The sequence below is a fragment of the Microtus pennsylvanicus genome, chromosome 7 (genome assembly GCF_037038515.1).
Source record: "Microtus pennsylvanicus isolate mMicPen1 chromosome 7, mMicPen1.hap1, whole genome shotgun sequence".
Taxonomy (NCBI): Eukaryota; Metazoa; Chordata; class Mammalia; order Rodentia; family Cricetidae; genus Microtus; species Microtus pennsylvanicus.
In genome coordinates, this window is record NC_134585.1 from 50440436 (window position 1) to 50584614 (window position 144179).

General features: G+C 46.0%; 1 protein-coding gene and 1 long non-coding RNA gene across 2 annotated transcripts in view; both read left to right on the forward strand.

Moving 5' to 3' along the window:
- Positions 1-1366: 1366 nt before the first annotated feature.
- On the forward strand, positions 1367-67186 carry Tnfrsf21 (TNF receptor superfamily member 21). The gene is made up of 6 exons (XM_075980662.1): positions 1367-1879; positions 22063-22711; positions 24179-24673; positions 43670-43935; positions 64512-64740; positions 65787-67186. Exons 1-6 carry the CDS (start codon positions 1784-1786, stop codon positions 66014-66016), a joined length of 1965 nt encoding a protein of 654 aa, XP_075836777.1. The 5' UTR covers positions 1367-1783; the 3' UTR covers positions 66017-67186.
- Positions 67187-126714: 59528 nt separating this feature from the next.
- The window catches only part of LOC142853739 (uncharacterized), a 20883-nt gene continuing 3418 nt past the window's right edge, over positions 126715-144179 (forward strand). The window contains exons 1-2 of the long non-coding RNA XR_012911246.1: positions 126715-126839; positions 127887-128010. This is a non-coding gene — a long non-coding RNA (uncharacterized LOC142853739). The remainder of the gene's footprint in view (positions 126840-127886; positions 128011-144179) is intronic.

Here is a 144179-nt window from a genome sequence, read left to right on the forward strand (position 1 = left end):
AGCTCAGGCAGATCAGTCACGCTACTTGAGTAACTTGCATTTGGATGTAAAGTGCTGACCTCCTCCTTGACTATCTCACTCCCTTTTCCTTTAGACAAAAAGACCTAGGAGAGTAGTGCTCACTAATTTGAGTTTTTCCAGAATTAATTAGCCCTCCCATGCAGGGAGACATAGTACACACACCCCTCACTTTTGGAAACTCTAGAGATAGCTTGAGGATTTCAAATCGAAATATCGCTCCCACCCCCATTTCCCCAAATTCTGTATTTCATGATAGTATTTTTCAGAACCTCTTTGAATTTTACTGGAGACTTTATATTGTAGCTTTTCCCTTTAGTGTTTATAGACAATCCTTTTCTTTCCTGGCAGATGTTTGAAAGATGAGATTGGTATTAATCTTCATATTAATTTTTAAATACATTTTTATCTTCCAAAGGATGCTGAGAAAAAGAGCCAACGCTCAATGTGCTAAGCGATAAGGAAGTAAATAGGACCCCTATCATAGCAGATAGTGCTGTGTCTCTGCAGTAGTTTTCCCACAGCTGAGATCAAATACACAACGAAAGCAGACACAGAGAGGTCTGATTTGTCTCACCGTTTCAGAGGCTACAGTGAGAGTAGGAGCCGAGGGGCGGCAGCTGGTCACATTGTACCTGGAGTCAGGAAGCAGAGAGCCCCAGAGCAATGCGGAATCAGTGCACAAGTCTGCTCGTGTCTGAATGCTGATATAAAGTCCGTGGTCGTTGTTTTCTTGCTTGTTTAATTAATTAATTACTTTTTGAGGCACCGTTTTACTTCGTAAGCCAGGTTTGTGTGGAACCCTAGTTTTGGCTGGCCTGGAACTGGAGAGTTTCATGCCTCAGCCTCCAGAGTACTTAATGGTATTACTATGTTCAGTTCATTCACTCATTCACGCACTAATTCACTCATTCATGCATGTATATATGTATACATTCACGAGACAGGGACTCTGTGTATCTCAGGCTTTCTTCCAACTCCAAATTCTCCTGCCTCAGCTTTTCTAGGAAGAACATACGGGCGAGCACCATAATGCTCAAGTTATATAGGTTGTTGTTAAAACTTGTATTTGAGAAAGAAAATAGTCTCTGCTTTACATATAATTTACTTGGAATCATTTTGCAAAAAAAGAAAAGTTAGGGGTGTGTACTGGACTCCCAGGTTAACAAGCAAGCGCAATTCCTCCAGCTAACGCCAAGGGGCACCCTTTCCTTCCCCTCCGTTTCTAGACCGCCTTTAGCTCTCCATCTGCACAAAGAGCCCGGCCTCCTCCCGGATGACATCACAAAGGGCCGGTTCTCCGCCCCTTCGGCGCCACCACGTGTGTCCCCGGGCTGAGTGGCCACCCGACTCAGTCCCTCGCCGGCCGGTCTGGGCAGCGGAGGAGGCGAGTGGTTGGTAGCGGCTGGAGGCTTCGCTATGGGAAGCCGTTCCTTCGCTGTGTCTCCGTCAGCCCTGCTCCCTGGTTCTCCGCAGCCCCTGTCGCTGGAGAGCACCGGGAGGCGCGGGTTCCAAGCGCGCCTGCTTCTCTCCGCCCGGGCGCCCGCGCCCCTGGGCAGGTGCTGAGCGCCTTCCCGAGCCTCCTCTGCCGCCTCCCTCTTCCGCCCGGCCGCCCGGCTACTGCAGTGCACATGGGCTGCTGGAGGTAGATGGGCTCCCCGCCTGGGAGGCGGCGGTGGATGCGGCGCTGGTCAGAAACAGCCACCGATTCCAGCTGCCGTGGGGCCGCGCGCTCCAGGCGCCCCTGCGAGCCCCGGGCTCGGCCATGGGGACCTCGGCAAGCAGCATCACCGCCCTCGCCTCTCGCAGCCGCATCGCCGGCCAAGTCGGAGCCACGATGGTCGCCGGCTCCCTTCTCTTGGTGAGCCATCGGAGGGAACCCTAGGGTGACGGTTGTGTTCGGGCGAACGTACGGGAGCGGGGCGGGTCCCCGGGCCCGGAGTGCTTGAGGCGCGCGGTGGGACCAGCTCCATTGGAAGGTTACAAGTCCGAGGGGGATTCCTAGTAGCTATTTTTTTTTTTTTTGAGGGATAGAGGGTGAGCTACGGCTGGGAACTGTTAGCATTGTTTTTAGCATTATTAGTGTTAGAATTATTTTTCTTGCAATCTGGCTGCTTGGAGGAGGCGCGAGAGGTGGCCGCCCTGGCGTCCTGCGCATTTCAGGGTTTTTACCCCCGACTCGGCCTACCTCGCACCCCAACACCTAGCCTCACCCCAGTATCATTCGCTGCCAGCTTCTCAGCATGGTACGAGGCCTGAGCAGTCCTGTCAGTTGCCTGCCGCCGGTTGTGGCCGCCGCTTTGTCGCTGCTGCAATGTCACGTCCGGATGCTACCGCAGTGGAGACAGCGGGACCGGTGCGCTCCGGACGCGAGCAACCGCTGCGTGCTTTCGAGCGCCGGTCGGGCATTCCGGAGTACTGAGCAGGCCGCCTCTTGCTCTAGCTTTCTTGCTTCTCTCCTCTGTCTTGGCTCGGTTGGGTCCTGATTTCTGCACGCCAAAGGAAGAAGAAGAAAAAAGGGACCCCGAGACCCATTCTCAGGCGCCTCCTAAGCACCGGCTGGGAGCCAACAGGCGCTCTGGCTCTCCAGTAGAGGGGGGGAGGGGAAAAGAACTACATAAAGGAGGATTAATTTTCTCCATCCTTATTTCTCCTTTTTTGTGTTTAGGCATGTCACCACCCAAGATGATGCGGGCTCCCTCAGCGCCCAAAGCTGGGGCGTGCCCTGAGCATAGTCCTCCATCACTTTATCTGAGTAAAGCCTGACATCATTTCTTATCCAAAACTTACCCAAGCCATCCCTTTATTCCGAGTATTGGGGCCAAGTGGGGAATTGGGTAGAAAATAATTTGAATTCAAACCCTTGAGCCGTCATAAACCAACCATGCCTTTTATCCCAGCAGGGAGGATGAAGGTTGTTAGCTAAAAAACCAAACAAAAACAAAAAGAGCCTGTTTTCATGGTTGGGCTGTGTAAGGGAAAGCAGGCCTCTTGTCTCCTTCCCCTAAAGGACTCAACTGCCTGGCCAGCCAAGATCTACTGCTTCCATCTCAAGGCATTGCAGTTGCTATGGCCTGAGAATTCACCCTACAGATACTCAGATCCACCCCCACCCCCCTGTCCTTCTCTCTGGTGTGTGTGTGTGTGTGTGTGTGTGTTTGTGTGTGTGTGTGTGTGTGTGTAGAGGGAGAGGGAGAGAGAGAGAGAGAGAGAGAGAGAGAGAGAGAGAGAGAGAGAGAGAGAGAGACTACAGAAAGTTTGTTGTTCTTAGCCTTTATAATGAGGCAAGTCTCAGTACCCCTTAGGAGACTCTTTTCTGTCTGTTTATAGTAACAGCAAAGTCCTAGTCTGTTCCCTTGAAACAAGCAGTCAGTGAGTTCTTGAGGCAATGAACTTGAACTGAGAGTCTTAAAGCAGAGTTCACGGGAACATTGATCCTACTGACTGGAAGAGATCTGGTCAGCACACGCTCTGGGCCCCATCTTCACACACTCATTCAATCTTAAGTGACTGCTCAGAGTGTAGTATTTCCTATTTTTTTTAACTTTTAGCTTGAAGTAGGTACTTGAAGCTCTCAATGTATAAAAATTCATGCTTTAGCTAACCCAGAAAGGGCCTAGCTTCTTTGATTAGCTTATCAAACTCAACTTACCCACAAATTGCACAACAGATTTGCAGTTGATGGCCGGACAATGTACGTTTGACAGTTAAAGGGAAATTTACGAAGGCATTTTGGAGGCGATCTCTTGATCTTCTGGTAACCATAGTAAACAGGCTTCGCTTGAGTTGATGGAGCAGAAGGGTGACCTGGTCCTCCTGAAGGGGTGGGTGTGCCCAGAACCATCTTCCATCTCACCCTGCACGCCCCGGCCACCAGGACAGGCTTTGTTAATGTGTACGGCAGTGGTCTGGTGACACTGTTCTCAGCAGTCCTGGCCACGTTCATGACTGACACCTGGTAGGACAGCTCACGTAAATATGGTGTGAGGGACCTGGAAGACTAACAGGGGTGTCAGGAGGTTGCTGCGCTCGTACGGTGTGGTCAGATGAAAGAAAATAATGCTGCCAGCGAGGCAGCACAAAATGTCTCCAGTTGCCCCCTCCCACTTTTTTCCCAGCAGTCTTTGTTACTGTTATTTTTGTGACACTTTTTTTTCTATTAGCATGACAGGCTTAAAGGGAGCTTACCATAGGCTCTGACATAGATACGTATTGTATGGTGTCTAATATGATGTATTTGTTTGGCTACTATATGAACATGTAGAGAGAGCAGCAGGGTATTTTATACACAGCGTCTCACCATGCCTGTCAAACAGGTGCTGCCTTCATTCTAGGGGTGAGGAAGTAGAGTCTCCACACACATGTGGTGTGAGCATTAAGAGCCCTGTTGCTGATGAGCTGAGGTGACCGGGTCAGGCTTGAGAACTACACACAAACTGAAAGACAGCATACATGTTCCCGGCTAAAGTTCTGTAAATGACACATTCAGATTCCTGGTAGTTTAGGGGCTGTCCTAGAAGGACTTGAGGGGCTCTTGTCTTTAGGGAGCTTGTTTTGACTATACAGATTGATCACAAGAGCCAGTCAAGGCAGAAAGGAGACTTCCTTGATAACGGCATTGGATAACCTGAAGCTTTGGAAGCTACTGCCATCCCTGTATTGAGAATTTCTGCACCAAGACGCAGGGAACACAGAGAAGACAGAATGGAAAGAGTCTAAGAGCCAGAGGAACGGAGGGAGGTCCCCTGGGGGATTGTGTTTCCTAGAAATGTTAGGGAAGCTTCACTCGTGAAGTCTCAGCAACATGGCTGCCTAAACGGGATCTGAACAGGGACAATCCCGAGAGACATGATAACATGGAAGGGGTAATCTCATGGGGTCCCAGCCCTAGACAAAGGATTAGAATTATGTGTAACTAAGAAATGTGTGTATGTATAACAAATATATACACACATATGCATGTGTATATTTATATATATTCTATGTAACAGCAATTGAAGACAAGGCCATGTATTTGAGAAAGAACAAATGGGAATGGTTGGAAGGAAGAAAGGAAAGGGAGCAAACTGTATTTAATAATTACATTTTAATTTAAAAATAAAAGAATTCCAGACACAGGGCCGTTTGCTAAGTACCTTGTCCAGCTCTCTGTCCGTCCGTCCTTTCTCTAGGCAGTTGGCATCTCACCATTTCCCATCACCTAAAGAAAAGAATTTATTCATTATTTTTTCTTTTTGGTGGTGGGAAATGGTGAGACACACAGTCAATCTGTCTCTTGCCTAGAGAGTACCAAGTGTCACTGCTGGCCACTGTTCTTCCTTCGCTTGTCATAACAAACGGCTAGTTGCCTAGGCAGGAGTGTGGGGCGGTCTGGTTGGGGCTCCAATCCTTAAGACTTGGTGAGAAGTTCAAGGGGGAACATTGAATCAGAGCTGGCACTATGCACAGGGGACTTTCTCCCTGCTATATACTTAAAGTGTACCGTCTTGGACTGTGGAGCTGGAAGGGAACCCAAGCTGTGACTGATCTAACACCCCACACAGCTTGGCTGAGGGAAAGACCAGCCTACCCTGAGGAAGTGATGGTGATGGTCGTCCTAGGCAGCAGAAGTGCTGTGGTGGAGTGGGAGGAGAACCTCGCCATAAAGCGAGTTTCTGTGACTTAGAAAATGCGTGGCTGTCAATAGAAGCGATGGAGTTTCACTCCGGGGGATCAGTGGGTGCGCATGCTAGACGCAGAGTGTTGCACAAATGCTGTGTTCGCATCTCTGAAACAGGGCAAGTAACTTCGCCATTAGAGTCAAAGCCAGAACAGGAAAATACTTCTGTTTTGGGAAATTTTTTAATCTTGGTATAATGTACCAGTCTTAGTAGGGAAATTGACTTATGGGAAATTGGGAATGAGGAAGAATAAACCACTCAGAACTTGTACTGGACCAAACAATTCCCAATTCCCGTGAGTTATCCCCATAACCAAACCAGTCAATAGGATCAGGTTTTCTCATCTGCACTAAAGGTATATGTCTGGCTCTCTCTCAGGTCTAGTCCCTAGCAGGCAGACAGACAGACAGACAGACAGACAGACTGACAGACCGACAGACAGACAGACAGAATCTCTAGCACAACTAAGCTAAATCTACAAAAAAAATATTTCTTCAAATAAGATATATCCTTAGAATGAAAAAAAAAAACCCTCTGTGACTACATGGGCACAAATTTGCCAACTACTTACTTTTACACACTTGGACAATGTCTACAAAGTTACATAGATAGAGCAAGCATAGTTATTGCCACCTTCTTTTGGGTATTTGCAGGCTGGTACCTTCTCCAGTACTCGGGAGTGGGTGCGGCTCCTCGGCTGGGTCTGGTGAGTTGTAGTTGTTGGAGGTTGGGGTTTGGAGACATCACACTTTGGCTTTGCTCTTGACTTCATCCTGAAGAGACGCAAAGCCTCCTGGGAAGCTTGGTAGAAAAGTCGCAAATTGGTTTTGTGCTTACTCAGCCAGTATGTAAACTGTAATTGACCTAAGTAAAGTTCATTATTATTATTTTTTTTTTTTTGGTGACTGGAAATGGTGAGATGCCTCGTCAGACTCTTAAGGGGCTGGGATGAATTGGGTGTTTCCCTTGCATAAACAGCTCTGCCTATTTTCCAGAAAGCACTCACACTCTGCTGGCCTTCTGTCCCCACACAGGCCTGGCAAGTGCGGTATTGCCAGGTCACCATCAGAAGCTTCTTGGCAAGCTCAGGGGCTGCTCCTCTGTGACACGAGAAGCCCAGATTATCTCAGAGCTATGGTGGGTGTCCAGGGGTCATTTGGAGTCGAATCCCCTCTGGCCACGAAATGGAGATATGTTTTGATGGTCAGGATGACAACTGAGCCATTTATAGGAGCAGCTTGGTCCCAGGTTTAACCTCTACCGAGTGTCCGCAGGAGGTTGACACTTGCTACTGCCTGAGCGACTGCTGAGCTTGTGTTCTTTAGGAGTTGGGGCGAGATCATGAATAAACACAGGCTTTCCCCAGTGTTTATATTTGTCAAATACCTCAAAATCAACAGGATCTTAAGTTGGCTTGAACGCTGCCACCTGGATGGGCAGTGGATGGGCACCTGGGGGAAGCTGGCCAAGGTCCAGATAGATGGGGAGGCCCTCTGCTTGAAGGAGGGAGGGACTGAGGATCACGCTGGTGACTGAAGGCAGGTGTGCAGTCATGGTCTGTGAGCAGTGCTGAACTTGTGTGTGTGTCCTGGTGTCAGTGCGCTGGCTTTGGAGATGAAGTGTCTGTGGTGCTGGGAGAGCTGTGCTCAGAAGGGTCCCAGGAACGTGTGGGATGCAGCAGGACCCGGGTAAGTTGGCAGAAGGCTGCACCATGTCCTTTCACCTCCTCTTCAGGATATCTGAAGACCATGCGGATCCTTCTCTGGACTAAAACAAATGACCAGAATGGAGATGCACACAACTATTTTATCTCATATCTATATAGCTTTCCATTTGTTCCTCTGCAACCAGAAGGATGTGGTGGCTTTGTTGTTTGGTACCATTTGCAAGTCTTCCTGTTTGGGGGAAAAGGAAGAGGAGCTTAATGCATTTGGAGGAGACGTGGAGGGTGTCCACGTGCCCTGGACTCGGCTGTGGATTCAGTAGGCTTCTGTACTTGCAGCCTTCAGAGGAGGCCTAAGCAAATGGCCGGCAACCATTCATATCGGGATGTGACTGGTCCTCGTTTACTGAGCATCTTTTAGAAAGCACCACAGCATCTGTATTCCAAGTCCCCAGGTCGCAGCCTTAGTCCCATTTTACAGATCCCAGAGTGAGGGTTGATAGGGTTTTCTCTTCTGCCCCTCATTAGTTCTGGAGAGTGGAATGGCATGCAGGTTAGCATAGTTTCACAGTTCTTTCTGCCATGTGGCGGGTAGGGGTTCACTTCAATGTACCATATGTTTGTTTCCTCTAAAGGGGATGATTTTAGCCAAGAGTCGAGCATGCTCTTTCTGTGTTCTGAGTTTCGTGATGGTGCCTGGATGGTTTGCCAAAACTCCCGGTGAGAGCCCGGCGTGAGGGGGTTGAGAGGGGAGGGTGTGGAGACATGGGCGAGTATTTTCCTATGGTGTGACTCCGACGGGCCGTGGTGCCATGGTGGCAATGGAAAGACACTGCTGCACACTGAAATGTTATAAATAGGGGATGGGCGCGCTGCTCTCCTGCAGCTTGGGTCATTTTGAAAAATATTTGCTTAGTGAGTAACAGTGTGGTGTGGGTTCTGCTTCACAGTGCAGCTGCTGCTCACTTACTCTAAGGACCTGAGGACCTGCTAGGGTCCTCTTGGCTGCCAGCCTAATGATGTGTATAGGACAAGCCTACAGCTTGTGCCAGCTCTGACTAGGATTTCTTCTCCGCGATGGGGATTTAACTCCATGATTTGACTGGCTGACGGATGCTGGGAACGTGGCATGGAGGTAGCCATGCCATGGAGGTTACCACAATTACTGGAGGAACCTTCATAAGCAAGCTGTTAAAAAAAAAAGCAGAGCTTCATACATGCATATAGCGTGTTTTGATCAAATCCCCATTCCCTTTCTTCAGAACGTCTCACACTTTAGAACCCTCCCCATCACTTTTCCCTCCCAATTTCCTGTTCACTTTTTCTAAACCTGCTGAGTTCATGTAGGACTACCTGTATACGCAGGAATGTGGGACCATCTATGGGAATGTGGACAGCCTGCCAGGAGCCCCATGCCTGAAGAAAATGGAGTCTCCCTCCCCAAGCAGCCATAAGTTGCCAATAGGTCCTCTGCTAGGGGTGAGCCTTTGTGGCTCCCTTCCCCGTCCATGCAAGTTTCCGGCTGGCTTGGTCTTGTTCAGGTCTTGTGCATGCTGTGCCAAGCCCTGTGAGTTGACGTGTGCAATAGATCTTACAATTATTCTCCTCCCTGCTTCTGTGAGACCCCTGAGCTCTGGGTGGGGGAGAGGTGTGGTATAGCAGTCCCATTCAGAGCTGAGCACGCAACAGTCCATGGACTAGCTGTATGTCTGCTCCATAGGGCATTGCTCGCCGCTGTCTACAGCACAGAGCGCTGTCTCTGACGAGGGTCGGGAGCTGTGCTAATTAAATGAGTTTTGAAATATATCTGTAGGCTGTAGGGCCTCAGTAGACCAGAGAAAGACAAAAGCTGAGAGGGAATTACTTGGTTGTTGGTCCTGAAAAAGAGGTTGGAATTCTGGTCTCCCAAGAACCTTTGTGACAAAACCACTGTCTAATTTCACTGTAGACATGGGTAGCTCTGCGCATCCAGGAGTAGGGAGGCAGGAGGATAAGAGTCAAGGAAGTTGACAGGGAAAGGTGACAGGTTTCCAGAACAGTCTAACCAGTGTGTCTGTACTGCTTCTGCCCCTCTTTTCTTTCCACAGTTGTTTGCTTTTCCCTTACGGATGTATGTTTGTGTCTTTCATCCGTCTATTCAAACTTAAGGACCGTCTATTAACTAACAGGTGTGATTAGACTGTGGCTATGTTATAGAATCGAGAGGCTGTCCGTGGTCTCTCTTGAGCTCGTAGAAAAGGTGACATTTCCTGGTAACCACCATAGAGCAGAAGGGGGAGGATTCCAGTGGGAGGGAACAGTATATGAAATAGCCAAGTGCCCGACAGACTGTGACCTCTGACCTCTTGTCACTATGGCTGGGGCTCTGTGAAAGGGGGCAGGGGGAGCTCGGTGGGAAGAGGCAGCAGGACTGCCCTGTGGGACACTTGATGGTGTGAAGGCGTCACTCAGGAGAGGGAGGGTAACAATATGGCTTGAAACACTTTGTAAAAAGACTTACATATTTGAGGTGCGTGCGTGCGTGTGTGTGCGTGTATGTGTGCATGTGTGTGATATGCATGTGTGTGAAGGTGGCCTCAGAGACCAGAAAAAGGCATTAGATCCCCAGGAGCTCAAGTTACTGGCAGCTCTGAGACACCAACATGGGTGCTGGGAACCAAATTTTTCTGCAAGAGCAGCAAATGCTCTTAACCATTGAGCATTGCTCCAGCCTGCAAGTAATGATGATGATGATGATGATAATGATGATGATAATAATAATAATGTCTTAACTAATTTTGGAGAATTTTATTCAGGATATTTCGGTTCTATTACCACTCTCTGAGCTCCTTCCAGATTCCTCTCCTACCTCCCTGCATTGAGTATAGTTTGTGTTGGTCAACTGTTCTTAGGCAACAGGCCACAAACAAAAACCAAAAAATAAGCTGTTTTTTCAAGTTGAGGGCCTTGTGCATAGCTAGTGCCCTACCACTGAGTTATACTCTCAGCTCACCCTGGAAGCCTGGTAGAGCAGGGATTGGAGAGGAGTTCTGAAAACAGGGTGGGGGGGCAGGTTTTTTCACAGGAGTACAGGATGGAGATATGGTCCTGGGGTATCGGCAGTGAAGATGACAGCAATAGAGATTCTGGAAAGTTTATTTGGTGATGAGATGGGAGGCGCAGGTGGTGTCAAAGACGGTGGACCGACCATGCCTAGGTTCCTGAATTGAACAGTCGGTGACGGGAAGGACAGGCTAGGGAGGGGAGAGGGAGACTGGAACCCAAGGCTTGGATGCTTATTAAGTAAGTTTGAGGTGCTTATGACGTACATCGGCTGAGGCCTTTATCTTGCCATTTAAAAATGACCAACTTTGCAGGTCTGAAAGTGTGTTGAGCCATCGCTGCTGTCGCCGGGTGCGCGGGTGCTTGGGCTGCCGTCATTCGTCCACAGCGCTCAGCGGCACAGACGTCGCTGTACGCACGGACGCTCTGCCCGCTTTTAGGTTTTTCTCCCCCGGGTGTGTTCCCCAAAGTGGTATTGCCAGGTCAGAGGAAACGAATGAGTGGTTTTATGGCGTTTGCTGAAGAATGCCAGATTGTTTTTAGGAAGACAATCAATTCAGAATGCCACCAGCCACCCGTAAATGTGCTTTCTAGCCCGTGAACCTGCCAGCGCTGGAGCTTCTCATCGCGAATTACTTATCTTCTTTTTAATTCAGATATTTTTTGGTGGTCTCGGTGACATTTTAGTCATTTAGGGGATCATAAACTTACTTGTGCTTGCCTTTTAATGGTGCGTGTCTCTCACTATTGAGTAGAGGTTATGTTAATCTTATTTTTATTTGTTCTATGTATCTTTCTGGTTATAAATTCATATTAACTATGCATGACATATTGTTTTACAGTCTTCATTTTTTTCTGATTACATTTATGTATCTCTCTCTCTGTCTCTCTGTATGGGGGGCATCCCCTTGCCACAGTGCCAAGGTGGAGGTCAGATACAACTTAAGGAGTCTGCGATTCGTGGGGATAGAAGTCCCATGCTGTCAGGTCCAGATAAACACCTTTGCTTACCGATCCATTTTACCAGCACCATATTCTGTTTTTAATATTCCTATAATAACATGAAAAATTAGGCTTGTGTTATTAACCCTTTTCCTTTCTGAGTCTAAGAATATTCGTTTGTTGTTTGTTTGTTTGTTTGTTTGTTTTTTGCCCAGTTTTGTTAGGAATTTATCCTTTGACAGGTAGTATAAAGGATCCTGATAACTTTGAATTTTAGAATTTTATCATCTGACTGTTGAGCATGTTGGTGTTTCTGGATGTTGGTGTCCTATTTGTGGTGAGAAGCCCCTCGGTGTGTTCTGAAGGCCTATCTGCACACCTTGTGTGTGTAGAGGATCTTGTGAGTAAACATGCAGGGGCGTGCGGGACACAACTGATTCACACTTCAGGCAGTTCTTCGGCAGAGTCTTGGAACCAGTCATAGGCTGGTCTATTAGTTGTGCCCTTCTGGGAGAAGGTACAAGAAGGAATAGTTTCTCAACTCTAAACCAAAGGATCAGTAAACTTTTTCTTTAAAGTACCGGGCAGAACTTCTACCTTATATCTGTAGAAGCTACTTAATTCCACGTGCATGTAGACATAGCATCCCCAGATAATGCCTCAAAGAATGAGCATGGCAGTGTTTCAATAAAACTTTATTTGTAGACACTGAAATTTGAATTTTACATACTTTTCACTGGCACTCTATATTCTTCTTTTCATTCCTCCTCACCTCGCAGATATTCTGAGTATAAAACCATTGTTCGCCTACGGACTGTACAAAAGCGGGAGGTGCTGGGGTCTAGTCTGTTTCTAGAGCAGGGCATCAACACTATGTGGGATCAGATTAGGGAAACTCGTTCTGGAAACCCTTTACTTAATCGTGCCATGAGCACCTAAAGTGAGATTATTAATTGCAGATCCTTTCTCTTCTTTTATGATATTTTTGTTATAAACAAAGATTTATTTCATTTTAATTAATTATCTAACTTACTTTAGATAAAGTCTTAGGTTATCTAGACTGACCCAAGGCTGACCTTAAACTGCCTCCTCTTTGAGTGCTGGGATTATAGGGCATGCTGGTCCTGGAACTTGAGGGTTTGCACACGCCAGGCAAGCTCTCTACTAGTTGAGGAACACCCCCAGAGCCTCAAGTATTTATTTGTTTGTTTTAGTATATTTTGAAAAGTAGCCTTTGTCTTTCTTGTCTTTATCTTGACATCTGCTTTAAAAACAAACTAATATAGTATGTTCTGTGTTCAGGGAAGTATGTTTCAGGATTATAGTCTTTTATTAAATGAAAAAAAAAACCAAATTTTTGGTTTTTGAGAAAGGACAACCCTGTGTAAATCAGCCTGAATAGGAACTCAGTGACTAGTCCCACCTGGCCTTGACCGTGTGGTCTTCCTGCAGATGCACCCTAGCTTCTGGATCGTAGGCATGTACCACCGCATACACAGACATGCAACTAGGTGGAAGTTTTTGTTTTGTTTGTTTGTTTTGCTGTAGATCTGCCTGACTTTGAATATTGCCAACCTGGTCCTGAACTATGTTCACCAAGCTGGCTTTGAACTCACTGTGTGCGTCAAGCTGGCCTTGAACTTACTGAGTACACCAAGTCAACCTTGAACTTACTAGGCACACCAAGCTGATCCGGAACAAGCTACCCCAGTAGATCAAGCTAGCTTTGAACCTGTGCCGTCCCTGGCGCCTTTGTACTCTGAGTGTTAGAACTACAGGTGTGTGCCACTCAGCTGGTGTTACTCCTTTTAAAAATCTAGAATTGGGGGGTTGGAACTGTTATCTGCACAGCACATAAATAACCTTGGATGTAGTTCCAAGCATGACAAATAATACACAAATTTTTAAATTAAGAGGAAAAAAAATCTCGATTTTTTTTATGTATCTCAAAAGTCACATATTTGAGATATAATTGAGCTGTTTTAAAAGACTGTCTAATCTCAAGGAAATAGACTTAAAGTATAGTAAAATAATAAATTGGTGGGGTGATAATTTCCCAAACTAATAATCATGTAGCAATTACCATGACAGACATGTTCTCTATGCTATTTTGTATGAACCATTAATTATCAAAACAGCCTTGAATGGCAGTTACTATCAATGTCTCCATTTCGCAAGTGAGGTGGGAGAGGCTCGGAAGTTGAACTCCTTTCCAAGGTCGCCCACAATAGAAGGACAGAAGAAACCCAAAATGATTTGCCTGTTTTCAGACCAGACACCAGACTCCCCATCTGAGACAAGCAGGATATCCTTAATTCACTTTTGACCCTGTTTACTCAGAGTTAGCATCCAACACCCAATTTGCTTGGAGATAGCATCTAATACTCTATGCGTTTGAAGGCTCAGTTCCATCCGACTGACCCCGACTTCAAACATCAATAGCCAAAGTCAGGTTGTCACCTGTGTTCCGGGTTGTCTGACTATAAATCGGAGCTCTCATAATCCTTTGGGGCTCAGCTGATTTGCAGGCATGGCCTCGCCTATCTCTGGGCAACCCTTTCTGCTCATCACTGGCTTGTATACACCGGAGATTCTAAAGGATCCTGAGGAAGGCACGCCTCGGGCGGCAAATAGGAAGTACTGCGTAGCTGCCAGGTCCACTCTGGATGCTTCTCCCTCCAGGTATTCGCACCTGTTCAGCTAGCTTCCTGCTCTCTGAACCTTGTCCTGAGGATTTTATGGAGGCGTCGTTATGAAGGCATGATTGGCTATGACATTAGCCTTTGGTGATCAACTTAACCTTCAGCCCCTCTGCCTGTGGGAGACTGGGGTGGGGCTGTTTTCTGGTCTTTCTGAGCTCCGTGGAGCACTCACAGCCTCCAGCCCGGCAGCTCCTTAGCATAGGGAAGATGCTAGTCACACTTGCTTTGGGGTTTCTTACTTCTGATGGGAGCTAACAAGAGAGACGAAATCTTTATTTCTTTTTATCATAGTATCATGCCTAGCTATTTCCCGGAAGAGCAGGGTCTACATGGTTCATTCTAGGTGTCAGTAGGTTTTCCTTATACTTGTAGCCTCAGTTGCTGTGTTGGCTGTAAAATGGGCTTTGCCTGTGTTTATGTGCTTTTCCACATATGCCCTGTCAGCATGAAGCGGCATCCTTCCATCGTCTCCTGCTATCTTCTATGTAATGCCACTCATTTGTGACTCAGTGGGCACCCTACTGACATTCCAGCGGGCAGAGGACAGAGAGATCGCTGCTGGGTTGCAGGGAGACAGTTCGCGGGTCCAGTGACAGAGTGCTGTATGCATGCATAGTCTCCTGCATTGCAGGTTCCCGAGCAAACAGCTCCTGGGTGGAATCTTCCTGGGTTTTTCCTCTCTCGTGTCCCCTGAGCTTGCCTTCTTCTGTTCCTCCAGTCAGCACATTCTGACTCTGGCCTTTCTATAGTCACCAGCTTTGAAAACAGTCCCTGCTTCTTGTGCTTTGGCAACAGTAGGCAACTTTCTCTCTCTCTCTCTCTCTCTCTCTCTCTCTCTCTCTCTCTCTCTCTCTCTCTCTCTCTCTCTCATCAGACAGGGCAGTAGGAAGTGAATGAGAGAGAGCCAAGCAAATTTATATAACACAATTGGAAGTACTCTGTCTGCGGTTTGTGGAACCTTTATCCTTGAACTGTTCCTTCTTCTTCCTTCTGTTGTCATTGCCGCCCCCATCTCCCACCTTCAAATCTGGGGAATTCTAGCCACGCAGTATATTGATATTAGAAACTAAAAATGATGCCCTGATAAAACAGTCAGCAGTTCTGAGGGTTGCCCATCTCTCCATGGCGGTTAGTTACCCTTTGTCATCTGGTAGCATATGTCACAGTCAGACTCCAGGGTAGCCTGATCATCTTATAGTCTCTATAGTAACTGAATTTCACATATATATATATATATATATATATATATATATATATATATATATATATATAACATACTAGCTCTATACAGCACTGAAAAAAATTCTACATCAAACTCTAGAGCAATTTTCCTGTTCATTCATAAGGAAAAGTGGGTTTGCCTAATTGTTAGATCATTATTAGAACTTAATAGGGAATGAAAGTGACTCAAGTCTGGGGCAGGCAGGACGGCTCAGTGGGTGAGATGCTGGTTGTACCAGTGTGAGGACCTGAGTTTCAATCCCTAGCAGTGCTGTGGAAGACTGGGTGTGACCTTGTGTGCACCTGTAACCTTAGCATTGTTGAGGCTGGAGACAGGAGGATTGTGGGGACTTGCGGGCTGCCAGGCTAGTTGAAATGCAAGCTCCAGGTTCAGTGAGGGATCCTGTCTCGAGGGAATAAGATGGAGAGCGATTTAACAAGACACTCTACCGTCCTCCTCCAACTTCCCATGGGCATGTGCGCCTGTGCACACATGCACACACACCACACACGCACACACAAACAGCAGCGTGAATGACACAAATCTGCTGTAACCTACAGAGATCTGAGGGTGCCATCACGGAAGGGAAATTGTTGAAGAACAGGTCGATATCAAGATCCTGATGTGTATTCTTAAACACCCAGGCGCTGCTTGTCAGTATTCAGGCCTTTCTCTGCCCTGTAAAATTCAGGTGACACGTCATAGGTGTGTCGTGGGCCACCAGGATGAGCAGCGAGGCCCCGGGAGACTTGGCAGTGTGTCGTGTAAACCAGCTACTGCTTTCCACTTGGCTTTTGTCTCTTTCTCCTTTCTCAGCTTTTAGTCATTCACTAAGCGCCGGTGACTTTTCGACCAAACCTGCAGTTTGGGACTGCATGCTGATAGTTACCTCATCTGTCTATTGTTGGTGAAGCGAGTTCCTCGTCGGGAAAATGGAATTTTCATAATGACTGCAGTTTAAACACAGAGAAAATCTAAGCTCCTTATACTACTGTTCATATTCTTAAGCACTAAACGTGATTTTTTTTCTTTTTTTAAACAAGTGGGGAGTATTTGAACCTTTTAGTAGATTAGCTTTGTATTTTCAGTGGCATGCAAAAACCAATTCTTTATAAGCCAATCGCGGTTCTGTTAAGACCTCAGAGTCTTTGGAGGTGAATGAACTCCTTGCTTTGATGATGAAGGGAACCAGGATGCTTTTCTTAGATATTCAGTTAATATTGTGGCACCGTTGTGGAGGGTTTGGGGTTTCTCACGCCAGCAACGTCGTCCATCTTAAACCACCCTCTAGTTTACTAATTCTAATTATTTGCGGTCTGCAAGTTTACCCTTCTAGTCAATGAGTCCTTGTCATATAGACCATGAGCTGGGTCCTGGAGGTTTCGGATAGTATCAGTGGGTCATAGCAACTCAGCCCTTCAATTCGCAAAGGAAACAGAGGCTCAGTGGTCCAACGAATGGGTGCTGAGTCTGTGCTATCCTGCATTGCAGGTCCCAGAGAAGACACACGAGTAGCTAAATGCGCAAGTAGAAAATGATAACGGCTACATAGGGAAAGGAAGAAAGAGAAGAGGGCTTTTCAGTGGAGGACGGAAGGCAAGGATAGCATCCGGGGAGAAGTCTTATCTCTCTGCATGATTTTGCTTGTCGTCGGATGTCGGGTGGGAAGTGAGTTTTAGGCTGGGGTGTGAAAGGATCAGACTGAGCGTGTGAAGTAGAGTGGGTGTAGAAAGAGGGAGAGAGAGAACTAGGTGCTCACTGGAAGCTCCCGTGAATGCCTAAGGGTTCCTGTGAGCTTCCGGTCTCTGTATTGTTTGGATTTCTTTGGATGCCCGTCCTGGGAGTTGGCAGACTTTGTCTGTAAAGGTCCAAATGGTAACAGTAGGTCACTGAGGTCTCTGGGCATGTCGTAGCCTTTCAGCTTTTCCACAGTAGCATGGAAGCAGCCATGAGTGCTAGCGACATCCGTGTCTGGATTCTAGGAAGCCTGTTCACAAGAACAACCAAGTGTTGGATTTCTTTTGCCCGCTCCTGGCTTGAAGGATGCTTTCCTTATTATGTCTCTGGTCTTCATTAGGTAGTTGAGCAAGTAAGGAAATGGGGTACATGTGGCAGTCCCTGGCCTCGAGCTGCTTATAACCATTATGGGAAGATAAGTATATACACTTTGGAGGCTGCCGGCCAGCGTTACAAGACACTATGTAATTAGGCACTAATACGAAGGACAGAAACAGGAAATGTGATGGGCCACTTGCTCATCTGCTTGGCATCTGGGTGCCTAGGAAGAGTTCTGAAGGCTACCTGAGGATGGCGGGACTCAGCAATATCACAACACACAGGGTATGGTTGACTGAATACTCGGCCAACCTGGTAATCTTATAAGTGAGCAAACCAAGATCCTGTTGACTTGGAGACAGGTTAGGTAAGACTATGCCTCCTGTTTTCTGTTTTCACAAGCTTTATGTTGTTCTTTTGACTCTAGCCTAATCCACCCGTGGGTGCATATATGTATATATACATATTTCGGTATATGTTTTTCGGTATGTATATGTTTTATATTGTCTAGGGATGAGAGAATGGAGTGAGGGCTTCAGCTTATTGGCTGCATTTTGGACCTCAAAAGACTGAGAGCTGTGGGGTTGTGTCGGCTGCATGGAATGAGGAGGAAAGAGAAGGTAAGCCAGGTGGGGCATGGGAAGAAGAGGAAACAGGAAGTATGCAAGATAGAAAACTATACACTGACCCATACGCAAGAAATCAGTCAACGTAGCGTTGGTGGGAAGAGCTTACCCAGTACTGTATTGGTTGTAGGTCTAGCCTTTGACAGATGAGCCAGCTCTCTAGCCTGTACTCATTCTGTGGAAGAGAGCTTAACTGTTAGAAGGAGGCAGTTTGCATGTTCATACAGGCAGATCTCAGTGATGTAGTAGCAGAAGTTAGTCAGAAAGAAATCTCAGACTTTGGGGGTAGTTGGCTTTTTTCTTTGCGCATATAAAACCAAACTCAAGCAAGAGAACTGAGAAGCTGACTCAGGGGTGTGTGTATTATGAGCAAATGCTTGGCGAAGGGTGTGGGAAGGTGGCCACCAGTGTCTACAGTGACTTTCCCTGGGGATGAGTTGATTTGCTTAGAGAATCTGTAGTTAAAATTGGTAGGCTTGTTACAGGGATGTTTATTCCGGGTGGTAAAAAGTTAATAGAGAACAGTATTGAGGTAATTAAAAATGCCAGGTTGGGTATGGATGGAGGGGGTGACTCCGATAGTGGGATTGGGCCATGTCCAAAATGGGGCTCAGGATCAAAGAATTTTAAAGCCAGAGGGGTCCTGGCTTAATGGCTTAATGTTAGGCATCAAGACTTAGTTGGGTGTCAGAAACACTCAGAGAGCTGAAAGGCAAGACAAATCAACCACAGCCAAATAAAATAAGTTCCTTACCATGCTAGAGCCTCACAGTGATCTCAGAGATAAGAGGGGGCAGTGGGAGGTATATTCAAAACTCATCCCAGGCAGTACTATTTTTTTTGTGTGAATACATGTGGACACACATGTGCCCGTGAGTGTGTACGTGGAGACCTGGGTTGATGTTGGGAAACATCCTTAATTGCTCTTCTACCCTATTCAATGGGGCAGGGGCTCCCAATCAAACCCAGAGCTCGCTGATATGGGTAGTCTCTAGCCGGTTTGTCTGGGGATCCCCTGACTACCTATGCTGGAGTTACAGGTAGACCGCTGCCCCTGCTCGCTCTGTGCATGGCCTCTAGTAATCTGAACTGTTTTTTCATGCTTGTGTGGTAAACGCTTTAACTACTGAGCCTTCTCCCTTCTCTTCCCAGACAATTTTAGTGTCGTATTTGAAGCCTGAAACTTTGGTAGACCTCGCTGATCTGTCTTATCCGTGTCTGTGCAAAGGGGGAAATCAAAGGTCGTGGTTGGAAGGACCCAGCCTCTATCACTTATCAAGGACTTTGTTTGAGTCCCCTATTCTAGTGGGGTGTTTTTTTTTCTAGTATTAACTTTCACTATCATCTTTTTGTATTGTGCAGGGAGGGGCTATCTTTACATATTGTCTTTTACTTGATCCATCTTATCTCTGCCCAGAGCTCCAGGTTAAAGGGAAAAGCTAGTGTGTGTGTGTGTGTGTGTGTGGTGTTTTGCACTCTATCTATCTATACTCTGTCCGTCTGTCTGTCTGTCTATCTATTTATTTTGACATGTTCTCAGGTAGCCCAAGCTAGTTTCAAACTTGCCATGTAGCCAAAGATAGCCTTGAACTTATGATCCTCCTACCTCAGGCTCTCAAGTAGTGGGTTTACAAGCATGTGCCATCATAAGGGGATATTATTTTGCTTTGGGACAAAGTCTCTTTATGCAGCCCAGACTGGTCTGGATCCTGGATTCTCTCCCCCAAGCCTCCCTAATGCCGGAATTACAGGCAAGTGCTTCCATACCTGACGGGAAAGTTCTGGTTGAGATGGGGACCTCTTGGTTGACTGAAAGCTCTTAGGAGAGTAACTCTTCTTTGGTGTCCTGTCTCTTCCTCCATTTGAGCCTCTGGGGGGAAATCCCCAGTTTTTTTGGCACAGTGGGATTAGCTGTTGCCTGGATTCAGAAGAGACTTTAGAGGCCCCTGTAGTCCTTGCTTTAGAAATAAGTTTACTTTAAAGGCCCCTCACTCAGAAGCCTGAGTAGGCTTTACAAAGCAGAGAGGCTTGTTTGAGACAGAAATGAGGGGCTTGGAGCCTACCTCCTGTTGCTCCTTGGCCAAGAGCAGCCCTGTGATCTCTGTCCAGCTCAGGCCTTGCTTCTGTCCCATTGGTTTCTTCCTTCCGCTTCACCAAACACAGTTAGTCCCCACTCTTCTTTATTCTGTTTGTAGGAGACAGAATTGTAGGAGGCAATTTATAAGTCAATATTATAGTCTCTTCAGAATTGATATACCAGACAGGCATTGTTGTGACTACCTAGAGTCTGAGGCATACGGATTGCAAGTTTCATATCAGCCTGGGCTGCATACTGACAGCTTATCTCAACAAAACAAGCAGGAAAAAAACAGCAAAAATAACTAGCCCCGCTCAGTGGCTCATACCTGTAATGCCAGCATCTGGGGAATCTGAGTCAGAATTGCCACAAGTTTGAGGCCAGCCTGGGTTATAAAGTAAGATCCTATCTCAAAATAAAGCATCTTCAAAATGAGCTAGTAGCTAACAATGCCCCTTTACCCACCAAGAAATTAAGAAATACAAATAGAGCAAGCGTGGTATAGAGTGTAGGGGCTGTGAGGTTAGGGGTGGGTTTTATACACTGAGGTGACCTCTGAAAAGTCAGACACCAGGGGACTAGTGCAGTACGTGCCAGTCCTCGTCTTAGACTCGGAGCTGGTGGGCAGTCAGCTATAAGCACACTGCGGGTGGCTCCGTGGATTAGAGCCCCTAGAGGGGGAGGCTGGTGTTGAGGCTCTGTTTCCTAGAGCTTCCTGCATTTCCCCAGGGCCCACACTTCTGAGTCTGGGATGTGGGCGGAGAGGCACTACACTAATCCTGTGCTTGGGCTCCACTGGGCAGATGGTTTTCTCCTCACAGTGAATCTGCTGGGCTCAGAAGAGGGTGTTCGGGCTCCTTGCGCAAATGGAAGGAGCAAGAAAAGGGAGCACCAAGCCAAAAGCTGAAAGGGAAGGCACAGTACTTCTCTTTTCTTTCTCAGCCTCCAAGATGAAATTAAGTTTCTCAACGAGGAAATCAACCACCACCCACTCCTGCCCGTCTCCCCTGCTCTTTCAGGCTTAGACTAAAGAAAAACTAAGCATCTAGAAGGCCAGAAATCAGCCATTGTCATGTAAAGCGGAGCACTTTGGAGCAGGGAAGAGACTCAAGAACTGCCCTGGCCTCACTAGAATATGGGTTGGGAAGGGATAGACTCAGATTAACCTTCAAGATACTAAGAAGACAGAAACTCTTGATGAGTGCGCAGAAGTTCTTGCTTTGTTCTTTTGGCTACCAGTGTAGATGTAAATCTAGAAGGAATTTGTACTGGAGTTGGTAGCTCAAGACAGCCGCCATTTTCTTATAAATGCCTGCATCTTACCGAGGATGGCAAAAACTGCTGGGCCTCTCCATTTTCAGTGCCCTGTATAGGCAAGCTGTTACTCTGGTCCTCAGTTCCTGCTCCTTACCACCATCTTCTCTCGGCATCTTAGGATTTGTGCTCCTGAAGCCTTTTTTTGAGATCGAGTCTCACTATGTTCCTCTGGTTGTCCTGGAACTCACTCAGTAGACCAGTCTGGCCTCGAACTCTGAGATCCTCTTGCCTCTGCCTCCCAAGTGCTGGGATTAAAGGCATGAGTCACCAACTACCACGCATACCAGCTCCCCCAATTTTTTACTCTGGAAGCTGGTGTAACTCTGGCTGCTGGGTGAAGCTTTTATTTTAAGCATGACAGGGCCACTGGCTTGTTCTTGCTGGACCTGGCTCACTGCATAGATCCCTCGGTGGATGCCTGCAGGAATGTGTATCTACCTATCACTTGTGGCCTTCAGAGACCGGACCAGATTTGCCTCTAGAAGCATCGGCTCTGTTGTTTAAGATACATACTAGGAATGCCAAAAGTATGCCTGTGTGTAAAAACAAGACAAAAAAAGTTCATCATCAGGCATGCAAGTGCTATAGAACTAACGACTTCCGCACGGGCCTCCCTGTTCCTGGTTTCAAGCCGATGTGGTACCAGCCAGACCCTGAAAAGGGCCAATGACAGTGTTGTTACGATCGCTGGTGCTTTGTTCCTCTGTTCCGATCTGATACCTCTCTTATTTCTTTCAGCTTGGATTCCTCAGCACCACCACAGCTCAGCCGGAACAAAAGACTCCGAGTCTCACGGGCACATACCGCCATGTTGACCGTACCACTGGCCAGGTGCTAACCTGTGACAAATGTCCGGCAGGAACATATGTCTCCGAGCACTGTACCAACATGAGCCTGCGAGTTTGCAGCAGTTGCCCTGCGGGGACCTTTACCAGGCACGAGAATGGCATAGAGAGATGCCATGACTGTAGTCAGCCATGCCCGTGGCCGATGATCGAGAGGTTACCTTGTGCTGCCTTGACTGACCGAGAATGCATTTGCCCACCTGGAATGTATCAATCTAATGGCACCTGCGCTCCCCATACAGTGTGCCCCGTGGGCTGGGGTGTGCGGAAGAAAGGGACAGAGAATGAGGATGTGCGGTGTAAGCAGTGTGCTCGGGGTACCTTCTCTGATGTGCCTTCCAGTGTGATGAAATGCAAAGCCCACACAGACTGTCTGGGTCAGAACCTGGTGGTGGTCAAGCCTGGGACCAAGGAGACAGACAACGTCTGTGGCACACGCCTGTCCTCCAGCACACCCCTACCTACCCCTGGCACAGCTACCTTTTCTCACCCTGAGCACATGGAACCCCATGAAGTCCCTTCCTCCACCTATGAGCCCCAAGGTAACTTAACCTCATGAATTACTTGCCGGAGGAAGGCTTTGAGCCCAGTAGAGTGAGCTGATAACCAAGGGTGTTCTCTCCTCTTTGCTAAATCTAAAATCAGCCCTTGGAGAAAGGGAGCCTTCATTTTTGTGGCTAATTAAATTTGGCTTCGTTGGACTTAATAGAAACATTTAACTCAGAAGGTTTCTATTAGGAGACAACAGATATCTAAAAACTAGGTTACATCAAATCAGCAAATAAGAACGGAGAGAAATAAGGACAGTGTTTGACTTTATGTAAAACACTTAACCCCTTCCGCTCTTGGCTTGCAACTTGCCAAGTGAGTGAGTGATTTTAAATGTTTAAGGTTTCTTTCAGATTAAAAAGTTAAGCAACATGGAGTTAATCCTAGGTAGACAATGCCAGAAGGAGAAACAGCGAGGGGAAGCTCGTCCTAATGTCTGGAAGGAAGGAGGACTGTTGTCCACGGTAGGACAAAACCATAGGAAAGGAAGTTAGAAACTTCAGAAAACAAGCAAGATTAAACCCACTTATAGATCACCAGCTCTCACAGCTGGAAAAGAACAACTTAGTGTTTTTTCCAGTGGTCTTGACTTCTTGTCCTTTGTCCCTGGTCGCCTAGCATCCCAGTCGGCCTCAGGCAGAAGTTCACATTTTGCCATATCCTCTCTCATGGCCTTTAGTTTCCGTGCCGTGAGTGCCGATGTAAATCATGCCCCCAGCACACCGTTAAGGGGAACGGTGTCTGCTCTCCATTGATAACCACAGGGAATGCTTTCTCCCGCCCACCATTCTGCCATGAAGAAATGGGTGTAATGAGCTTCAGGGGCCAGGTTTGGTTCCCAGAGACTTTCAGCTCCCCTTCCTCACACTCTTTCATGAAAGCTAATGTGGAAACTTCTTAGAAAGAAGTCCCCAGAGCCAACCCCAGCCCTGTGTAACCTCTGGGTTCCAGCTGCTGGAGAGCCCAGCCTTCCTTTATGTATTGACCTGTTGGGCAGGGTTGGAGCTGAGCCTGAGCTCTTGTCTTTATCTTAGTGACAGGCTCTGTTTCACCTCTGAGTCACGACGTAAACCTATAGGTGATGGAGGAGGAGAATGCGCAAGGGAATTTAGCTGGAGCGAGTTCTCTGCGCAGTTGGATCAGTGGAGGGTTGACCGGTGGCAGGTGCCCACTTGTCCACAGAGTACCTAAAGTCTAGGAGAAACTATCCGGAGCTCACCCATTGGCTCCCCGAGGATGCCCATGTTCTGAGTGCCAGAACCTGAGTTTCGCTATTCAGATTTTTATCTTTTATATAAAGTTGCCATTAGGACCTTTACGAAAATATGCAAGATAATATTTGATCTTAAGATCCAGCAGTCACCTCTTCTTTGACTGTCTGACGTGGCCAGGGACAGGAGAGAATGTGTAGATGCCCAAATATGGAAAAGCTGTTCCCCCCTCCTTACTCTTTCTTCTAGGCGTGAACTCAACAGAACCCAACTCTACTGCCTCTGTTAGACCAAAGGTACCAAGTGGCATCCAGGAAGGGACAGTTCCCGACAACTCAAGTTCAACCAGTGCGAAGGAAGGCACGAACAAGACCCTCCCAAGCCCACCCCAAGTTACTCACCAGCAAGGCCCCCACCACAGACACATCCTGAAGCTGCTACCGACATCCATGGAGGCCACTGGGGAGAAGTCCAGCACGGCCATCAAGGCCCCCAAGCGGGGCCATCCCCGGCAGAACCTGCACAAGCATTTCGACATCAACGAACATTTGCCTTGGATGATTGTGCTCTTCCTTCTGCTGGTGCTCGTGCTGATCGTGGTGTGCAGCATCCGCAAGAGTTCCAGGACTCTCAAAAAGGGGCCCCGGCAGGATCCTAGTGCCATCGTGGAAAAGGCGGGGCTGAAGAAGTCCTTGACTCCGACCCAGAACCGTGAGAAGTGGATCTACTACTGCAATGGCCACGGTGAGCCTCTCCCGTTCCCCTGGTGTCTGTAGAGCTCTCAGCCTCCCTCCTGTTTCCTAGAGGAATGGGAAGGTCATAGTTTGTGGAGTCCCCTTCCTTCCTTCACCAAGTGCTTCTTGATCTAGTGTGTTCCAGCAAATGATTCTGACCATCTATTCGGAAATAATACCTTCAGAGGGAACCATCTCTTTCCACCACCCCACCCCCACCCTAACCCCCCACCAGGCACTTTTGAAACCGGAGAACGTTTCGGACTCAGAGACCTGCGAGTCACTTTCAGGGACTTCTTGGTTAACTTGTCTCGTTTCGCAAATATAGGAATGTAATTCAGAGAGGTTTTGCTCGAACAAGAGTCTAGTTGTTTGTTGAGGACTGGTTGGCACGAGACTGCACGTCTCTTACTGCCGGAGCCCTTCCTCTTTTTGGTTTTGAAAAGTTCAGAAAAACATGTTATGTGTGTATGGTCATGCTGTGTATACGCGTGTACACACGCACATGTTATGGCACGCGTGAGGAGGTCAGAGGACAGCTTTTGGGAGTCGGTTCTCTCCTACTGTGGACTCCAAGGGTCAAATTCAGGCTTGTGTAGTAAAAGCTTTTAACCCACAAAGCCATATTGCCAGCCCACACTTCCCTTTTCTATGCCTCAGGCTAAGGAAAATAATAAAAGAAGTCCAAAACTAAATTGATGTAAGCTAGCTGGGCTGTAAGATTTAGATGTGAACTTTGCTTTTCACTTTATATCTTTATATGTACACATTTCTTTACACACACACACACACACACACACACACGCACGCACGCACGCACGCACGCACGCATGCACACCCCTCCTACCTAAATGTTTAGACTCTCACTCAATCCAGGGTGCAGGAGGATTTTTTTTAGATGATAGACGCCCACAACATAAGAGGTTCCTCTTGGTCTAAGGCCGTGTCCTACATCTCTCCCTTACTAGTCAGTGTGTGTGGATAGACGCCGGAATATTTTGCTCTTTTCTCTTTTAAGGGCAAAAATAGCTTACAGTACTTACTTGTCTCTGAGCTCAGTTTGACTTGAAGGCTGCAATTTTGTTCTCCTGCTGTGGTTGCAGTTTCCTTTCCTGAGTGAAGGCCGGCTCTGGAAACCCCACTCAGATGTTTCCTTTCCAGTTACAGATAAAGGTGTGTGCTTACCTTCCTACAGCCTGCTTATAGTCTTTCCTACTGAATTCTGGAAATGCTTACATTGTTTGGTCTAGTAATTCTATTTCTGGGACCCTGTCACAGAAGGATAAACAGATTCTTTTTTTTTTTTTTTTTTAAGTAATCTCAGTGAACATAGACCTTGTCTTGTAGGGAGAGGAAAACAGCTTTAGGCAGGACCTTGCTCTGTAGCCAGGCAAGCCTTACACTCGCGATTGTCCCATGTCAGCCACCTTAGTGTTGGGATTACAAGCATGGGATGCCATGCCTGGCTTACCTTATAACCACTTAACGTAGCCCCGTGAGTCATAAACATTGCAAACAAATGAAGTACCAATTTTAGGGCAATAACAGAGTAAATGGTCAAGTGCCCATGTATAATAGAACATTTTTACATATAGTCAAGAGACATTTATATTAGGTAAAAGAAACATTCGGAATGGAACAACATAGTTTCTAAAAGTCCCAACTCTCCTAAGCCTTCAGAGGCTGGGAGGGAAGGAAGGCACCAGAGGCGGAGAATGTTTTTTCCAGTGTGGTAGGATTTTTGGACTCCTTGCCCTCCATTTATTAGTATCCCATACTTTTCCTAAGTTTTGATTAATAAAACGCTATAGGAAGTTATGGGGGTTGGGGGGAATTAAAACCCAGCTTAGTCCACTTCCCTCAGTGATAGGGTGAATGGGCAGTGGGGATGCTGTGGCGGCACTCTGCCCGGTGCAGACTCTCAGAGATTTGTCACCCGTGAGTGTGCAGGGCTATGTGCTGACCCGGGAGGCCAGTGGTCCTTGGGCTACGGGTTGGACACGCCTGGCTGAGAGCCTGTGTCGACCCCACTGTGGCAGTCTGGAAAAGCAGTGGCTAGAAAAGCTTCACCACCACCCCCCTTTAGTGAAAACCTTGAATAGCTTTCTATGTGCACATAATTCTAACTTGGGGGAAGTTATAAAGATAACGCATGTGTATACCTGTGCCCAGGCTGCTCTTCCTTTTGCTGTGTTTTGTGACAGTGCCTGGCATAGTCCTGGTTGCCCTCGAACTTGCCATATAGCCAGAGCTGCCCTTGAACTCCTTATACTCCTGCCTCAGAGTCCCTAATGCTCAGATTACACACGCACCTCCATATCCAGCTTAACATTTTACTCTTTGTCATCCGCCCTTTGCTTCTAAAGCCACGCACTGATTTTTACATGATAAAGCCTGTATTATAGAATAGCTTGTTATATTTAATGGCATGTGTATTGCACGTCACATGTATTCAATAGCTGAGATAAATTTCCCACATTGTTCCATAGCTCTTTACCCTCAGTAAATTAGTGTATTTCCGAACAATAAGGATATTCTCCCTGTAAAATATTTTGTTGTTTCCAACCTCATTAAGTTGAACGTGAGAGCAGTGTTTTGTTGTGTCCATGTCCCTGTCTGTGTTGTTGGTCACCCGGTGTCCCAGCTAGCTTTCTGTTGCTATGATAAACACCGTGGCCCAAAGAAACTTGTGGGGGTGAGGTTTCGTTGGGCTCACACTTTCAGGTCACAGTTCATCACAGGGTCGGGGGAGTCAGGGCAGGAACTCAAATAGGAACTGGAGGTAAGAACTGAATCAGAAGCCATTGAGGGTCCCTACCTCCTTGCTTGCTCTCCATGGCTCCCTTAGCTTGACTTTTTGACAACCTTCCATGTGGCAACACCATCCACAGTGGCCTGGTCCTCCCACCTTGATCAAGAAAGTGTCTCAGAGACACTCTCTCAAGGTGGTTTGGGAGAAAATGACCCCCAAAGAAGTGGCACGATTGGGAGGTAAGGCTTTGTTAGAGTGGGGGTGGATTTGTAGGAGGAAGTGTTTCACTGTGGAGGGGAGCTTTGAGGGCTTACATATGCTCAAAGTTCCACCCAGTATCTCAGACCCCTTCCTGTTGTCTACAGAATGTAAGACATTCAGGCTACTTTTCGAGCCCCATGTCTGCCTGCAGGCCACCATGTCACACCATAGTGATAATGGACTAACCCTCTGAAGATGGAAGGCACCACAATTAAATGTTTTTCCTATAAGAGTTGTCGAGGTCGTGGTGTCTTTTCACATCAACAGAAACCCTAAGACAGAGACATTTCTATGGTCCAATGCAACGGAGGCAGGGTTTTTCTGTGTAGCCCTCGCTTTCCTGGAACTCACTCTGTAGACCAGGCTGGCCTCGAACTCACAGAGATCCGCCTGCTTCTGCCTCCCAAGTGCTGGGATTAAAGGCGTGTGCCACCACCGCCCGGTTAGCCCTCCAGCCTTTACTTAGCAATCTTCTGTCTTCACCAGCCAAGTGCTGGGATTGCCAGTGGGCCTTGTACCACCCTGGCTTTTATACAGGTGCTGGGGATACGAGTTCTACTCCTCATACTTGCTTGAGAAGCCCTTTATCCACTGAGCTACCTTACCCTAAGAAGTATACCTTTTCCCTTGAGTATAAGATCTTGTCTAGGATCAAGTTTTGTACTGACCTGTGCTCTGAATTTACCTCATTAATAGAAACAGTATGACTATCCTTTTAAATTATGTAAATCTAGAACTATCCTTCTATGGTCATGTTATTAATCAGTAGTTGCTGTCATGGTTTATGATCAGATACCATTTTGTAAACTGTTTTGGCAGCATAGTTCTAAAGTCCTAGAGAACACAGCAGGTTGTAGAAACAACTGGTCCAGGAGCAGAAAACAGTACAGTACCATGACCTTAAACACTCTCTTAAACGTTGTATTACATTATTTATCTAGCGTGCTGGGGTGCGTGCATGCCGGGGTGAACCCCATGGTGAACCTAGGAAGGTTAGAGGAGAGTTTGCAGGAGCTAGATCTATCCCACTGCGGTGTGGAGCCCAGGAATGGAGCTCAGGTCTTCCGGCATAGTGCCAAGGCCCTCTACCTTCTGAGCCTTCTTCTGGTGTAGTGCCAAGGCCCTCTACCCTCTGAGCCATCTTCCAGCCCAGTGCCAAGGCCCTCTACCTTCTGAGCCTTCTTCCGGTGTAGTGCCAAGGCCCTCTACCCTCTGAGCCATCTTCCAGCCCAGTGCCAAGGCCCTCTACCCTCTGAGCCTTCTTCCGGTGTAGTGCCAAGGCCCTCTACCCTCTGAGCCCTCTTCCGGCCCAGTGCCAAGGCCCTCTACCCTCTGAGCCTTCTTCCGGCCCAGTGCCAAGGCCCTCTACCCTCTGAGCCTTCTTCCGGTGTAGTGCCAAGGCCCTCTACCCTCTGAGCCCTCTTCCGGCTCAGTGCCAAGGCCCTCTACCCTCTGAGCCCTCTTCCGGCCCAGTGCCAAGGCCCTCTACCCTCTGAGCCCTCTTCCGGCCCAGTGCCAAGGCCCTCTACCCTCTGAGCCTTCTTCCGGTGTAGTGCCAAGGCCCTCTACCCTCTGAACCCTCTTCCGGCCCAGTGCCAAGGCCCTCTACCCTCTGAGCCATCTTACCCACCTGACCTTCAACATTCTTGTAGCTCTTTTTACCCTATGAAATACCATGTGTCCTCACAGCCATGTCCTCCTCCATTAAAGAACAGAAGTGGCAAATCAAACCCAACCCAGTCACCCTCCTGTGCCGCTTCAGCACGGTGCCTTCCCGTGTCTCCGCTGGTGTCGGTAGTATAAGTAGCCCTTCCTGTAGTTTAGCTTTTCCCAGGTTCTGCATTGGGATGTGAGGCCTTTCGGTAAGGAGGGCCTTCTCTTTCCAAATTGCTGGTTTCAATGGTGCAAGCAGGTGAAATCCTGTTACAAAGAGAGGTTCTGTTCTGTAAAGGCCACCCCAGGTGCACTGAGCTCTCTGTAGACAATGCCTCGTTGATCTGACTGCATTGTGTTCTGGCAGGACATTATCCTGCATCATAAGATCTCTTGCTGACTTTCGGCCATTCACTCCCAATGGCCGTGAGCAGGAGGACTGAATGAGCATGACCAAACAGGAGTTTGCTATCAGAAGTTTTGTGAGACCTCCTTTACCCCTGCCCACTGTGAGAGGGGCATGCCGGGTTCTTCTTTAAAAAGTATTGTTATTACTTGACAGTTTTGTACATACGCACAATGTGCTGTGATTCTATTCGCCCACCATTGACTGGTGATTGTCAGTCTTCCTGTCTCTGAACACTTTCCTCTGGCTAACCAGTCTTGCACTTGCTTTCCCATTAGAGAAAATGGCACCCCCCCCCCAAGGCATCCATAGTGGTAAGATCTTCAGAAAGGGCTTCAGGAAGGGAGTGTGGGCTCACGTCACTTCTTATCTCCATGATGCGACCTTGAGGGGCTCAATCTTGAGCAGGTGTCTGTTGCTGCTGTTCATGGTTGCAAGGGCTATGTTTGTTCCAGTGACCCGTGGACTCCTGCTTGCCTTGTTGGACCTCAGGACTCTGCACCCTGAAGCGAGGCCTTTGGTTCCTGTCTTCTCACCATTGAGACCTCTTACATCCTGTTGCCATAGGGTCCTGTGGTTGGGACCCTGGAGCTGCACCTTCTGAGGCTCAGTGCAATGGCAACCACTGAGCTCTTCTGACTTCAGGAAGGGGCTTTGGTTTCTTGCAGTATATCCACTTTGGCGTTAGCGATTGTAGAATTTCTATCTGTGAAACCTATTTAGGATTGTATTATTAGGTCGACTTGTCATAATGATGTGAGTCTATTGTTTGGGCTTCAGTCATCATCCTTCTGTCATTTTGTGGAAATAGATTTCTTTTTGTGTTATAACCCCAAGATAGTGGGGTCGGTGTGGGTGGGAGTACAGAAGTTTAATCTGATTTCAAATGAAAATGAAGGGGCTAAAAAGAAGGTTCAATGGGTAAAAGCTCGCGCTGTTCTTCCAGAGGATTCAGAGTGGCTTATGACAGCCTACATTTAACTCCAGCTCCAAAAGGCTGTGGGTGATCTCAGGCCAGGCATGGACTCTCTTTGGTGGTCAGCATTTTCAGTAAAATGAGGAGACCTAAGCCTATGACAGGGTTCCAGTTGAAGATGATCAAGATGATCGTGTATTTTTGCCTTACCTGGGTATACTTCCTGTCAACCTGATATCCAACAGGAGAAATGAAGGCCCCGTGGGTCCTACAATCTGCTGTAGTGTGGGAGCAGTGTGTGGCTAGTCATAGAGAGGAAGCAAGGCTTAATCCCAACTTTATGCTGAAGAAGGATCCTATAGGAGGAGGTGGGGGAAGAGAATGGGAACAGAGGGGGGAGGGAAAGCTGCAGCTGGGGTTAAATGAATAAATTTAATTAATAATAATAAAAACAGACATTCAGTCCATTGGTATTCAGGTTAATGCATACCAGGGCAAATGGGAGGTTGCCACTGAAAGGTAGATAAGATATATCTTTTTAATAATAAATCATTGTATGTTAGAATTGAATAAAAGGGATCTTAGGTTCACTGCACCACAAAGGGCTACCCTGTAGCTGACAACAGAGTACAGTGGGTAGTAAAAGTCTCTGCTTGTGTCAGGAGACATCGCCGGGCAGGGCTGAGAGAGCATACCATGGCCCTGTGCCTTTGTGGGGTGTAGAAGATCCTTCTGTGTTGAGAGAGATTTAACAGCTAGTCCAGAACTAGTGTTTGGAGCCGATCTTTTCAAACGTGTTATCCGAAATTCCAGGACTCCAACATGCACAGTGGTGGTAATGGAGGGGGGAGCCCCGACCAAGGCTTTCAGGTATTTCTGAACTTTAATGCTGCGGGAGATCTTGGTGTCTGGAGTCTTTTTCGTCACTCATGCTGGCTGAGACCAAGCCCCTGTCTGTCTATAAAGAACAGGGCTGGGGGTGGACGCATCTAAAGCCCTCCAATTCCTTCTCAGGAGTTACAAATAAGGTTTAGGCTAGCCTGTCTCTTTAAGCTTTATATATTCTGACCATGGCCTATTACTGTGAGCATCACCTCTCTCTCTCGTAAAAGGATTCTTAAATTGCATGTTTACCCCCAAGTCAGTGTCTGTTTGCAATTCTTCTCAACTGTGAGTCTAAGTTCTGTAGACTAGTCCACGTGGTCCTTTGGGGTGGGAAAAACTATTGCTTGTATACGGTAGAAAGCCCAAGTTCCAGAAGTGAGTTGCTTCATTTCCAGAAAGGCCACGGCAAAGCCTTGCCTTGAAGAAGGTGACCCTCCAGGGGCCCAGGCAAAGCTCATGTCCGTTGGGGACATCTTTAGTCATGGCAACCATGGGTTTCTTCAGGGACAAATGAAGCAAGAGATGTCAGGCTAGAGGGAGATCGTTCTCTGTCTTAGTTACTCCCTCCTCCCTCTTTGCTCTGCATCTTGCTCTCTTCTGGGAATTACTGTTACCTGTCGGATGAGCTGTTTTCCTGCAGGGAGCCTGAATAGCCAGACTGCTGCAGCCGAATTGCTTGTTTGGGTCATACAGGAAGCAGGCATGGGTAGGTGCGGTGTGCTAACCCATTCTCAGACAATAGGGGAATTGTGGGGTAGATTCGTAGCCAGCTTCGCATCTAAGGAATCCTAAGATAAACAAAACATTGGAGTTGAAAAAAAAAGATCGGTTATTAAATTTTTTTTCGTGTGATGTTTTCATTTCATTATGTATGTTTGAACATTAAGACCGAGGCACTGTCTTAGTAGATGAGGGCTTACAGGACCTTGGTAACGCAAAGATTGTTGTGATTTGCTTTGCTTTGGGAAGACATAGATTGGACAGCGATGAGCTCCAGGGATGAGGGTGGGGAAGAAGGGAGATGGAACACTCCCATAGTCTAGTTTTCACATGTTACATATGGTGGAACTGAGCACAGGGGAGTGATTTGCTCAAGGTCGGGGGAGAGTTGAGGCCTCCGCTCCCTGACTTCTGGGGTAGTACTCTTCATATCACGCTGTGTTCAATGCCTTTCTAGTCAAAGGAACGACCATTTGATTATGCCCACGGCTACAGGTAACAGTGTGGTTAGAAAAATCACTCACAGTTCTTGAGTAAGACGGCAGAGAGGTTGTTTGCCTTTGAGGGTCCTGGACGCTGAGGCCAGGCAGGAAAGACGCATACATTGGTTGTCAGTAGTAGCCATGAAGTAGGTGAGGATGAGGGAAATAGGTAGGTGCCCTGTCCCACCCAGACCAGGAGTGCTTACTCTCCCCAGATTGCCTCTGTGAGATGGTCTGAGGGGGAGCTGGTGTGTCTCTTCTTTTGCTGAGCACCTCAGGGGGATGTCTCCAGGCTGTGAGAGACAAAGACCCACAGTTGGGAGGTGCTTGAGGAGGTCTTGGACCAAGATTAAACTGTTAAACTCTTACACAAAACCTTCCCTCCTTCATCTTGAAGAGCAGAGGCAGTTAGTTCTCTCCAATCCCCCTTTTCCTTCACCCCGACACAGACAACAGAGCACTGTATGACCGCTTTTGACTCGGTTGTTTTGAAAATTCTCTCGTCTAGGGCAAATCTGTAAGATTTTCTCTTTTTCTTTCCCTTCCTTCTTTCTTCTCTTCCCTTCTTCCTTCCGCCCCCCATGTATACATGTGTATGTGTGTGGAGAACAACTTCTAGTGTCTGGCCTCCTCTGCCACCGTGTCTGGGCACAGGATCTCTGGGTCCTTGTACACGCTCCTGCCCCACTGGTCTCCAAGCTCCCAGAGATTCCAAGTTCTCCGCCTCCTTGTCTCCATAGGAGCAGCGGCTTTACAGATGCTCACCACTGCATCTGGTTCAAAGGATTCCAGCTCAGGTCCTCATGCAGGTACACGATCTTCCCACTGATCCATCTCCCCGGCCAGTTTAGAAAAACACTTTTGATTATTGATGCTGGCCTGGGAAGAGGAAGAAAAATGACCGTTCATTTGTCTCAAATGCTTCCTATACGATGTGGAATTTATCTGTAGTTTCCCCTTCAATTCTCAGAAAAACATTATGGTGTGAAGATTGTACCCATTTTGCTTATCAGAGGCAGAGGAAGATGCAGAACCATGAGTTCATACCCAGTTAGCAGCAGACCTAGACTGGCACTCAGCCACGTGCCCTGGGATGAGTGTAATGAGTGTGATACCCGGCTTCTCACTCCTGCCCTCTGTAGAGAAGGAGGGTTGGGATGTGGACAGACAGCTGGAAGCCAGACCATCACAACAATTTTTCCTAACTGTCTGCCCTTCTATGACCCCGTGGTGGGAATGGGCAGTGCGGGGAGTCACAGACACAATATTTATGCTAAAAGACACAAGGTTCTGAAGGGATGGCTTAGTTGGTATAGTCCTTGCCTTGCAAGACTGAAGACCCAAGTTTGATTCTGAGAAGCATGCAAAGATGCCAGGCAGGGTGTTATGTTACACATTTGCATCCCAGTTGCTGAGGAGGCAGAGATGGCAGGTCCCTGAAGCTCACCGGCTGGCTACTCGATACTCTGACATCCAAGGTTCTCCTCTGGCTACCAAACACATGTGCACACATGTGTATCCAAACAAGCTCAAACACACACGTACACATACTCAAAACACATTCAGGCCTTGTAAAGATGGCATAGGGAACTCTTAGTCCCAGGAAGTAGCATGGTGCGGTGACAGAAGAGGGCCAGCTTCACCAAGGACTGAGGTCTGTGGCTCACTCCTGAGCCTCTGCTTAGGTTCTCATCTCTGTGGTGGGCGTGGCTCCTCTCTTGTGGGCTTCCTCTTATAGACTGAATGTGATCATTAGTAGTATTGATTGATAGGTCTATTAGTACTTTGAAGGCAGCTTTGGCTATATAGTTAAGTTCCTGTCAATCCTGGCTACAGAGTGAGATCCTGTCTCAGGAAAAAAAAAAAAAAAAAAGAGCCCCAACTCACAATCAAATTCCTTCCAACTCAAAGTTGGCTCGATGGCAAACCTTATTTGCATGATGTCTGTGCTCTGAGCAGTATGTAATGTTGGCTTAGGACAGCAGTGGTGGCTTAAGAAGGGGGGCTTAATTTATGCAGAGTTCATTTTCAAAACCACTGCTGAACCAAGCTATGGCTTCAGTCTTGAAATTTTGGAGATAACGTTGTCATTTTTTCCATTCTGCCCCTTCCCCAAGCTCGCTGTCTAAGCCAGGGAAAACATCACATCAGCCCACATTACCTGGTGTGCAAAGACAAGTGGTTTTCCCCAGCCTCATTCGAAGGCTTAAACGTTTTCTCTGCCCCAAGTGTGGCTCTCCCTTTAGGACTGCCCTACGGCGAGGACTGTGAAGGAAGCTCACCCTCTAGGTGGCTCTTCCTCCTCCTCGGTCCAGTAGGTAGAACTGATTCACGAGGCAGTACTGCTCTGGCCCTGGGGACTATATTTGTGTTTCGCATGTATTTCTAAGAGGTCGCAGTGGAGGGGTGACAGGTGTGTCCTGAGCACATCAGGAAAAAGAGGAAGCCAGAACTCAAGAGCACTTGAAGGAAACATTTCATTGTCTGAGTTAATAAGCCTGCAGGGTGCAGTGCTCAGAAATGAAGGGACTGTCAAGGGTTAGCAACTGGGAACCAAGTCAGAGCTTCTCCGTTACAGTTGTTTTCCAAGTGGGGTCTGGGATGTTTGCTGATAGTGATCCAAAGGTGATTTCGGGGTGCAGACTTAACAGACTGTGTCTACTAAAAATGGACTTTTCATTTCATTGTGTGTGTGTGTGTGTACGTGTGTTGCTGCAGGCATGTCTCATGTATGTGTGAGATCAAAGGGTAACTAGCAGAGGTTAGTTCTCTCCTACCTTCTGGGTCTCAGGGGTCAAACTAGGTTATCAGGCTTGATGATAGACACCTTTACCCATAAGGTTCTCTCCCTGGCCCCTAAAATAGATCTTAAAGCTTGTACAAGGGCCTGTTAGCTACCTTTCTTATTGCTGTGACTTAGATACCTGACGGAAGCAATATGAGGAAGGAGGTTTAATTCGGCTCACAGCATGAGGGAGGGGTACAGTCCACCCTGGCAGAGCGGGCGTGGCGGCGGGAGTGTGAGGCAGTTTCCACCTGTAGTCAGAACACCGAAAGAGATCAAAGCCCGGTTCCTTCTTTTCCGTCTTAATTCAGCCTGGGATAATTCAGCCCGTGGGATTCTCTCCTCAGCCAAACTTCTTTGGAGACGCAGACACACCCAGGTGCTCTTAGTTCCCGACAAGTTCGTGGTAAAAATTTCCCACCACAAGCGGTTTTATTGCTTGCTTTATCTTCTCTAAGTGGGTCCAGGATGGCCTTGAACTCACTAGCTAGCCCAAGGCTAGCCTTGGGGTCAAGATTCTCCTTCCTTAGCCTCCTGACGCTGGGTAGCAAGCGTCCACCCCCAACTGTCCTTACCCACATTTCCAAACTGGAGACTCAGTGCTCTACCACTGAGCTAACCCTCCTGAACTCCACATAGCTAGAAAGTGGCAATGCCGGGTCTTGTATCACTCTGGTTTTCCACCTATTACTCCACACCCAACATCTCTAAGGTTTGGGGGTAGTTATTATCATTATTATCATCATTAGTCTTGGTGCCGAGGATGAAAGGGTCTCGCCCATGCCTAGCTAGGTGAGCATTCTAGCAATGAGCTGTGCTCCGCAACTCCTTATAGTTGATATTTTAAAACATGCTCAGTCGAGAGAACTGCATTTCTCTTAGCGAGTTTGTTCTGAAGTAAAACGCCTGTAGTTTATTATTAACCAGGAGCTTTTTGTCTTAGAATTTGCACTAGTTTCTGGATTTTCCATGAACTGATTGGAGCGGAAAACCTTAAAAAGGAAAAGGGCAGACAGCGGTTGACCGGTCTCCAGGGCTGTTTGTGGTATCGGAGGTAGGAGGTAGCAGCATCCTGCCTATCCAGCTCACTTGCCTGTTTGGCTTGGTGCTACAAAGCTGCAGCCGGGAGCATGCCACGCCCTCCTTACCCGAGACTCCTTGACCCCAAATCCCAGACGGTCATCCTGTCTGCCAGCCTAGATTTCCTTTGGGAAGTGGACTTCAAGTATAAACACCAGGAGGCCTCACTGACGGGAGCAGATTTTTCCCCCTTCAGTCGTGGCTGTGCCCCGCTAGTCCAGCCCGGGACTGCCACCGCCGAGGTCATTAGACAGGCTGGGAATGGTTGGGCTCCCACCTCCCACCGCCTGAGCCACTGTGCCCTCAGGCATACCATTCCCCTGTAGATAGCACCATCCTGTTTAAAACACCCAGGTTCCTTCCCTGTTCTACCCCTCACCCCCTCTCCTCTTTTTATTTATTGCAGTCTAGGGCTAGAACCCAGGGCTTGCCCATGTTAGGCAAGCACTCTACGTCTAAGCTATAACCTCGGTAACCTCTGCTTCTTCTGTTCATTTAACTGTTAGAATATTAGACTTTGCGTGTGTGTGTGTGTGTGTGTGTGTGTGTGTGTGTGTACGCGCGCGCGCGTGCACGTGAGACCTGGGGACTACACAGTGTGTTTCTCTGCACGTGGAGACTAGAAGAACACCTCAGGTTTTGTTCCTCAGGCATCATCCATCTTGCGTGCCCTCCCACCTCCGAAGTTCCCGTTTTCTTTGAGACCGGGTTTTCTCTGTGTAGCCCTGGCTATCCTGGCGCTTTCTCTGTAGACCTTGAACTGAGATCTGACTGCTTTTTCCTCCTGGGTGCTAGGATGAAAGGCACGTGCCACCACACTTGGCTCCTACCTTGCTTTGAGACAGTCCCCATTGGCTTAGAGCTGGCCAGTAGGCTGGTCTGGCTGGCTGGTGAGCCCCAGGGATCTGCATCTTTTTGTCCCCCCATGCATTCTGGGGATAAAAATCACATCTTCATTTTTTTTTTTTTTTTTTTTTTTTGCAAAACAAGCACTTTACTAACCTGGCTGTCTCCCCAGACCCATCAGAGGACTTTGAAACACACAGAACTGCTGGAGGAGCAGAGCAAGCCCTCTTACTGGGCCAGCCTGGAGCGTTCATTAGCAAGTACTGGAGGGGCCAGAGAGCTGCCCCCTCACCCCCGACCCCCAGGGTGTGTGTTTGGCATCTGAGGTATTTGTGTACTCTCAGCCAGCCAGCCAGGAGTTCTGCCTCTAGGCCTTAGGGGAAAAGATTTTATTATGATGATTTGTATTGTTAAGAGTTTACCCAACAGTCTTTCAACGTAAGCTCTTTGAGATGGTGGAAAACAAATTCACATTTTCCCTACAAAGAATCCAAATACAAATAATAAGAGAAAAGTCTGTAATGTATGCACTTACGTCAGCCAGGTCAGACACATTTTGCAGAGGAAAAAGGCTTTCTGTTGAAGTTTCCTCAGAAATCCTCGGTTGTTAACACTGCTTAGAGCTCAGCGGATTGGGTTTGTGGATTACCTCAGACCTGGGCTTGGTTCTGACTCAGATAAAAGCAACACCTCAGGATAGAATAGCTGGTGTACTTGATCCAGACTGAACTGCCGCTGACTGTGAGACACATCAGTCTTTTCTATGTCGGTGAAGGGGGGAGCAAACCCTCAAACGGTCCCACGGCAGAAGCCACGGAAAGGACTGGTTTCCATATGTATTTGGATAATCAGAGTGAGGGAACAGGGTGGTATGTTAGCCGCGCTTTTGCTCCGTGTGTAAGCACACAACCCTAGAGCTCAGCTCTCAGTCGGCCTCCACTTGGGCTGCGGCAGCTTTTGCCACTTGTGTCCCTTTCCCTAGGGTCTCTTCCCTCTACAGACTCCCTGTTCTCCTGTGTTGCTGGCTGTTCCTTCCTGGACTCCTTGGTAGGTTCCTCTGATCTCCACATAGTAGAGAGCCCCAGGTACCACCCTGTGTCTCTCTTTGTCCATGCTCACTCTCCTTACCCAGGCAATCCTAGGCTTGCTTGCTTGCTTGCTTGCTTGCTTTATTTATTTATTTTTGAGGCAGCATTTCTCTGTAGCTTTGGTTTAGGCTTTATTTTATTGTTTAGTTTTTGTTTTGAGACAGGGTCTCCCTATGTAGGCCAGGCTGACCTCAAATTCACAGAGATCCACCCGCCTCTGCCTCCCGGGTGCATGCACCACCAAGCCTGGCTAGATCCCAGACTTTAAATAGTACTTTTCTGCTCTGAATCCTCAGGCCTTGAACTCAAGTTATAAGGCTTCCACCTGCTCGGCAGATCTGGATGTCTGAGAGATACTGTGTACTTAAGATGCTTAGCCCAGCCCAAACCGTGGCTTCCTGGTAGGATCAGGGCAGAGAGAGAAAGGGAGTCTTGAACTCATGCCTCCTGTTCCTCACGTGTTCATTGCGGAGGCCACTGTGTGTGTTGCTGAGATACAGACTCAGATAATAGAGAAGTCGGCCCTGGGAGGAACTGGTGTGCCTCCTTGAGAATGTTCCCATCCTATAGCTTTCCCCTCTCTTTGTAGGACGCTGTGAACTCCCCATAGCTAATGATTCCGAGTGCATGCAAATGCTTGAGTCTTTCGAAGAGATGAATTTCCAAACAAATTTGTCTCTTGGACTTCTGTTTCAAGTCTGGGTGTGCGGCATGGACCTCAGTGTCTTAGCTCGCTTCTCCACTGCTGTGATAAAACCGTGACCCAAAGCAACTCAGGGTGGGAAGGATTACACTCTGTGGGTTTCAGCCCACATCGCAAAGGGAAGTCTGGGCCTGAGACAAGCAAGGACTTGGAGACAGCAATTGAAGCAGAGACCCCGGAGGAACACTGCTTACTGCTGGTTCTCTATATTCTGCTCACCTTCCCCACTGAGGCAGGGTCTCTCAGTCGAGCCCAGAATTCTAGTCTGGCTGTCTGCTTGCTCCAGGGATTTCTCCACCTTCTAAGAGCTGGAATTACAGGCAGGCCATCAAGCCTAGCTCCCAACACTTTTTTTTATTTTATTAAGGAAAAGCATGTTCCAGGTCTGACAGCTTTGCTTCCTTGGTATTGATCCACTTCCTTGTTAGTAAGCTTCTCTGCCTCAGATTTGAGACGGCAGTCTGCTCAAGAAGCAGCGTAATATGGCGGCTGCCCTTAGACACCTGTGAGGTGGTCCCGAAGTCTTATCCCTGGTGGTGATGGGGTGGGAGACCAGGGACATGTTCTGACTGTTTTTCTCCCTGGGGTTTTGCGACTGTATGCTGGAAGGCTACTGTCTGTTGGGGAAGCCACTGTCTACTCTACCTTTGTATTATCAACTCTGGAATGGGAGAAGGCAGTGGCAAAGAGCACGGCCGGGAGAGGTGAATCTGGGGAGATGACTCCATGTTTCACAGTGAAAACATTTTCCAGGGAAGAGGGCAAGGCGAAACTTAACGAGGAGGCTTTAAATTTAGTTTGAAGTTCATCTGAGTTAAGGAAAATCTCATTGTGCCCATTCTCCGGTTTTTTTCTTTTCTCTTGTTTTCTTCACCGTCTCTCATCTCCTTTCTCTTTATTTTTGTGGCTTAAAAAACAATACTGAGTGTTGGATGAGGGACCATTCTTAGGTTTTATGCTCTGTATTGCTATATAAATTACTATATATTTGGATGTGAAATGGATTGACCTCAAGTTTCCATGTTCGGAATATATGGAACATTTAAAATCATGTGGGTGATTTCTAAAATAAATTAACTCCGTAGGAAATGCTGGTCAGCTCAGCCCCAGGGATGACAGTGAGCCTCTCCATTGTAAGCTGAGGAAATGGACTTGACAGTTAGTGGTTTGCCCAAAGCCACACTGTCACGGGCATCCAGAGGATGGAAGCAATGGTCCTACTTATAAGCAAAAGCTCGTGTTTTCATGTAAGACACTGTAGGCCTTAGTCAAATTGACCTAAATTAAGATTCAGGGACTAACAAGCCTCCGGTGTTTGGAAGAGCCTACCACATTAACCACAAAGGGCTGGCTTGTTTCTTCAAGTTACCTGCAGAGGCTTTAAATAGGCTTTGGGTTCTCTCTCTCTCTCTCTCTCTTACTCTACCCCCCCCCCCCCTGCTCTTGTTTGCTTGAGATCAAAAACTGTAAATCTGTCTAAATACTGCCAGGAAAACCGAACAGCAGCTGTTGAGGCTCATCACGATGACGTCAGCATCTCAGTTTGTAACAGTCCATTGTTACTGTTGTTGTTGCTGTTGTTTGTTGTTTGTTTGTTTGTTTTTGAGAAACAGTTTCCCTGTGTAGCCCTGGCTGTCTTGGAACTCCTCTGTAGACCAGATTGCCCTCAAACTCAGATTTTCAACTGCCTCTGCCTCCAAGTGCTGGGATTAAAAGAGTGTTCCAGTACCACTGGTTTGTTTTTGTTTTTGTTGTTTGTTTTGTTTTTATTGAGCTATACATTTTTCTCTGCTCCCCTCCCTCCACCCCCGTGTGTGTGTGTGTGTGTGTGTGTGTGTGTGTGTGTGTGTGTGTCTGTGTGTAGCTTTCTTTTTTGTGGACAAGAAAGAAGTCTTATTATAAACTTAGGTTTTAAAAACAGTTTCAGAGGTTGACCTGGCCTGTATGTATACGCAGCCCCCCCATCATGTCTACTATAAAACTGAGTGGGGGGATAAGAACTTACACAGAGAAGCTACTAGGTCCTCCAGTTTCAGAGAGGTTTCTGTAATTTTGTTCTTGGCCAGAATGTGCTAGCTCCTTAAGAGCCACTTTTTAGACATCAATCCCATCAACAGTTCTGGCACTGGGGATCGCCTGCGCTCCTGACATGAAACACCATGTAGAAATCTGGGCAAAACCAACTTGCAATTGCAGAGAGAAGATGCCAGAGACACCAAACACCCTTGCCTGACAGATGGCTCTGCCAGGTGATTATCTAAGTGTGTGGCTCCTGAGATTTGATTTTACCCTAGGTCCATCAGATTTAGGGAGCAACACACATGTTCACAGAATTGACAAGTGACTGAGAGGATAATGACCAGAGAAGAATCCTCCTCCCTTTTATCCCTGGTTGCTTTCTGTTCAGAGAAACACGGTAAAGTCTTCAACCATCCAGTTCAGCATCCCTCTGCCCAGTGTGTTCACGCTGTATATGCTACCCTCTCTCTATTCCCATTGTGCCTAGCTGTCTTGGTTAAAAAGTCAAGACCTTTAATTCACTTAATACTCCTGTACTCCAAGACCATAGTTCAAATAAGTAAAAAGGAAACCACGAAATACTTACTTTAAGTGAAAATATAGACGTTCTCCACTTAAAGAAAAAAAAAAATCCCATACTGAGAATGTTCCATTTCACCCTCCGCACCCCACCTCTGCCTCCCGAGTACTGGGATTGCAGGCATGCTGGGTCACATCTTGTTAAGTTAGATGTTCTTAAGGAATGGTTGTCTTGGGTTGAAATACCCGGATATTGATTTACTGACACAGTAAAGATGGATCCTCTATTCAATCGCAAAGAAAAGAGAAATATACACTAGTTGTCTCTTCCCTCAGACTGGAAGGCACATATCTCTGTATGTGGTAAGCGCCAGTTAAGATGGGAGAGACATCAGATTACAAAGTTGGACACTGTATTTTTAAGCGTCTATGAGGAGCCCTGGATTGTATCCTTTGGATGAGAGGGACTAGTGGATATTAAACCATGGGGCAGGGTACAGATACCTTATAGAATAACCAGCCTTGATTATTTACTCAGACATGTTCTCTGTTTCAGAAGCTAGCATGTATTGACATAGTTAATGGTGCTCGCTTCTATGGGAGTTCTGTGTCCAACCTGGTGGGCTCAAGTCCCAGCCACCTGCCTTTGTAATACTGGGGTGGTGAGAGTCTAACTCTTCTGATGGTATTTTTCTCTTCTTCTAAGTATGCGATTGGAATGTTAATGTCTTCTGAAGATGTTCCGTGAGCTAAATGCCTTAACATAAAACCCGGAAGATAATAACTGCCACCGGTGTTATGCTGTCATTGGGGCCTTTGTCTGCATTGCAGCTGTGCAAGTCAACGTAGAAGACTGGATAATGGGGCTGAAAAGTGCTTGGAGGATCAGATGAGAGGACAGACGGCCTTTTTTTCTGCTTCTTTTTGAGACAGGGTCTCCCTGTGTATCCTAGGCTGTCTTCAAACTGGTCCATCAGGGATTACAGACCTGTGCTGATATGGCCCACTAAATTAGATGTTCTTTTAGAAAAGTTATTTCTCTCTCTCTCTCTCTCTCTCTCTCTCTCTCTCTCTCTCTCTCTCTCTCTCTCTCTCGCACGTGGGTGTAGTGGCCTCAGAGGATAGAAGAAGGTTAAAGATCCCCTGGAGCTGGAGTTACAGGTGTTTGTGGGTTCCAGAACTTGGGTCTTCTGCAGGACCAGTATGAGCTTTTCACTGCTGGACCGACTCTCAGCCTCCTAGTGTGTGTGCTTACACAGTGGCTCCCCTGGGCTGGAACAATGGGGTGTGTGGTCAGTTGACATAAAAGACACGGGTCCTAGAATGTGCATGTTATTTAGCCAAGGCTGTGTAAAGTACACTAAAGTCTTCATTTGTGGTTTCTATTTTTTTGAATTTCTTGATTCTGGTCTGATTGCTTTCATTGCAGTTGTATTTAGTAGTAACAAAGGAATCATTGGTTGTCTTGATTGGTCTGGCTTTCGAAAGCAACTCTTGGGGGAGGATTTGTTGTGCCTCTGAGATGAGCTCTTCTTTTGATGTGTATTCAGGAAGCTAACCTGTTGTTTAAAGGCTCGTTATTTATTGATTGATTCTGTGTCTGTGTGTCTGTGTGTGTGTGTCTGTGTGTGTCTATATGTGTTTGTGTGTTTGTGCTGTTAGGAATCTAATACAGCACCTCCTGCATGCTAGGCAAGTGCTCGACCACTGATCCACATCTCTCCCTCACAAAGTACACAAAATAAAGCTTATAATGTCACCTAGCTGTCCCAAGGTGGGCTGTGTATGCCAAGTACTTACAGAAGATGGAGCTGATAGAGCGCAACAGGAAAGCTTCCGGCTAAGACATTCTTGCATTTACTTATTTTATTTTCTTTCATCCCTGGCGTAGGTATTGACATCTTGAAGCTTGTAGCAGCCCAGGTGGGCAGCCAGTGGAAGGACATCTATCAGTTTCTTTGCAATGCCAGCGAGAGGGAGGTGGCTGCTTTCTCCAATGGATACACCGCAGACCACGAGCGAGCTTATGCAGCCCTGCAGCACTGGACCATCCGTGGCCCCGAGGCCAGCCTCGCCCAGCTAATCAGCGCCCTGCGCCAACACCGACGCAATGACGTGGTGGAGAAGATTCGTGGGCTGATGGAAGATACCACGCAGGTAATAGAGCCCTGTACGGTTGTTTGCTTTGCCGCTAATCTGTTTGTCTTTGAACTTCACACTTCATCAGGTATGTTTGCACGGGAAAAGAGCTGATCTTAGGTGTCTGGGTAAGCGTGCTTGCCAAGTGCTTACACACACACACACACTCAAACACACCTCTACTCTTTAGGGCAGAAGTCTTCAGTGGCTGTGGTTTACCGTCTGCATGGGATTTCTGTCATTGTTTGATGCTTGGAACCCCACTGCACACCTGTCAAACAGAGTACCTGAGGAGGACATCACCTGTTGTGAATCACCTCCTTTTAAAGCTTTCCGAGTGTCTTGTGTGGAGTTGAGAATCCTTATTTTTGGAAGTATGTTCTAGAATCAACCTATGTGGCCAGAACTATTCTTTGTTAAAATCAATTTAAAACCTCATTTTGCATTGCATGTCTTGAACAAAACCAAACAGGGAACCCTTCCTCTTCCAGAGGGTGTGCGCACCCTCATGTGAGTTTTCTGGCTTAGTTACAGAGGCCCTCTTTGCTTGTGGAATAGCCGACAGCAATTGGTAACTGGACTGACCCTCATTGATTAGTCAACTGCCCTCACCAAGCCTGAGGAAATCTCAGGCGTGTATGGTATTGATGTCAGTGAGCACTAATTTTGGAAGCAAACACTGGATCCAAATCCTGTCTCTGACACGTGTTAGAGGAGTGATCAGAGATAAGTTGCATCCAGTTTGTCTGACACTGATCATATTTGCAAACCTTCCTTATGGTCATTAATAACAACAGCATAACTGTGGAGTGTGAGATGCCTGAGTTATTGGTGTTATTCCAGCGTGGTAATTATTATTATCATGTAACTCACTTCACCCAGCCATTCGTTATCTAATAGTTCCCTAAAAAGCATGAACTTAAGTAGAAATTTTGGTATTGGATCATATTTCAAATAGACTTTGACTAAACTTTGGGGATGTATTCTGCCATTAAGACATGATAAAACCCACTTGAGGTTAAAGGTCATTCTGCAGGTGTTATGCCTTCAGAGGTTCAAATCCATTTTTTATAAGAGCTGAGTAGAAATTAGTTCACCACATTAACTCAATTCTTGACCATTCTGCACCAAATTTTGTACAACAAGGGACTTGGGGTTACATATCTTTATCTTTTTACAGTACCAGTGCAATGCCTCTCCATTAGTAGTGCAAACATTGGTCAGGTGAGTTTTATTTTTAATAGAAATGTTAGGATACGAATGTTTATGTGTTGACCCACTTTGAAGGTGGCTTTCAAAGTTATTAGTATATTTTTAACGTCTTTGAAATGTAGAACTTCAGAAAAAAAAGTTTACTAAGAAGCCAGTTATAAAAATTAAAAGGCACACACGGATGTGTTACAAGGCTGTGTTGTGAATTTTGAGACATTTTTTATAAGTATCATACACAGCCACAGCTGGGCTCTTAAATAGTTGGGTTTGGAAAGGCAAGAAAAATATTTATCCTCCACTTAAATAAGATACTTGCAGTTGAGAGAGAGGGAGTGCAGAGGTGGTATATACGCTTTCATGAGTGTTGGCTATGAGGGAAAGAACTGGTCAGACAACGGAACACTGAACATAGGTGCAGATATTTGGAATAAACCGCCAGATCTCCTTGACGACACCTAGGAGAAAGATAATGCAAGTTAAGCTACTGTTTGAGTTTTGGTTATCCCAAGTCTGTGATGGTTGCAGAAGCTAAGAGGTCACTGTGGCGTGTGGTTACTCACGCCTTTACTCCATCCCTGAATTTGAGAGGCAGAGGCAGGTGGATCTCAAAGGCAGCCTGGTCTACATGGTGAGTTTTAGGACATCCAGGGCTACATAGTGAGACTGTCTCAAAAACCAAAAAACTAGACAAATAAGTAAAATAAAAAGAGATGACTGGGTATCCAAAGATGGAAAGTTTGATAAGCTAAAAGGCAAAAGAAACTTATAAGAATGAATTAAAACCCAAAGTGTCTTCCTATATGCTAAGCTTATACACACTTCTTTCCTATCTCTCACCTCCTCTGTACTCAAAAAAAAATGTTAACCATATCTAATTTTTTTAATTTGTATTTTGAGAGGCCATGGTATGATAGCATTCTATAGCTCCCAGCTTGATTTTTCTGTAGCCTAGGTATTACGGTGCATGCTGGTTGCACAATACTAAGCTTCTTATTGTATGTTTTAACAATGTGCATCATTGTATTGCAACATTCTGGGTCTGGTTCTTAACTAATTTTAGGAGCTAACAAAGCCTGATTCCTGGCTGCCAGTTCTTAACAAATGCACAGTATGGAACAGTCCGCCATCCATAGCTTCTCTTTGAGGTTTGCCAAGTCGAGCAAGAGACCTGGAAAGCAGGGGGCACAATTAAGACTCACTCGCCACATTTTCTGGTGGAATTGTTTTCCCTGTGTATTGTGGGACTTCTGGGGATTCAGGACTTTGCCCCAGGAGTTAATGGACTCTTAATGCGTAAAAATGACTCATTTTAAATGGTTAATGTTTCTTCTTATTTGTGAAGCTGAGAACACCTACATTAGGCTGCCTTTCAAAGGTCGGCATTCCTGTGGCTTTTTGTTACCTCCGTCCAGAACAGCTGGTCCGGTATGAACCATGGTAGCCACTGTCAAGTCAGTCCTGGGCCTGATTCTTTCTTCATCTGAGATGTGAAGTGCATTCTGCAGGCATTCTAAGACCAATGTCTAAACTGAACCCGGATCTTCCAGAATTGTGTCTCTTCTTCCAGGCGTGTACATTTGAAAGAAGTAACTAAATGGTTGAATGGGGTTTTTACACATCTGTTTAAATGCACACACACACACACACACACACACACACACACACTCCCAAGAAACTGCAGCTACAGGAAGTCAAGGGTTGCCCAGTGTTGAGTGTTGATACTGGGTGCTGATAATGGATTCCAGTCCACTAAAGGAAGGCAAGTGCTTTGATCTGCTGAGTCCTTCCAGCACCTCTCCCACAAACAAAGCTATTTTTAAAAAAATGTAACATTCTTGCATTCTAAAGTGTGTTACCTCTCTTTTGTCGCCTTTGACTTCATTTTGTGTGTAATTTTATCTAAATTCTGTCTTTGATTAAGGGGGAGATGACTCAGTTAGTAAAGTGCCTGCCACACAACTTAAGGTCCCAAGTTCAGATGCCCAGAATCCACTTAAAAAGTGGCTGGTCATGGTGGTGCATGCTTTTAATCCCAGCACTTGGGAGGCAGAGGCAGGGGGACCTCTGTAAGGTGAAGCCAGCCTGGTGTACCTGTTGAGTTTAAGGCTAGCCAGGGTTACGTAGAGAAACCCTGTCTCCCCTCCCCAAAAATAAATAAATAAAACCTCCCTAAACTTCAGGCTTTGGCTTCCTGGGTCCCCCTCTGCTTCATGGAGGGTTTTTCTCTCTGTGTGCTTGTCTGGGTGTTTCCTCAAGCTTTTCTTGACCACATGGGAAAAAGTAAGGCCTGGCCAGGTGCACTTGTAACCCCTGAGCTGTGGATAGAGGCAGTGGATAGAGGCAGGGGGATTCCTGAAGCTTACTGGCTAGCTAGTCTAACTGAATCAGTGAAGTGTGGGTTCAGCGAGAGACCCTGCATCAAAACTAGTGGTGCAGAGTGACTAAGACGTCAACCTTTGATCTCCTCACGCATGTACACCCAGTGTGCACAGATGCATATTCCTACTGCAAGAAGCCTGTTCATCTTACACTACATGAGCACACACACAACACACACACCACATTTAACACCCACATGTGTGCATATATATATAAAATACTGTATTTACACATATAACACATTTAATATATATGTATATAATACCATATTTAAACACACACCACACATTTACCATATATCTGTATAATACCATATTCATACACACACATATTTGTTGGTTTTTTTTTTTAATCTGGTTTTTCTGCATAGCCCTGGCTGTCCTGAGACTAGCTCTGTAAACCAGGCTGGCCTTGAACTCAGAGCTCTGCCTCATGAGTGCTGCGATTAAAGACTTACCGTATTTTTAATGAATACCATGAGGACTATAGCATACTTCAGCTACAAAGTACATTACAGATGTACACATTACAGTGTGCTTTTTGCCATTTTCCAGAAAACTTTAATCCTTTTTATCTTTCTCTCATGTTTGCTTTCATTGACAATATTGTAGGGGTTTGGGAAGTAGCTGAGTGGCTAGAGAGATTGACTGGTGTTCCAACAGTCTTGGGTTCCACCCCCAGCACTGCATAAGTCAGGCACACTGGACACAGGCCTGTAATCCCCGAACTCCAGAGACAACGGCAGGAGGATCAGGAGTTCAAGATCATCCTTAGTTATAGAGAGAGTTTGAGGCCACCCTGGGGTATTCTGTCTTTAAAAATCATCATCGTCATCACCATCATCATCTTAAAGATGTTTAAAAGAATTTTTGTGCTATAAGCACACTGCCCTGCAAAACCCGATGAGCGTGTCCTTCCAAAGTCAGGGGTTGTATTCTGCTCCTTGGCCCTTCTCTGCTGTCTTTTCTGCAGCCTCCATATCGCCCTGGAACAGCTAAGAGATGATGTGGATTTTATCTTGAAATCTCTGTTATCTGAGAGTTTATGAGCACAGTATGATGCTAGGCACTTTGGACCCTCAGATGAGTAAGGCAGTCAAGGGAACTTACAGTTGACCAGAAGTAACTCACACAGACCTGTGTCATCAAAGAGCGCGGTCCAGGAGGACGGAGCGAGAATGTACTTGGTGTTCTTGGAAACAGCCATGAAAGTTCCGGTCAGAACAGGGGTGTGGAGATGAGTGACGGGCTAAATTCCTTGGTATGATTAGTTTGAGGACCCCCGGTCCACCACTGCCTTCACTGCCTCAGTTTCTTTGTGATAAAACATGATGCTCGTGGCTTGCTTTGGGGATGAATGTGGCGTGGCTGCCAGAAAGTAGGCCATGTATGTTTATTTCTTTTTAGATGGAATGACTTCCCAACTTCTTCCTAACCAGCTCCAACTCACACGCATAATGGGCCTTTTAAATCCCGAAGGCTGGGGTCACATAGTTTTGGGCAGGGAGGCTCAGCGGGTTTCCAGGCTGCTGGAAGTGGAAGGTCCGTCAAGGCGGAGTCGCCTGGGTTCAGTGGCCAAGGACTAGAAAAGGCAGCTGACTGTAAATATTTATTCGTTCCTGCCTGAAAGAGAGAGTGCTTCTAGGCCGCCTGGAATGCTTCCCCTCGCGAGGAAATAAAGGTGTGTGTGGAGATAACACTTTCCCCTTCTTGGCTCTCAAGAGAAGCATGACATCACATTGGCTGGTTGAACCTTATTTTTTCTTCTTTTCCCCTCCTTTTATTTTTGGCCCCTTGTGAATGCAGATAGGCTGAGTGAGTGTAATATTTGTTGACTAGTCTTTTCTTTACTATTCCCTTCCCTTCCTTCAGTGAAGTGTGAGGGTGGAGTAGAGACTGGTTTTTTCTCCACTGGAAGCCCTGGCTGAAATCTGTGTGTTTGCACGGGAATTCAAGGCCATACTCTTCACACCTGAAAAACTGCTTACCAGAGCTGACTGGGGTGCTGACTGGCCATGCTCTGGGATATAGAAGACGAGGTGTGAGAGCAATGGCTAGTAGCTCACTTCTGCAACACTCTGATACCATGATTTGTGTACCAGCACTTTTCATTATTTCGTTTTGACTTTTTTCTTTTAAACTGGGTCTCACCATGTAACCCCAGCTGTCCTAAAGCTTAGGAGGCAGAGGCAGGCAGATCTCTGAGTTTGAGGTCAGCCTGTTCTACACATTGAGTCCGGGACTGTCAGTGCTATAGAGAGAGATCCTGTCTTAAAACAATAATAATATGTTTGATTTGGTTTGGTTTTTATTTGAGTCAGGATTTCTCTATATAGCCCTGTCTGTCTAGGAACTCACTCTATAGATCAGCCTGGCCTTGAACTCAGAGATTCTCCTGCTTCTGTTTCCTAAGTGCTGGATTAAAGGTGGGCACCACCATTGCTTAGCATTTTTTTGTTGCTGTTTTTTAAACAATATTTTTTTAATAAGGGGCTGGAGAGATGTCTCATCATTTAACAGCCCCTGCTGCTCTTGTAGGATCCAGCCTCAGTTCCCAGCACCCTCATAGAGACTTACACTATCTCTAACTCCTGTTTTATAGGGTCTGATGCCTCTTGGCTTCTGTGGGCACCAGATACACATATGTTGCAGGGGGAGGGGGCCCTTTGTTTGTCCCGGCTGCCTGTCTAGCTTGCACCCGAAATAACCACACAGAAATTGTATTAATTAAAACACTACTTGGCCATTAGCTCTAACTTCTTATTGGCTAACTCTTACATATTAGTTTAACCCGTTTCCATTAATCTGTGTATCGCCATGTGCCAGTGACTTGCCGGAGATTCCAACCGGCGTCCATCTCAGGCAGAGGATCCATGGCATCTCCCACTCTGCCCTTCTTCCCAGCATTCAGTTCTGTCTTCTCCTCCTACCTAAGTTCTACCCTATCAGGCCCACAGCAGTTTCTCTTTTCATTAACCAATGAAAACAACACATGAACAGAAGAACCTCCTACACCACACATACATACATGAAGGTAAACATTGTACACATAAAATAAAAATAAATCTAACAGAAACTGAAGTGTAGTGACCATCCTATGATTCTTAGCAGGTTGCTGCAGGAGGCCTTCAGATTTGTGCGTGGCCTAGGCTAACACAGCAGAGGCGAGGAAAGGGAGAGGAGGATAAAGACGAGGGAAAGAGGGAGGAAGGAGTGAGAGAAGCATTGCAAGTTTAGCTGATCTAACATGTGACCAGCTGCTTGCTGAGCGTGGTGTGGTGTTGGGCGATTGAGCCTGGCTGTCTTCTCACTTCCTCTTTGCCTAGTGACGTAGGTAGGTGAGACTACACTGTGATTTAACAGCCATGGAACTCAGTTGATGTCATTGTTTATTACTTGAATGATTCCTTATCCTTACGGACCCTTCGGCCTTTGTAGAACAACATAGAAGAAATAACCCTCTCAGGATCAGAGTGATTGGCCATGCTTACATGCTATGTCCCTCCTCCCCTCCCAGCCTCCCCCAGCCCTCCCCTCCCTGTCTTACATAGTAGCCTTTCTCTTGGGCACTGGACGGCTTTGCTCTAGCAGCTGGGAGAATCCAAGGGCTAGGGAGGGACTGGGACGCTGCTGCTCTGGCTGCTGAGGGACCACAGCTCCTGGCTTTTGCTGCCAAGCTGCAGGATGCAGCTGTCCTTATCTATGGGACTAGCTATTTTCAGAAATTCAGCCAGCGTGAGCTGAGGCAAATACCAGCTGGACATTTTCAGTAGACTTTTTAGAGATTCAAATGAGTTTGGTTTTTTATTTGTTTGTTTGTTTGTTTGTTTGTTTTTATGTTGTATTGTTATTGTTGTTGTTGTTAATTTTCTAGAAAATAGTACTTATTGTCTTCAGGCTTAAGGACCTAAGACCCAAGCTGTTAGCCAGACTTGCGTGGACCTAGGCCCTGCTCTTCGCTGTGTCACAGCTACAGCATAGAGGGTCATTTAAGGACGCTGCTGAATCACAGGGTATGACTATGGGCTCTGGGGAACTTCCAGTGTAGCAAGGGAAGACAGTCCAGAGGGATTGCTGAAACATTCAGGCTCAGGTGTGCGCTCAGGTATGTTTTGTGTTGCTGGCCACGGAGCTTGAAGAGCTAGGTCAGCGAAAAGACTTTAGACTTGTAATGGCCTTTTGGGCTGGCTTACTTATTACCATATCTCAAAGTCTCTGCTGAACATGTGGCTCACATCTATAGTTTCAGCACAGGAGGCTGAAACAGGAGGATTGCCAAGTGTTTGAGGCCAGCCCGGGTTCCCCAGTTCAGCCAGGATACACAGAATAACCTGTCAAACAAGTCCATAAATGAAACACGTGTCAAAATGTTCTCTACAAAGTTTCATAGTTATTCCCGCTGCAGGTACTCGCTGCTGGCCTGATACCAGGAGAGGAAGAAAGGTGGTCCCTGCCTCTCAAAGTACTCCCTCCCCAGGGTGAAGATGAGTGTGCAAGGACTGGTAATTACAATTCACGGGCATGAGCACGTGTTCCATCGGAAATGTGTGTGTGAGAGTATAGTATCAGGACGTTCTAAGTCCAACACAGCTACGAAACGAAAGCTGATGCAGGCTTGTTCATTTTAAAACAGGATGCTGGTTTCGCTCAACACTGTTTTTGGTCTTCCTCCCTGAGACTTCTCTTCCTGCCAGCAGGCAGTCACATCTGCCTGTTCACAGTAGGGACGTCTCATCCCATCACCATTGCAAAGGATGCATGTTTTCTTACATCCCATTTTCTGTGGCTCAATAGCAAGCTTTACAAAAACTTTAAACTGGTCAGTAGTGAGAAAAATACAAAGGGCGAGGTTCCAGTGTCCTCTCCACATCAAATGCAGGGGCTTAGAAGTTTGAATAACATGTAATGGAATAAATAAATCCAAAATTTGGGCTTCCTCTTGGTTAGAGTTGAATTTTGTTTCCCACACTCCCTCCCTTTGTGACCTTGGGCAAGCCAAGTTCTGTGTCCATGCCTCAGTTTCTTCCAGACAGCTTTGTAAAGCTTGCCAAAACTAGAGGGATGTATGCACACAGTCCTGTGCTTGACATGGATAGAGGGGTGTCTGCACCCCGTCCTGTGTTGACATGAATAGAGGGGTGCATGCACAGTCTGTGCTGACATGGATCTTAGTGACTCTGCTCTTTCCTTTTAGAACAATGAGCCCATAACGGAAACAAGGGGAAGTAGAGCAGCATTTGCTCAGACTCCGTCCATCACATTTCAGATGTTTGGCCTCTGTGCTCAGTGAGCAGTGTATGTAGGTGTCATGGTTCCCAGATGTTCCTGTTTTTCATTGGATTCTAGCTTGATCATAAAGTGCACTAGGGGTGTGCCCCTGAAAACAAGCTAGAAACACCACCAGCTGTAGTTGAAAGATACAGCCCTGCTGTTGGATGTTAAAATGTGCCTCACACGGTGGTGGCGCACGCCTTTAATCCCAGCACTCGGGAGGCAGAGGCAGGAGGATCTCTGTGAGTTCGAGACCAGCCTGGTCTACAGAGCTAGTTCCAGGACAGGCTCCAAAACCACAGAGAAACCCTGTCTCGAAAAAGCAAAAAAAAAAAAATAAATAAAATAAAATAAAATAAAATGTGCCTCACAGAACCAGCGAAATACAGAAATTGAATTTGCCCTATGTACAGATCATGAGTAGAAAAACCAGAGCAATAGATTCTTTTTTAACTACTTCCTCCCCCGTGTGTGTTGTATGGACTTTGCCCTTGGTGTGGTTTGTGTAAGGACACACGTATGTATTCACACCTTCCTAGAGGCCAGAGGTTGGTGTCAGTGACCTTTCTCTGTCACTCTCCACCCTCATTGTGTGTCACAGTCTCTCCCTGAGCCAGAAGCTCACCAATTCAGCTAGGCTGGCTGGCCAACGAGCTCAGGGATCGGCTTGTCTTCTACCAACACCTGTGGCTTTTCTCATGCGACTTCTGAAGTCCAAACTCAAGTCCTCACGATTACATTTTACTGACTGAGCTAGCCCTTCCTCCCAGAAATAGAGTCATAATAGCACTACACCTAACACTCGCATGTACCTACACACACACACTTTTTATTATTACAGTTATTATTCTGGTTTTATTTTATTACTTATTCATATTATTTTATGGTTGTCTTTGCTTTGAAGGGTAGGGTTTTTTTACACAGGTACTTTATTTAGTAAGCATTAATCCAGTGTCTCTTGTGTGCTGAGCACTGTGCCCGGCCCTGAGACACGCCCTGAACAAAGGACTAACCAGCGGGCTGTCCCCTCTGTGCTGCCGTGTTTGTAAGAAGGACAAATATGTGGGACAGATGTTTAGACTATCGTCTTTGAAACTGTTATGGAGACATTAAAGTGGACTTTTGAAGATCTTCCTTTTACTCCGGGCTAGCACTGGACCCCGACACTCCCCTCCCCTCCCCCCAGATGGTGACTCACTATCCCCGAAAGACTATGTTACCAATGACACTTTTCATCCTTTCAGTCCCCACCCTTTCTGGCCTTCTCCAAAAGCTCACAGGAAGAAATCAGAATCAACATTATAGAAAAGAGTTTCTTTAATGCTTATTTCACCATCATGACTGAAGCCCAAACACGTGTGGAGACAAACTGATGGCTTCCAGCTTGGCCAGGCTATGATCCTGCATTTCACGACGGTCCTCTAACAGTTACAACCCTATGTCACTAGCCAGTCACTAGCTCATGGGGAAATCGCATCTCATCTGATCTGAAGTAGGTTTGATTACTGTACAGGCATTAATTTCAACATTTTCCTTGAAGGACAGACAATATCGCTTTGATTTCCCTGTAAAATTCATCCCTGGGGAGACATCCACTTACCTCCAGGAGTGAGTCAGAAAGAGCAGAATGGCCTCTCATTAAAATAATTCATCGCCAACCGTGCGAGGGCGGGGTTACTTTGTGTCTTTACAATCCCATCTGTAGGCAAGGTGCTCCTGAAAGTGGCGGAGAACATAGAGGATGTACTCAAGTCTTCCTCAGAGTGAAATCCTGGGTGTCTTGGCGTCCGCTTCAGCGAGCACTGCCAGACCCGGCAGAGAGCCTGTGTGCCGTCCTTTGAGTTGTGAACAGTGTGTGATGTTCTGATCTGTTCCTGATCCATGAGGCACATACGGCTGGAGGAGATGGTCTACGGCACAGGATGAATGGCCTCAAAAAAGAATGTGCACAGAGTCAGAGACAAGCCAGTTGGCATTAGGGGGAAACTGAGGACTTTAAACGTGTGCTGATGTCCAGCTTCAGGCTGGCAGAGAGGAGGAGGGCATGGCGCGATGCATTCTTCTGGTTTCGGGACTGTTTCCCTTCCACACAGATGCAAACCCTAGAATGCGCACTGCTGGTGGTACCCGCTATAGCTAGGGTCGAAGCCACCCAATGCCAAAACAGGTGAGGTCAGCTGTGGGCATCTACACACTTATCAAAGGAGCGAGTCAGCTTTGGTTGCCGCCCTCAAATGTGCAAGCTGAGACTGTTTGCTCCTGCTTATTGGTGCTGTGTACATATAGACTCAAGGAGCAGTGTACAGGAAACGGTCATACACTGGCTAACCGCTATGGGGACAGAGTCAGAGCCACTGAAACCTTGACATCTCAGAGGGCCGCTGTTAGTGTGGAAACCGGTGGTTGAGGTTATAACAGCACAACTCAATGAATTTGTTAAGCAATACTCACCTGCCAAGCTCATAAAACCTAACGGAGGACCTCTGAAGTGGCTCAGAGGGTAGAGGCACCGCTGCCACATCCGGGTACTTGCGCTCCATCCATCACTACAGGGTGGACGAGAGAACCAACTTTACATCACTCTCTGACCCCAACATGATTGCCGTTGGATATCAGGTCCTCAGGCAAGCTTTTAAGAAAGCTTGTGCAACGTGTTTTCAAGGTTAGACCTGTTTAGACTGCACTGAGGGGAACCCCTTATTTCTAACAACATAACCTCCCAGTGTCCTAATGGTGCTGAGCTTGGCAATACTATCCTAAGATGTGAGTGGGTTCCCACTCAGAACCCAGAAAGCCCACTTGCTCTCATCCTCACTTCCTTTATTGAGAAAGCTAGTCAGTGAGTCAGCTCAGGGCCACCACAGCGAGCAGTGCCCTTGCAGTCGGGACAGCTTGCAGACACCCGCCCAAGCAGCTGGGCGGGGCCCTGCCTCCCTCCTCCTGGAGCCAGCTGGTTCTTACCAGCTTTGGCAGCTTTTGAAGCACATCTTGTGGCTTCCTGCAGCTTTTCCTCTGTGTACCCAGGAAAAGGAGAGTTCTTTTGCTTAGGGCAAAGATTGACCGTTCACACTTTGAGTTAAATGTCATCTTTGAGGTCCCTATTGAAACTAACTCTGAGGAATGGTCAGTATTCATGGAAGGAATACTGCTAACCCCCTGGCTTTAAGTCGGGACCTACCATGGCCAATTTACCACTGGCTAGCCTACCTGCAGTCTTCAGTAAGACTTCAGTTGTAACCAAATCGTGGCCGATTTTCCTCGGTCTCAACTAATCAAGGTGGGTGGAGTTGTCTCTTCAGGTAATTTCCCAGCGGCTTCAGGCACGAGCTAGCCAGGTTAACCTGAAGTTTCTCTCCATGGTGGGCAAACTGATGCTACAAGCTTGCACTGGCTCCCAGATTCTCCAGTTAGACACATCTATGCTTCATCTGTGGCTTTGCCTCAGAGTTCCCAGGGAGTCCCATCCCGGCTTGTGTTCCTGTTCCTACTCCATCCCATGACCTTCAGTGACTCCAGGGAGAGCAGACAGCAGCAGCAGAAGGCCTGTGCTGGCCGCCTGCTAGTTGGTCATCTAGACTGGACGTGTCAGCTCAGTTCCTTCCTCATGCAATAAATATACTCCTCACATGTCTCCCGAGGTCTGGGCTGAGCTGCAGAGGAAGAGAGAAGGGAAGATAAGAGGCTTGGCAACAATTCTATTTCAATATACTTGCTTTATCTCTATATATGTGGCTCTTTCCAATCCATGTTCCCATTTCTGTGTCTCAGACAGCTGACCAAGTTTTCCCGAAAGGCTTGGGGATGAATCGACATCATGCCAGTTCCATCTATGTATGTTTTTTTTTTAATCTGGAAAAAAATTGTCAGTAAATTTGGTTTATTTCTGAATTGGGTCCAACAAGAATTCACACTTCAAAAGTGGATTTAAAAGTCATTGTTCAGGTTGGAGGGATGGTTCAGTGGTTCAGAGAGCGTATTGCTTCTGCAGAGTCCCTCAGTTCGAGTCCCAGCACCAGCAACAGGCAGCTCACAACTGTCTGTAATTCTAGCTCCAAGGGATCTGATGACCCTCTGGCCTCACACACACACACACACACACACACACACACACAAATAAGTAACAAAAAGTATTTTTCTAAATTATTGTCTCCTCTCATTTAAGATTTAAAGGAAGCCTACCCCTCCTTTCAATGAAAGCAATGTGGTTTTTGTTATTCCCTTTGCTTTTTGAGACTTTAATATAATTGCATCACTTCCCCTTCCCTTTCCTTGCTCTCTTTCAACGCATGGCTCTGTCTTCCCCCAATGACTGTTAAGACGACATTATCGCAGGCATTCTTCAGTCTGTGAACTCGGGAATGGAATAGATTCAGATAAAAATTTTTATGATCTGGCTGCTAACACCACTCCCCCTTATCTGAAATCCCTGGAGCACATAGATTTAAATTCCTTTTTAAATTTTAATTAATGTGTAGGCATGTTTTGCCTGCGTTCGAGCATGTGCGCTGCATGCATGTCTGGTGCCTGTGGGGGTCAGAAGAAAGTATTGAATCATACGCAGCTGGAGTCGTCAAAGGTTGTGAGTCACCCTGTGGGGCCTGGGAATCCAACCCCAGTTTTCTGCCAGAGCAGTCCGTGCTCCTAACCACTGAGCCACCTCTCCAGCCCTGGGTTTAACTTCTTTACTGCTTTATTGTCTGCGTTCTTGTTCTCCAACATAAGGACCAGTGGATTCGATGGAGTCAGATATTACAAAACACTGACCTGGCACAGAAGACAGGGCTCAAGCTGGGATTCCCATAGGACCTGCAGATGGTCTGAAATCTAATTTCATCTTCATTATATGAGCAGCTGGACGGCAGGGGAAACAAGCTTGAGATAACATCACACTCCCTACATAGTTGTCATTTTAGACTTATTTGTGACTGTGATTCCCTTTGGATAGCCCTTTGGTGGAAATTTAGTTTGTTTTGCTTAACTGGTTCATCGTGGGTCTGCCGGGGTCTGGAATATTTTCAAATAGAAAGCAAAGTATTGGTCTCAATCAAAGTGTGTGGTGTCTACAGAATGTCCCATCCATCCTTTTATTCTAGGACAGCTGTCCAGGCACAGGGTAAGACCACTGTTGAGTTCCATGCCCTGGCAGCCCCTTCTGACCGACCCTTACCCTGCCCAGGGGCCAGGGCAGCTTCTTGTGCTCATGTATGGTTGGTGATGAAATGGCAGAATCCAGCTTCTCTAAGCATTGTGGGCTTTTGTTCCTCAGCAGTGGATTATAGGCAGGTTATACAGATTCATCTTGGCACTTCGTTAGAGCCAGTTTTCCAATAACCTCCTTCCCCCACTTCTCCTCTTTTCAAAGATGGAGTCTCTTAGAGACCCTGAACTTCTGACCCTCCTGTCTCCACCCTCTGAGTGCTAGGACTGCAGGTATGTGCCATCATGCCCAGTTCTCTGTGGTGCTGAATATGAAGCCCAGGGACTTCTTGCATGCTAAATGAGAATACTACCAACTGAACTATACCCCCGCTGGGTATGACTTATTTCTTAAAGTCCCCTCCTGCTTACAGGATCTGGGTGGCAACCTGTTCAACTCATGGAATAGCAATTAGTTTCAGTTGGGATTAGCGAAGGATGCTCTTGAAACCTTTATGTAAAATGCTATTTCCACAAGCAAGCTGAGAAACCCCTTTGTGTTGTTACAGGAGATGGAGAAGGGGGCATTAGGTGGGAAGGACAGCTTTTGTGTGTCAGGAGCTTCCTTAGAGGCCACCAGACACCTGTGGCTAGTGGTTACATCGTAGAGAAGAGATTGTGGTGATAGCCGTGTAGGACATGACGGGGGCTAAGGGGTTAAGTTGAACCATTTTAACAGGCTGACAAGGAGCATCCAGGCTGCGTGATTAATGCTTCATTCCGGGGAATCACTAATGAATCAAAGTCCTTAATTCACTCCGTGAGCACAGATTGTGCCACCACAGGGAGAGATCGTAATTGGGTAGTAGCTGACAATAACTCTGGTGAGCCTTAGTTGAGTGAACTAATTGGGGATAACGTGGCAAAGGAGAAAGGGTCATGTGGGGGGCGAGGGTTAGGAGGACGAAATGGCAATAATAAAGCAAGCAGAGTGTAAGACAGTCGGGATGGAAGCAACTTAGAGGTGCCCTAACCTACCTACGCTTTCTAGTTCAGAAATGAAAAGGGAAGCAGGGGTCTAAGGAGGGAAGTGGTTTTCCTAAGACCACACAGCTGGTCAATAGGACGTCTCCTTGCAGTGGTTTTCTGGGACTTTTGAGACTTCTTAATTTTATTTAATTCCTTGAGCATTTGAACGTGGGAAGTAGGAAATGCAGGCTGAAAGTGCCTAGGGGGCTAGGACAGCCACCTGTTCCTGCCTGCAGAGGACACAGGGGGAGGACAATTAGACCACTCGGACCTCCCAGTCTTGTCAGGGGTAAGGAGGGGAAGGGTTTTCCTTCAGTGTCCACGCTTACCATCCCAGAAGCTGAGGAACACTGCACCCTCCGAGTTGGCCAGGGGAGGGCTTGTCCCACCTTCAGAACAGCAGTGCGGGTTTCTAGTTGACCTGAGGACACAGAGTGCCCTTCAGCTTAGAACTGGGAGGGTTGTTGTGTGGAGCTGCGGGCCGCCCGGCTCCCACACCGGCTAGATTCACCTGAAATAACAACACACAAACTGTATTCATATAAACACTGCTTGGCCCATTTCTATTAATGTGTGTAGCACCACGAGCTGGTGACTTACCAGGAAGATTCTAGCCTACGTCCATCTTGGGCTGGAGCTTCATCGCATCTGCTCTGAAGAGGAGAGAGGCATGGCATCTGCCTCACTTCCTCCCAGCATTCTGTTCTGTCTACTCCACCTACCTAATTTTATGACCTATCAGGGCCAAGGCAGTTTCTTTGTTAACCAATGAAATCACCTACATCAGAGGGTTGACAAAGACTCAATGGGAATGAGACAAGAAGACCATCACCACTGCTTAGATGGCCCCCCACGGTCCTCAGAGCCCAGATGCTCAGGCCCCAGACTCCACTGTGTAATGAATCAGATTAGATGACTCTTTGTCTTCCTTGTTCCTGATACTCGGAGAGGAAACCACAACAACCATGGGGCTATAGGGCTGACTTGGCTGTAAGGTTGGGGTGGCTGTTTATCTCTCCTCCCTACCACTGTTAATAAGCCCCTGGAAGCAGTTAGTGTACCTGTGTGGAGACTAATCAGGGGGAACAAGGACCCATTGGGCCAAACAAAATACCATCCTCTGGAAGCACACTCAATAGCACTGTTGTGGTGTGGGCTTCCTGGAGAGCCTTGTTCCCCTTTGCCCTTACCCTCCTCTCCTCTCCACCCGTCTCTCTGGCTCTCCCTTCTTTCTCTCAGTGTGTCACAGTGATCTCATCTGACAGCGTTAAAGCAAAAAGAACCACGGCTTTCTAGTGTTTCTGGAGGAGCAACAAGTAGCTGGTAGATACATTTCCTTCCTGGCCAAGTTTCCCCGAGTCCTTTCCTCTTGTTCTCAGAGTGCTCTTCGTCAGATAGTGGTGTCTGAGCCCATGGGCCTGTCGTGGAAGTACGGAGGGGCTGAGCTGTATGTGCTGCCAGCCGTCCTGTTTCTCAACCCAATAAAAATACACGGTGCCACAGCCACAATAGCTTCAAATCAGCAGAAGGAAAATATACTTATCAGTCGGGATGCTTTTAAAAATAACACGCTTTGTTTTTTTACTGTAAAATGGATATGCCCCCACAGAGAATTTGGAGAGCCCAAAGATGCTTAAGGAATAAATTAAGTTACTCTATTGTGATTATTTTGACAAAGCTTTTGTATAGTCTTTTAAAGCTGATGAGACTCTCTTCTGAGGAAATCTGGCTTTCTTGTTTCGATGTCTTCTCTGGCTGGCAACGTGGCTTAATTGGCAGAGCCCTTGTCTAATATACACAAAGCCCTAGGTCCTCATCACTGCAGAATCCAGACTGTAGCTGCAAGAGGATCGAGAGTTCAAGGTCATCCTCGCTGCATAGTGAGTTAGAAGCCAGCCTGGACAGTTTGGATGCTCACCTTACTAGACCTGGATGGAGGTGGGTGGTCCTTGGACTTCCCACAGGGCAGGGAACCCTGATTGCTCTTTGGGCTGACGAGGGAGGGGGACTTGATTGGGGGAGGGGGAGGGAAATGGGAGGCGGTGGCGGGGAAGAGACAGAAATCTTAAATAAATAAATAAAGCCTGGAGTATATGAGACTGTGTTTTAATAAAAAGCAAACAAAAACAAAACCCCAAAGTACTTGCCTTCTCTCTTCAGTAATATTGCCACGTTAATATTGATGCTCTTTATTGCTATAAACTCAAAACACCAAGTCGTGAACTTCCATAATTAGTGAGTGACCTTTTCATTGCAGAGAGCCCGACAATCCAGTTTGTTGGTTAGAGACACGCCAGGAAACGCAATACCTAATACAGGCTTGCAAAGCAGCTTTGGGAGCTGGTTACTATTGGTTAAAAAAAAGGGAAAGGTGTTTCTATGAACTTACAGGAAAAATGCAAGGAACCTGCAGCTGGATTCCAAATGCAGCCAGCCACCCAAAGCCAGAGAGAGGAGTTTTGAGAAGGATGCTGGGCACGTGGTCTCTGGCTCTTGCTATTCTCAGCCATTCTCACTAGGTAGCTCCAGCGTGGTGGGTGATGCAGGCCATTCCCTGGGGCACCTTCGTAGTCACCTGGCTGGAGGTAATTACGGTGGCACCAGTCAGCTCAGCACCTTGTGCAATTACGCTGGAAGTCTGCTGCTTCGCTTTCCAACTGGAAGCAAAGCTGTTGGGAAAATAAAGATTGAAAGTTTTAAGTGGGTGCAGGAAATAGGTGGGTGGACTTTTCCATTGGTGCGCATTTGTGGGTGGGAAATGCTTTCTTTCTCTTCTCTTTTTCTTTCTAAGTAAGAACAGTGTGCTATATTGAAGGGCTGTGTCAACCAGTGTAATGTCCCTGAGAACCAGAATGCAGACAAATGCTCTTTGTCAGTTGGGGACACAAAGAAGGATATTGGCGTGAATGAGTGACTGCCTGCATTTTCAGGGAACAGCGCCCTACGCCAGGGCTTGTTGAATTAAACCTCAACGCCTATGCATAACTCTTATCTGGGCATCAGCAGGGCCCTCTAGAGATGTATGATGGCCAGTTCTGGAAGCACAGTCAGCTCTGGGGGGTGGTTTAGGGGAACATCCCGTTAGGCTGTCAGGAGTGTGCAGAAACTGGCGGCCTTTGCAGACCCTCAGTGATTAAGAGTTGTAAAAGAGGCAGGCATGTTGGCTTCATGTCTTACATAAGTCTAATCTGAAATCAGAGTCAGTCTTTTGTCTGGAGAACTTGACAGCATCTCACTTGAAGGGCTTGAGAGAGTGACAGATGTTTCCAGAGTGGTCTTCCACAGCTTTGGGAATGTCATCCCTGAACACTGTCATGTGTGACTGCTCCTCTACTTCCTGGACAGTCGTCCGAGCTGGGTATATTGGTGTGTGTGTGTGTGTGTGTGTGTGTGTGTGTGTGTGTGTGTGTGTTTTCCTCATTGCCGTGGACAGATACCCAATGAGAAGCAATTTAGGAAAGTTTATGTTAATTTATAGTTCAGTCCAGGCATGGCACCAGGAACTTGAGACAGTCGGTTCCCCTGCCTCTACAGTCAGGCAACAGAGAAATGGCTGCTGACACTCAGCTCCCTTCTTCCTTAAAGAACTACTTATTTCATTTTAATTTATGCTCGTGTTTGTCTGTGTGTATGCCACATGTGTGAGGGTCCCTGTGAAGACCAGAAGAGGGCACTGGGTCCGCTGGAGCTGGGATTTTAAGCATTTGTGAATGCTGGGAACTGAACTCTGGTCTTCTGCAAGGGCAGCAAGTGTTCTTAGCTGCTGAGCCATCTCCAGCGCCACGTTCTCCTTCTCCCAGCCAGGGAATAGTTGCTGCACTTAAGATGAGGCTTTCACCTCAGTTAACCCAGTCTCCAGACACCCTCACCAACATTCCCAGAGGATCATCTGCTAGGTGATCCTAGGTTTATCAACTTGACAATAAGTAATAACCTTTATACCAGGAAAGCTGATAAGAGCATAAAGTCAATAGGCTAGGGGAGCCGTAAGTGCCTGATGGAGTTCTAAAGCATTTCTTAAAAGAGAAGAGGGAAAATAGACTTGAAATGAACACTGGCTTTCCTTGGGGTAACTGTGTTCTCCCTGGGCTTTGGTCTCTTCACCCATAAAGCAAGCGCCACCTCCACGCCCACTGCATGTTTCTGGTATAAGCTGTGGTCATTCCTTACCGCAATCCAGGTTCCTGGCTTCTTGCCTCCCTAAAGCTACTCCCTCCTTCTTACACACATATACATACAATATAAAAATAAGGAAGATAATTCACATTTCCAGGGTGAAGTTTCTACCTCTTCGGGATATTGCATTAATTTTGTTATAAGGTATCCACCAGAGAAGACCAATTTTGACAGAGGGAAACATCTGGGTAAGATCTAGGACTCTTTCTGGTTCTTAGAGTTTGGGTTAGACTGAGTCTTTTCTTACCTGTGTGCAGCTCCATGCCCTTGAGGTAACAACTTGGTTTGAGTGTGGCCATTCCTGCACGTGTCCGTGTTGACAGATGTGAAAAGACCCATCATTTTGTTTCCCTCCCTCCCTCCCTCCCTTCCTCTATCCTTCCCTCCCTCTATCCCTCCCTCCCTCCCTCCCTTCCTCTATCCTTCCCTCCCTCTATCCCTCCCTCCCTCCCTCTCTTCCTTCCTTTCTTCCTTTTAAAGGAGACAGGACCACCATCACACAGGGCACCCTGAAACCCACCAGGCTAGCCCCACACCTACAGGTGCCGTTCTGCCTCAGCCTTCCACAGTGCTAGGCAGAACCACCATGCACCGCCTAAAGACCCGTCTGATTTGTAGGCAGGGCCATTCCCAAGGCAGGCTCCTGGATTGCATAAGGAAAGGGAGCACTAGAATTCCTGCATTCATTGTTCTCTGCTTCTTGACTTTGGATGCCGCATGACCAGCTCCCTGCAGCCTTGATGCCCCCAGCGAGGTGGACTGTACCTTGAGCTGTGAACTGGGATATAAACACTTTCTCCCTCAAGTTGCTTTGGTCAGAGTACGTTGTCACATCAATACAATAATGGAAACAATGCATACAAATGCCCCCTTAGTGTTTGCATTTATCTTTCTAGAGCGGTACCTTGCTGTGTAGCCCGGGTTGGCACCACACTTGCCGTCTCCAGAGCAGCTGGGGTTGCAGGCACACATCACCTTACGGGTCTCCTCACTTTTAATATTGTCTGCTCACATGTGCTTTGTTTTGCTTTAAGATAGACTCTTGGTAGCCCAGGCTATCCTCAAATCCAGACTTGGCCTGTCGCCACACATGGCTTCACGTGTCCTCTGAAAAGGTTTAAGAATGAGTTGGGGGCACGGTGTGGTGGCACACACCTTTATTCCCAGCACTCAGGAGGCAGAGGCAGGTGAGTCGATGAGCTCAAAGTCAGTTTGGGCTGCATAGTAGACGCTGTCTAAAAATGTGTATGTGTTTACCAACAATGTAACAACAAATCAAGAGTGTACAAAGAAATAGAAGCACCAAAACATGTGAAGGGAGTAGGGTTTACTTTAATTTTATTCCTATATAATTTTGATGTATAATAGAATTCTTTTCTTTTCTTCCCGCAGTTGGAAACTGACAAACTGGCCCTCCCCATGAGCCCCAGTCCACTGAGCCCAAGCCCCATCCCCAGTCCTAACGTGAAGCTGGAGAACTCCACCCTCCTGACAGTGGAACCCTCCCCTCTAGACAAGAACAAGGGCTTCTTCGTGGACGAGTCGGAGCCCCTTCTGCGCTGCGACTCCACATCCAGTGGCTCTTCCGCCCTGAGCAGGAACGGCTCCTTTATTACCAAAGGTACCAGCATCTGGGAGGCCTGGGGTCTTCTCTCTGGCCACTTCCACAGTCTAGCTGCAGCTGAGCCAATCGAATGACTAGTTCAGGGGCCCTCCAAGATAAAAGTGGCCTCAAGGAAGCCATACCACTGGTTAACATGGACACGTTTAGAAAGTCTTTCTTTACAACTCTGTCCCCGTGCCAGCTCTGACACATACTGTCACCTTCTGTTCTCAGCGTGCTATCCAATGCCTGCTTCAAGGGACATCGGATAAAATGCAGTGTAGGTGGTTTTTAAAAATTATCTACCACACTTGCTAGTCTCAGGACTGAAGGCATTACCCATCTGGGGAGTCGGATGTAGGTTTTGTTGTTTTCCGAGGCAGGGCTTCTCTGTGTAGCCCCTGGCTGCCCTGGAACTCACTCTGTAGACCAGGCTGGCCTCGAACTCAGAGCTCCGCCTGCCTCTACCTCCGGAGTGCTGGGATTAAAGGCATGTGCCACCACTGTTGAGCTTTTTTGTCGTTTTTTAAGTTTCACAGTGTAGTTGTAAAGAGACAGAAACAGAGTACACCGGCTTTGGACTTCCTCCACAAGCTCGTCAGCACTTCTCTTGGGTTTCAGAAGACCTAAAGACTTGGCAGATGTCACTTCAGTAACACAGTAGGAATCTACTCAAGGAGCCTGGAGAGATTTAAAATAAAAACAGTTTTTTGTTTGTTTCTTAAAGCATCCATTCAAACAGGTCTTTGACTCATTTCTGTTAAGCAGGTCTTTTTCTGTCGGTGTTTTTGTTTTGTGAGACAGGGACTCTTGTGGCTTAGGCTGGAGGATGTTCTTGAACTCCTCTTCCTGCCTCAGCCTCCCAAGTGCTGGGATTACAGACTCGGGTCACCAGACCCCTGAGAGTCCTGTTTGCTGTCCTTATGCGCTGTGCAGAAAAAGAAACTTAGGTTGTTTAAAATGTATCAGAAGGCCACTCAGTCACGCTGGAGGGAAGCTACTAGTGTCTCAGACTGCAGGCATCTACCGCTGCCCTCATCCGTCTTTCTCTCCCCCCCCTGCAGAAAAGAAAGACACAGTGTTGCGGCAGGTCCGCCTGGACCCCTGTGACTTGCAGCCCATCTTTGACGACATGCTCCACATCCTGAATCCCGAGGAGCTGCGGGTGATTGAAGAGATCCCCCAGGCCGAGGACAAACTGGACAGGCTCTTCGAGATCATCGGGGTCAAGAGCCAAGAAGCTAGCCAGACCCTCCTGGACTCTGTGTACAGCCATCTTCCTGACCTGCTGTAGAACACGGGGGCACCGCATTCTGGAAACCGACCTGCTCCAGGGGGGCTTCCTTTCCTTTCCGACTTTTGTGTTCTGGTGTGTGCGCGCGCGCGCGTATGTATGTGTCTAACTGAGTATATGGCTGGTGCTTGAGTTTGGGGTTTGGGGATTTTTCTTTTCTTTCTTCTTTTTTTCCTCTCCTTGAAAGTGAATTGATAAAGCCTTTTTGATGTATAACTGTTGGGAAATGCCCACCACTAAAGTTTTTTTTTTAATTCCACATATTCTCCATTTTTTGCCTTCTTACATATTTTCAGAACTGTTCTGCGCACTTTAAAAACTTAAGGTAAAAGCAGTGTGACTTTTTCCACATGCTGGGTTCTGAGACTCTTAACTCCTTAAAAACACAATGGCATCCTGTGACTTCTATAAGCAGATATAAGTGTCTCAGCATCCACGCCTACTTTTTCTGGTTTGCTTGGTTTTTTTTCCCCCTCTTTTTCTTACTGTTTGTCTTTTACAAGTGTTCTTAAGGACCGAGGGTATTTAAGACCCTGTTGATTACTGTAATGCAGTTAGACTCCGAGTTATCTTTCTCATGTCTTGTCGTAGAGTTCATATTCATGGCTGAAACTTGACCACACTCTCTATCGCTGATTGTATGGTTTTCGTCTGGACACCGTACACTGCTTGGTAACTTGCGCTCCTCTTAACGCTGATATGCTTTGGGCTGGAGACCGAAGTCCTCGCTTCCTGAGGACCTGCTGTTTCCGTGGCTTGTCACCCGGGCCACCAAAGAACTTGATCTTCATCCTTAGGGCCAGCTCCGCTGCACCTTGGGAAGTCAACCTTGCGTGCCAGTGGCAGCTTTTGCCCGGCTTTGCTTTGAAAGATTTTTTTTTTTTTTAAATACACATAGTCAATAGATCCAGCTTGCCCTCAAGGCCTGGCTGGGTTTTGTCGTCATTCAACCACTTTAATTAAGAATGGCCGCAGCTGTAAGAACTCTTGTCTGATATATTTGCACCTGTGCTCTCCCTTACCCACCTGCCCGCTGACACTCAGCTGTGGGGCTCTGCTGCAGAGCTGGGGCCGGCTGCCTTTGTGTGGGCGGGCTTAGCGGTGAGGAACTGATATCAGAAAAATGCCTTCAAGTATACTAATTTATTAATAAATATTAGGTGTTTGTTACTTGAGTGATTCGAGTGTATTTACTACTTAACTTTCCCCCTTGCCTCTATGCTCAAGTTCTAACCCCTGTTCATCTCTTGGGAGAAGACGTGTGTTCTAATATGTAAACCATGTCTAATACATAAATCATGCAAATTAGTAAAAGCCCTTTTTGGAGAGGTACCCGAAGGTTCAGAGCACAGGGCTCTGGCGAGAACTGCCAAAACTTTCCCAGTCTTTCAAGTTAAACCTTAGGCTTTTTTGTTTGTCTTTCGAGACAGGGTTTCTCTGTGTAACAGCCCTAGCTGTCCTGGAACTAGCTCTTGTAGACCAGGATGGCCTCAGACTCACAGAGATCTTCTGCCTGCGTCTGCCTCCTGTGTGCTGGGGTTAAGGCATGCGCCACCACCGCCCGGCAAATTGTAGGCTTCTCTTTCCTCCAGGTAATTTGCTACTTGCGGGGCGATCGGCACACATACACAGGCTCCTGACCAAAGCCTCCCTATCCTTACTGAACTCCAGAGAGCTTTCTCAGCAGTGGGGCAGGTGGAGTCTCGTGTTGGTGGGATATCTCATGCTCACTGCAAGTTCCCCTTAGCTTGGAGCCCCTCATCTGCAAAATTCCAATGATCAAACGTTAGCAACTTTAACTTCCTCTTTTGATGAGAACCTGGAAGTGGGTCCTCTGTACACTGCGACACCATGTCAACAACATGGATTCGTCTGGTTTCGCCCATTTCCAAGAAGCTGACTTCTAGAAACACCCCAACACTCCCAGTTCCCACGATGGGTTTCTCTTTTCCCTTATTGATAGAAGACAAAACCTCTGTCTCATACACACACACAAACACACAACAAGAGTGGGTCTGTGGTGGGGGGAACAAATTGTATCAGGCTTTCACTGTTTCAGAGAATTTAGGACTCTGAGAAATACAATCCATTCATTAATTACAGTTATGGTTAAATTTATAGACTGTTAGTAACTTGGGGATGCCTTTATTAATAGCTACGAAATTTATAGCTTTATATAAATTATAGCTTTATATTTTACGAGGTGTTCTTTATATTACTTTATTGGATCTTTCATATCTGTCTTGTAAAACAGGTACCATTATTATGACCATTTTACAGATTAAAAAAAGGCTTGTAAAGCTGAGTATATTAGGCAGTTTCTTAACACTAAAACAGAGTACCTGAGAGGGAAAAATGCTTTAAGGGAGGAAAGATTTACCTCACGGAGTTTCTGAGGTTTTAGGCCTATCATCGACTGACTCTTGCTTTCAGGCTGGGGTGGCAAGGCACATACACGGTTGCAAGGCCCAACAGAGAAAAACTGCTTAACACATGTTAACACAGGAAGCAGATAGAGATACAGGGTGGGTCTTGTGTTTCATTAACTCTTCAGTGGCAAAAGTCCAGTGACCTAGCTAGGACCCACTGTCTCATAGCCTATGCAGCCGTGAACTCATCAGTGGCTGATAAAGTTAGGGCTCTCACAGTCCAACCTCATCACCAGTTGAAGCCCAAATCTTCAGTAGATGAGACTTTGTGGAGACACTTAATATCCAAGGTATACATACTGTTATTCTTTTGGTCCCTTTAAAGGACAAGCCACGGCCCCCACCCCGCGACTTCTGACCTCTTGCTGCCTTCTTGAAACTCTTACTGTCCCCTCTGGTGGGTGTACACATGTCTCTGTCTCTCTCTCTGTCTCTCTCTCTCTCTTTCCCTCCCTCCCTCCCTCCCTCCTTCCCTCCCTCTCTCTTTCTCTCTCCTTTTATAAATGTTTAGCTTTATATCTAATTTATGTGTCTTTTACCCGCCTTTTGTTTACATCCTCCCGCTTGGCTCTCCCGGACCCGCCCTGGGCTGGTTCTCCCGGCCGCGTGGGCCCAGGATGGGGCACCACTTGTAAACCGCCCTGGGATCTTGCAGGGACCCACAACCATCTCTGCCCAGCTTGCTGCCTGCCTACAGCCGCTCGGGACTCGCCAGCATTCCCCGCAGCTAGCCGCCCGGGGATTTAGGAACATTACATACCACCGATGAACTTGTTTAAGACTTCACCGAGAAGTTTCAAACGTTAGACTTGGGACTGTTGTGTGTGTTTGGGGGAGGCAAGGTGGAAGGAATGGCTGTAAGCCAAGAGTGTTCAGTCTCTTTAAGAGCAGCAACCAGAAATCCATGTCAGTTGAAACAATGGGCAGAAGCCTGGCAGTGAAATTTGTCTGGGTCACCAGTAGAGTTCAGACGCAAGCTAGCGTTAAGTGGGGACAGCCTAGTCATTCGAGCTAAACATAAACATTGCACCGAGATCACGTGGTACGTAGCTTTTCCAGTACCATCAGCTACTCCATTAGAGTACACAGGGCCAAGTGTGGGGGCACACGCCTGTAACCCAGCACTCAGAGGCACAAGCGGGAAGCCGGGGGAGATGGCTCAGTCCGTAAACCATGTGCCACATAAGCTTGAGGAACTGCGTTAGGATACCTTGCACAGGAAAGACCTGGGCTCTGTGGTACACGCCTACAATCCGTGTTGGGCAGAGACAGGAGCATCACTGGAGCTTGCCAGCTGGCCAGCCCAGCTGAATTGTGAACTGCCAAGCACTGGGTTAGACAGATGGCTTAGTGGTTAAGAGTGCTGCCTGCTCTTCCAAAGGTCTTGAGTTCAATTCCCAGCGACCACATGGTGGCTCACAACCATCTGTAGTGAGATCTGGTGCCCTCTTGAGGAGGAGACCTGGTCAGCCATCCTCATCAACTTAGACCATGAAACGCAATATGGACAAGTTCAACAGAACCGCCATATACAGGCTGCCTATGCATGCTTCAGCATTGCCAGGGCATAAATTTCATTTTCATATTTCAAACACTGGGTTAAACAAAGTCACCCTACCTTAGAAAGGAAGGTGCAGAATGATTGAAGAAGGTACCTGACATCCAAGTCCAGCCTCCACACAAACATGAGCAAGGGGTTACACACCACACATAAAGAGAGAGGAATTCAAGGTCAGCCTACGCTACATAGGAAGAATCTATCTCAAAAGAGCCATTTAGGGATTGGGATTATATCTCATTTGATAGAGTGCTTGCAATGTGTGCGCGCAGCCCTAAGGCTTGATTGACAGCTCTGCAGAGACTGGGTGTGGTAATGCTTGTCTCCAAACTCCATTACTCCAGAGGTGAAGGCAGGTGGATAAGAAGTTCAAAGTAACCTTCGGATATATAGCAAGTTGGAAACCATCCTGGGACATGTTGTTAAAACCAAACCAACATAACTAAACAAACAGAAACTTACATAAAATATTAAAATATGCAAAGCTCTGATCAAAGCAAATAATGACACCATTTACACCATGGAAAGATTCTTCTCTGATTTGGGTTGCCTTCCTCAGAGGAATAGAGACAGCTGAGCTGGAAGGCTGTCTGCGTGAGGGTGGAGGAGGTGGGAGGGTACATCGAAGAATAAGGAATTGAAGCAACTGTTGGGAAGTCTAGCTGGATTCTGTCATACTGCATGACTGTCACACAGGCAGGAGAATGACTCGCTTCAGAAATTTGAAGGACAAAGGAAGAGACCATTTCTTTTTCCTCAGAGAGTAACAGTTTCCTCTGGGCTGCTGAAGGCGAAACTCAATTAGACAAGGCTGTTTTTCAAGGGGAAGAGCTAGGCCGGCGTTAGTGGTTCTCCAACCTTCAGTCAATCAGTCAACTGGGAGCGAGCAGCCTTTTCACTTTAAAAGGGCTGAATTCCACAATCTGATTGTGGAGGTTTGTGGTGGAATCCGAAATGAAGCCTTTGCAGGCTTTTGGGCCACACTCAAAAAACTATCTTTAGTGAATTTCCGTTCCTGCCCCTGGGGATAAGACCAGCTACAGCTAGTTGGTTCGACCTGCACTCCTTGAGGCCTCCTGCCTGCCCTTCTAATGTGCAAATGAGACACCTGGAGGTCTTGTTAAAATGCAAACTCAGTTTCTCTAGGGAAAGGGCCTTGGGCACCTGTGGTACCCAAGCTTCTGGGTAGTGTGGGCACTGCTGTTTGTTTAGTTTTCTCGTGAAGCCTGAGATGATGTCTTCCCTTCAGGAAAAGGGCAGAACAGATGCGGGAGATGATTACACCAGTTTTACCAGAGGGAAGAAACAAATTCTGATGACCTGAAGAGATGTACAGAGCCAGGCAAATCTGCTCAAAACTTGCAACCAAATGGGGCTGGAGATACGGTGGGTAAGGTGTCTGTGGCGCAAGCATGAGGACCTGAGTTCAGAGCCCCAGCACCCACCTTAGAAAATAAGCCAGGTACAGGGTGCATGCCCCATACTCCCAGTGCTTGATGGGGGCAGAGACAGCATCTCAATAGTTTGCTGACTTCCCTGCTCCAGGTTCCATAAGAGACTGCCTAAAAAAAATAAGGTAGAAAAGCAATAAGGAAGATATTGAATGTTGAACACTCTCTCTCTCTCTCTCTCTCTCTCTCTCTCTCTCTCTCTCTCTCTCTCACACACACACACACACACACACACACACACACACACACACACAGACCATGCCTCCTCCAGCAGGGTTATATAAGCAGCAACAATTACTGAAAGGAAACTCCTCACAGCCCAAGTACTTGGAATTTGTGCAGGGAGTTCTAGGGAGATAACTTTCACAGGTAGGCTTCTCCGTGGTACCCTTACCTTTGAGTCACCCCTACTTCTCCAAGCAACCCCAATACAGTCAACTAGACTTGAGAAGACTCGTCTCTTAGTTCTGCCGTCAGTGCCCTGTCGGACGCAAACAGACATTTGCCTGTGTCTCCCCACGAAAAGTCACAGAACAGACGGTGAGGCTGCGTGGCAGAGGAAGCCAGAAAGAAGGAGACAAGAAAGGCCAGCCTCTCAATAGACCCTAGAGGAGCATTTCCCCGGTGACCCAACTTCCTTCTGGTGGGCTCCACCTATTAAAGTTTCCACTACTTCCCAAAAAGAAACTGGACACAAAGGTTTTAACACACGCCCTTGGGGGCTCACTCCAGACTGTAGCACTGGGCTATGAATTTATTTCTTTGTTCCTACTGTGGCAAAACACCACGACCAAAAGACAACGTAAGGAAAGCGTCTGAGCTTCCATGTCTGGTGGGAAAGTCCATAATGACAGGAAAAGCATGGTAGCAGGCCGCTAGAGCAGGAAGCAGGGATCACATCTCCTGCTTCAGTCAAGAAGCAGAGAAAGTGAACTGGAAGTGGGTGAGGCTACAAATTCTCAAAGTGATGGGCTTCTTCCGGCAAGGTTGCCCCACCTCACCAAACAGTGCTACCCGGGCCAGGTGCTCAAACACTCGGTCTTGCCCTGGTTGCTTTTCTATTGCAATGAAGAGGCACCATGACCAAGGAGCTTCTAATAGGAAACATTTAATTGGGGCTTGCTCACAATTTAAGAGTTAGTCCGTAATCATCATGGTGGGAAGCATGGCAGTAGTCAAGAGCTTGCAACTCACCTGAAAGATGGAGACAGAGTGAAATGAGACAGGGCCTGGTGTGGGCCTTTGCAAACTCAAAGCCTGCTTCCTGTCACACCCTCCTACAACAAGGCCACAATCCCTAATCCTTTCCAAAAACAGTTCCACCAACTGGGGACTAAACATTCCAACATATGAGCCTATAGGAGCCATGCTCATTCCAAACACCACAGAGTCTACAGGGGTTGATTATTCCTCATTCAAAGCACCATGATATAGCTGTGATGTGGGATTCCCCTCTGTATGCTGTGAATACCATTAGTGAATAAAGAAACGGCCTTGACCTGTTGATAGGGCAGAACTTAGGTAGGCGGGGAAAACTAAACTGAATGCTGGGAGAAAGGAGGCAGAGTCAGGGAAAAGCCATGGAGCCTCTGCCAGAGACAGACACGCTGAAACTTTGCTGGTAGGCCATGACCTCGTGGTGATGCACAATAAATGGAGATAGGTTAAGTTATGATGTAAGAGTTGGCCAATAAGAAGCTAGAGCTAATGGGCCAGCAGTGATTTAATGAATACAGTTTCTGTGTGATTATTTCTGGGATGAGCTACCAGGTATCCGAGAACAAACAAGTGGCCTCCCTCCAACATAGCTATATGAACAAGACAGGAAGTGCTAGCCACAGCTCTGTAGGATCTAGCCTTTGTTCTGCCTCTTAAAAGCAGCAGGCTCCCCCAGCTCTCCAGGCTTTTCCTGAGGCCTGCTCCCCAACAAAGACAAACAAAAGTTCAAATAGAGAGGTTTAAGCTCAACATTTAGAAGAGTAGAACACAGTAGCCATTTTCTGCCCCAAATATCTTGATTTCTTAGAACAGGAATTCCTCATAATTAATGTCTTCGGGAAGAAACCCATGAAAGATTTCTAGAGTTTTCCACAGTCCTCTGGAGATGTGCCCGTTCTGTGTTCATTAGCATTGCCCTATTGGCTCCCAGCCTGCCTCACCCACAGCATGATACTGAATGGAAAATCTCCCAGGAAAGAGGCTCATTTCCAAGATCACAAGACAGTTATTTCCAACAGTGTGGAAGAGTGGATTTGGCATCAGGTTTTCTTCCCATTTGTTTGAATACGACATACCCACCTGTGCCATATTCTTCCAGCCAGCCAGCCAGCCAAGAGAATCGGAACAGCTACCTGGGACTGAGCTAGGAGCTAGACATGTGAAGAATTTGACAGTGTGCTGTAACTGCTGATGAGGAAAGGGAGCTCTCTGTTCAAGGCTTCATCCTGGACATCCCAGGCTATGCATAGAACATGCATTCACTCTATAGGCCGACTAGACAGGAATTACTATTCAGTCTATAGAGTGAAGCTCCTGGATTCAGGAAGTTCACACCGCAGTAAGAGATGCTTAGACATTTATATAATAATGAGAAATATGGACAAAGTCATCAATTATATTCAAATACAGTGGTCACATTCTGAGGTAGAATTAAATGAGCCAGAAACCAAATAAAAGGGATACAAATTTTTCTAGTGTAAGCCTTCCGTCTTGGTAATTTCAAAGAAAATCATGTCGGAAGTCAAGAGAAGACAGGTGCAATTCTATCCGCTTCAAAGCTTCCGCCATGATGGAAAGGGTGAGGCCATCAGAAGGGAAACACAGATGAGCGTGGACCACATGGGAAGTGTACTGTGGAGCATGTTACATAAGCAGGATGCCTTAGTTCTGCTCCGGCTGGTCCATTTTCAGGCTTATCACTAACTGTCATCATGATATCTGAGGTTGGTCGTGTGGCAGCTGGGCAGACGACAGGCTAGGTAAAGCCCCTTGTGGAACTCAGTCTCTGAGAAAGTGTTCTAAGGCTCTGGGTATGCTCATTGCTCAATCTTAATTTGAAGCTTATGCTAGAGGTGCTACTTCCATTCCATTGATGAGGAGGCTGGGACATCGATCATGACTTCTTCAGCATTACACAGCTAGCGGTGGGTGGGGCCAGGAAGGATGTCTGTGGACCTGAATGATTCAAGGTCATGAAATGGCAAGAAAGGTGATTTGACTCTTGGAACCTGCCTGGACTCGACCAAAAATCTCCTTGTTGATTTTTTTAAAAGTCCAATGTTCACTGTATATGTATATATGTGTGACTGCATGCGTTTATGTGCACCATGTATGTGCAGGAGCTTGAGGAGAATAGAAGACGGCATCTCAAGAGATCCTCTGGAACTGTGATCTGCCTTCGGGTGCTGGGAACCGAACCCCCATTCTCCATAAGAGCAGTAATCACGCTTAACCACTGAACTACCCCTCCACTTCTCCCTTATTGATATATTTTTTAAATTTAAATTACCTTTGTTAAACGTACATGCAAAGGCCCATGCCGCTGCAGGTGTGTGGAGGTCATGGACAATATGCAAGAGTTGGTTCTTCCCTTCTACCATATGGGTCCCAAGTATCAAACAAGACTGTCAAGCTTGGTAGCAAGAAGCTTTCTTTATCCACTGACCCAACTGGCTGGCCACTTTGTGTGTGTTCTATTTTGGACTCATGGCGTATTCTGCTATGTAGTTAAGACTGATATTCCTGACTCAAACTTCCCATGATATAAAACGTGTCTCACATTGGTCATTGGAGTTCTTTCTAATTTTTGAAATAAATGAATACATGTAAATTTTAAAATACTGCAAAGTTCACATTTTCTTTTCATTTAGTTTCTCCCAAGGAAATCAGCCTTAGGTATAACCAAAATCAGGAAACTGGCTTTGTTATATCACCATGCAAACTGCAGACGTCATGTGGGTCACACCAACCACTAGTTTCTGCACGTGCTCTTTTGACGTGTGCTAACCTTCATCGATGTACTGATTCATGTTCCCACCACTGTAATCAGGAAACAGCTCAACCAAATCTCCCGAAGGACACTCTTATCCATAGCTGTACCTTCCCTTCCACCTCTAAGTGGGCAACTGTTCTACTTGCCATTGTGGAGCCTTCACAGATGGGGATGGGGAGGACATGCCATGCAATGCCATGCAATGGCCGTGCAAGAACAACAGCCTGAGTTCGGCTCCGGGAACCCATGGAAGTACCACAGGCCAACCTGATCTAGGCAACCTCCTAGCTGAGGCTGTGTCCTCAGGTGATTCTTTTTTGAGGCTTTAAGTCTCTAATTGATCTAGAGTTTGATTCTGAGTCTATCCTAAGATAAAGGCCTGTTTTAATGTTTAGAGAAGCCCCGGCTACGTCCCGACTCTCCTACCCTGCCAAGGTTCTGTCGAGAAACTGGACCTTACCTCAGGCAGCTCCCGCTTAGTATCAGAGAATGAAGTTTAATGCAGTAACTTTTACATGGTGCTTTGGGGGAACTCCTGGTGAAATATGCAGTGTATCCCCAGAAAAGTCATCTATAGGCCAATATATTTGAAAAAAAAACAGCCACAGCCCTGACTCCCTCTAGAACCCACTGCTGGTACTCTATTAATCTTGTTATTATAATTGGAGGTAGGGTGTGTGCACTCCCCAGCAAATGTGTGCAGTCCAGAGACCAGCGTTGTGAGGCAGTTCTCTCCTGCCTTTCCCCGGGTTCTGGGAATTGAACTCAGCCTTAGGGCTTGAGTACAAGTATTTTATTTGCTGAATAATCTCACAGCCTATATTACCAATATTTTAATGTTACCATCCGTATATTAAAGGACTCAAGAAGTCTATAATGCAGCAACCTTTTTTAAAAAAATTTTAACCTTATTAAGATTACAAGGCGATGTAACACATACTAATTAATATATACTTTAAAATCTCTTAATTTATTTGCTTTTACAAATGCAATTTTATTGTCTCATGGAACAGTTATTTTCTTCAGAGTCTTCTAAGAGACGCTGAGGTAATCCTGCCTCATCCAGGAAGAACACTGATCTTAGTCAGGAATCCTGGAACCCTGTCACTATTGGGTAAGTCTCTACATTAAAGCCAAGTTCTGAGTAAGAGAATATCCCAGAAGCTAGGGTGGCTTTGAGGACTCTGAGAGACCAAAGGTCATGTGATAGACATGGTGACCATTGCCAAGCCAAGTGTGGTTAGAAATCAGAGTCCAGAGACAGACTGGATACCAAAGAGAAGCAGTCGGAGAGTGATAACACGGCTGATAACCCAGGCAATGCCTGGGTGGAGACAGACATGCACAGCTGCTTTCTCCTGGATTCATAGGACCATGAGTCCTGTTGAGCTGTAAGGCAGACTCAGTCTGAAGGTCTACATGGACTCACCGTGGGTGACATGGGGACAGGTCCAGGGTATGTATTTCAGGGTTACATTTGTAGGTTGCAAAGACTGATTCTAAAGTCTCATACTTTAAAATCTAGAGGTTCAAACTATAGCGGGGATCCCAGTCTAGGCCCCAGGAGCAGAGGCTGCTGTAGACCATGCTTGTAGCCTATATTGGATGGTCAAAGCTGAAAGACTGGGGGTAGGACAAAACCTCCATAGTGACAGACTGAGGGAGGGGTGTAGTGGTTTGAATAGGTATGGCCCCCAGAGACTCATGTGTTTGAATGCTTGGCCCATAGGAAGTGGCACTAAGGGGATGTAGTCTTGTTGAAGTAGGTTGGCCTTGTTGGAGGAGGTGTGTCACTGTGAGGTCAGGTTTGAGGTCTCATATGTTCAAGCTACTCCCAGTGTGGCACACATCTCCTGTTGCCTGTGGATCATGATGTATAATGATCATCTCCTCCAGCACCATGTCTTCCTGCACGCCACCATGTTTCTCACCATAATGATAGTGGACTAAAGCTCTGAAACTGTAAGCCAGCCCCAATTAAATGTTTTCCTTTGTAAGAGTTGCCATGGTCATGGTCTCTCTTCATGGTGATAGAAACCCTAGCTAAGAGAGAGTTAAAGACAGGATTAGACAGGAGTAGACAGAAGTAGACTGTAAGTAATCCCCCCAAACAGCTCTCCCTCTGTAAGATGGGATCTGTTCCCAGAGGAAGGGCCACAACTGAGCTTCCAGGTGAGGTAAGATTTGGGAGAACAGTCATCAAGAAAGACAACATAATTAGAGTCAATATATAAAATAGGCCACAAGTGGAAATATAGTTCTGTGAACTCCTGGCTCAGACAGCTGTACAAATAGTTAGAAATTAAGTATTGTGTGGCTAGAGTGGGGACTGGAGAGATGGAGGGGGAACTGGAGATGGAGGGAGAACTGGAGATGGAGGAGAACTGGAGATGGAGGGGGAACTGGAGAGATGGAGGGGGAACTGGAGAGATGGAGAGGAGCTGGAGAGATGGAGGGGGAACTAAAGAGATGGAGGGGGAACTGGAGAGATGGAGGGGAACTGAAGAGATGGAGGGGAACTGGAGATGGAGGGGGAACTGGAGAGATGCAGGGGAAACTGGAGAAATGGAGGGGAGCTGGAGAGATGCAGGGGAAACTGGAGAAATGGAGGGGAGCTGTAGAGATGGAGGGGGAACTGGAGAGATGGAGGGGAGCTGTAGAGATGGAGGGGGAACTGGAGATGGAGGGGGAACTGGAGAGATGCAGGGGAAACTGGAGAAATGGAGGGGAGCTGTAGAGATGGAGGGGGAACTGGAGAGATGGAGGGGGAACTGGAGAAATGGAGGGGAGCTGTAGAGATGGAGGGGGAACTGGAGAGATGGAGGGGAGCTGTAGAGATGGAGGGGAACTGGAGAGATGCAGGGGGAACTGGAGAAATGGAGGGGAGCTGTAGAGATGGAGGGGGAACTGGAGAGATGGAGGGGAGCTGTAGAGATGGAGGGGGAACTGGAGAGATGGAGGGGAGCTGTAGAGATGGAGGGGGAACTGGAGAGATGCAGGGGAAACTGGAGAAATGGAGGGGAGCTGTAGAGATGGAGGGGGAACTGGAGAGATGGAGGGGAGCTGTAGAGATGGAGGGGGAACTGGAGAGATGGAGGGGGAACTGGAGAGATGATGGAGGGGGAACTGGAGAGATGGAGGGGAGCTGTAGAGATGGAGGGGGAACTGGAGAGATGATGGAGGGGGAACTGGAGAGATGGAGGGGAGCTGTAGAGATGGAGGGGGAACTGGAGAGATGGAGGGGAGCTGTAGAGATGGAGGGGAGCTGTAGAGATGGAGGGGGAACTGGAGAGATGATGGAGGGGGAACTGGAGAGATGGAGGGGAGCTGTAGAGATGGAGGGGGAACTGGAGAGATGGAGAACTGGGGAGATGTGGCAGGGACTAGAGAGATGGCATTGCTCTGTCTTGAAAGAAGACTCTTGCTGAGCCCTGAAATTAAGTCTCATAAACCCAGATGAAGTTGAGAATTTAAATCTTGACAAGTGTGAAACTAGATCTTATGGATTAAAATTGGGTTTATTTTTAGGCCAGAAAAAAATTTTCTATAAATTTAAGTACTTCAGATACCTGTGGCCTGAAAACTGGAGCGTTACATAAAGGAAGTTACATCAGAGGTCATTTCATGACACTTGCCACTTCAGAGCTTTCTATTACATGCTTCACAGCAACTCAAAGTCATGACCCCTGGAACTAAAAACATTACCCATCGGCCTTTGAATGCTGAAACTGGTCAAGTGCAACAAGTCCAAAGCAAAGTGCGGAGCTCTCAATGGCTGAGCAAGGCAGCAATCAGACCAGATCGGCAGCAGTGAGCACGCATCCCGCCCTGACTCAGCAGGTACCCAGTCACCCTAAACAAGGGTCCACTTTGATTTCTACAGATCTGGCCTCAAAAGTCTCAGCCGCATGACTCCACAGCCCTGTGCTAGGAAATGAGCCGTTCTGAATGTATTTCCACAGGTGCACTGCAAGTCCCCGCCAACATAATGAAAACAGCCACTACAATGGATTATTTACATCAGCACCCTCCCATTCGGTTGTGCTAATGAAGCAAATGTGTAAAGACAATGTTTGGGCTAGTTTCTGATTTGAAAACATTTTCTGGGAAAGCAGGTGTTTGCAAACCAAACAGACATGCAACCGAATGGGAGGGTGCTGATGTAAATAATCCATTGTAGTGGCTGTTTCCAGGTCAGTTCTTCACCGAGGACAAATCTTTGGAGGAGACACTACATGATGCTGGTCATGGGAGAACATATTTTGATAGGAGACAGTGTCTAAGATGAAAACATCTTGGAGAATCCAAGTGGTGGGGGACTTCCTCATAGCTATTTCTTCTTTTAAGTTTATTGTTTTTAATTTTATGTGCATTGGTGTTTTGCCTGCATGTATGTCTGTGTGAGGGTGTCAGATCTTAGAGTTACAGAGAGTTGTGAGCTGCCATGGGGGTCTGAGAACTGATCCAGTCCTTTAGAAGAGCAGACAGTGCTCTTAACTGCTGAGCCATCTCTCCAGCAGTTTCTCATCAGAGGACTTCTCTCTCCTATTAACCCTACTCCACACAGCTTTCCAAAATTCTAATCAGTACTGAGACTCAAGTCTGTCGGAATTAACACACATTTTGAAGCCTCATTATTTGCCCTTCTATCCACGCCAACGTTTTTTTTATTTTATTATTTTTTATTGGAAAAAAATGTTCATACAGTATATTTTGATAATTTTTCCCTTCCCCAAACTCTTCCCAGATCCCTCCCACCTCCCTACCCACCCAACTTTATATTCTTTCTCTCTCTTTCTTTCAAAAAAAAAAAAACAACCAAGAAACACAAAAATGTAAATCAAAACAATCAAGCGAGAGACCAATAAGACAAAAAAATGCCAAAATTAAGTAAAATGAAATTTAAAAGTCCACAAAAATACCATTGAGTTTGTTTCATGTGGGCATGAGTCCTGCTCTGGAGTGTGGTTGATAGACCCTATTCAGTGACATTTTCTGTGGCTTATATGCTCAGGGACACTGTGCTGCCGAAAATTCTCTTTACCCAGAAGGTATTAATTGCAGATAGCGTCTTTGTTAAGGGTGGGAGCTGCTGTCCACCTCTTCTCAGTGGGACTCCATCTGGCTTGAACCCTAACGGTTCTTTTTTTTTTTAATTAATTTATTTATTAAGGATTTCTGCCTCCTCCCCGCAACCGCCTCCCATTTCCCTCCCCCTCCCCCGATCAAGTCACCCTCCCTCATCTGCTCGAAGAGCAATCAGGGTTCCCTGACCTGTGGGAAGCCCAAGGACCGCCCACCTCTATCCAGGTCTCCTAAGGTGAGCATCCAAACTGCCTAGGCTCCCCCAAAGCCAGTACGTGCAGTAGGATCAAAAACCCACTGCCATGCCAACGTTTTAAGCTAGCCATATGGCACTTTTTTTTTCTTTTTGTTGTTCCCCAATAGCCCTGGATTTCTCCTATGTCTTCTTGATGGAGATACTTCCTTTACCCCAAATGTCTTTCATCACCTTTTTATTGGTTAATTCTCTCTTCCCCTCTAAGACTCACGATGCGGTCTTGTCCTCTGAGACGCCTTCCCGCCACTCCTCAGTCCCCACTGGTCTACTAGTTTCTCCCATCTCTCTTTTGAATGCTAGTAGCTAAAGAAAGGAAATTGGAAAGTTACAAGAGATTAGTTTGAAAGGAGGGCAGCAAGCTAAGAAGGAAAGACCAGAGGATGCTAAAGGACCCATGGAGCCACATGGAGCCCCGTGTGGTGTGTAGGAAGAGAAGAACGTGGGTCTTGCTAACCACATGTTCCCAACTCAAAGCAAGTTCATAAGACAAACCCAAGACCATTAATGCCACAAAACACAGGGTAACACATACAGCGACAATAATACAGAATATACCAGGGACCAGAGAGATAGCTGAGCAGATAAATCACTTACTGAGCAAGCAGAAGAACTGAAATTTAGATCATCGGCACCATGTAAATGCCAGGTGAACATGCAGGCCATGCGTAGTACCATTCTACGTAGGCTGAGGCAGGGAGCTGCAGCGCAAGGTGGCTTGCTGAACTGGCACAGAGAGCTCCCGATTTAGCTAGAGATGCTGCTTCAGTACATAAAGCGAAGACAATAGCGGAAGCTCCGCAGGGTCTACCTCTCTTCCCCACACCCACATTCTCACTTGCACCCATTGTATCCACCCATCCACAGGTAAACATGCATATACACACGTGTCTGCACAGCCACACACACACACACACACACACGGGAACAAAAAGGGAAAGGAAAGCATGAACTAGGCAAGTAAGAAGCTGAAAAACAATTTAAACAGGGTAGAGTTGTTTTCTTCCCACCCTGGAAAATGGGTGTTTTCTTCTTTCTCAGTACTGCGCCCCCACCCCTGCTACATTTAAGGGGAAATTAAACTTATGTAAATTTAACCTTTCATTTCTCTTTCAGATATCCGTGTCTTGAGAGGATGTGGTTCGTAGGATTTTGCTCACAATGCTTCAGGTTTTGGAGTGGGGCATGTGTGCACGTGGGCAATCTGTGAAACAATCCTTGCTGAGCACTGATTCTTGTAGAGCCTGTGTGTCGGGTGCACTGAGGTTTTTGAGGTCCATTGATGTGCGTGTGGGCTTAGGATTCTTCACAGTAGAACTGTAGAACAACCCCTCATCAGGAACTGAGTTCTCAGTGGCGGGCATTAAATATTAACTGAATGTTTACACACGCCTTCCACGAGACGCAGTGTGCATGCACTGTGTAAGATACCTGGACAAGGCACAGGGTAGTAAAGATGAGAAACACAGATTTTCCTAAGCTCTTGGCTTCAGTCAAAATTCTGCCTTTCCTGAACTCTGGCCCTGTTCGGGCAAGATTTATTTGGGGGTAAGATAGTGAGGTGTCTCAGAAGGCCCACAGCTGAGGATGGGGTTGTGTTTGCTCTTCTCCCACGATCTCTGAAGGCTTCTTCTCTTCCACAGTCACCAGATCTGAGAGTTCACCATGGCCAATGCCATATCCCCTTCCTTATTTTCAAAGATGGAAAACAGGGTAACCAAGATGTATAACTTATAGGGTCTTTATGGGGTCCAAAGAAGTAGGTCTGTTTAACCTAAGAAATAGGTCAGAGAGTTCAGGGCTATTCTTGCTCCTTCATGGTTATCGACAGGGTTGACCCAAGGTGTGGCTACTAACGGGATTTTCTGACCTAGGGTGTGGTTACGTGATGGTTTGGGTGTTGAGAAGGTAATTACTTTCTTGTTTGTATCTTGGTAAAGAAGTCTTTTGCCTTCCCACTCCTTTTTGGATGGGATATATAAAGGCTATGAGAAATAAACACGACTCCATTCACTAGATGCCCTCCCAACTTCTTAATCTACACTCTTCCCCCAAGCATGAACGAATATTTCAGGCGAGATCCGGCAGGTCTTTGGTAGAGTAAATGTGTTAACATACAAAATTGCCTAAGGTTTTGTCTAGCCAGGGGTTGGCATCCAACACCAGTGTTTTACGATCAGAGTTGGTGTTTGCATTAGAGTTAGTCTGAGTCAAGAGTTGCCTTAGTTAACTATTGTAGTTAACTAAGAGTAGTAGTTAGAATAGAATTTGGAGGCATAAGAGAACAACGTGGATTGATAAAGACTCACGCTGTGATGCGCGGGCAGTTTATAGACAGAGAGAAGATGTGATTTTCTAACTATAGGAGGGGGAGGGGCAGCAGAGCTAGGAATGAGCAGGGAGGATGCAAGGATGCAGCTCTGTATAACTTAGGCCGCAGGGTGCGTACGGGAGGGAAGGGATATGGACTGGGGAGTAAGGCGGGTCTCGATGGATAATGGGGGGCCAGGAACGGGGCAGCAAAGTTGAGACTTGAAGCAGCAGGCCCTGTGGAGCCAGGGAGTGACCTAGTTCAGGGAGGGGTGAGATGAAAGCATATTTCAGGAGGATTAGGCTGGCACGAGGTATAGGGATCTTGGTTTGCGACAGGTTCAGACCAAGGGAGAGAAGCTCCTATGGAGCTGACGACTTCCGGACTTCATCCCTCCGACTCCAAGTTACAGCACCCCACACTCCACCTCGCCCCACCCCCACCCCTTGGGAGTCCTGGAGTTCTCCAGGGGATCTAACAATTCATCTCTGTATCTCTATCGCTTTTCGGTTTGTTTCTGTGTTGCAGTTTTACATAATGCTTCCAGCTTGCATTAGTCCAAGCAAGCTGGGGTTTTCAAAGGTTAAACTCTAGAACCTGCCTGGCCTGAGTGGCCTCTCCTGAAGCCAAGAGAGAACTGACCAGGGTCCTTGTAGATAGATGGCCATAGCTGACCCAGGCTGCTCTTTGATTCACCTCCTAACACCCTCTCCTCTCTGTAGCCCTTCCCGGACCTGTTTATACACAGGCATACACAAACCTTCTCCCCTCCCCTCTGCTTCTTCTGGTGGAGTCTCTAAGGAAAATTCTGTTGCTAGGCCAAGGAGCAAGGTTTGGAAAGACACTATGTGCTGCCAAGCCCGGGAAGGCAAGTTAATGAAAAGGTGAGATTCCTTCCTCCCACTTTCTTTCATTTGTGTATTTTTTAACTAACAAACAAAGCTCCGGGCAGGTGTTTGCATTCCACTCCCAGGTCAAGCAGGAGCTGGACCTGAGCTGCAAGTCTCGCAGTCCAGTCTCTGCATATGTCCAGACCTCCAGCCCAGCCGAACCATGATGGTTCGGGCCCTTCCGTTTCTAAGTCCTTTAGAGCTCCAGCCTCCCTGGATGCCCTTCCCAGTTCCATGTGCTGGTCTGGTTGAGTTCTGGATCTAACCAGGGCTATGCAGAGAGGGAAGATAAAGAAAGCGCCATGGAAGAACCAGTTCTGCTAACAACAGTCCTACTCATGGGGGACAAGTGTGCACACACTCATACGCACTCACAGAAAAGTATACACACACGTACACACCTGTGCACACATACATGCACACACATGTACACACATGCACTGCCTCCTATGATTCTATCAGATTTCATTTGCATTTCCCGAATCTTAGGAGACTATATCACCTGGACTGTACCCCTAAAAGACTGCTGCACCTTGATAGGGCCCTCAGTTAAGGCCAACAGAAAGGAAATCTATATATTTAATATGCTCTAGGATTCTAAAGTCCCACCCTCTCCTAGTTCTTGGGCTTGCTTCAGTCCCCTTTCTCGGCTATTCTGTCTTCATGAGAGCCACAGTCAGGAGGTGATGGAATAGGTTGGAACCAGTGTGCCTGCATGACCAGTGGTACTGTACGGGTCAGTGCAGGCGGGGGGTTCAGCCTGAAAAACAATGTTAGTCTGCTTAGGGAAGACAGGTAATGAAAACTGGAGAGGATGGATGTGGCCAATGCTCTGTGAAGGAGACACTAGCAATCTTCATGAGTCTTCAGAGAGCTGGAGAGCAGGTAGGTTGAAGGTAGGCTCCCATAGGACATGTCTGCAGTTGTGTTGTAAGGATTGGGAGCGTTCAGCAGGAGTCGGCAGAACTGAGATCTCAAGGGCACCTGAGTGGGTAGCTGTGTGAGGAAGGAGAGGTCCGTGAGCATCCTGGACTTGCCTGTCTCACACATGTTATTTGCAACAGGAGAAGATGTTGGGAAGCAGGCATCAAGGGAAGAAATGGGGTATGAAGCCCAGAAAGCAGAGGGGGAGATAGCTCAGCAGTTAAGATACTTATTGCTTTTCCAGAGGGCCAGTGTTTTGTTCCCAGCACTCACGTGGTGACTCACAATTTTGGTTAGTTTCCGTTTCAGAGGATCTGACACCTTCCGGATCTTTAGGTGTCAGGAATGCACACGGTCCACACACATACATATAGGCAAAACATATGTGTACAGAAAAGAAAACCTAAAAAAAAAAAAAAACAAACCAAAAAACACAAGCAACCGAGAAAGATCTAGTTGTTTGTACATCTGTTGTGGGGTTGTTGCTTTGTTTTGTTATTCATGTTTGGTTTGAGACAGGATCTCAATGCAACCCTAGCTGTTCTAGATCCTCGTACCTCTGCTTCCCGAGTGCTGAGATCAAAGGTGTGCACTGCCACACCTTTTATAAGAAGGTTGACAGTGACTAGGATTGGGTTTTAAGTTAATATTTGCCAATGAATCCAGACCACCTTTGAGAAATGAGCATCAATGAGAGATTGCTTTGCTCTTGGGGGTGGGACATGGCTTTCCTTAGAGTTAAGGTTTGCTTCTGTCACCTCCATGGTTTTCGGTTTTCAGTGCAATTGCTTAATGTGATGCTTGTGAACTTTCACAGGGTTTCCTGTGACATTACAAGCTGGGATGGGAGGGAGGGAGTACAGTGAAGAGGCACATGGGGGGGAATTGGAGGGGACCAGATAATGCTATCTCACTACTTTGTGTTTAATAAATACTGTATTGAACTGGAAGAGAGAAGGGGGCCAGAGTATATTGGAAACACTGCGTGGTCCCCTAATGGTGGACTCTCCAACCCATCAGATCAGTAGTAGCATATGATCCCATATGGTAACAGCATGCTTGGCAGTCAGCTCCCCTGGGCTCCTTGGCTTGTCTTCTGTCCTTGCGCTCTATGATTCTCCATAATCTTCCCGTCTATTGGCTTTGCCTTCAATAATACCCATGAGCCGGGGCTATCCACCTTACAAAAGAAGAATCCCTGTGGGCATGAGTACTTCCATGTTAAGCTGTCACCACTACCAAATGGCTATCATGAAACAGCTTGTTTGGCAAAGAGCCATTTGTCACCCCTCTTTTGCTATGAGGCTATTGAAAGAATGGATCCCAAGAAACTGAAATTTTCCCTGCGAATCTCCAGCTGGGAAAAGAACTAGCCACAGTCCCAGCGACGTCCAGAGGAAAGCCTTATCTCCTATGAAGAATTTTGCAACTTCTTAGATGATTTTGGAGAGACAGTAATGGGCAGAAGCCACACGTGGCTGGACTGCCGAGTTACACACATCCCTTGTTGATTATATGCCCTCGTGTCTGTATCCTGAACTTGGACTTGGGGGTGGTGGTTATTGCATCTATTTGTTCCTCTTTCCATTGTGGCCACTTTGAATAAATCTCCAGTTTGTTATTTTTCGCTATTAATTTGCCTCTTTCAATTGGCTTGAGGATAGGTGTCCAAACCTGGCTGTTGGGGTTGTAACCATAACAGGTTGTATCCCAAATCTGGTAACAGTAACAGGACTCCTGAATCTGGACCTGCACAGCCATGGCCAGGAACAAAGAGCAAGTGTCATATGCCACCTCTTTTAAGGGACTGACTCTCACCCCTGCTAATTAAGCAACAGCTAATTGAACAAGGACTAACTGGATGTTTTTTATGCCCCTCGGAATTTGGGGGCAGCCTTCTTTCTCTCGCTACTCCGAATTCTCATTTTGACTTGACCTTGGAGTTGCGTTTACTCCGGACTCATGTGCTTCCCTTAATTATTGCTGTGCGCTCCTACTCCAGAAGCTGAGTATCTGATCCTATGTGCTCGCAGAGGAAGCAAAGAAACTGCACCACCTGATTAGTGCAGAAACTTGTTCTGTTTTGCCATTGTCCAGTGCATTTGAGATAGTGCATATTTTTCCTCTTAAATGTACAGGCCATGCTTAGAGAAAGGAACTGGTTACTTGAATACTTACTGTCTAGTTACCAGAAATTAACATTTAGGCACGGTACCTCTGAATTCCTTTCTTCCTAAGGAAAGAGCTTTGTATTTAATCCTGTGAACTCGAACTAAACTGGCTAGCCCTGCTCTTGGTCTTTCAAAAGTGGTGATGGGGATTAGGGAGGCAGCTCAGTGGTAAAGCATTTGTTCTGCAAGCATGAAACCTTCTATTTAGATCCCCAGAACCACATTAAACAAACAACTTTTTTAGGTGTGGCGGTGCCTGCCTGTAACCCTAGCAGTTGAAGGAAGGAAACAGGTGGATTCTTGGGGCTTTCTAACCAGCCAGTTTAGTCAATCAGTGAGCTCTATTGTCAGTGAATGAACCTGTCTCAACAAATAAAAGCAGAGGATGGGAGCAATTGCTCAGTGGTTAAAAACACTGGCTGGATTTCCAGAGGACCTGAGTTCGATCCCTAGCACTCACACCCTCTAATTCTAGTCCTGGGGGATCAGATGTGATCATCCAGCCTCCAAGGACACTGTATACACATGATGCAGAGACATACATGCAGGCAAATACCCATGCACACACAAAATAAAAAAATAATAAGAAAAGACAGATCTGGGTGTGGTAACACACCTGGGAGGCAGAGACAGGTGCATCTTTGTGAGTTTGAAGCTGGCATAGTCTTCAAAGCAAATCCCAAGGCTACACAGTAAGATGACATCTGACCGAAAAAAAAAAAAGAACATAAAAAAATGTAGAAACAAGAGCACAGAAGAATTCTACAACAGACCTTTGGCCTCCACATACATGTTCATATTCTTTTTTTTTTTTTTTGATTTTTGAGACAGGGTTTCTCCGTAGCTTTTGGTTCCTGTCCTGGAACTAGCTCTTGTAGACCAGGCTGGCCTCAAACTCACAGAGATCCGCCTGCCTCTGCCTCCCGAGTGCTGGGATTAAAGGCGTGCGCCACCACCGCCCGGCTCATGTTCATATTCTTTACACACATCTGTGTACACATGATCATGCCCATACATACAGCATACACAGGTTTAAGACATATAATAATGGTCCTGTGACTAATATGAAATGTTGTTTGTCTCTTTTGATTGATTTTAGTTTCAAGCCTATTTTGTTAGATACTGGGATAGCTACACCAACTTGTTTCTTTCTAGGTTCATTTGATTGGAAAATATTTTACCAACCCTTTACTCTGAGGTGATGTCTGTCTTTGATATTGAGGTGTGTATTTCTTGTATGAAGCAGAAGGATGGATTCTGTCTTCATATCCAATCTGTTAGCCTGTGTCTTTTTATACGTAAGTAGAGTCCATTTATATTAAGAGATATTAATGACCAGGGATTTTAATAATTCCTGATATTTTAGTTTTCACTGTTGATGATGTTATTGTGTGTGTTTTCCCCTTCTTTGGGATTTGCTGCTATGAAATTATCAATTGTCTGTGTTTTTGTTGATGTAGCCAACTTCCTTGGGTTGGAGTTTTCCTTCTAGTACTTTGTGTAGGGCTAGGTTTGTGGCTAGGTATTGGTTAAATCTGGTTCTGTCATGGAATATCTTGTTTTGTCCTTCTATGGTGATTGAAATATTTGCTGGGTATAGTAGTCTAGACTGGCATCCATGGTCTCTTAATGTCTGCATAACGCTTAATCAGGACCTTCTGGCTTTCATTGTTTGCATTGAGAAGTCAGGTGTAATTCTGATAGATCTGCCTTTATAAGTTACTTGGCCTTTTTCCTTTGCAGCTATTAATATTCTTTCTTTATTTTGTATGTTTGGTGTTTTGATTATTATGTGGCGAGGGGACTTTTTTTTGGATCCAGTCTTTTTGGTGTTCTGTAAGCTTCTTGTATCTTCATAGGCATATATCTTTCTTTAGGTTGGGAAAGTTTTCTTCTTTGATTTTGTTAAATATAATTTCTGTATTTTTGAGTTGAACTTCTCCTTCTTCTTTCTCTATTATTCTTATGTTTGGTCTTCTCATGGTGTCCCATATTTCCTGGATATTTTGTGTTAAACTTTTGTTAGATTTAATGTTTTCTTTGATTGATGAATTTATTTCCTCTGTTGTATCTTCAATGCTTGAGATTTTTTCTTCCATCCCTTGTATTCTGCTGTTTATGCTTACATTTGTGGTTCCTGATTGATTTCTCATAATTCTGTTTCTATAATTCTCTTGGCTTATGTTTTCTTTATTGTCTCTGTTTCAGTTTTCAAGTCTTGAATAATTTCTTCCATATGTTTGATTGCTTTTTCTTGGTTTTCTTTACGGGATTTATTGATTTCTTCCAATTTTTTGTTTGACTTTTCCTCCATTTCTTCGAGAGAACTTTTCATTTCCTCTTTAATGGTCTCAAACATTCTCCTAAAGTTATTTTTTTAGGGCATTTTCTTCTGCTTCATCTATATTCGGTTGTTCAAGTCTTGCTGTTGTAGGGTCACTGGGTTATCTCTAGTGATCAATCCTCCAGGTGCCAGTGGATCCAAGGCTTAGATGGTTGCTCCTCATGGTGCACTCAGGGCCAAGGTTCCAGTCACCCTGTTGGGTCACGTGTCCCTGGAGGCCACTCAGTACTGGGAGGTGGGGAGGTGTTGTTTGACCTGCTCACACACTTCTCCCATAGATTGCTTGCTTGGGGCTGTTTCTGCTGAGGTTTCTACCTTGGGCCTGCTCTGGCAGAGGTTGCTGGCTCAGTCCTGCTACCTCAGCAAGCATTGGTTCACACCCAGTCCCATAGAGTTGTGTGGCTCAGGCCTACTCTCTCAGCAGTTGCTCCCTCTTATCTGGTCCTGTGGAGTTCACTGCCCCAGGCCTGCTCTGGTGGGCATCTTTGGTGTTTCTGTAGATGTCCCTGGCCTGGACGTGTACCTCTTTTTTTAAAATACAGGGTCTCACACTGTAGCCCAGGTTAGTCTCAAACTTGCTATGTAGCCAAGAATGGTCTTGAACTTCTGGTCTTTCAGTCTCTGCCTCTGGAGTGCAGGGATTAGAACCACTACCAGGCCCTGTTCTGTGATGTAGATGATCTAGCTTAGAGCTTTGTGTTGTTTTTAAATTTTTATTTATTATTATTATTGTATGAGCGAGACATGTGTATTATGCATGTGTGTATGTTTGCATGTTCCACAGTGTGCATATGGAGGTCAGAGGTCAACTTTTGGGAGTTCACTTTTGGGCTCAGAAGCTCAAATCAGGTAGTCAGGCTTGCACGGCAAGCATCTTTTCACATTGAGGGATTTTGCTAACCTGAGTGTCATTACAATACCATTAAAAGTCATTGTCTTCAAGGGCAAAGGTGATGCCATATAAAGTTTGTGCTTAAGTCAGCCAGACACAGAGAACAGTCCGTTGAGCTCCACCCAGATGACAGTAGTCTTCAGTGCACTTAGCCTGAACTGTGAGAGGCCCAAAGATGACTAATACATAGACAGTTCACTATTACTGAATTGTGTAGCCAAGGAGACAGGCACACACAACTAACAAGCTAGCAAGAAGCAGATGGAAATGTGGAGAGATTAGTGAGGGGGGAGCAGGTGCTGATTCGGCAAAGTCCCTGGTGCTTACTGAACAGTCCGTTCTCACTGAAGGAATGTATGAACATTTAGGACAAGGTGGCATATGATTGGCCTTGAGGGATGAAGGGACTTCAACAGGAAGAGAAATTGGGAGTGAGGATGCAGGCAATGAAAGGGAAGAAGTGGAAAGGATTCTAATCCGGACTGAACAGATGCTGGAAGACACAGTGACTTAAACTTCCATTGAGATTAACCTCACACAGAAGTATTCCAAACAATGTTTAGGACATGGCGACGGCTATGGGATGATCACTGCTTATGGAAGCATCTTGAAGGGCTCAAGGAGGTAGTGATGAGTTCAGATCTGAGTCTTAGACAGAGGACTCTAGAGCATGAGTTGGGGAGCCATCAAAACTGGGGTGAAAAGATGACAGCGAGTGAATGCAGTCATTCAGTAGAGAGCACTGGGATGCCAGTGTGAACTACTCAAGAAGGAACCGCTGCAAGTCTCGAGGGCCCATCAGGTGAAGATAGGAGGAGTTAATTAATACCCAGGGCTCTATTTCAAAACATAACTTTCCATTTGTGGCCTAACTACACACATTCATGCATACAGGGGTAGGGCAAAGGGAATGGGAGACAAGGAAGAGAGAGGAAGGGAGAGAGAGCCTCACTTTTATCATGGCATCTCATCTATGTTATTTGACCTTGTTGAGTTTTGACATTTTCCTCACCTCAAAAAGAAGTTGACACACTTGGCCCTGGCAGAGTTGTGAGAACTGAAATGAGACCAAGTCCTGCCTGGTGCCTGAGTCTTACATCATAGGTACTCGGGAAAATGTGAACCGGGCACGCATTGGGACCTGAGAGCACAACGTTCCCCCAAGACGCTCCTGTGGTCAAAACAGCTCCCCAAACCTGACAAAGCCTTCATAACTGTCCGTCCCAGTACTTGCAGGAACTGCAGGCAGAACAAAGAGGTTTTCCAGATGTTCTTATCTTGACTGTCCTATTTCTGGGAACCTGGGACTCTTAACCTTGTTTGAACTCCTGGGCGTAGGAGAATTCACTGATAAGACTGAGCCGCGTGGAGACGGGGCAAGGACTGCAACTCGGAAGAGAGGGACAGGTGCCCAGAAGACTAATGGCTCCCGAGGCAGAGCTGTCCCTATCTGCAGGGGAGATTCCAGGCAACAGATTAGCCTCCACCTCTGCAGGAGCTCGTTCCCCTGCGGAGGCCTATCTGAGCGGTAGGGTCTTGATTGACTTTCCGATTCTTACTTTCTGAAAAGTTCGAGGGACTCTCCGTGCTTAGCTGCGGGAGACAAGAAAAACAAACACCAGACCTTGGCTGAGTGGATTTTTTTTTTTTTTTTTGCCTGCTGCTGTCTAGAAAGGTTCCAGGCTGTGACTGAGCCCTCCCAAGTGAAGAAACTCACTTTAAAACCAGCCGGTCCAGGCCTCGCAACAAGCCAGTTTTTGTCGAGTTGAACTTGAGGTGACACACACCAACTCCATTTCCAGTTTGCGCTCAGGGGCAAGTCCTTGACTACATAAAGGGCGAGACACTTGGGGAATTTGTGGGCTGTCCAGTTAATCAGATAAAACCTGAGAGAATCAGAAAGGAGGTTTCTGGGAGGATTTCAAAGTTTTACTACAAACAGCTGAAGCGCCCGCAGCTAATCTGAGCTTTCCTTCCACCCCGGGTTGGAGTTTGCCTTCAGTAAACACAAGCGACTTCTCTCTTGCTCCCCTCTCTGAAGTACAAAGAGAGTCTTCATCTGAGTTCCAGAGAAAAAAAGATCTGAGTCTAGCGTGAAAGAACGGGATTCCAACTGGGAATGAATTGATCTGTCTTCCTTTTCTTCTGCATCTCAATGGTACACACTATGTGGCCAAATCAACTCTGACCAACAAAACTTAATTACAAAGTAGACTCAAACTGAGGCCCAGCTGAGACTTACTGACCTCCACGAAGTACTCTGTCCTTTCTGTCATCACATTTGATTATATTAATTTTTGACACAAGTAGGGTGGGGGGAGAATTATGGCTCTTGTTATAGCAACGGAGTTCAAGGTCTCTTAGCTAATATGTATCTCAAAATGTTACCAGTTTCTAAGCCAAGGATATGTCTTTTCTCAGACCAATGTCCCCCTTCAACTTTCTTTTTTCGAGACAGGGTTTCTCTGTGGCTTTGGTGCCTGTCCTGGAACTAGCTCTTGTAGACCAGGCTGGCCTCGAACTCACAGAGATCCGCCTGCCTCTGCCTCCCGAGTGCTGGGATTAAAGGCATGCCCCCTCACCTTTTTAAATGTTAGTTTTTTGTTGGATGGCTAACTCAGCCCTCCACCCCTGCACTCCAAACTATCGTGATATAGTCATGTTCCCAGCCTCCTATTCCTCTGGTCCTGGATGCTACCTGTCTTTGTCCTCCAAAGCCGGGGTTGCAGACATACGTGGCAATGCCTGGGTTTTTATGTGGGGGTTTGAACTCGGGTCTTTATGCACAGGAGCTCTTACCCACCTAGCCAACAGTGCAGCTTCATCCTATTGTTCTAACTTTGTCTTTTTGTGCGTACAAGCGTATGCGTGTAGATAACAGAGCAATAAGATTATTTTAGGCGCTAATGTTTCAGGCGTAGTTGGGAGAGGCAGTATTAGCAAAATCACGCAGGTTTGCTGTATTTATTGCTGTGCTCTTATCCCAATTTTGGAGGAGGGAACAGCATGAGAAAGAGCAGTGACTTGATCTACGGGCAGCAAAACTGGGCGTCTAGCTGGGTGTGGTGACATGCGCCCATACACCGACCACTCAGGAAGCTGAGGAAGGAGCTTCCCAAGACCGAAGCTAGCTTAGACTCTATAACAAAGCCCAGGGTGGGTTATGGCCTGGGCTATGTGGTGAGTTCTTGTTTCAAAAAACTGTAAAGGGGCTAGAGATGTGACTCATGGGTTAAATGTGCTTGCTCTGAAATCCCGAAAATTGGAGTTCAAATCCCAGAACCTATGCAAGAAACTGGACATACTGTGAAAATCTGTAACCCCAGCTCTGAGGGGAGGTTGAGACGGGAGGGTTGCTGGGGCTTGCTGGCTGGAGCCTGGACAGGGAAACTTTAGTCTCAGGTTCAGAGAGTGGAGAGGAGGACGCTCATTGCCCTCCTCCAGCTCCTAGTGTGCTCCTGCACAGATGTGTGTCTGTGCAGAGGGATGAACACACCACACTTTTACAAACACAGATGGACCCGCAAATTTCAGATGATGTCTGTTTGTTTGTGTATGTACCTGTGGGCACAGGCCACAGAGCGAATGTGGAGACCACGGGACAGGTGACTTGTAGGAGTGGATTCTCTCCTCCACCATGTGGATCTCAGGAATTGAGCTTGGGTAGTTTACACCTTGGTGGCAAACATCTTCATGCCAGCCCAAATTTAAGGATTTTAAAATCGTTGTCCACCGAGGCACAAAACCAAAGGGTTAAAGACAACTGGGTTTCCTAACGGCCCTTCTTCTGGAACTCGGGCCTGAAGCTTTGACTGCCTTGCATTCAGAATATTTTATTTTATCTTAGTCTATGTAGATCAGTTCCAGGGCTGAGTGTGGTTTGTGCAACTGGAAGTAAATCTGTATAACCAGAAATGTGAGTAAACTAGTCAGGCCGGGAGGTGGTGGTGCATGCCTTTAATCCCAGCACTTGGGAGGCTGAGACAGGCAGATCTCTGTGAGTTCAAGACCAGCCTGGTCTATAAAGTGAGTTCCAGAACAGGCCGGACTGTTACACAAGAAACCCTGTCTCACAAAATCAAACAAACAAACAGACAAAAAAACACAAAACTAGTCAGCTGTTCCAAAACAGAGGTGCTATCATATCCTGCTCTGTCCTTGTGTGAAAAACTTCTCGTGTGTGTGTGTGTGTGTGTGTGTGTGTGTGCGTGTGTGACCTTTTTCTCCCTATGTTTGGTTTCATTGAAAACCTGTCGCTGCCTGTTACATGGTGTTCTGAGACCAGCTTCTTTTTTTACTTTTAATTAAAAATAGATTTTTTTTTTGCACATAATGATTACGGTTTTTGCTGTCTCTACCCCTCCCAACTCCTCCCCATCTCCCATCTCACCCAGCTTCACCTGCTTTCTGTCTCTCATTATAAAACAGTCTTGTAAGGGATAATAATAAAATAAAATATAATATAATAAGGCAAAACAAAAACTAACACATCAGTTAAAAAAAAAAAGAGCGGAAGGAAAAGAACCCAAGAGAAGACACAAGAAACAGAGAGCCACTTGTTCCCACACTCCGGAATCCCATAGAAACACTAAGCTGGAGTCCATAATATACACGCAAGGGACCTGTAGGGTTAAAAAGAAAGAAGAAAAAGAAGAAAAAAACTACATAAATAAAATAAAAATAAAGAAATAAGATAAAATTAAAATAACAAAACTACGCAGAAAACCCCTGCCACATCATTGTCTTTGTAAGACAAAGAACCAAAAAAAAATGCCATTAAGTTCCTTTTCTGTTGGTCGTCTAACGCTGGCGTGCGGCCTACCCTCAAGAGTACTTTGTTTCCCCTGTGAGACTCATTTCAAATTCGCATTGGAAAGTGGTTGTCAGCTGTAGATAATGTCTGGGTTAGGGACGGGACGTGTGTCCTCCGCTCCTTTCAGCTCCAGGAGCCCGTCTGGTGCACACACACCCAGGCCCTGTGCATGCTGCCTCAGTCTCTGTGAGCTCACGCGTGCATCCCTCCTGTTGATTTAGACAGCCTTGATTTCTTGCTGTTCTCAATCTCCTCTGGTCCCTATACTCTTTCTGCCTCTGCTTCCCAGGGTTCCCTGAGCCCCAAGGGAAGGGGTTTGATGGAGACATCCCATTTAGGGCTGAGAGTTCCAAGGGATCTCATTCTCCACATGATAACTGGCTGTGGGTCTCTGTATTTGTTTCCGTTTGATGCAGGCAGAAGCATCTCTGATGATGGATGAACAAGGCACTGACCTATGAGTACAGCAGAATGTCATTAGGAGTCATTCAATTGCCACTGGTTTGTTTGTTTAAAAACAGTGTATCTAGTTTTACCCTAGGTCCCTGGGTTATATCTAGTCTCAGGTTTTTGGTTATCCAAGAAGGGTCAGGTATGGGTTCAATCTCATGGAGTGGACCTTAAATCAAATTAGAATTGGTTGGTTACTCCCATAAGCTTTGACCACCATTGCCCTAGCTTATTCTGTAGGCAGGACACCATTGCAGACCCAAGGGTTTGTGGTTGGGATGGTGTTTACCATTCTCCTTTGGTAGTGTGCTGAGTAGCTTCCTGTACCAAGGACACCAGTGTGAAGGGGTGGAGGCTCTAGGTAGGCACCAGCTTAACTTCTCCGTGTTCAATGAGTTGTTGTCTTCAGCAATTTTGAGGGTCACATATATACTATCATATCATCTATAAATAAAGATACTTCGACTTCTTTGTTTTCAATTTGTATTGTCTTGATCTCCTTCAGTTGTCTTATTGCTCTAGCTAAGACTTAAAGTACTATATTGAATAGGTATGGAGAAAGTGTCTTGTTCCTGATTTTAGTGGAATTGCTTTGAGTTTCTCTCCATTTAAGTTGATATTGGCTATGGTCTTGCTGTAAACTGCCTTTATTATGTTGTTGTATGACCCTTGTATCCCTAATCACTACAGGACTTTTATCATGAAGGGTTGTTGGGGTTTGTCAAAGGCCTTTCCTGCATCTAATGAGATGATTATGGGGTTTTTATCTTTCAGATTGTTTATATAGTGGACTACATTTATTGATTTACATATATTAAACCATCCATCCCTGCACCTCTGGGATGAAGCCTACTTAATCATGGTGGGTGATCTTTTTGATGTGCTCTTGGATTCCAATGTGAAAGTATTTTATTGAGAATCTTTTCATCTATGTTCATAAGGAAAATTGGTCTGTAATTTTTCTTTGCTGAGTCTTTATGTGGTTTGGGTGTCAGGATAACTGTGGGCTTCATTAAACAAATTGGGCAACGTTCCTTCTGTTTATATTTTGTGAACTAATTTGAGGAGTGCTGGCATTAACTCTCCTTTGAATGTCTTGTAGAATTCTGCACTAAAACCATCTGGGAGACTTTTAATGACTGCTTCTATTTTATGAGGGGTTTTGGTGTGTTTAAATTGCTTGTCTGATCTTGATTTAACTTTGATAAATGGTATGTATAGAGAAATTTATTTATTTTAAATTTTACAATTTGGTGGGGTACAGGTTTTTAAGGTGTGTCCTTATGTTTTTCTGGATTTCTTCTGTGTCTGTTGTTATGTCCCCCCCTTTTCATCTCTAATTTTCTTATTTTAGACATTTTCTCTCTGTGTTTTAGTTAATTTGGGTAATGGTTTGTAAATCTTATTGATTTTTCTCAAAGAACCAACTCTTGTTTCATTAATTCTTTGTTTTTTGTTTTTACTTTGCTCTCTACTTTTTTGGGTCTGATTTCTTCTTTTTGTTCTAGAGCTTTCTTGTGCACTGTTAAGTTAGTGGTATGAGATCTCTCCATAGTTTGTTTTTTAATTTGCATTCTAGAATTGCCTTCATTGTTTTCTATTAGTTTGGGTGTGTTGTTGATTCACTTTCATTCAGTTCTGGAAAGTTTTGCTTCCCCTCTTGACCCATTTTTCATTCCATAGGGAGGTGCTGGGTGTCTGTGACACTGTAGGTTTTTGTTGTTTCTGTTTTTGTCGATATCCAGCTTTAGTCCGTGATGCTCTGATAGGTTGCACATGGTTATCCCAGTTTTTTGTATTGATTGAGACTTGCTTTGTGTCTGAATGTGTGGTCAATTTTGGGGAAAGTTCCATGAGGTGTTGAGAAGAAGGTGTATTTTTTTGTGTTATGGTGAAATGGTCTGTAAAGCTTTGTTAGGTCCTTTTGGTTTATAGCATCTGATAGTTCCAGCATTTCTGTGTTTAGTTTTTGTCTGGTTGACCAGACCATTGGTAAGAGTGGGATAGTAAAGTCTCCCACTATCAGTGTGTGAACAAGTTCCAGGACAGTTGGGGATACATGGAGAAACCCTGTCTTGAAAATCAAAGCAAAACAAAGAAAAATTAGTGACAATGTTGTCTTGGTGGATTTTTCCTTTGATGAGCATGTAGTGTCCTTCCGTATCTCTTCTGATTAGTTTTGGTTTGAAATCTATGTTGTCAGATATTAAAATGGCTGCACCAGCTTGCTTCTTGGGTCCATTTGCTTGGAATATCTTTTCCATCCTTGTACCATGAGGTGATGTCTGTCTTTGATACTAAGGTGTGTTTCTTGGGTGCAGTCGAAGTATGGATATATTATTTTCAAATCCACACTGTTAGTTTGCATCTTTTTATTGGGCAATTGAGACTATTGATGTTGAGAGATATCAATGGGCAGTGATTCTTTTTATTTTGACGTTGTGGCATGTGTGTGTGTGTGTGTTTCCACTCTTGATATTCTGGTCTGAGATTATGTATTCCTTGTGTTTTCTTGAGTATGGTTAACCTGTTTAGGTTGGAGTTTACCTTCAAGAACCTTCTGTAAGGCTGGATTTTTAAATAGATATTTTTAAATTTTGGTTTTATTATAGAGTGTCTTATTTTTCTCAATTTATTGTGATTGAAGATTTTCTGGGCATAGTAGTCTGGGATAGCATCTGTGGTCTCATAGAGTCTGCAGAACATCCATCTAGGCCCTTCTGGCTTTTAGAGTCTCCATTGAGAAGTCAGGTGTAATTCTAATAGGTTTGCCTTTATAGGTTAACTTACCAATTTCCCTGGCGGTTTTTAATATTCTTTCTTTGTTCTGTATATTTAGTATTTTGATTATTATGTGCTGAGGGAGATTTTTCTTTTGGTCCAGTCTATTTGATGTCCTGTAAGTTTCTTAGATTTTGATAGGCAGCCCCTTCTTTAGACATGTTCTTCTGATTTGGTTGAAAATATTTTCTGTGCCTTTGACCTGAATTTCTACTCCTTCCTCGATTCCTATTATTTTTAGGGTCGATCTTTTCATAGTGTCTCAGAGTTTTTGGATGTTTTGTGTGATTTTTTTCTTTAGATTTAATGTTTTAATTAATACTGAGGTATTAATTTTTTTCTATCATGTCGTTAGTGTCTGAGATTCTCTTCCATTCTATTCTGTTGGTGAGTCTTGCCTCAGGGATTCTTGTTTTAGTTCCTAAATGTCTTATTCCAGATTTCTCTGAGTTTGGATTTTCTTTATTGGTTCTATTTTCATTTTCAGGTGTTGAACTGTTTGATTCATTTCTTTCAACTGTTTGTTGGTGTTTTCAGGGAGTTCTATAAGGGATTTGTTCATTTACCTTTTAAGGACCTTTGTCAGACTCCAAGTCTGGCACAATTCCATTCTTGTGAATATGGTTTTTTTTCCCCATTGAAATCAAACAGCACAACAACCATCATGTGTGATTTCTTGTCAGGCATGTTTTACATCCCAGAATTCTCCATCTATTAGTTTAACATGTCTTTTGCACTGAACGATAAGCCCTTCTGAGTGTGGAATGTGGGTTACCATTGACTACTTCATCTCCAGAATTGAGGTAGGGACTTAGCCGATGCCCAGTAAGTATTGGTGAGATGTTGACTATTGAGTGGGCTTGGAAATCAAATTGGTTCTGAGATTCTGCTGTCTGGTTTGTGAGCCAAGCGACCTTGAATAAGTTGGTTAACTGCTCTGAGCCCTCGTGTCTGCGCCTGGAAAACAGTGGCAGCGATGCACAGCTCATGGCTGTGTGGAAATTACTGTGGTCCTGTGACATGCTGCTGTCCCCGTGAACACCACGGCAGTGGCGGCCACCTGCACAGGACTGGGCCCATCAGCATCGCCATGGATTTAGGGAATGTGCATGAGCCCCTGACATTGCCAGGGGAAGTCAATCGTGGCCTCTGGCATAGTTTTGTCCTTCAAGTAAATAGACCCTACCTATGGTCATGCTGGTGACCCCAGTTAAGTGCAGTGTGGGTCTCCCCCTGCCTCCCCGAAGACAGAAAAGGGCAAAGGGCGCTTGAGGACAAGGAGGAATTTGATGAATGAGGGAAAGAGGATGAGAGATGATAATGAATGGGGACTTTGAGAAAACTACATTCTGTATACGTATGAAATTAGCAAAGAGCAAAGAAGCTAAACACAAAAAATAAAATCAGTTCAGTGTTTCTCACACAGAATCAATATGAATGCTACTAAGCATGCTGATATTTTGTAGAAAAAATAATTTTTCAATAGTGTCAGGATCTAAAAATATCTCCTATAATTAAGAACTAGTAAGCAACCTCAAGAAATTATTGCAGTAACAATTTTCAAGTTTTCCCTCTTGCCTTTTCCTATCAAACTTCTGTATGGATTTCACTTCAAGATGAAGAATGCAACTTATCCACTGAATTCATGCTAAACCTCCAGGAAGTCTGGTACAGGAAGGAACTTATATTGTGAAAGGGGATCAGGATGAGATTTAGCGGTCCAGTAACAAGGCCAGGGCATTTCACTCTATGTGAATAACACCTTTCAAGAATGCTATGCACCCTTTGAGAGTCCACTCAGCAGCTAAGAGTGCTTACTGCTCTTCTAGAGGACTTGAGTTTGGTTCTCAGAATTCAGGTTGGGGGGCTGACAACTGTAACTGCAGTTCAGGAGATCTAGTACCCTCTTCTGGCCTCCCTAGGCACTGCACCCACGTGACATAATGCTCATAAATGCATCTGTGAAGAAAATAATAAACTGACTAAAAATGAAGTGATACATAGTGGTCTGCAGGCTTCAGAGTTTGGGGGCACTGAGGGTTAGTTTTCAGTCTTTACTTGTCACAACCTAGAGTCGCCTGGAAAGTGAGTCTTGGGGAAGCATAGTCTGGTGAGGTGGGCTACGGGCAAGTCTGTGAGGGTACTAGTTGGGTTAGTAATGGTGGAAAGGCCTACCCTGGTTAGCGGTGGTAGCACTGAATGGTCTGAGCTCTCGGCTGAATGAGAAGGAGAGAGTGAGCTGAGCACGGGTATGCCTGCATCAGCAAGAGCTCTCCACTCTTGACGGTGGGTGTGTCGACACTGTGGGCGTGACGTGCCTGGCTCTGTCAAGCTCCTGCTGCCTTGACTGCCCTGCAGTGATGGCTGGAACCCGGACCTGTGAGCCAGGCATACCTTTCTCTTCAGTTGCCTTTGTTTTGTTTGTTTGTGTTTTGTTTTGTTTTTGTTTTGAGACAGGATTTCACTGCGTGGCAATGACTGTCTTAGAACTCGATCCGTAGATCAGGTGGGCCTCAAACTCACAGAGATCCACCTGCCTCCGCCTGTTCTGGGATTAAAGGTGTGTGACACCACTGCCTGGGCTTACTTTGCTTTTATCCCAGCATCAGGAAACAAAACTGAAAATCACTGAAATGAATCAAACTCTCATACATAGAAATTCAGCCTTGTACTAAAGTACGCGCAGTAATAGAGCTGATAATAGAGAGAGAGACTTAAGATGTTCACTCTGTGCTTCTTAATGTTGCTGTACATCTGAATATTTTTATAATAATATGTTGGGAGGAAAACAAAAATAGGAATACCTTTGTGACAAACCCCACCCTGAGCTAGGAAGGCTTGTGCCCACTGGCGTCTGGGTCCACAGTGCTCGGTGTCAGGATTTAATGAAGAGTTCCTGGGTCCTCTGCCAGGGCTCTAGAAGCTTCCAACACTGTATCTGCATGATGCAGACATAAAAGACGAGGTGCTAATGCAAAAACACGGCTCTTCTCACCTCAAATCAGGTAACAATCAGTTTATCCTGGAGCTAAATAGAAGTTTCTGTGGTCTAGCAACACAGATGTGAGTTTTCAGGCATTCCATGTTCCAATGTGGTAAGATCTGATAACGTTTTTATGGTAACAGAACAAAGGACTCATAAATCAAGACTTTTTTTTCAAAGGCATCAGTGGAGGCATCAAGTAGGTGGGTCATAGCAGTGCAGGGGCACCTTTGTTCTAGATACTGGTGCTACGTGATGCCATTTCTTAGTTCTTTGGTAGGTTGGAAACCAAGAATGTGTTCCCTTCCACAGAATTCACTGACTGGCACACAGAAGACCAATAAAAGGCTCTTTAGGATCCTAAAGACGCCCCCAAGATAATTTGGCTCTGAACTTGTAACATTCTAACCTCACCACATCATTTAAGTTCTCATCAGTTTGTCAACCTTCGAGGGCTCAATGGAAGGTGACATTCTCAGGAACTTTCCTTCCCAGAGGTCGGAGGTGGGAAACTAGCAGCAAAGAGGATGCATGGAGAACGGGGACCAGCATCTGGCTGTGCCCCAGGACTCAAGAAATAACTACGTTACTTGAGCACTTACGCATCCAGGACTGCAGAGGAAAGCTCTGAGCCTTGCTTATTAGACCTCTGAAATCACGAGGCTGCAGCTCTTTCAAATCCTGCACCATTTGGTAGAGGCACAGGAATGAGCTTGAATTTCCCACATGTCTTTGAAAAGAGTTTATGACGCTCAGTTGAGTTTTCATAATATAATTTTTATTTATTTATTTATTTGTTTATTTATTTATTTATTTATTGCTTTTTTTGAGACAGGGTTTCTTCGTAGCTTTTGGTTCCTGTCCTGGAACTAGCTCTTGTAGACCAGGCTGGTCTCGAACTCACAGAGATCCGCTTGCCTCTACCTCCCGAGTACTGGGATTAAAGGTGTGCGCCACCACCGCCCGGCTATTTTTTTGTATTAAATGATAAAGAATTTATAAAAGTTTAAAGAATTGCTCTTCAAATTAGAGGTTCAGTAGTTTGAGCACAGCCTGCTACGTAGCTCATTGGTAGAGAGCCTGCTGTGTGTGTGTGTTCTTGGTGAGATCTTTAGCGCTTTGAAGGGAGGGAAGAGAGGAGGAAGAAAGGAGGGAGGAAGTGCGGAACTCACAGGCTAAGGGCACTTTTCATGTTTGCACACACACATAGATGATTATGGATGCAGCCTGACATCTGAGGATGCATAAAGACCTCTTCCTCTCTTGGCTAAGGGTTGCTAAGGTTGCACAGGAAGTGTAGAAGGAAGAGAGCAGTCAGTAGTCACAGTGTGTATACTGAGCGAAGGGCCGAGTTCTTGCATCATCCACGCACCGCCAGTTGTGAACTGTGTTTCCTTGTCTTTCTCTTTTGTTTGTACAAGTGGAAATACCCTCTAGATTTTTTTAAAAAAATTAAAAACAGAAATGTTAAATAAACACTGAAAACTGGTTTAAGCAGCACACAGTGAACATCAAGAGCGTTCAGAAAACTGATGGGCTGAGTAGAGAAAGAAAATGTGCAACCTCCAAAAGTCCTGACTGGATGCAATGCTAAGCCAAGGACATGGCTAGGTTCAGTCAGAACCCAGGGAAGACAGCAAACAGCCTTTGCCATATGATTGGATGTAAGACCAGCCTCCTGTCTGGGTTTCTAACGACAGAACACATATGGGTATGTACCCCACGCCAGGTTGTGAGGGTCAAGATCCTGCTGCTGTACCAGGTACAGGCCTCAGGGCTCTTCTAGTTCATCCCTGTGTTATTGCAACAGTTGCTTCTGGGAGGATGGAGTACAAAAATGTAACCTGTGGGGTGACGCAGACTGGGGGAGAGGGTGCCTCCTGTAGTCCCTTTGTCAAGTGGATGCACTGTAACAACGGCGGTGAGTGCAGCTATTCCTATGGGGGGGCTGGTCACCAATCCTCATTGGTGCCTCAAGTCGTAGACGCCTGAGCCACCTTTATGAAGACTATCCCAAAACACGGGCTTCTCTTAGGCGTATCCGTTTCCAGGTTGGCCGTCACACATAGACGTCTCGGCACCTATGACACGCACAGTACACTGAGAGGTACCAGGTTTGCTCTGCACACATGCCTAGGTGTTTCTCTTCTGGTTTGGGAGATGGTGTGGCATGCCCTGTGCTCCCTGAGTCCCTGCAGGATGAAGAGGACTCACAGGGAGGAGGGACCAGTCATCCCTCTCTGTTACAAGCAGAGAAGGTTACGTACCGGAAAGGTGAGGTTTGAGCTGTGCAAAGAGCCCACAGGGCCCAGGAACTCAAGGAAGAGCACTGTGAGCGAAGGTGGAGAGTGAGGCTCCACCTCAGTGACCCCGACTCACCTGTTCCCTGTTAACCACAGGCCACTCTGGGATTCTGTTGACATTCACCACAGCTACCATGGCCACCACAGCCACCAGAGCCACCACAGACACCAGAGACGCCACAGACACCACAGACGCCACAGACACCAGAGACGCCACAGACACCACAGACACCAGAGACACCACACACACCACAGACGCCACAGACGCCACAGACACCACAGACACCACAGACACCACAGACACCACAGACACCACAGACGCCACAGACGCCACAGACACCACAGACACCACAGACGCCACAGACACCAGAGACACCACAGACACCAGAGACGCCACAGACACCACAGACACCAGAGACGCCACAGACACCAGAGACACCACAGACACCACAGACACCACAGACGCCACAGACGCCACAGACACCACAGACACCACAGACGCCACAGACACCAGAGACACCATAGACACCAGAGACGCCACAGACACCACAGACACCAGAGACGCCACAGACACCAGAGATGCCACAGACACCACAGACGCCACAGCCACCACAGACACCAGAGACACCACAGACACCAGAGACGCCACAGACACCACAGACACCAGAGACACCACAGACACCAGAGACGCCACAGACGCCACAGACACCACAGACGCCACAGACGCCAGAGACGCCACAGACACCACTGACACCACAGACACCACAGACACCACTGACACCACAGCCACCACAGCCACCACAGCCACCACAGACATTACAGACACCACAGACACCACTGACACCACAGACACCACAGACACCACTGACACCACAGACACCACAGACGCCACAGACGCCACAGACGCCACAGACGCCACAGACGCCACAGACGCCACAGACGCCAGAGACGCCGCAGACGCCAGAGACGCCAGAGACGCCGCAGACGCCGCAGACGCCGCAGTCGCCACAGACGCCACAGCCACCACAGCCACCACAGCCGCCACAGACGCCACAGACGCCACAGACGCCACAGACGCCAGAGACGCCACAGACGCCACAGCCGCCACAGACACCACAGCCACCACAGACACCACAGCCACCACAGACACCACTGACACCACAGACGCCACAGACGCCACAGACGCCACAGACGCCAGAGACGCCACAGACGCCACAGACGCCACAGACACCACAGACACCACAGACACCAGAGACACCAGAGACACCACAGACACCAGAGACACCAGAGACACCACAGACACCACAGCCGCCACAGACACCACAGCCACCACAGACACCACAGACACCACTGACACCACAGACACCACAGACACCACAGACACCACTGACACCACAGACACCACTGACACCACAGACACCACAGATACCACAGCCGCCACAGCCACCACTGCTACCAGCTGGAGACACTTATCCCGTACCCCATGTGTATGTATTCAGGATTTGTAATTTTAAGGTCCTAGAAGACAGTGTGGAAGTGTGTTGGTGTAAGACCCCATGCACATTGTAGACACACGATTTAGTGGAGGATTTCTGGTCCGATTATCATAACACTTCTAAAATGTTTGAAATTGCATCAGAGCAGACAGAACTCAAGTTTGATGTTTTGCTGGGTACCCCCCAACTTAGTATCCTTATTTACTCATTAATTAATTAATTTTGCTTATTTATGATTGTATATAGGCACAGCTGTCCCCCAGTGCATGGGTGGAGGTCACAGGACAGATTGTGGAATCATCTCTCATTTTCTGCCTTTCTGTGAGCTTGTCCTCAGGTCATCCGGCACATGAGGTACTCGTTCTATTTAACCATCGTTTGGTGTAGGAGGGTCATCTGTCTATGTGTTACTTTCATTGGTTAATAAAGAAACTGCCTTGGCCTTTTGATAGGACAGCAGCTTAGACAGGCAGAGCAGACCCAACAGAATGCTGGGAGGAAGAAAGCAGAGTCAGGCAGACACCATGATTCTCCAGACCGAGATGGATGTAGGTTAGAATCTTGCCGGTAAGCCACGACCCCATGGTGATACAGAGATTACTAGATCTAGGTTAAGCAAATATGTGAGAGTTAGCCAATAAGAGGCTAGAACTAATGGGCCAGGCAGTGTTTAAATGAATACAGTTTCCGTGTAATTATTTAGGGTGTAAAACGAGCAAGGTTGGACAGGAGCCGGACTGCAGTAAGCTGCCTGCTGCTCCTATTACAACAATCGTTTGGGCCCCTCAGTTGCTTTAAATATCAGCAAGTTATTACCTTTATTTTGTGTCTGAGGATCAGGAATTCGCAACCCTTTAGCTGAGTAGGTCTGGCTCCAGTCACTCATAGGTCAGCAAACACACACTGGCCAGGGCTTTGTCACTTGCAGCCTAACTGGCATGGAGACTCTTCCTGTGGTGGGCTTCTGTCCTTCAAATGGGGCATCGCTGTGTGGGTGAGTGTCCCCATGACATGGCAGCTGTCATCACCGAGATGACCTCTAAAAGATCAATCAGGAGCCATGTTCTTCTGTACCCTGGTCTCTGACAAACCATCTCTCTGCTGCATTTTACGGACGACTCCGAGAGCCCTTGACTCAATGCGGAGGGGAATAAATACCAGAGGCTGTGCACCAGAGGGGGCTGCGGCCAAGGCCACCTCATAGTCTGAAGATTAGAGCTTCCAAAGATGAGCTTGGCATGTGCCGGTAGGCTCAAGGCTCAGAAGGCTGAGCAGACTGTCCAGGCCTGTCTCTGTTTTGCAAGTGAGTTAAGGTCCTCCAGGGTTACATGACACTCTGGCTGATGACAGCTAAATATGTACACACACCAGAGAAGATCCGTGAACTGGACACCCTCAAAACATTTCTCCCTTAACATACCTAAACATACTGAATAAAACATTTTAAAGATTTATTTTGATTTTTAAATTTTAGGTCTGTGTATATGTGTCTGAGTGTTACATGTTAAAGGAGTAAGTCACAAAGCAAAACAATCCCACACCAATTTGGAATTAAGATTAATTAAAGGGTTATTTGGGGTCTGGAGAGATGGCTCAGAGGTTAAAAGCACTGGCTGCTCTTCCAGAGGTCCTGAGTTCAATTCCCAGCATCCACATGGTGGCTCACAACCATCTGTACTGAGATCTGGCGCCCTCCTCTGGAGTGCTGGCATACATAGAGGCAGAACGTTGTATACATAATAAATAAATAAATCTTTTTAGAGACCCATGTGTAAGTGACCCCACACCCCAATGGGTAGCCCTCAGTGAGGGTTTGCAGCAGGAATTTCCCCATTCTCTTTCCTCATTCAAGGAGAGGAAAACTCTCCTGCCTTTGCTCGGACTCTGATGGCTTGGCAAAGTCAGGCTCTATAACCCGAGGCTGGTTTTATGTGGGCGTGCAGCCACACTCAAACTCTCAGCGTGCGTTACAAAACTCTAGCCGAGAATACGTTTTAAGATAAGACCCAGCGTTCAGAGTGCTCTCAGTCTAGAAACTAATGGAAATCTCGATGAAGGACCACTGTCCATGCAGCGCCGAGGACTCCCAGGTAGACACTTCCTTTGAACCAGAGCTGAGTATAAACGAAAATAAGATGAAAAGAATCACAGTACACTTGAGGAAGAAAGGCATCATCGGGAAGAGTCAAAACACACAGTAAATGGAGGCTGACAACCATTTCAGATAGCGAGTGACTGATTATGAAATAAATTTCAGCATTACATTTTTTAAAGATTTATTTATTTATTACGTATACAGTGCTCTGCCTGTGTGTATGCCTGCATACCAGAAGAGGGTACCAGATCTCATTATAGATAGTTGTATGTCACCATGTGGTTGCTGGGAATTGAACTCAGGACCTCTGGAAGAGCAGCCAGTGCTCTTAACCTCTGAGCCATCTCTCCAGCCCAACATTACATTTTTATTGGATTCACAGGATGTATGTATGTATGTATGTATGGACATATGTATGTATGTATGTTTTATGTGCGTGCTACAGTTCACAGTGGAGATCAGAAGACAACTTTCAGGAGTCCATACTTCTCTTCTGCCAGGTGGAACTTGAGGATCAAACTGGCTTAGAAAGCCTAAAGCATTTAGTATCTGGAGATACACACACACACACACACACACACACACACACACACACACACTGGTGATACTTGTTGCAGAAGTACCTGCGCAGAAGCCCGCAGTCAGCCTGGAGTTGAAACTCAACCAGTTTCACCCAGCAAACTTACCCTTATGAAGCAGGAGGAACTGAACAAGGGAGGCTGGGAGATGGAGAGAGGGTTTGGGCTTGGTAAAAGAAAGGGGGGACACTTATGTATTATATATAGTTAGTTGGGTACCTGAAATGGCTCCATTTTGCTTCTGAATACTGAGTGTTTAATGGATGAGTATAAGGAGCCTGGGGAGAAAGACCGGTCCAAGCATGTACTTAAACTATTTAATTGTGAGTGGAGTTCAGCCAACAGAGAAAGTTAAGCGGAATAGAGGAAGGAGAATTCTTTTTGAATAACAACTCTTTATTTATGTACTCGGTACTCTGATCCCCAAATGTATTAGAGCTGCGGTGAGACCCCATGAGTGCCAGTTTGGGCTCCAATGCTGTTAGCACCAAGTGCTAATTCAACATGCCCCCCCCCCCAGCACAGGGGAGGGTTGGAGATGGTGGCTGTGACCTGCCGTGACTGCTTCAGGCTGGTAACAGCTGTACAAACCAATTACGGGAATAATTTGGAGAAAGGAAGGCAAGAGGCACACAGAGCCTCAGGGCTCTTATTTGAAGATGGAAGACACACCTGGCTTTTCCCACTCCCCCGGAGGTACGTGCTCTGCCCTTCTGTGGCTCTCCAGAGTGAGTCAGCGCGGACTGGGTTGTAAAAGAAGGAGCTGGGTGACGAACAACCAACGTCGGAGCCTCTATTACATGCTTACCTTTGCATATTTGTCACGGTCCTTGTGTCACCTCACAGAGCAGACACTGACCTCTTGTTCTGCAAATGGGGAGACTGAGGCCCAGAGAGAAGTCTTAAGACTACAGAGGGAGGTGTCACTCTAAAACCCCATTTTTTTTCTCCCCTCTAAGCAGCTCTAGCCAAGATCCACATGGGAGAACTCAGTCCACCTTCCCTGCTAAGAACAGGAAGAATTCATGACTTCCCCGTTCTCCCTTCCCTTTCTGAGATTTGATAGACTGTAAACTGTTAGGGGGACCAGCTCATGAGACCCAGACCCTCCTGAGAATCTACAGGCAGTTAATGGTAGCTGCGGGAGCAGGGTCTTAAGTTGTGTGACCACTGGTAAGTTTCCCAGGTTCCTATAAATAACCCCTCACCCTGCAAAGTTGCCTCTGTAGCCTCCCTAGTCAAACTCACTGGGTAACACACATGGGTGGACATGAAAAAAGAGAAGGGTTAATTGAGAAAAACAGAGGAAATCAAGAGTCTGAGGGGACAAGAGAGGATAACGGTGGGCGAATGTGAAGAATATACATTACATACATGTCTGAGAATGTCTCAAGCCCGTTATCATATATAATTAATAACTGATTTACAAAGACACCACAGGAAGGAAAGCTGGAAAGGAAGCCCTGCTGCCCCGACTCAGAATCACGAATGGGTAAAGGAACAGCAGCATAAATCTCCCTTCTAAGGGAGTTGCCATGGAAATAGTCACATGTTGGGAGTGGAGACCTGAGGGCTGGATGCATTGAGTAGCTACAGCCAGGGAAAGCCATGGGAGCCGAACCCCATTGCCAAGGGGCTCATGTATAGCCAAGAACAGGAGGAGCCGTGTAGAGAGTGGGTGTGGGTGACAAGCTCTCAACAGGGAGGGCAGACTGGAGGCCACTGTGTGGAGACTGACTTCACTCCTGGGTCTCATGGCAGCCTTACTGAGTTCACTCTCTGCCAATCGGAGAACAGTGCCACGAGGACACCAGAGATGGGGACAGCAAAGAGAGAAGAGTATTGTCATGGTTAGATGTATGTGCCAACTGCATTGGGTCCCAGGGTGCTCAGCTATTTAGTGAAGCATTTCTGATGCCCATGTCTGCGAGAGTGCCTCTGTGTGAGTTACCTGTGAACTGGTGGACAGAGGGCAGCAGACTGCTCTCCCCAGCAGGGGCGGACCACAGCCAAGCCATTGGATGCCTGTGTTGTGCAAACTGGCAGAGGTAGGGAAATGTTTGCTCTGCACAGAACAAGGATGCTCTGCCTCTGGAGTAAGTATGTGCAGGACTTCCCTGCCTCTTGGATGAAGCTTTAGACTGGAATTTATCAGCTGTTCTGGGTTTGCAGTTCTGACCTGCGGGTCACCACACTCCTCAGCCTTCTTAACTTTGGAAGCCAGTTAGTTCTAAGAAGTCCTGGGGCTGGAGACCGTGGCTCAGCAAGGAAGAATGCTTCCTGCTCTCTCAGAGGACCAGAGCTCAGCTCCCAGTATCTGTATCAGGTGACTCACAACACCTGTATCTCAGGCTCCAAGGGATCAGATGTCCCCTTCTTGCCTGTGTGGGAACCCAGATGTATGCATAAATAAAATAAAATAAATACACATAAATAAAATAAAATAAATCTTAGAAAAAAAGGAACCCAATCAATCAACAATCGCTTACCTTGCATCCTCTTGGCTCTGGTTCTCTGGATTACCCAGACTACCCTAATACAAGCTTCTTCGCCTTTCAGCCTTCTCTACATGCTAGGACTCAGTGTGGAAGTTAGGGGTAGGGACAAACCTGAGACAGACCGAGCAGGGGGAAAGAGCGACTCAGGGTCTGCGAAGGAAAGTAAACGTTGGCAATTTGGTGATGTCACAGATGGAGACGGTGGACTGAGGGCCAGATTCCTGGCATGTGCCCAGGTGTTGACAGCATCATGGACACAGCAGGGTCTAGCCACGCTCACCTTAAGGCTTTGCTCCTGCGGAGTTGGAATTTTTATTACGTTTCAACGAGGGGGAATTTATTTTCACACTGCACGGGTCCCTGCGGAGAAGGTATAGTCTTTGATGCGTGGAGGGTTGTGTCCCTTAGAGAAATGGAGACCGAGGTGGGAAACGGCAGGAATCACTGTTGCTGTATCTAGGCTAGAGAGTTTTCCACCAGATTGATAGTCTGGCATCAACCTCAGCAGCCAGGCGCTCGGGTTTTTGCTTCAAATAATTCGATGGAGGAAAGATGGAAAGGGTTGATTATACAAACCGAAAAGGTTTCCCTGAGAAATAAATGCCAGGCCTGAGGCTGGGACTCACTCTTTCGTAACACAGACCTTTGTCCCTAGATCTGACTAAGAAGTTAAGCAATGAGGATACTTTGGCCAGGCCTTCCTCTCCCCAGAAGAAATAAGACTTCCCTAAGGCAATAGATGTGAGTCAAGTGTACTGTCGGAGAGCAGGACATTAAAGCAGAGCTGGGGAAAGGCTCTGAGACGTTCTGACCACCGTGGGGCTGAGCTCATCCGGCTGGGTATCGAGCCAAGCGCCATTCACATCTCCAACCTTCCTTCAGGCAGAATTTCAGCGTGGGTGCTCATGAGTCTCCATTCCTCTATGAGTATCTGTAGGCAGTCATTAATGATTGCTGAGGAAGACAGATGTTTTCTTCAGTGGTGTAGCCATTGGTAAATTGCCCATGTTCTTGTAAATAACCCCTCACCCTGCTCCTGTGATTAATTCACTGGGACACACAACACAACACACACACATACACACACGGTGGGGGGGGGGAGAGAAGAATAATAATAGTAATAACAACAACAACAAAGCCAACATCAAAAAACATCTAGTCTTTGTTTAGTGAGGATAATGTATTGTGTGGTATACTTAAAATTGTGAGCGAAAATCAAGCCAATCAGTAGACTAGATGGAAGGATCCACAGCCTGAGTGTTCTTGTGATGTTCACGTGATGGCTTGCGACAGTATCTAGACCCTGAAGTTACAGGCAGCCACAACAAGGTAGACAGCAAGAGTCATCGACATTAGTGCTAGTCAAGCACAGCCAGGGCAGTGGAGAATTGCTGGGTGTGCAGGGACAGACAGGGTGAAAGTTCAAGAACAAATGGTATCTCTCCGGTAAGGACTTGGCGGTAATTCTAATTTTTATCATCATTAGTAGAAAAAAAAATGAAAATGACGTCAATCAAGTAAGGGCTAAGTAAGATGACGTGCCTAATGTTTAGGAAGACCAGGGTCGAGTTAAAAGTGACCTGGAGTAACTGACCGCATGTATGTGTATCTTTGTGTCTCTTGATGTGATGGGGTACGTGTGTGTTCACGTCTGAGCGCTCTTCAGAAATGAGGTGATATTGCAGAATATCAATTCTTCCTTTCAAAAACTTAAGAATATTTCAAGGAAATGGATCATTATTTAGGGAAGAAGGGAAGTCACGCGTCATACTAGAGAGATTTTGGAGCCAGGTAGACTTTATTCAAGTATGATTTTGGACCAGACGTGATAGTGCACACTGTTAATCCCAGTACTTGGGAAGCAGAGGCAGAGAAGAAGACACCCAGTGTCAACCTCACCTACACACACACACACACACATACAAACACAAACACACACACACAAGCACATGCATGCACTTGACCATTATGGGAATAAAGAAAAGTAGGAAGAAAAAAATGTCTATTATTCTTTGTACTAGTGTAAAACATCCACTAAGGGGTGTGAAAACCAGTGTACATCATGTGAGGTCCAGCAGGGCACACCTACAATCTTCCTGTCTGTGTATACCACCACACCCAAGTGACGAGATTGTAGGTGTGCCCTGCTGTACCTGACCTGATGTACACTTTTTACGTCAGATCTCACTGTGGAAACTTGGCTACAGAACCAATTCCATGCCAGCCAAGGTTCCACAGTGAGGCCCAATATAAAAACAAACAAGCAAACAAGCAAGCAAAAAGCTAAAATGGAAGGAAGGATTTTGGCCCAGGAAATAATATTCCCCATTGGTAAATTTTATTTTATATGATGATATTGTACTATATTTCAGCACTATCTTTACTCCTCAGAATTGTGGGAATTCTCCTGTGATATGAAAAATCACTTGATTTAAGCCACAAGCTTTCATTATTTCCTTTCAGGCTTTTCACATCTCGTGTTATTTTCTCTCCTTTCCCCGACTACAGTGAATAATCCAGAAAGCAAGCATGTCTGCATAGAAAGGACTTTCTACCACACAACCGTAGGCTCTTAGATGAGTACTCACCTCCATTGTAGGAGTCTTCCTGACTGGAAATTGAGCTGGGTGAATTAGGCACATCCTAAGGTCACCCTCGGGTCTGAAATGTGACGGTTCTAAAGCCTTCTCCAATCTCTGGTATCAGATTCTGACCCTATTCTCCTTACTCATTATCTCCACAGAGCCATCTGCGCAGAGTCCCTGAATGAGCAAACGAAGCCTCTCGTTGCTATCGTGAGATGCCCCGGAGCCTTCCTTTAACCACTTTAAGGAAATCCCCGAACAGTATATCCTTCCCAAGGTGCCATCTTGTCCCAGACCTTGGAATTTGCTTTGTTTCTTTGACTTCTGCTTGGTGAAGATAAAGACAAAGAGCCTGACATCAATGGCACATCTGGTCAGTGTGGTGACCACTCCATCTTTCCTGCCAACACCACTACATCCTTGCCGCATTGGAGGGAGCACCGGCTGGCACACTCCTGAGTCTGCAGTGTATGCTTCCAAGCCCCACGCAGTTAAACCTAGTGTATGTTTGAAGCTGGCCAGTGAAGGAAGTTTCCAGCAATTTCCTGAAATCTATAGAAAAGGAATCATTACTAAAGTCAATGGCGGAAGCCATCTTTGGTGAATGGGCAGTTAGAGAAGGTGGGAGAGGTATTTCTGGATAGTTCAAGGAGCAGAAGAATAAGATCAGCAGGGCTATTCTGAACACTGATTGATGCCTTAGAGCATCTTGTTGCTAACAGAATGACATGCACCGCGCACTTTCTAATGAACAGGTTAAATGGTGTGTGATTCTGGAGGCCAAACCCAAGACTGAGATAGTCACCTCTGACGGAGGCCTTCTTGATGTGTCTAATGTTGTAGACTTCAGTGGGCAACAGAAGGGCAAGTGGAGAGAGAAAACTAAAAGGGGTCCACATCCATTCTTCGTTCAGAACCCACTCCTCCAATGGCGGTTTTCATCTCTTCACCCCGCCCTTTCAGCTGAGTCATTTTACATCAGGCTCTGCCTCCCGACACCATCGCCCGGAAAGGAGGAACTCCAATGCATGGTGATGAGAGTACATTATCACCATAGGAGTTGGCAGCCTCCAAGGGAAGGGTGATTGAAGGGAAGGCAGCAGACGTCATTAAAAGTCAACAGGCTTGGCCAGTTAATGAAGCCATAACTCTGAGAGGGAATGCTTACTAACTAAGGGAAATACAGGACCCCCCCCCACACACACACACATTGGACGAAGTTCAGAACTCTTACTGGCTGGGCTATTGTAATGGCGTAAACGAATGCGGACAGATTGTTAAATATATATATATATATATCTTTAATGTAGAAATAGACTTACAGAACCACCGTTCCCGCGGAGACCAGGAAAGCAGAAGCAGCAGCTGGGAGCACGCTCACCAAATTTATAGGCAAACATTAGCCGGAGTCGAACACGCCCCCTAAGGGGCGGGACTTATTCCTACAGGCTATCATAGCCTTGCATGAGAAGCACTGTTGATATGCTCCTACAGGGACAGAAAGGGAGCAGGGACTAATCTGAAGGAAGAGTGATGTGGCCGCACCCAGAACTAACTACACTTGCTCTTTCTCTGTTGGGGTAGCCTAAGGTGAAAAGCTACGGTAAACAAAAATGTATATTAGGGACTAGGGTTAAGGCTCAGCTGCCAAGGCCACTTGCTGCTCTTCCAGAGGACCCATGTTCAGTTCCCAGCACCCACATCAGGCAGCTCACAACAGCTACCCGTTATTGTTACTGTTGCTTCAAGAGATCCAATGCCTTCTTCCAGCCCACCTCCCTCTCCCCCTTCCTCTCCCTTCTCATAAACATAAACCTTTAAAAATTATATTAGGAATAGAGATATTTGATCCTCAAATACAATGGAAGACATGGAAGGGATCAGACAAACACATTTAGCAGAGGAACCAAGAGCACCTGACTTCTGTGCCAGAGTCACGTTTTGCTCAAAGAGCTTCCAGGGAGAAACAATAAAAACAAACAGTGCTTCTCGCTTTGTGCTAGACACTGTTAGGATCACGTTTGTTCATCGGCTTTCTTAGTTCTTATATCAGATGCCACGTCTAGAGAAAGCTTGCGTTTTAGATGTATCAGCTATTTGGGATCTGAAGCTGATTTTATAGCAGTCCATGAGACAGAGAAGAAAATGGGCTGACCCTCAAAATCCATGAATGCAGAAAAGTCACCACGGGACACTGAGAGATGAAAACAAGAAGCGATGGAAAGTAGCCTGGCTAACTGTCTGGGTTCATTCAATTATTCATTTTACATTTAATGCGATGTGTTATGGGGTATGTCTGTGCTCAACCCAGTGACAAGCTGATTTAAGTGTTTAAGCTTGTGCTTAAACTCCCAGCAACGACACAACCAATATCTTATTAGTTCTCATCATTCTAACCCCTGACACCAACAGCTCTGATTTTTGACCGTGTGCACACTTTACAGATGCTCGTGAGCCCTATGTGGGTGCTAGAAACCAAACCCAGGACTTCTGCAAGAGCAGCAAGTGCTCTTAAGTGCTGAACTGTCTCTCCAGTTCCCTCGTAAATATCTTGGTAACAAAGGAGCATCTGAACCTGCATTTGTATTTTTCTAATCATTCCTAGGGACGTGCACTTGTGGATTTGCACAGTAATACGGGAAGCCACATGTTTGACCAAAAAGTTCAAGATAATTCAGCCTTCTGCTGAATGGTCAGACTGCCTGAACATTCATACCGTGCAATGAGGTATCGCAGAGAAAAATGGATGAATTATTATTATAAACAATAACATGAATGAGGGACTGGAGAAATGGCTCAGGGGTTAAGAACATGCATTGCTCCTGCAGAGGATCCAGGTTTGTTTCCCAGCGCCATGTCAGGCAGCCCACAACTGCCTGTAGCCCTAGCTCCAGTAGGGAATCCAATGCCTCTGGCCTCTGAGAGCACCTACATACACCTCTACCCACGTATACACAAACACATCATTAAAAAATAAAAATGAATTTAAGGAAGAATTCAAAACTAGCAGGATGAATACAGACTGAACAACACAACAACAATGTTCTCTGGGAGAACATTGGCCCTTTATTTATCCTTTATAAATTCCACTTGTCAAAACAGCAGTGCTTAGGGATAAACAGTTTGTTGCTGTCTGAGATAAAATTTCATCAGTTTTATGTGCAGGCTAAAGTCGGTATTTTATAAAGCAAGAAAAGTCGAGGTGGAAGATGTCTCAGTGGAGGCGGAGGATGGGAGGAAAGAGCACACAGACTGGGCATGTTCTCGCTGGGTGGGGCGCTAGTGACAGAGATACAGAGATACTCACTAGAAAATAACGAAACTCGAGGGACTAAGTGGGATGAGAGTCCCGCGTGGGTGAGTGCCTAAGCCGTTTCATGAGCCTCGATTCTCAAAGGTTCTCACTCTGGCACCTGCTGAGCAGATATGGGACCCAAGCTCTAGATTTATTCTGAAGTAACAAGAGGCCCTACCTCTCAGCTGTGAGCTGCCTCCCATGGGTGCTGGGGCCCACACTCAGGTCCCCTGGAAGAGCAACAGTCAAGGGCAATTGACTGCTAAGCCCTCTCTCTAGGCCCAAGATACAGAACTTTTGATCTTCATGATTTTCTGTCATGCACATAATCTTCTTCTGAGCATCAACGGTACAACTTCTATGGCCTGTTCAGAGTACCAGGCCGTGGTCATAGTGAGTGAAGGGTTCTTCACTGAGGTGGCCAATGAATGAGATAGTGTCTCCACTAATTTGTTCAACTTTTCCTTGACAATCTCTTTAATTTGATTCTAACTAGCCCATACCAGGATGAACTGGAGCATTACAGAGTTCCTGGTGAATTTAGAAACCATTCCGTGAGAGTTGTTAGAGGATTATTGCCCATTTTCCTTCAGCCAGATGTATGGTCTCATAGCTGTTGTACACAAGAAGGGCTTTTGAGATGAGCAGGTGTTGAGGTTCTACGTGAATACCCCCATAAGCTCACATAATGATGACTTGGTCCCCAGCTGGGGGTGCCGTTTCAGGAGGTTGTATGGAGCTGAAGCCTCACTCAGAGATGATGGAAGTTGGGATGAAACCCGGCAGTTATGGGCTGGCTCTGATTCTGGGCTTGTTGCTCTGTCTCCTGATCAGGTCAGGTGGGAATAAATGGTCTCCAACTTCCACTGCCGCAGCGGGCTGGTTCAGCCTTCGTGTCTTTTCCAAAGATGGGGTGGATTTCATCCTCTGAACCGTGCCCCAACACAACCTCTTCGTCGCTCAAGTTGGTCGTGTGAGGGTTTGCTTGCAGTCTGGAGAAAAGCGACTCCCATAGTTGGCTCGCTTATCTTCCAGTCAGTCAATATTTGTGCTCCACTGTCAGTTTCTCTTGACCTAACGCTGATCACAATTGTTGAATACATAGCCAATAAACATCTCCACTCGCGCCCTTTATAAAAATGAATGAAATGCTAAATGTGCTGTGGGCATGGATGTCACAGCACACAGATAGCCATTGACCTAATTATTGAGTGCAGTTGAGATCTTTCTTAGACACTTTGTCATTGACCCCTGTTTCCATGGATTTTACAAGCTTCCCCACCCCAGTCTTGTTCTTTTGTAATTTTTACTTTGTCTGTCTTTGAGAATTCATACATGTATGCAATGTATGTATCATATCCATTCCCACCATCCCCCTTCAATTTATCCCAGACGCACCCAACCCCAACCATATCCCTTTCATATTTTCATATTTCCTATTTTTGTTCTTCAAAACCTAGAGAGTCCTATCAATGCTGTCCATACAGGCACAGGTATAGGGCCATACTCTGGAGCACAGACAACCCACAAGAGGCCACATTCCTGAAGAAAACCCTCTTCAGTGTCTCCAGTGGACACCAACTGCCAAGGACTCTCAGTCAGTGCTGAGGGCTCTTGAGCCCCTCTCTTCCACGTTGGAATGTTGGATGGCTTAATCTATGTGCTCGTGTGCAGGTAGCCATGGCCGCAGCGAGTCCATGAGCATAGTGGCCCCATCATACCCGGAAGACGCTGGGTCACACCAGTCCCTCCCCACCCTGACCTCTGGCCTTTGTAGCCTTTCAGCCGTCCCTTCCACCATGTTACCTGGGAGGGGGTTGGTGTAGATGTCCTGTTTGGGGCCCAGCACCCCATAGCCATTCCACATTTGTTCTTCAGTGGAAACAAGTATGGAATAAAACCAAAGGAGCCAGCTAGACTTTAGCATAGTTTAGGAATTAAACTATATAAGAAAAAGAATGTGCTTGAGGATTTGTTGAAAATGAAGATCATTTCCTTCCTGTTTCTCTCCATTACAAATACTCTATTACACACAAGCTACTCTAGGAAAATGACCATCTATTGATACAGGTGCAGACGTCTCCAAAGAGTTCTTCTCAGTCATTTGGGAGATACCTGTATTGCTTAGTTTTTGATTGTTTGAACCATTTCTTTCCTTATGTGTCAGGCACTGTGCAAGAGGTAGGCAATGCAGCCACTCTCAGGACAGGGGTCCTGGAGCTAATACCAGCAGGAGGGAACCAGACAAGCAACTCGTGATCACCCAAACTGGGGTCTGTACCCAGCAGAATCTCAGCAAGTCTGGGGAGTAACTGCCACATTACCCAGCAAGGGATCACCGGTGAGAGGAAGTTAAAAACTGTCCGGATAGTCCCCAGAAACAGTCTTTCAAATGACAGAGCCAAAGGTCGAATCCAGGCACCAGTGTCTGCCGCACTTGCTTTGTGCCTGGCTCCCACACCCTGACCTGATTTACAGCCCCCTGCAGCTCTCGCCTGCATACTTTCCCACATGAAGTTATTTGTCTTTCTTAACTCGATTTCTTCCCAGAGAATGCACCCCCCAGCTCTGCTGGTAACCTAGTCCTGCACTAAGTTGCCATTGTAATCAAAATTCCTGAAATAGCTTATGTTTCTCTTCTGCAGCAGCAGTCACCTCTGTCTAGACCCTTTCCAAGTCTTCTCATTGCTTTGGCGTTGGGGTCCCCCATACTGTTGCAAACCCCTACTCCAGCTGCCTCTCCCCGCTTTTCCAGACTCATTGTGGGCTCTGTGCACCCCTAATCCACTGCTTTCCTGGCAAAGCTGCAACTACTTCCTCTCCTAGAATGACGGAAGTGCCCCCTCCTCAGTGCCGTGTGGCTTCTTTTTCTTCCTCTGGTCCTTTCTTAACCCACTTTATCGGGGCATTCACCTTCAAGCTTGAGCCTTGGTCAGATTTCTCACCATATGCACCATGCCACAGATATTTGGACTTTAATTATGTACCTACTTGTTTCCTGTCTGCTTCTCCCCATGCATTAAGTTCCGTGACACGGTGTGTGCCCCTTGCACACCATTGGGCTCACAATAGGAAATGACTTGGTTTTTGAATTCATCTCTCCCTGGAGCTGAAGGTTGGTGGTAAGATTTTCTTATGTATTATCTACGATCCTGACGTCATCTCTCGGGCCAGGTTTTATTTATTTATTTATTTATTTAATTTTTGAGATAATCAGGTCCACATGCAGTTCTAAAAACAAGACAGAGGGGCTAGAGAAATGGCAGGTAAGAGTTCGCTGGAGGGCTGGAGTTCGCTTCTGTGATGCCTAATCTTGGTTGTTGGTAATGTCTGGAATCGACTAAAACCCAAGCTGCTGGGTAAGCCTTTGAGGGATTTTCTTTATAGCTTTGGTTGTGAGCCTTGCCTTTAATGGCTGAGCCATCTCTCCAGCCCTGTGAGGGATTTTCTTAATCAGATTATTTGAAGCAGGATGATAGTTCTTAACTCTGGGTCCCACCTTGCGATGGCAGCCCAGATAGCAGGACACGGAAGAAGGAAGCTTTGCTTTCTTGCCTCCTCGCCCCACTCTCCCCGGCTTCTCTCCTGCTGTGGGACCAGCAGTCAGGACTCCAGCTGAAAACCAGCAGCTCTCCAGGAATCCTCTAGGTCTTAGTGCCAGGGAGGACCACGGAGACATCCAACTGTGTGAACTGAACAGCGACCAGACTGGATGCTTGGCCTTTCCATCATAACACTGTTGCCGTTGAACTACCTGCGCCATATCTTATAAGCCAGCCTAACACACACACTCACGCACACACACATACACATGTATGCATGTACACACACACACACACACACACACACACACACACACACACACACTTCTGTTCCCTTAGAGAATGATGACCAGTATAGATCGCCAGAACTTACATTGAACAGTTCACAGTAGTTTGAAAATTCAGTGCTGTGGGATCTGCCTTCTTCTTCTGGCTTCTTAAGGCACTGCACTTGTGTGCACAAACCCACATTTAAATGCACACACACGCTACTACTGCTACAAGGTAAAGAATTGATATCCATACCAGTTTTTCGTAGTTGACAACAGTTTCCATAACTCCAACACAATTTCACTACCAGAAAATTGACACAGATAGACTGTCAACCTTATCCAGGTTTCATAGTTCTTATTGTGTTTATAGATGCATGTTTTCTTCATTAATTGACAGATGGGCTCTGCCATGCTAGGAATTGAACCTAACATGCTAGGAAAGTCCTCTACCTATATACTGAGATGTATACCTAAAGACCTATATACCTAAATACTGAGATGTATACCTAAATACCTATATACCTATATACTGAGATGTATACCTAAATACCTATATACCTAAATACTGAGATGTATACCTAAAGACCTATATACCTAAATACTGAGATGTATACCTAAATACCTATATACCTATATACTGAGATGTATACCTAAATACCTATATACCTAAATACTGAGATGTATACCTAAATACCTATATACCTAAATACTGAGATGTATACCTAAATACCTATATACCTAAATACTGAGATGTATACCTAAATACCTATATACCTAAATGCTGAGATGTATACCTAAATACCTATATACCTAAATACTGAGATGTATACCTAAATACCTATATACCTAAATACTGAGATGTATACCTAAAAACCTATATACCTAAATACTGAGATGTATACCTAAAAACCTATATACCTAAATACTGAGATGTATACCTAAAAACCTATACACCTAAATACTGAGATGTATACCTAAATACCTATATACCTAAATACTGAGATGTATACCTAAAAACCTATATACCTAAATACTGAGATGTATACCTAAAGACCTATATACCTAAATACTGAGATGTATACCTAAAAACCTATATACCTAAATACTGAGATGTATACCTAAATACCTATATACCTAAATACTGAGATGTATTCCTAAATACCTATATACCTAAATACTGAGATGTATACCTAAATACCTATATACCTATATACTGAGATGTATACCTAAATACCTATATACCTAAATACTGAGATGTATTCCCAGTCTTCTGTTTGCTGTTGACTTTGAGACAGTCTCACTAAGTTGCCCAGAGTAGCCTTGAACCTGATCTGTAACACAGGCATGGCTTGAACTTGTAATTCTTTGGCCTCCACCTCCTGTGTAGTTGAGATTACAGGCCTGTGCCACCCAACCTGAAACTTTATTATATGGAGAGCTTCACGTGGGTCTATGTGAGATACAACACACAAAAGTTTGAATTTTCCCTCCCAGCATGATTCTCTTCATATCCACCTATATCAATAGTCTTCTCATTTTTATAGGTGAGTAGTGTTCCGGAGTGTCGATTTGGCAGTTTGCTCAGTTACTCACTTGTTGTAGCATGCTTGGGTTGTTTCTAGTTATTGGAAATCAATCTGCTATGAAAAATTCATATGTAGATTTTGTGCATTCTCACATATATGGGATAAATGCCTTTAGAGTATGTTTTCTGGGTCACATGGTAAATATATGTTTGATATTCTAAAGAAATTGCTGCCTGTTCCCAGAGTGGTTGTCTCATTTTACATCTCAATAGCAATGCATGAGTCTCACATCCCTAACAACATTTGTTGATATCCTTAAATATTTTAAGCCATTCTGATAATAGTGTAGGATCTTTAAATCTTTGTTTTGTATTGTTTTGTTTTTCGAGACAGGCTTTCTATGTAGCTTTGGAGCCTATCCTGGAACTCACTTTGTAGACCAGGCTGGCCTCGAACTCACAGAGATCTGCCTGCCTCTGCCTCTCAAGTGCTGGAATTAAAGGTGTGCACCACCACATTTGACTCTTTAAATTATTTTATTTATGTGTGTGTGTATAGGCGTGTGTGTGTGTGTGTGTGTGTGTGTGTGTGTGTGTGTGTGTGTGAGTGACCCCAGGAAGCCAGAAGAAGACATCAGAGCCCTTAAGGCTGGCTTTACAGGCAATTGTGAACCACTTGACTGGGTGCTGGGAATTGAAGTCAGTTCCTCTGAAAGAGTAGTGTGTACCCTTAACCCCTGAGTGGTCTCTCAGCTTCTTAGGGTATCTCACTGCTGATCTGGTTTGAGTTTCTATGATGGTTTATGGTGTTGAACCTCCTGTCACACACTCCTTTTCCATCTGCTCATCCTCTTTAGTGGAAGACTAGTCTCTTCTAATTTTCCAATCACTGAGTTTTGAGGCTCTTATATATCTTAGGTACCATGAACCTCCCTCTTCCCTCCATTATTTTTAGATGAACAGAAGATCAATGGGATTGAAAGACTTCTTCAGTCATTTAGCAACCAAGGAAGGAAGAGTTGCAACTCTCTCCCAAATCTCTAGGGGATCGGATCTTCTCCACAACTCACCTCAGTGTCTCCCCAACTCAGCAAACTCCCTTCATTTTAACCTACATAGTTTTCCCAGACCAAACACTCCTCTTCTAACATAGTCTGTTAGTCAGGAGCTATCTAAAGTCTGTGTTCTAAAGGTTCTGGCCTGTATTAGTCATTGCCTCTCCCTACATAATCAGGAGGGAGGGGGTGGTGCCACCCAAGTCTCTCTTTAGCACCCAAGGACTCTCTTCCCACAGGTGCAGAAAGTGGTACTGTCCATAGTACCTTTAGTTGTCTCTCCTCTTTAAAGCTATTTAAAGAAGGTCATCTAGCCCGAATTCAAGTCCTCTGTGCCAGATTAGAACCTATCTGATAAGTGGTTCTAAAGCAGATCAGGAAGATAAAGAAGCCAGTGCAGGGGCTGGAGAGATGGCTCGGTGGGCTAAGTGCTTGATCGCTTCTTCTCAGATCCTCTCCTGGTCACCAGACTAAACCCTATGGATATATTGCAACAGCTTGGCAGAGGTCTGAGCTTGGTCTGATAAGGGAAGAAGCCGTAAGCCAAAACAAGCACCCGGACCTAGCCAGTACAGTGCAAAAGCCAGACTTTAAGGGGGACTGGATTGTGGGAAGCTTCCTGCATGAGCGGCAGTATTCGAGGGAGGTGATGGGGGATCTGTTTCTTGAGGAATATTCTTCTTGGATACAAGAGCTACTCTATCAAGGCAGCTGTGGATGGCATGAATAAGAGACTAGATGATTTAGAACCTAAATGAAGGCTGGAAAAAGCTTATCGCAAAGTAAAATGGAAGTACATTATTGTCATCATTATGGATGCTTCCTAGGCATGAAAAGACAATGGTAGATGACATATGGCCCTGAATTTCTGGATGACTGTTATGAGGTTATTGAGCAGAGCATTGAGATATGGACTAAGAAGGTGAGCTCCAGCATAACTAAAAAACCCAGTGGTGACAGGGGCTCCTGAAGGTTGTGTCTGACCAGAGCCATCATTGCAGAGATTGCCGGAGGATTTGGGCACACAGAGGAGGACCCCAACATGACAGCTGCAGGGGTTCCACCAAATACCTTAGAAGGCAGGGGATAGAATTTATCAAAGGAGGAATGATCAGGAGATCTGACACACAGATAAAGATGGTGATTGTTAACCCAGCTCCACAACACTAGGGAGAAAAGAGATGGCAGGCGACGAGAAAACCGTTCAAGTTTTCGGAGCAAAGGGAACCAAGAATGTATAACCACTGTTCTAAAGGCAAGATTTCCCAACAGCAGGTTCTCCCTCCGGGCTCAGATCTAGGCCAGTTTTCAAACACAGAGCCCAAAGTCAGGGTGATCAGACTTTCCGGAAAAGGATTTCTTCGAAACCGTGGCAACTGACACTTCCAGGAAGCAGTCTGCAAATGCGAACTTAGTTCACCACGTGTTATGGAAGCCCCGAGTCCAGACATGTCAAGGTTGTGGGGGTCACAGGTACACAGATTGAAATGATTAACAAGGACCCTCTCTTAGACTAGGAGCATATGACACCTAGCAATACATGGGAGCTCAAGACGGTTTCAGAGTTGCAGTGAGTCTAGAGTCCATAGACTCAACCAGAGGTTCTCTCCTCTGTCCTGGAATGCAAAGTTGAAGAAGATGCACTTGGCAGTGGACTCGGGTTGGATTGCTTGATCTCACTTCATTAATTTTCACCCTGTGGAGAAATAAAAACAAACGAGCAAGCTAGCAAACAAACAAAACCCCTCCTGTCTTCTGGTTGAAGGAAATAATCAGAAAGTGGGTGGGCACAGACTTAGCTATGCCTCAGAGAGATTGCATTTATCCAGGGCTACTTCTCATTCTGTCTGCCCGGCAGAAGGAATAGGGCCCATCTGTAACACCAGCATTTCTTTAAAGAGATAAGAGGTCAAATCAGGAGAATTTCAGGAAACGTGTGGGCTAGGCAGCCTGGTGGATCAGGGAACAGGAAACCCTGTTTCCATGAGACAGACATTGAGAACTGACAGTCAAGGTCCTCCCTCTCACCTCCACACATGCACTGTGATGCGCATGCCTGTGTGTACACATTCAAGCACACACACACACAAGCACACATATGCAAGCACACAGAAACACATACACACATGCATAATACATACAACACAAACAGACAAAGCACACAACAAATATATAACAAGACCATGAGCAGATCTGTCAGCAGCCTTTCTTGAGGCAGCCTTGTTCCTACTACATGGTGAGGTGGATTGCCCTAGGGCAGACACCAAAAAAGGGTGGGAAAAGACAGACCCAGGAAGAGCGTGGTCATAGCATTTTACTTGAGCTTCTTTGGGATAAGAAGGCTGGAGTCATACTTATCTCTAAATGGGACAGCTCTGTCATCTTCTTTAAGGTTCAGGGAAGAGGGGACAGAAAGAATGTCAGAGCCAGAAGCTGGGAAATGTGCAGCAAAAAGATGTTTTCTGGACATGACGTAGCCATTGCTTTCATGTGATCACCTGAATAAGAGCTGCAGGAGATCAGACCTGTCAATATTCACCAAGTGTGTGGGAGGAGGCTAAGATGACTGAAATTCTTTATGCACATGTATGAAACCACCAAAGAATAAAATAAGGAAGAGCAGCAGCTGCCACCCACAAGAGTAGGCCAGAGGTGGCCGGGAAGCATGCAAGAACCTGGCTCTTGCCACGGGGGAAGGCTGACACCTGACACCTGACAGCAATGTTCTTTTCTTTCCACTAAGTGACTTCTATAGTTTATATGCTGATTTGGGAGAGAAAGACCAAATTATTATTTATGATGGTATTACTCTTTTCTATTTTTATTTTTAGTTCTATGTCTTTGTATGTCTGTGTGTGCATATGTGCACGAAAGTGGAAGTGACCGCAGAGGCTAGAAGGGGCTGTCAGGTATCCTAGAGAGGCAGCTAGAGATGGTTATGAGATACCATGTAGGTGCTGGGAATCAAACCCTGGTCCTCTGGAAGAGCAACCAGTGCTCTTAGTCACTGAGTTGTCTCTCCAGGCCCACTAGCTTGTTGCATTTTTGAATAAAGTTTTTTTATTTTAATTGTGTATATATGTGTGTGCTTGTTCACATAGGTTCAGTGTCCAAAGAGGCCAGAGGGCATTGGATCCCATGGAGCTGGAGTTAACAGGCAGGTGTGAGCTGTCTGATGTGTCATTGAAAACCAAACTCGGGTGCTCTAGTACAGTGTGAGCCATCTCACTAGCCCTCACCTGGCTTTTTAGCATCCACCTAAGTCTTGGCTTCCAGTCTTTCTGCAACCATGATGGTATAATTCATAAGTCACACACGGTCGTACGAGCCTTTTTACAGGAAAATATTCATTTAAAATCCCGACAGTTTTTTTTTTTTTTTGTAACTAGCGCCTGCTGGAAAAATAAGAAAGACAGACAAAGCCCCAACCCAGCAACAAGAGACACACAGGCACAGAAGGCGAGAAAGCCAAAACTAGCCCACCATCCCTGGCTATTCAAGTCAAGAGAAACACTCACCTCCTACCTGTGGTCATTGCTTGGTGAAAAAAAAATAGAAGTATTTTTCCTCTCGGTCTTTCTTTTGTGATCATATAAATAACGAGGTGATTGAGTATTCACTAGGCATGCCCCTGCAGTGAGCCGAGAAACAAGCATGTTTCCTGTGGGTATAACTCAGCCTTCCCTTTTTTCCTGTCACGGGGGAATGAAGTGATTGATGGCTTTCACATTCCACTTAACCTGCCCCCTCCCCCACCTCCTGACTAACTCTCTGAGCTTCCCAGAGCTCTGCTGGAAAATTCAAAGGTCAGTCTCCCTCTGCCTTCAGACTTCCATCCAAAGTAAAGTGTCCGTGGCTGCAATAGCGCTCACATCCGGGTTCTGTCTTGGCAGCAAGTTGACATTTGACACCTGTGTAGAGCTGGTGACAAGGCAGCACTATGACCTCACTTTTGTAATTCCCCCAGCCCCCCCCCCCCCCCCCGCCAGAACAGCCTCCTTCAGGGCACAGCAAACTAGGTCACAGGTCCTGAGATGGGCATAAACTAAAGTTCCCTACCCCACCCTCCAGGAAATGCCCGTGGGGTAGGGAACTTGAGTTTACTTGAGGCCCTGGCAGGGTGAGGGGAAAAGACCTACCACCTTCTATAACAGAAGGCATTTCCCATATCCTCAGACACATCCTTAGATCCAGATGAGCGCCAGGTCGACCGAGTGGTGCTGACTAGCAACTGCGATGCTTGCTGCCTTCCGGTAAAGCACCCCTCTCCCCCTCCCTTCCCCCCACCACTGCAATCTCTTTTCCATGATTTCCTCTGCTCATCACAGGGACAGTCGCGCTACCAAGCTCCTCTAAACAAGCTTCCTGTTACTAATTTTGCTCCAAAAGGCACCAGAGAGATTGACTTATACATCCCCAGGGAAGCCTTGGCTCTGTCTGGGGTCAGGGTGGGGCTGGCTAGATTTCTTTATTAAGGGTGCTGGGAACCCTCTTTTGGGCTTTGAAGCTTCTTCTTTTTTCTTTTCTTTTTTTTTAAAGTACAAAGGAACAGGAAGTCTCTTTTTATTCCTCCTGGGCTTGCCATTCTCCTGGGGATTGGAACATGTACAATCTGTCAGCCCCCCAAAGCCTGGGGCCAGCGCTCTGTTGGGTTGTTCTTACATCCCAGCAGAAATATCTGTGGGCAGAACAGCAGCTGGTCTGCTGTTGCCAAGAGCAGGTTCATAGGACCAGGGCCAGCGCCTTCTTCCTTAGAGGCAGCCCCAAGGCGCTGTTTACATTTAGAGAAGAGATGTTCCAAAAATATTAAGTGGGGGTTTAAAGGCTCTTCTTCAGGGGCTCTGCAACACACTGACCTGGTCACTGGTTCTCAGAATCTGGGCTTACTGGAAGGTTGTCCCCAGAACTCCTGACCCAGTAAGCTGAATGATGGTGAACGGTTTGAGAACCTGTATTTTTAAGTCCTGAGGTCCGGCACTGACGCTGCTGTTCTCTCAGGAAACCACTGGTCTGGCGTATTTCTCCTCTGGCCTGTTGTGGGCTGCAGGGTGTAATACAGACACAGGGTTTATTGCCGGAGAGATGAGGGTGCATAGCTTGTTGCCATTTCTTATTACCCATGTCTCCTAGAGCAAACTATTTAACCCTCCTAGGCCCAAGTCCCTCACTTGATTGATAATCCTTTCTACAGAGATAGTTTTTAGTTTATATCAGGACCCTAAGCATGTTTGGTAATTTGGTGTTTATATAATGCTGACCTCTCTCCCTGTTCAATCCTTTTCTCTCATTGCCATTGAAAGAGTCAACTCAGGGCCTGGCAAGATGGCTTAAGTGTGTAGAAGGGCTCACCACCAAACCTGATGATGGAAGTGCAATCTCCGGGACTCCACGGTGGAAGGAGAGGACTGACTCTCTGATCTCCATGTGTGTAAATTGACACATGTGTCCTCCCCACTCCACCATAAACATTTTTTAAAATAAGGTCAATTCACGAGAGAAGGCTGTGCCAGACAACGCTGGGAAAGAGATCAGTCTCGGATCTCTCACTCTGGGCTGTGTGGGTGACTGTGGGCAGGGGTGCTGGCTACCGGGACGTCTCAGAACACCTGACCACTGTGAGCTGCAGCTCTCAGCCTTCCAGTACCTTCTCACAGTCACCCAGACACGGGCTGGCTTTTCTTCAGCCCGTCCAGGGCTTCCCAACTGTCTCCAGACGAAGGCTGTGGCAGTCATTCTGTCTGCCTCTTGGGCGTTGCCCCCTTTTCCACCTTCCATCAGATAAACTCCTGTCCTGTTTCTGCAGATTCTACTCTGTTTCCCATTTCCTTGGGGAAGCTTTGAAATATGTGGCTGGGTCTGGATGCTATGAACACTTACGGAATTCTGCTCTTTATATGATTATAATTTAATTAATATAAGTATCCTTCCCGGATGGCAAGACATGTGAAGGAAATTCCATGTTTAATCTCTTCCCTATACTGGTGTTATTAGGCATTTATTGTCATCTAGTATTCTGGAATGGCTCTGTTAAATTTTTTTTTTCACCAGAATCTGTTTTTAGGCTCTATTAAATTTTTACTTTGTGTGGGGCCATAGCCAGAGCCCATCCTGCATAAGTGTGGAAGTCATAAGTGTGTAAGGTTAAAATATAGCAGGTGCTGCAAGGGAGCCATCTAAATTAGGATTTCAGAAATTATAACAAAATAACCAAGGCTTCCCTAACTTATAAAAAAGAAATAGAATTCTTTAGATTATAATTTGGGAGCTAAGAGTCCAAATAACAACAGTATTATTTCTGGTAAGGACTTTGTTGTGGGTGACATTGTGGTTGGGATTTGTTGATTACTGTGTGTGAGTGTGGTGTGTCTGAGTGTGTAAATGTGTAGGGTGTGTGTGTATGTGGTGGTATCTGTGTGTATTGTATGTGTGTGAGAGGGTGTTGTGTATGTGTGCTGTGCTTGTGGGCATTATGGGTGTGAATGCATAGTGTATATATGTTAATGTGATGTGTGTGTGTAAATGTGCAGTGTGTGTATGTACATGTGGGGGTTTCAATACGTGGGATGTATGTGTGTATTGTACGTGTATGTATGTGTCTACATATATGGGATGTTTGTGTATATGTGTTATATATGTGGAGGTTGTGTATGAATGGGAGTTCATGTGAGAAAAAGAGAGAGACAGAGGCAGGGAGAGGACGTCGGGCACTGACCTACATGGGGACAGTAATGTCCTCCCTACTTATCCCTAGCTCTTAAGGGTTAAGGATCCAATTATGTCTTAATATTGTTGCCCTGTGAGTGAGCTCCTAATACATGCACTGTGGAAGACACATTCAAACCGTAGCCAATACACAGTACTATCTTTTGGTCAAAATGCTGGTAAACCACCTCAAATGCTCGAGGAGAGTGGTGGACGGTTCTGGTATCTGGTATACTGCACTGTTGGTGTAGAGCGGCCTGTGATGTGATTGAAAATTCCAGATTAGTAATTGTGAGACTTAAACATACAATATGAACGACTCGGTTCTTGTTAGTGATGGCAGACTTAAAAGTAAGAAAGCTGGCAAGAACACCAGCCTACCGGAGCCTGGTATAAAGCGCACAACAGAAGCTCCTTAGTGGGTTTTGTACAAAGTAGTTTATTGTATCATTCCTGTAGACCCACACAGGTGCCCAAGAAGCTATGTGGTTCTCACCCATCCTCACAGCCCGGCTCACGTCACCCACCCTGGTGGACTGTGCGGCTCTGGGAGGACTCCACATCTCTGCTCAGTAACACAGGCTCAGGAAGGTCCTGCTTTGACCAGTGAGTCTGAATGGAAGTGTAGCTCTCAGATAGAAGATGGAAGAGCCAGCATGTGACCATTCTTGTCCTTTCTGCTTGTTTCCTCTCAATGATCATATTCCATGACAAAGTCACAGGCCATTGGGTACTGTGATACAGTGTTTGTTTTCACTGTGCAACTGAATCTGTCATAAGGGCTACGCTTCTACTTCTTCTCTTTCTCCTTCTTCTTCCCTATTCTGTTAATGAAAATAAGAACTAACTGAGGCAGGATTTAAATGCCGGCATGGCTACTCTAGGGTCTATCACTTCTGAAACACATACTAGCCTTCACCTAACTTAATCAAGTAGAGAAAAAAAGCTATCAGGGCTTGTTGGGATCACACAGGTGAGCCTAGCACTTGGGAGGCAGAAACAGGACTCAGAGTTTGAGGTCAGCTTTGGAAGCTACACAGGTAGCTTAAGGTCAGCTTGGGTTATGTAAGATCCTGTCTCAAAAATGGATAGGGGAGCTAGAGAGATGGCTCAGAAGTTAATAATGCTTCCTGCTTTGAGGAGGACTTGAGTTTGGTTCCTAGTGTCCACACTGGGTAGCTCACAGTTGTATGAAACTCCATGCACATTCTCTCTTTCTCTCTCTCTCTCTCTCTCTCTCTCTCTCTCTCTCTCTCTCTCTCTTTCTCTCTCTCTCGCTCATGTGCACCCATGTGTCACAGAAACACACTCAAAGAATCATAGACATGAATAAAAATAAAACAAACCTTTCAGAGAAGAAAGACAAGGGATTGGGTGTTTAGCTCAGTGGTAGAGCACTTGCCTAGCAAGCACAACATCCCAGGTTTGGTCCAAACGCAAAACAAAGAATTTACTGACTCATCTTTAGGATTGCAAATGGGAAATTTGAAGGAGCTATACATTCTGAGCTATTTAAAGAATAATTAAGCAGCACCTTGCAAAATGTTATGCAAATGAACTTGGAAGCTTGATGAGAGAATTATTATTATTTTTACTATTACTATTGCGATAGAGTCTTATTGTATAGTCCTGGCTAGTCTAGACCTTACTATGTAGGCCATGCTGAACTTGAGCTCACAGAGATCCACTTGTCACTGTCTCCCAAGTGCTAAGTTGAAAGGTATATTCCATGTCCTGTGAAGAAAACTAATTTTAAGAAACTGTAAGTTAATAACATTAATCTCAGGAGACAGAAAGATACAAAATGGACCATCACCCCAGAAAGAGTTGAAGAGACTATTAAAGTCTACCCACCCACTTCTCTGACTCCTGCTAAAAATGTCAGGTTTCATGACTGAATACTTACAAAGTTTTTATTTTGAGAGTTACGTGTGTATGTGTGTGTTGTGTATGTCTGTGTGTGTTGTGTGTGTGGCTGTGTGTGTGCTCTATGTGTATATGTTGTGTGTGTGTGTGTGTGTGTGTGTGTGTGTGTGTGTGTGTGTGTGTGTGTGTGTAACAGAGAAGAGAAAAGCAGCCACCCTGGGACCAGGCTCCTCAACAGGAGCACTGACGATGCTGATGCTTTAAGAATGGTTTCAGAGGCCTGGGAAAGATAGAAAGACTTTCTGATTGTTTTTAGAAAGCCAACATAACATTGCAGCAAAATCTTACAAAGAAAACATTGAAAAATGAAAACCAACATCTGATCTCTTTTCAGAAGTAACAAATCCTAAATTATTAAAAAAAAAATGTAGGGCTGGAGAGATGGCTCAGAGGTTAAGAGCACTGACTGCTCTTTCAGAGGTCCTGAGTTCAATTCCCAGCAACCACATGGTGGCTCACAGCCGTCTGTAATGAGATTTGGTGCCCTCTTCTGGACAGCAAGCATACAGACAGACAGAACACTGTATAATAAATAAATAAATAAATACATCTTTAAAAAAATATAGCTAAAAAATGTAAGTCAGAAAAACATGAAAACGTAAAATCTGCTTCTGAAAATCAAGCACAGCCCTTTCCCAAACACACGTAGGACTGCACACCACCTGAAAGCAGGCCAGAGGTGAAAAGAGTATTCTGTCTCAGAAAGTGACCCAGCAGCATCTGACGGTTCATTCTTAGTCAGCTTGTCACAGCTAGTGTCATCTGGGGAGAGGGACACACTGTTGAGAACACACCTCCTAGGGGATTGACCTTAGGGAGTCTGTAGGGCATTTTCTTGGCTAATGATTGATGTGGGAGGCCCAACCCACTGTGGGCGGTGCCACCACTGAGTCTATGGTCATTTGTTGTATAGTTTAAAAAGCTGAACATGAGCCTGGAGAGGAAGCCAGGAAGCCCCACTCCTCCATGGCCTCAGCTTCAGTTCTTGCTTTGAGTTTCTAACCTGAATTCCCTTTACCAAGGACCATTTGCTGTAAGGAGAAACAAACCCTTTCCTCCTCAAGTTGCTTCTAGTCACGGTGTTCATTCCCAGAGTAGAAAGCCAAACAGGACACAACATTTAAAGAAACCCAGCCACTGGTGTGGCACAACACAGGTCAACTCTTACAGATGGCTGCTTTCTTTGCCAAAGAACAGTGAAACTTCATTGCAAACTCAGAGTCAGGACTGCCTTAGGGTGAAAACAAAAGAATCTAGAAATCAAGGTTCCCTGGGATCAGCAATGTTCTGCTACACTGTGTGCCAAGCGCAGTCACAGAGAACACAAAAATAGGACTTAAAAGATACATGTTGTAAGGAAGATCTAAGGGAAATAAATTGGAGAAGTATTAAAATAGCAAGAGATCTTAAATATGTATCAAATTTTACAAATGAGGGACATGCACACAGAGACAGACAGACAGACACCCACAGACAGACACACAGAGACACACATACATAGAGACACTACAAAATAATAAGCCCTGAATTTGTCCCCCTCACTGAAACATTAGGAGAGAAAATCTGATCAAACTCTAAAAACAACAGCTCTTTTGTTGTTTTTTGAGACAGGGTTTCACAGCCTAGTCCAGGCTGACCTCCACATCATGTTACTCACGACTCAGTTTCCCAAGTGCTGGGATTTCGGGCACACTGCCACCTTGCCCCAGAGAAATAGCAGTTTCTGAGACTATGGTCGTTGTTCAGTGAAGGACAGTGGACTTGAGTGATGGAGGTGAAGAAGGTGAATGTGTGGCTGCCCAGCTTACTGCTTTCAGACAGCTCCTAGCCCATGGTCCAGGACTGTGGTTTGAAATGCTGCCCACCGGCTCAGGTGTTTGAACACGTGGTCCCCAGCTGGAGGCATGTGCAAAGCCCTGAGTTCAATCCTCATTGCTACAGAATAAATAATAATAACAATAGACATTCTTATTAGTGGATTTATCCACTTAAATGCACTAGACAAAGCCTGACTAGGTTTTTTTTTTTAATTTCTTTTTTATACCGAGTTTGCCATCATTTGTCCCTATACTTTCCTATTACTAAGGAACATTTTGAAATCGGAAAGTTTCCATCCTCATACAATGTGAAGCAAGCACATTTTTGTTTCAACTCAGAGTTTATGTTAAGCCCGCTAGTGAAAAAAAAACAAGTCACAGAGACACAGGAATAGGCCCTGGGAGTGAACTGCATTTGTTAGGGGATGCCCAACTGCTACTTTGGCCATGGAGAGGTGGAGTCTCCTCTAACCACAATTCCATTACATATTTACAGAGGAGATTGATTCATTTGTATTATTTTCAGGTTTCCACGGCTTCCCAGTTCACAGATTGCTAATAATAGCCAATTATTCTTACATCTCAATTCGTTGAGAGAAAATTTTTTTGATAGTATTGACACGTCTCCAGAGCAATTCAGAGGTAGAGAAAGAGTGACCGAAGAAAGTAGGAGACGGAGCTGCCCAAGCTTAGCCATAGACACTGGTTCTTTCTTTATTTCTCACGTGTGTGTGTGTGTGTGTGTATGTGGGCATGCACATGCTGTGACATATGTGTGGATATCAGAGGACAACTTTCAGGAGTTAGTTTTATTCTTGTACCATGTGGGGTTATGGGAACTCAACTCAGGTCAACTTGGTGACAAGTGCTTTTGCCTATGGAGCCATTTTATCCACCCATAGAAGCTAGTTCTTATCCCACAGATGTGTGCAAGATACAAAAGCTAAGGACATGGCTTTGTACATTGAAATGGTATGTACCCAAATGCTTGGCTTGCTGTGGGATTTTCTTCTGGACATGAGGATCTTTCTCTGAAGACATGAAGTTGGTAGGGAACCCTACTGCAAAGTCAAGAACAGCTTTTGAATGCGTCACCATGTTTGAGTAGTAGTGGCCAAGAAGAAAGGAAATTGTTGTGAGGTTTGGAGTTGCCTTAACCCATTTTCAAGAAAGCACAAAAACCTGGCCAGGGAGATGGCTTATCCAGTAAAGCACTTGGTGTGTCAGTCTTTTGGCCTGAGGTGATCTCTGAAATCCACAGCAAAGGCTGGTTACAGAGAGCCAGATGTAGTGGCAGGAATCTGTAACTGGCTACCTGGGTTCTCCTGTGGTGAGATGGGAGGAGAAGACCAGAGAGTCGCATGAAGCTTAAGGCTAGCTATGGAGTATGTGGTACAACAGCAGAAACCAGAGAGACTCTGCCTCAAAACAAAGTGACCTTCACTGGGTGCTTGTGAGCACACACACGTGTGCGTGCACACTCATGCGCACACGCGCGCACACACACACACCATTAAAGCTGATAACAGTTACTAAACTACACAGAAAGACACGGAGATGACTGTAGCTAACAAAATCCAATTCCCAATTTACTAGCTCCATTCCCTATCTGCAAAGTGCTAAGTTCAAGAGGGGAGCTTGTCCTCCATCCAGTGTGCATCTAAAACACCTGTCTCTTGCTCCGGATGGTGGTTTTCTAAAGAAAACTAAACTCAGAAGATACTCCGCTTGCCTTCCCCTAGATATTAAGAAGACATCTTTTAAAATTGCTTTTCGAGACAGGGTTTCGTGTAACCCAAGTGGACCTCAAACTTCCCATCTTACATCCTCTGCTTTCTGAGTGCTAAGATGGCAAACACGTGCCTCCAACTCTGATCTATGCAGTGCTGGGGCTGGAACCTAGAACTCTGGTGTTGGGCACGTGCTCTGCCAACTGAGTCGTAGCCCCAGCCCTCATGTGACATTTTATGCTGCTAATCTTTCTACGAGAAAGAGTTTATAATACCAACTTCCAGATCAGGGCAAACAAAGAGTTCTGGGGATAGCCTTTCTTTCTCTTCCTACTGTGGGTATGGATGTTCCAGGATGAAAGGGTAAAGTCAGAGGAAGGGACTCAGCTTTTGTGAAGGTCTCACTATGAATCAAGTTTGCTGATATGGCTCTTGTCCTGTGGGGTGAGGATGTCCCCTGGCACCCTCTTTTAGAAACCAGATATCAAAGTGCTTTAACAAGGCTGTGCATGGCAGCAGGTGAACTCCCGAGTTGCTTTCTGTCACACACAACTGGCCTGCATCTCATCTGTGGATTCCTTCTGTAGCTCTCTTTCTGCTCCACCTTTTATCGTCTAGTCTGTGGTCCACGTCCCCTAGAAGGCCACTTCTGGAGTTCTTTCTTAGCCCCGCTCCTACATTCTCCCTTCAGATTATTTGTGATGTTCAGGGACCTCTCTTGGGGCAGCTATGAATCTCCTTGAAAAATTCTCTCTCTTCTCTGATGTCTCATGATGTGTGGACTTTACTTACTACTCATTTAGGGGTTTATGTCTTGCTCTCTCTTTCATGCAGTTCCTAAGTAGATGGTTGTATGTCAAATAGAGGCGTCTCTTGGGCATTTTTGAAAGTCTCTGCTACAAGCATAGATCTTGCAAAGAGTAGTGTGTTCAGTCAACTCTTGTTAAATCCATGCACGAATGAAACTCTTCCAATAGTTTTCCCAAGCTTCACCACTAAAATAGTAGCCACAGAGTATCATTTCTTCACAATCCCTCTAAAAGGGGAACTTCTACTAAGTATGAATTTTCTAAGACTTGAATTAGTAACCAAGGTCTGACAGAATCACCACTTGGCTTTTCCACGGGGGTCAGCATTTTTCTTTTACACGAATATGTAGGGGTTACAGGAAAGGTAGAAAGGGGAATATATCAGTTAATGTTTTATTGCTGTGATGAAACACCACAACCAAGGCAACTTGCAGAAGAAGAAGAAGTTTCTTTGAGATTATACTGCCAGAGGATTAAAGTCCATAGCATGCAACGAAGGCAGCAGACTGTAGACTGTAGGCAACGGCAGTAAAAACTGAGGGCTCACATCCCCAACTGCAAGCAGAAAGAAGAGAGGGAGCACAGGAATGGTGCTAGGCATTAAAACCTCAAAGTCCTGCCCTAGGCCACATTTCCCACACTCCCCAAACAGTGCCACCAATGGGGACCGTATATTCAAACATCTGAATCTAGGGAACTATTTTATCCTGTACGCTGTTCTTATTGAGGAGGCTGAGAGGCACCAGAGTTTCCTCTCCTGCGCACAGTAGGGCTGCCACAACGAATGTGACCGTACTCACTACCTGCTTTCCATCTTTGTGCCCTTCCTGCGCACCCCAAAGAGCCTTCCTCGTCCTGCACACACATTTCGCTCCTGTCCCTGGCTGTAAAATGGGGCTCCGTGGGGCTGCGTGTGTGTGTGTGTGTGTGCGTGTGTGTGTGTGTGCGCGCGTGTATGTGTGTGTGCGTGTGTGTGTGTGCGTGTGTGTGTGTGTGTGTCACTGTGAATCAGGCTCAGTGCTATCTGTCTTATCCTGAGTTACAGAGTTCCTTACTTGCCCCCACCCACCCCACCAACGTCAGAGGTCACTATATTGAGCACAACCTAGTAACTCTGATTTCTTCTTCCCAGAACGTTCCTAGTGGTGCAGCTTCAAGCTGGCTTTGCCTTTCCTCTATATGCCTGCAATGACAACAGACTGGATGCGGCTGCTCCGGGTTTTTTTCCCACTCCAGCTTCTCAGGGTGACTCTGTCAAACCCGGGCCAGCCTCTGTAATTGAGACGATTCACTTCATTAACTGTAATTAGGTTCCCATCATTTTCAACAAGTCTCTTTCCAAAACACCACTTGTGGGACACACAGCTTCCTATCAGTTAAAAACATTTTTTTTTTTGGTTTATTTAGTTCCAGGAACTGAATTTACTCAGAGACGTCATTGCCCAACTTCATGTCTAAATGTTTTAAATTAAATCTTTTCGATCCGACGCGACAGGCTACGGGACGAAGCCCCAGTTTTCCACGTGGAGAATGGAGGTGCCTGTGCAAACAGCTTGTTTGGGCTCCACCAGAGGGAGTATTAGTGACTGAACCTCATGGTCTCTACTTCTGGGATCAGCCCCTTCCCCAGCAACAGCTTTGTCAATTAGGTTTTGGGACTCACACTTTTGGATGTCAAACCATTCATCGAAGCAAGTCATTTTGTCTGTTTGAAGCCATGCGATGATGTTGGAATAATTTGGCAGTAAAATGACATTAAGTCTCTGACTTATATAAGAGGAAAAAGAAAGCCAGGACTTTCATATTGATCCTTTGGGGAGGATACATCTTTAAGAAATTATGGAGGAGAATAGCTTCATTGAGAAAGCATTTAAGGGTTTTTCCTTCGGACATGTCATGGTTTAATATCAGTTACCCAATTTTCTTTGTGCTGCCCTCAGAATTCTTTCTGAGAAGTTAGCTTTAATCTTCTGCTTTGTTTCAAAGTCTGCATTAAATTAAACCTCTCTCTTTTTTGGGGGGGGGGTTTCATTTAGGAATGAATTAGTTAGCCAGCAGAAATTAAATTTAACAATTGAGCTTCTCCGCATAGATTTTTCTCAAGACCCCAGACTGTGGGTAAGACTGGCAAACTCTTTCCTCCAGAGCCTTTGCCTCCCAAAGAACTGTGTCGGGTGCCACATCAGCTTGAAGCGCAGACTGGCATTAAACGTTGTTCTTCGGTTCCTCCAGGGGGAGGCTGTAAAGTTCTGAAATTCATAGCATTGGAAGAGGGCGAGAAATCTTCACAGCCAGCCAACAAAGTGATGTGGTGTGGAATACTGCTGATAGCTGTAGCCTTGAAGACCACACGGCTCCAGTTATATTCCCGAATGCCTTCGTTGTTTTATTTACTGATTTATTTTGTGTGTGCTTTTGTATAGTGTGTATGTGGTATGTGCATTTATGTGTGTGACTGTACATTCATGTGTATGAGAGTTCATGTGCTTACGTGTTGCTTCACACATATGGAGGTCAGAGGGTAATCTCGGTGTTGTTCATCCCTTTTACCCTGTCCTGTGCAATCCCTGCCTCCAACCCTCCCCTCCACATACACTAGGCTAGTTGGCTCAGGACCTTCTGGGTTCTCCTGTCTCTGCTTCCTGCTGTCACAGACATGCTGTGACTGGCTTTATGTGGCTTTTAGGAATGTGAACCCAGGCCCTTGTGCTTGTGTGACAAGCTCACATGACACTGAGCCATGACCCAGCCATTTTATTTTGAAGCATCATCTACAAGGCACACTCTCTACAATGCACCTCCTTCTTGATGCAGGCCCTGGAAGGTGTGGTCAGGAGTCATTCAGCTTGTTCTGAATGTCAGCTCATGGCTCCTCCTTAGAAAACACTTGGGGCCAGCATCTCTCTGTACCACGGTTCATTGTTTTCTGACTTCTGTTTTCAACCTACCATGTATTTCATTTCCCTCGGACAGCATTTGCTTATTGAAAATGCAGATTTTTTTTTAAAAAATTTATTTATTTATTTATTATGTTTACAGTGTTCTGCCTGCAGGTCAGAAGAGGGCACCAGATCTTATCATAGATGATTGTGAGTCACCATGTGGTTGCTGGGAATTGAACTCAGGACCTCTGGAAGAATAACCAGTGCTCTTAACCGCTGAGCCATCTCTCCAGCCCCAAATGCTGATGTTTTTGCTACTTGAAGACTGAGTACTTGGTGGGACTGTATTCCCAATCCTTCTCTTACAAGCTTCTCCATAGTGGGATTTTGCTTTGGGCTGCTAGCTCCCAAATAACAACATGGCAATTTGTTATTAATAATGAAAGCTCAGCCCTAACTTAGGCATGTCCCACTAACTCTTATGACTTAAATTAATCCATATTTTTATTAACCTACATTCTTCCATGTGGCTCTCACCTCCCTCCCATTCTGTGTGCATCTTTCTTTTGCCTAGACGTGTCTCCTACTTCTTCTCTCTCTGCCTGAAAGCGCCCTCCCCATACCTTCTGCCTAACTATTGACCATCCAGCTCTTCATTAAACCAATCACAGCCATGTATCCTCACACAGTGTACAAATATCCCACAACATTAATTGAGGCAGACACCTATAGGGACAAAAATCCTACAACTTACTGAAGGAAAAGATTGCAGCCCCTTTAAGAGACTATTAATATACATTCAAGGTTAGTGCTTCTTTCTGTTCTAGCTGCAGATCTTTGGAGAACAATAGAGGAAGTAGCCAGGGCTATTGAGTCAATCTGACCTAGGCGACCTTGAGAAAATTTGGCTGATTAGAATTTGAACTGAGGGCCTCAGAGGTTGTTCTTGGAGAGGATCCAGGTTCAGTTCCCAGCACCCAAATTGGACAGTTCACAATTGCCTGTTACTCCAGTTCCAGGGCATCTGTCACCTTCTTCTGGCCTCCAAGGTCACTTCATACACACAGTACACATACAAGCAAGTAGGTACATACACATAAATAAAAGTGAATCAATATTCTAAGTACAAACCGAGCATACCCAGAAGTGATCATGTCCATTAACTTTTCCTTTTGAACATGTGCCCTGTCATCTTGAACTGGGTAGGCTCACAAATATGGCTACCTCTCCACGCAGTTCCTAGATGAATATGTATAGACTCCTGGAAAAAACCCAGCCTTCCTTTGTTTGGGGAGAGCGTGTCTGCATTGTCTCTAGTGGTCCCCTTACTTGCTACAAGGAGTTTTCTTTCTCTCTTCTCTTAATCTGCCTCTCGTGCTTATTGGTTTCATATGCACCAAGAGGAGACCTGGCTAGATTCAGTGACAGAGTCACCCAAATCTCTTAAGCTCAGCTTACTGTCTCTCAGTTATTGGTCTAAGAAAGCAAGGCCTTCCCATCAACGGATGTAATTAAAAGAAATAAAAGCTGATGCTCTTTGCTCTATGTGGATTTATATGAAATGTTTGCCGTGCACAAAAAATACTTTCAAAAAGCCAATTGATTTTGCACCCCCAAAACCGGGGTTGTCTAAGAAAAAGCAAAACAATAGTTATAAGGGTGACCGTGATAAGGACAATACCCTGCATTCCTAGCATTCTCTCTTTCAAACCTGTTTAACTTTTCGTCTCAGTTCGCCATCTGGGAGATGAGTTAGGGCAATGGTTTTGTTTTGTTTGCTTTGTTTTAGTTTAATTTTGTTTTGTTTTGTTTTTGTTAGGCTTTTCTTAAGACGAGTCTCTCCGCCGACGCAAATAATTCCAATCAGACCGAATCAGACCAAATAAAAGATGCCCATGTTTAACGCAATCCTCCCTGGTGCCCCTGGGAGAAAAGGGGAGACCACGCGAAACCCGGGAGACCACATGTTCATTCTCTGGGGAGCAGTTTAAATAGCCTGTGGGAGTGGTCCCTACCTTCTCTGGGGAGGGGTTACAATTTGGAGGGCTTTCTTGGAGGTAGAGTTTGGAATAAGGCAATTCCCAGGGAGGGGGCTTGAAATGGAGTTTCTTGCCCAGTATTCCAAAGATGGATGCCAGGGGGCTGGGATAAGGCCTCCGTCTATAGTATCTATCTATCTATCTATCTATCTATCTATCTATCTATCTATCTATCTATCTATCTATCTATCTATCTATTTTGTTGTTGTTGTTTTGTTTTTGTTTATCCATATGTGAGTTAAGGCTTAAGTAAGTGTATTGATGTGTGCAAGGATCCCACGCCAGGGAAAGAGAGGAAATCAGCTCCCAATCTTTTTTTCAGAACTCTGAGCCCTGAACTCTACCGTTCTCTGGAACACAGTTCAATCATAAACGGAGTCAAAAGTCTACCTCTCCCTGGCAGTATAAGGCAATTAAACTATCACAAGGCCATGGGGTAAACAAACTATCACAACGGTCTGAGATAAATAAACATGAACAGGCTGAGAAAGCATGGGAATTGCTCCCCAAAGAAGGTATGCAGTCTCTCCTCGGTGGAAGGTTTACCTGAGGGGACAGGTTTGGCGTTCGTCCCTAAAGCAGTCTGAAACCAGAAGACAGTTTGGCAATAGGGATCAAAGACTTTAACAGGCCCTGAGTCACAGTTGTTTCCAGCAAATGACTCAGTGTCTCTAAAGTTACTTTCCTTGTCTGTGAACAACAGGGTCTGAGGGAGGATTAAATGGCGCTTGTGCCGAGCACAGGGCACATTCAGTAAATATTGCTAGTGATTTCAGAATAACACTGATAATGTTTTTCCTTGTAAGAGGAAATAATGAGCACACAGATTTAGCAACAAAGATATCTTTTGTAGTGCTTTTAAAAGTCACTGTGAAAAGTTGGAACCAACGTAATGTCCAGCAACAAGGACTGGCATAATTGGATCTGCTGATATATCTAGACCCTAGATCACTAGCTAGCCATGTAAGAGGAAAGAAATCTTCTTCCCCAGCAAGATGTTCATGGGTTTTTAAGTATATTTTTATTAATTTTTTAAAAGAATTTTATATATGTGTGCAGTGTATTTTGACCATATTTGCCTCCATTCCTTTCCCAAACTTCTTTCAGATCCTCCTAAAAATCCCTATTCTTTATCAACTTTGAGTAATATTACCAATATATATATATATCACCAAGTCCGATCTATATTGTCCATGTATGGGTGTGGTGCCATGTGTTGACTTAGGCCACACATTTAAACAAAATGGACTCTCCCTGATGCAGAAGTCAACTTCCAGGGGCTGGAGAGATGGCTCAGTGGTTAAGAGCATTGCCTGCTCTTCCAAAGGTCCTGAGTTCAATTCCTGGCAACCACATGGTGGCTCACAACCACCTGTAATGAGGTCTGGTGCCCTCTTCTGGCCTGCAGACATACACACAGACAGAATATTGTATGCATAATAAATAAATAAATATAAAAAAAGTCAACTTCCATAGCTCCTCAGCAAGGGTGGAGGCTCGTGTGGCCCCTCCCCCTCTAATTGGGGATGTTGACTTGGCCTTACACCTGCAATTACAGTTGCTGGAGTACAAGAACGTAGTAGTGGGGGAAGGGGTATAATACAGATGTCCCATTGTCGGCTGAAAATCCCACAGACACTTATTATCTGTGCTTAGTAATGAGTTTTTAACTTTCAAGATTACTTACAAAACATTAAATCCATATTTTTAAGTTGGTGCTTTTTTTTGTTAAACATGTACATTTTATATATAGATACAGAGATAGCTTTACAAATTTGCATAAATTTGTGGCACTCTGTCAACAAAATTGACCTTTCCAGGAGTATTAGGAATTGTCTTTTTTAGCTGTTTGCTCTATTCACTTAATCAACAACAAAGGCAAATGTCATGTAAAATAAAATTGTGTTTTTTTTTTTTTTCAAATTTCTGGCTTCCTTGTTTCCTATTCTTTTCTTTAGTTTTTCAGGCCTGTGCTACAGGGTACCATAAACAGACAAAATTCCCTAAACAGTTGACGAACAGCACTTTTTGGGTGTTGACTGTTGCCAAGGCCTTCTTCTGATGTGTGGATAAGCCAAATGGCCAACAGTGCTCTTCAAAAGCTTAAATGTGAGGGCTGGAGAAACGGATCAGCAATTAAGAGCACTGGATGCTCTTGCAGAGGACCTAGGTTTGACTCCCAGCACCCACAGGTCCGTTTAAAGCCATCTGTAGCTCCAGTTTCTGGAGATCTGACACCCTCATCTGGCCTCTGTGGCACCAGGCACACATGTGGTATATACACATACATGTAAGCGAAACACTTGCACATAAGGGTAATAATTTTTTAAGGAGTAAATTTGCAGCTAGGGACAAAGGTGTTTGTCTGTAATCTTGGGGTCCTAGTGTCTGAAACAGGAGGTAAATTCTCAGGTAGGCACAAAAGTGTTTGTTTGTAATCTTGGGGTCCTAGTGTCGGAAGCAGGAGGTAAATTTGCCACTAGGTACAAAGGTATTTGTCTGTAATTTTGGGTACCAGTGTCTGAAGCAGGAGGATGTTGAACTTGACTTCAGCCTGGGCTACATAGAGAGGTCCTCTCTTGATGAAAACTAAATCATGCATGCATTTAGTAAAGGGACCACCACAAACACAAACGTGGGGATGGAGATTAGATCCCTTATCCAGTCAAGGTGGGCAATTTTTAGGGGAGCTATCCCCTCTCAACAGCGCTCAGTCCCTCTTCCCACTCTGGGAACCCCCGCCAACTGAGCTCCAAAGTCATCTATGTGGACAGAGGCTGCGGATCTGGCAAAGTGCAGTTTGCTCAGGGGTAACCTCCTGTGTCAATATTGGTAATTTGTACTTCACGATGAGTCATTTTCCGAGAGCAGATTATCTACCCTTGAAGGGAAAGGGGCTGGGAGTGAAAGTGAGCTGAAGGGGACACAGGTGGAGACTTGGTTGCACAGCTTCCTGCCTCCACAAAGCAGACAGAGCAGTTGTGGGCTGAGGTGCATGCGCTGGGACACGCTGGAGCCCAGAGGAGCCGCCGACTCTCGGGCGGAGGATAAGCAGAAAGTGGGGACAGACTTCATGTTTTTTGAAGTAGTTCTAGGTCTGGAAACAAATGCAACCTTCTGTCCTCCCCATTTTCTTTCTCTCTCCTCCAGCTTCCACTTCTGTAGCTCGGAAGCAAACCCATCGTTGGAGTCCTTTTAATGTGACCTCTGTCTTACAGCTTGATCCTCTCCCACACCACACCCCATTTCACCCCCTATTGGGGAAGTTCTCTGGTTTCTGACCTCCCTATCATGTGACGTTTCTCTATGGTATTCTTGTGCAATGATTCATTTCTACATTGTCCTGGAGCACCCCACCTGTCTCGCAAGAGTAGGTGATCATTAAGGTCTGATCTCTATCTGTGGGTCTTGGCATGGCTTAAAACCATGAAGCAGACATAAAAAATAATCACTATTTGGCTGGAGAGATTGTTCAGCCATCAATAACACTAGTTGCCCTTCCAGAGGGTTCTAGTCTGGATTCTAGTCTAAGCCTAAGAGGCAGCTAACCATGACTGTACCTCTTCGTCCAGGGGGATGGATCTAATAACATGTCCTGGCCTCTGTGAACACTGCACACATGCGGTACATAGACACCGTGCACATAAAATAATAAAATACAAAATTTAAAAAGATGTTTATTGTTCAT

What these genes read in the sequence shown, in the direction of transcription:
- Tnfrsf21 (XM_075980662.1), top strand. Translation starts at nt 1,784, where the DNA reads ATGGGGACCTCGGCAAGCAGCATCACCGCCCTCGCCTCTCGCAGCCGC. An exon ending in TCGCCGGCTCCCTTCTCTTG is followed by an intron (nt 1,880 to 22,062) that starts GTGAGCCATCGG and finishes TATTTCTTTCAG; the next exon opens with CTTGGATTCCTCAGCACCAC. An exon ending in CTACTACTGCAATGGCCACG is followed by an intron (nt 24,674 to 43,669) that starts GTGAGCCTCTCC and finishes TCCCTGGCGTAG; the next exon opens with GTATTGACATCTTGAAGCTT.